Source organism: Syngnathus floridae, chromosome 2 (assembly GCF_059516105.1).
Source record: "Syngnathus floridae isolate MCC-2025c chromosome 2, RoL_Sflo_1.0, whole genome shotgun sequence".
NCBI classification, from domain to species: domain Eukaryota; kingdom Metazoa; phylum Chordata; class Actinopteri; order Syngnathiformes; family Syngnathidae; genus Syngnathus; species Syngnathus floridae.
The window spans coordinates 2,689,233-2,833,411 of NC_142414.1; the positions used below are offsets into that span (position 1 = coordinate 2,689,233).

The following is a 144,179-nucleotide window of genomic DNA, read 5'->3' on the forward strand; positions in this document are numbered from 1 at the left end:
TGTGTGTCTTTGGCATGTGGAGAAATTGACAATAAAGCTAACTTTGACTTTGACTTTGACATTGGTCCCAATTCATCCAAGCTCACCACACAACATTCATATATCATTTTCAACTCAGGTTTCCTGGTAGAACAGTCCACCAATTAAAAAAAAACTTAACTAAAACAAACAATTTGGCAAATTAATCTGAATTTTTTCTTTGTTTTTAAATTTGAAGAACTCAATCTCTCAGATTTAGCTTGCATTTAGAATTTTGTATAATCACACAACCAATCAATTATTCCTATTAAATGTAGCACTGCAAAATCTTAAATTCACAATTTAGCTTCTTCCAATTTCTGAAAGCATGTTCTGTCGTTTTTTTTTCTTCGAATTTCTCATGTGGGCTCGACACTTAACATGCACTAGTGTGGATTAGTTTCTGCTCGCAAACAGACTTCTCTCTTTTCCTCTCATTTTTTTTCTTTGTCAAATTGTTTCTGTTTTGCGGTGTAAATTGAATAGACAACAGTCTAGCAAATTTCTTTATACTAACAGTTTAGCCAATCTTCATCAATTTGGGACTTTAACTTTAACACATACGCACACAAATGCACAGCTCTCGCGTGCAGAAGGTAGGTCTCAGCAACAATGATTTGTCACAGGCTGGCCATTTCCTGTGGTCGATCATGAGCTGGTCCCTCCCATGCACACGAGGACAGCACATTCTAATATTATTTATTTATCTTCTAGAAGCAAGTCGTATTTCTTTACCACTTGATTTGCATATTTTAACTTTAGTGTAACACAAATTGATCTCTAGTCATTTGTAATTTGCCACCTTATTATTATTATTATTATTATTATTATTAAACTCCTCTTGCCCCTCGCTTGAGCCGTGGCTTGAGCTGCGGCCTTGCACTCGCTCACAGGGGCCTTATTGTGTCCTGGTCTGACAAACACTTGTGACCGCATAAGTTTTCATCTTTCTAGCTTTTGTCTCTTGAATTCGTTCTCATCTCTTTGTGAAGATTTCAACCACACTCTCGCACTTCTACCACTTCTTCCACATTTCAAATTTCCTGGTATTCCATACATATTCTTTCACTTCAGCATGTATTGCATACAATTAAGAAATCTACTTTCCATGAACTTCTCATCTCAAAGAAGAGCAGAGCAAGAGATTTACCGTTCTTATTTCCCATCTTAATTTTAGTAGTTTAAGGTTTTACTTTTTTTTTTTCAATTTTTTTTTTTCTTTGAGGATCCTCAATGCAGGTTTAAATTGACCTTTCAACAGATTACTCGCCTGTTTTATTGCCGTGGATCAACGCTAGAACTGCTTTTTAGTCAATTTATCCTACCAGTCACACACTCAATCACACAAACTCCAGCGCTTTTTTTTTCAGGCCTATCCAGGGATGGGTGTAAAACCCTCCCAAACAGCTTTGGAAAAACGGACAAAAGAAAAAAATCTACGCCCTTCTTCAATTAAGAAAAAGAAGCTCTGTTTTTCTTAGCCCGTTTCTTCCACTGGGACTTGAACCCAAGCTATTCTTTGGCTTGGAAAAACATACAAAGAAAAATCTACGCCCTTCTTTGATTAACAAAAAAGAAGCTCCGTGTTTCTTAGCACGTTCCTTCCACTGGGACTCTAACCCAAGCCAGATCCCTCAGCTCGGAAGAACAGACAAAGAAGAGTCTACGCACCTCTTCGATGAACAAAAAAGAAGCTCTGCTTTTCTTAGCCTGTTCATTCCACTGGGACTTGAACCCAAGCTGGCTCTCGTGCACTTCTACGTGTTACGCGTTTAACAACACAACACAACTTCAGGCCTTTAACTTACTTGTCCCCTGGTTCGTTGCACTGCCGGGTCCCGTCAATCCACCTCTGTCAGACGAAGGCAGACCTAAGATGCTGGCCCAGCGAAGAATTCTCTTCCCAGGACTTTCTTCTCCAGGTCCTCCTAATGGACGCTGGCTTGTCGACAATGCAGCACGTCCTCCTTCGTCAGCCAGATAGCGGGTATGAAGGATCCCGGGTTTCGGCACCAAAATGTTAGAGATTTGTTCACTCCAACTTATTTTGCAAGAACCACACGGGAGACAAGTAAGTCCTTTTGGACACCTGCAGGTGGAGAGTCCATTCGTCGCTGGGCGTACAGCGATGTTCGAATAGAGCTCTGAACTCTCCTTCCTGCAAGAGGATATTTATTAAGAGAAAACAGAGTGGGGTTATGAGTGGGCTGAATAGAAAGCCCTTGTCCTCTAGTCTAAACATCTCAGGGAATGTTTTACGATCTTGTGATAAGGAGGACAAGGTAAGGTATTTATTACCTGTTGCATTCCAACATAATCCTATGATAAAGATAACCTGGAAAACCCTAACAAGGGTCGTCGCTTTCATGAGAAATGGGAATTACAATACTTCTTCACTGAAAATCAAAGCAATTGTGTTTGTCTAATTTGTAAAGAGACGGTTGTCTTGTTTAAGGATTTCAACCTAAAGAGATACCAACAGACTAAACATGCTAACACATATGACAAGCTAACAGGGAGTGACCACACTGATAAAGTGAAGCAGCTCCAAGCTGAACTGGCGTCTCATCAGCGATTCTTCACGGGGGGCTGTGAGTCAAAAGTAAATATTACTAAAGCAAGCTACGGAGTGGCCATGTTAATACTGTTGATGTTATGAACCTGTAGACGTGACACAAACTATCACTTTCTGAAAGATATTGTCAATGACAAGAGCAAAATTTACTTGTTTTAAGTTGTAATAATAACAGACAACCTTGCATTACTTATAACTCCTGTTTAAAATGTTCATGAGGCAAAAATAATTTTAAACTCATGTAAATTCAAGATATTTCATACAGTTTGTTCAATGTTATCTGACTCTTCAGATATGAATGAATTTTTGTGTTTTTAGAGTTGTTCACATCTGCCTGAGTGGCTTTTATTTGGTTATTTTGTTAATATAATTGGGACAATGAAATTTCAGTGTGTATTTGCATGAAATTTTTGTACCGTAATTTTCGGACTATATATCGCACTGGAGTATAAGTCGCACCAGCCATCAAATGCACAATACAGTGAAAAAATACATCTATGAGTCGCACCGGAGTATAAGTCGCACTTTTGGGGCAAATTTATTTGTCAAAATCCAACACCAAGAACAGACATGAACCAGCAACAACAGGCTAAACGATACGGTATGCTAACGTGACATATACACAAACGAGGAGCTGAGAACGGGCCTTAATAACATTCAGTTATTCAAATAAGTATTACATAAATAACACGTTTATCAAACCATCTGTGTCACTCCAATTCATTAAATCCATCGATCGTCCTTTATGTAAACAATGCCGCGTATGCGCCACACATGCTGACGTCGGACTCGTAAGTTGCATTTCTAATTATTCCACAGACCCATATAACGATATATAAAGTATATTTCAAATAACTATCATATAATAACAATATTATCAAACCATCTGTGTCACTCCTAATCATTAAATCCATCGATCAAATTCCTCGTCCTTTATGTCAACAACGCCGCGTGCGCGCCGCACAGATCTAGTATACAACTATATTGTAGTGTTAAAGTACCAGGAAACACGTGGGTTTGGTAAACGGCTCTTTATTTAACAAGAGTTCAACGAGCCAACAACTACTGAACTGTAACGATAAAAACAAATACAAGTTGCTACACGAAATAAAATATATCAAATAGCTATACCATAAATACGTTTTTCAAACCTTGTGTCACTGCAAATCATTAAATCCTTCAAACGTGGGGCCCTTCGTCATCTTCGTCATCCCGTGATTGAATCCTTTGTCCTTATGTAAACAACCGCCGCGCTGCTGACGTCACTTGCAGGTCAAATGACAGTAATCCCCTGCTACATCGCGGTTCGTTTATCGCGGTTTCACTACATCACGGATTTTTGAATTTTGAAAATTTGCCAACAAATTCACATATAAGTCGATCCTGAGCATAAGTCGCCCCCCCACCCAAACTAAGAAAAGAACCGCGACTTATAGTCTGAAAATTACGGTAGTTAAAAAAATGCCAGAAAAAACATTTGCCCCCGGGCCCCTTCACTTTATCAAATCTGGCCCTTCTTGCAAAAAGTTTGGACACCCTTGGTGGCCATGCAGGCTGTCCTGAAAAGTGATCTGAATGCAGTGAAAGACGAAATTGCGACCAAGATGAGAAATGTTATGACAGATTTGAAGCAAGGTATTGACCAGAAATTTTTGACGATGTTCACAATAGAAATAGAGGAACAGAAACATAAGGTGACCTTAAGGCCTTGCTCGTGTGAGTGAAGGAAGTGGAGCAATTGAACATGATAATGGAAGAGGCCTAAACCAATCTGGTTGACAGAATGCCAGTGGATCTTCAGCAAAGTGCAGGGATGAGAATTTTCCGCGGATCCGCAGATTTCCCAGTTTTTTTCCGTCAAAAATATCATTTTTGTGAATTGTGTAAATCCATTGAGATTTTTTTTTTTTATATATATTCGCCCGCCACGTCGGCATCTTTTGGCACATCTCAAGGCAAAATTAGTTAAGCTGTGAGTACGGAAATCGGCTTGCCTCTGTAAACCGAACTCACTGGCAGTAGGGATGCGACAACACCCGCCTTATTTTCGGCAGCATTTTGGCGATACTGTCGTCACATCATTTCCACTTGTTGACTTACGCGGAGAACAAATTATTTTACACCACCATAATGTGAATTTGCAATTGGGTTTTCATCACTTGTAGACGAGTTATTTAGTTCGATAGATCAAGGGCCTACTTAGCAAAAGTTTTCGCCAGCATGGCGAAGGTTTTGGAGAAAAAAGAAGAGGATCGTGGAAGGGAAACAGACAAGTCGAATGGGATCATGAACTGCTTCAAATGGGCGTGGCTCGAGAGCAGCGTCATCGTACAACTTGGAACACAGTCCGTAACCACGTGCCTGACAAAACATATCCGTAAAGTAGATGTCCCGGAAAAGGTTTTGTGTATGCTCTGTCAAGATATGATCAGCTATGGAGGTCGCGGCGCTAGGAACGTTAAGGAGCACATCGAAACAAAAAAAATCACAAAGGTGCGTTTTTACCAGGGACATGCGGTCAGAGGAGGCAAGGGTTACCGTAATTTTCGGACTAAAAGTTGCTCCAGAATATAGGTTGCATTAGCCATAAAATGCACAATAACGTAAAAAATACATATAAAAGTTGCTCAGGAGTATAAGTCGTATTTTGGGGAGAAATTTATTCGACAAAATCTAACACCAAGAACAGACATGAATGAGCAACAACAGGCTAAACGATAGGTATGCTAACGTGACATAAAAACAAACGAAGAGCTGAGAACGGGCCTGACGTAACATTCAGAGTTATTAAAAAACTATTACATAAATAACACGTTTATAAAACCATCTGTGTCACTCCAATTCATTAAATCCATCGATCGTCCTTTGTCAACAATGGGTCTGCGCCGCTGACGGCGCTTGCACTTCAAAATATTCCACAGGCCCATATAACGATGTATAAATTAGATATCAAATAACTATTATATAAGCAACAATATTATCAAACCACCTGTGCACTCTCAATCATTAAATCCATCGATCAAATTCCTCGTCATTTGTCAACAACGCCGCGCATGCGCCCTGACGTCAGCCTCGCTGTTATTCCACAGATCTAGTATATAACGATATTGTAGCATTAACAAAGTACAAGGAAAGACATGGGTTTGGTAAACGGCTCTTTATTTAACAAAACAAACTTCCAGGCGTGTGGCGGCGTGGACTTCCAGTCACGGAGGTGGAAGAGAGATTCATAGAATAGAACCGGGCGTGCGTAAAAGCCATGACCATCCACCATCCCCGGACAGTCACCCGGCCGAGCGCCGGCCCCCGACTTCTATCCACGGAGGTGAAAGAGAGCTCCGTAGAGTAGGACCGGGCGTGCGTAAAAGCCATAATAGTTTTTCAAACCTTCTGTGTCACTCCAAATCCTTAAATCCTTCAAACTCTTCGTCCTCCATGTCACTTGGAAACAAAGCCGCTAATGATGCCGGTAGTACGTGGTGCCCTTCGTCATCTTCGTCATCCCGTGATCAATCTTTGTCCTTTTTGTAAACAACCGCCGCGCCGCGCTGCTGAGGTCACTTGAAATTCAAATTACAGTAATCCCTTGTTACATCGCGGTTCATTTATCGCGGTTTCACTTCTTTTTTTTTTTTGAAAAATTTTGAAAAAATTGTCATATAAGTCGCTCCTCATTATAAGTCGCCCCCCCACCCAAACTATCAAAAAAAACGCGACTTATAGTCCGAAAATTACAATAGTTATTTTAAAACCGAAGACGATTCGCTCAGAGGAGCCAACGTCCTGTCTAGCCTCCTCTGAGGATTGCGTAATCACACGGCTGCCTATGTTGACAGGCTATGCAGTTAGTCTGAACTACTCTCTGTCTTTATGTCGCTGTTTAAGTATTCAAACACTGTGGCTATATTTATTAATTTCCGTAGTTAAGTTGGTGTATATAATATCTTGTGTTTTTTGTCATCTGTCTGTAACATTGTGTTTCTTTAGATGAACAAAACGGCTTTGAAAAGAGATCTTACGGAGGCTACGAAAAAAGGTTCTCCAGCCTTATGGCAGGGGGTGCTAGTGATCCTGGGATGCTTCATGCGCCTACCTGTAGAATATGATCTCCAGTTCAAATTACAGTGAACAACTGAGGGGCAGTCATCCATTTGCTTTGTTTTACATTCGTTTCACCCCCCGTTTTTACATTTCGTTTTACAATGGAGGATTACATATGCGTGACTGCGTGCCAGTAACGCCGGACCTGCGGTCTACACCGGACCTACAGGAGGCTAACACCATCAGCCCCAGGAGGAGCGCTACCATCTGGCCCAGTGTGCTAGCACAACCAGCCCCTGGAAGAGAGCTAACATCAGGCTCAGTAAGCTAGTACCACCAACCCCAAGAGGACAGCCACCACCAGGCTCAGCAGACTACCATCACCAGGCTCAGGAGGATAGCCACCACTAACTAGCTCCAGTGAGTTGGCACCACCAGCCGCCCTAGGAGATCATCTGACACCGGGTTGAGTGGGATAGCATCTCCAGCCCCAGGAGGAAAGCTACCATCAGGTATAGGTTGATAGTCAGGATGGCCATGAAATTGCTCCAGAAGGACATGGAGGAGCTGAAGCTATCAATGGAAGTGATGTCTTCAACTCTTGAAACCATAATGAAGCAACAGGCCATTATTACAGAGCTGATGGGAGAGGTGAAGCAGCTCAAACAATTAAATACTGAACAAAATAAGAAAATAGTCACCCTGGAAAATAGATTAGACAACTTGGAGCAGTATTCCAGAATGAGCGATGTCATCATCACAGGTTTAAAGGTTAAACCACGAAGCTACCAGCAGGCTGTGAAAGGTCTTGCTTCAGAGGACTATCCTGAACATGAGGAGACAACCGAGGAGCAGTTAAAATCTTTCCTCCACAGCAAAGACATCGTCATTGACACTATCAATATTGAGGCATGCCACACTCTGCCAACGAGGAGTCTAGATAGCAAGATACCACCTATAATTGTCCGTTTTACAAATAGGAAAAGTAAGATAAATCTACTCAAACAAGGTAGGAAACTAAAAGGCACGAACGTATACATGAATGAACACCTCACCAAGAAAAATGGTGAAATAGCTAAAAAAGCAAGAGCTCTTAAGAAAAACGGTAAAATACAGTCCACTTGGATTGCAGGTTGTAAGGTATTCATCAAACCTGTTGGAGCAGCAGAGAGTTCTTGTGGTTTCTGCATTAGTGCCATAGAGCAACTTAAGCGGTATGAAGGAGAACAGTCACCTGTACATCATTACGTAGAACCTCAAGTTGTGATACTTTTATATCATGGAAGGTAAAAAACCTGGTGAAATTATCAACCTATCATGAACAGTACTGACAAATGCCTTTCCTTTCCAACTGGTCTGTTTAACAAACAAGCACTGATAGCTGAAAATGAAGAACTTGACTTGAAAACATTTGATTACACTGATCATAAGGGATTTGATATAGAGAACAATATTGATCCTGTGAATAACTTCTTTATCAACTACAATCAAACGAACTGTAAATACTATACTGTAGAGCAATTTAGCGAGAATGTAGCAACAAATAAGGCAATGTCAATTATACATTTTAATAGTAGGAGCTTGAAAGCAAACATCTCTAAGATCAAACAATGTTTAAAAGATATGAATAATCCGTTTACTGTTATTACAATATCTGAAACCTGGTTAAAGGAAGATCAGCCTGAAAAGATTGACATAGAGGGGTATGAGAGTTATACATTAAATAGGATGGGAAAAAGATGCGGAGGGGTTGCTCTATTCATAGACAAAAACTATAAGTGTAAGATAGTAAGAAATATGTCTCAAGCAATAGATAATCTCATGGAATGTATTACTGTTGAAATAGAAATGGAATCATCAAAAAACATTCTGGTAAGCTGTGTATACAGATGTCCAGGCTCAAGTATTGAGGCATTTAGTGAACTATTATCAAGAATGTATGAAAGAAAAATCAATACGAAAATGGTCTATGTCTGTGGTGATTATAATATAGATTTACTGAACCCACTTCAGGTGACTCCAATAACAGAATTCATTAACATGTACAGTATGAGTCTTTACCCTGCAATAACTCGTCCGACTAGAATCACATCTCACAGTGCCACTATAATTGATAATATATTTACAAATGTGATTGAAAAGAAAGTAAAAACTGGACTGATAATAAATGATTCAAGCGACCACCTGCCAGTGTTTGCGGTGATCCAGAACTGTACAAAGAAAAAAAGGATGCTATAGCTTTTAAAATGTGTAGAATGAACTCTGGTAATTCAATTAACTCATTCAAAAATGATCTTCTAAAACATGACTGGAAAAAGGTATATGTGGGTGATGTAAATGAAGCCTACAACACATTCATGACCATTATATCTGAACCTTATGATAAAAACTGTCCTCTTGTAAGGAAAGCGGTCAAACACAATTCAGTGGAAAAACCATGGCTGACAAAGGGAATCTTAAACGCCTGCAAGAAAAAAAACCTGTTATACAAAGATTTCCTAAAGAGAAGAACAAAAGAAGCTGAATTCAAATATAAGACCTATAAAAACAAATTGATCAAAATAATGACAAACAGTAAAAGGAACTACTATAGCAAGAAACTGGAGGAAAACAAGAGTAACACAATAACAACATGGAAAGTGTTAAATGAAATTATTAAAAACAGAACTGGAAAGCCAGAATATCCTTCTTACTTTGTAAACAGTAACAATATAACTATAAATTAACTTGCAATGATTGCAGAGGAGTTTAATGATTACTATGTTGGGATTGGGCCTACGTTGGCGGAAGGAGTACCAAAAAAAGGGAGTACAAGTGACCTAATTAAGGATGTACCCATAGCCAAAAGTATGGTTCTAAGGGGAACGGATGAGACGGAAATAATAGAAATTGTTAGAGGATTTAAAGGTAAAAAGTCAACTGATTGTAATGGAATAGATATGTCACTTGTTAAAAATATTATTGAAAGTGTGGTGAAACCCCTAACACATATTTGCAACCAATCCCTGACAAATGGTGTTTTTCCGAGTGAAATGAAAATAGCTAAAATTATTCCGATATATAAAGCTGGGGACAAACACATATTCTCAAATTACAAGCCAATATCTTTACTCCCACAATTCTCCAAAATACTAGAAAAAATATTTTATAAAAGGCTTGATGATTTCATCACAAAACAAAATATTCTGTGTGACCAACAGTATGGATTTCGGAAAAATAGAACCACCACAATGGCTTTGTTAGATTTCGTAGCTGAAATAACAACAGCTATTGAAAATAAACGATATGCTGTAGATGTCTTCTTGGATCTTAAGAAAGCTTTTGATACTGTAAATTATAAAATACTGTTAACAAAACTTGAGAGATATGGCATACAAGGTATGCCACTCACTTGGTTAAACAGTTATTTATCAAACAGGAATCAATATGTGCAATTAATGGACTTCAAATCAAAACTAAAGCAGGTAAAGTGTGGGGTTCCTCAGGGCTCAATATTAGGCCCCTTGTTATTTATTTTGTATGTTAATGATATGTGCAAGGTCTCCAGGTTACTCAAGGCCGTAGTTTTTGCAGATGACACAAATCTGCTCTCTAGTGGGGATGACCTGGACCAACTACTGGATACTGTGGGTATTGAAATGGAAAAATTACAGAGTTGGTTTGACACAAATAAACTTACATTGAATTTAAGTAAAACAAGGTATATTATATTTGGAAACCGTCCGACAAACACAGACAAAATTCTTACAATAAATAATATAGAAATAGAAAGAGTGAATGAAGTAAAATTTCTTGGAGTGCTAATAGATAAAAAATTAAGTTGGAAACCACATATAATGTATATCAAATCAAAGATCTCAAAATCACTGGCAGTATTGTATAAAGTAAAAGATCTTATAAACCAAACATCATTATATTCCTTGTACTGCTCCTTCATACTCCCATACATTATGTACTGCGTGGAGGTGTGGGGCAACACATACAAAACAAACACAGATCCAATCTACATTCTACAAAAAAAGCAATAAGACTTGTAAATAATGTTGATTACAAAGAACCATCTAACCCTCTTTTTGTAAAACTGAATGCACTGAAATAGAATCATCTAGTCGATTTTAAAACCATCCAACTCATGTACAAAATAAAAAATAATCAATTACCAAACAGTATCCAGAGGTTGTTTGAGTGGAGAGAAAGTACCTATTATTTAAGAGGAACACTTATGTTTAAAAGAGATTTGGTGAGAACAACTTTAAAGTTGCATTGTATAACAGCTAAAGGTGTGGAATTATGGAACACCAGCAGTGACGAACTAAAGAATTGTAGTACTTTACCTCAGTTTAAAAAAATGTATATGTAAATGTAATGCTGCTGTAACAGGCTGCCACTCAAGCGGCATATATATACAGATAAGTACATGTATGTATATATATATGTATATATATATATATATATATATATATATATATATATATATATATATACACATATATATATATATATATATATATATATATATATATATATATATACACGCATACAGTAATCCCATGTTTATCGCGGATAATTGGTTCCAAAAACCACCCGCGATAAGTGAACTCCGCGAAGTATGGTCACCCGCTCATCTGTCCATTTATTTTTTTATCTGTACATTTTTTGTGTCGATAAATGTATGTGAAACCATTTAAGTGCATATTTTATTATTAGAACATTAAACAATTGTTTCAAACATGTAAGTAATCCATTAATAGTATAGATAACATACAGAAAAATGTATATGCATATTGAAAATATAAGTATAATACGTGTGTGTGTAACATGTTAACAAGAAGTACTGGGCAGGCTAATGAGTTAGCAGAAAGATGCTAATTCGCCATCGTGCTAACACGCGAAAACGGACCTCTAAAGCAGGGGTTCCCAACCCACGGTCCGCGGACTGGTACTGGTCCGTGTGTCACTTGGTACCGGGCCGCCAAGCCGCACAGAAAAAAACAACAACATTTTTCATCGACTGTCAATTAATTCAGGTCAAGACGCTCGACCTGGTCACGTGACATGTTTCCCCAGTCGAGCCCGCAAAAATGAGCAAGAAACAAAGATGTTTGGAAAGCTTGGAAAGGGAAAAAAGCCCAATGAGGAGATGAAAGAAGAGGCTACGACTTCTAAGAAAAGGAAAGCTGCATTTGAAAGAAAATTTCTGGAGTCCTACTTAAAATATGGATTTATCGCCACAGGTGACTCTGACGCGCTAAGCCCACTCTGCATAATATGTGGCGACAGGCTAGCTAACGAGGCAATGAAGCCTTCAGAACTGCTTCGGCACATGGAGACCAAGCATCCTGCATTAAAAGACAAACCTTAACCACTTCGGGTGTCATTATCTCCGATTACGCCTCCATGGGACCGGCTCGTTTCTGAGAAACAAGCTCAGTGCTCCCACTAATTCAACGTAATGGTGAGTTTTATTTTTATGTCGTTTATACTTGTTTATATGCCAGTCCTATCATTTTTTTTCATCGTATTTATATAATTATTATAAATGTATTATTTATTTATAAAAATGTATTATTTATTTATTTCGTCTCACGGCAAAAGCCATTGCCAATCACCTGTTATCCAATTTACTCACTGCGTGCTCGTTTGATTTCTACAGATTTAGGAAAATGCTAAGACACTGAAGCAGAAATTAGACTTACACAGGTTGGTTGAGTTCAATCACAATTCTTGTTCAGAAAGCTCTGTTTTCAGAAAAGTACAATACAGCGCTGGGCCTTTCAAGAGCAGAAAGTCTCCATTCAGAAAAGGCAACATTCAAGGTTCTTTGGTCAGCTTATATTCATTTGCACATGCCAGTGTGGGCCGAGTTTGATGGGTGATGAGTCAGGGGGTGTGGCAAGTTCGCAGGAGATTCTGATTCCATGGGAGTGGTGCTGGTTATGGGCGATTCGCTGTGTGTGGGGGCTGTTGCCTTCCATCCCGTCTTTCGGCCTTGGCGATCATCTTTGGCTGAGTCCTTGGCTTGCTCCCTCTGGCACCTGCTGGTTTTTATCTCCACGTGACCTTCCTGTGAACATTCTCCTCCATTCTTGCACATACACTGTCGCACCTCATTCTTTCAATTTTGTCATTTTGTTCGAAATTGTGTGAGCTTTTGGCTGTGACATCATTAATCTATTACTGTTCCCTGACTATGCAAAGTTTGTTCTTTTGACACTCCATGTCTTAGCTTACGTCATTATATTCTCAGTTTAATCGTGCTTCCAACCGTATCTTTTCTTTGTTAGGCAAAATATTTCCCTCTGTGCAGAGCGTTCAGTCGTAATCGGAAAAGCTGGCGTCTCACATTAGGCGACATATGACGTTTAGTCAAAAAACAAGATATAATCAAGTACTGAACGGTCAAGACAACTCTGGCCGTGTCCATGATTTAGAGAAAAAACATCAGGCATGCATTACACAGTTCCTTAAGGGTCATTAAGCTATTTAGGCAATATATCAAAAGACATTTGTTATTTCAAAGTGCTCAGAAATACATATCAGATCATAAAGTTATAAAACCTTTGTCATTACCACCTATCAAAAATGTCTAGAGTATGTCTTCTTTATTGATTTGGTGTGTAGGTATAATTATAAGCTTAAAATGTTTCTTTTATTGATTTAGTCAAAGTCAAAGTCAAAGTCAGCTTTATTGTCAATTTCTCCACATGCCAAAGACACACAAAGAAACCGAAATTTCGTTCCCCCCTATCCCACGGTGACAAGACATGGCTCACAACAGACAAACAAGTAAACAAGTATAACAAAAGCGTGCTGAATAAATAATGAATAAAAAACACAACAAATAAATAAATAAATAAGAGCAGCAAAAAAAAAAAAAAAAAAAAAAAAAAAAAAGGAGCAAGTGCGCGTACAGCAGACATTCCCGAAAATAGCGCAACAGTGCCGCACGCTACACAGAAAGGGGTAGCGAGTTCAGGGCCCTAACAGCCTGGAGAAAGAAGCTGTTGGCGAGTCTGGTGGTGCGGGAGCGCAGGCTCCTGTCCCTCTTCCCAGAGGGCAGAAGGTCAAACAAAGAGTGAGCCGGGTGACTCACATCTCTGGCAATCGAGGTTGCCTTGCGGGCGAGATGGGAGGTGTAAATGTCCTTCAGGGAGGGGAGCGAAGCACCAATAATCTTACCAGCCGTATTCACTATGCGCTGCAGGGCCTTCAAGTTCTGTTCAGTGCAGTTACCACCCCAGACAGCGATGCAACTGGTGAGGACACTCTCAATAGTGCCACGGTAGAATGTAGACAGGACTGCCTGAGGAGCACATGCACGCCTGAGCTTCCGCAGGAAGTACAGGCGGCGCTGAGCTTTCTTTGCCAGTGACGAGGTGTTTGCGGACCAGGAGAGGTCCTCACTGATGTGCACCCCCAGGAACTTGGTGCAGCTCACCCTCTCCACCACAGCACCGTCGATGATCAGCGGCAGGTGTGCTGTGTGACCCTTCCGGAAGTCAACAATGATTTCCTTGGTCTTATTGACGTTCAGCAGGAGGTTGTTGTCCCTGCACCACGTGGTCAGAAGGTCAACTTCCGACCTGTACCGAGTCTCGTCGCCCTTCGTGATGAGACCCACCAGAGTCGTGTCGTCAGCAAACTTCACTATGCGGTTGTCGCTGTAGGTCGCAGTGCAGTCATGCGTCAGCAGGGTGAAGAGCAATGGACTGAGCACGCAGCCGTGGGGGGCCCCCGTGCTCAGCGTGATGCTGGCGGAGATTTTGTCGCCAACACGCACCACCTGAGGCCTCTGACAGAGGAAGTCCAGTAGCCAGTTGCAGAGGGAGGTACTGAGGCCCAGCTCGTCGAGTTTGCAGATGAGTCGCTGCGGCACAATGGTGTTGAAGGCAGAGCTGAAGTCCACAAACAGCAACCTCACATATGAGTCCTTCCTCTCCAGGTGGGTGAGGGCCGAGTGGAGGGCAGAGCAGATGGCATCCTCAGAGGACCGCTTGGCACGGTACGCAAACTGGAAAGGGTCAATGGTGGGGGGGAGAACGGACTTGATGTGCTCCATGACAAGCCGCTCAAAGCACTTCATGATGATGGGCGTCAGTGCCACGGGGCGGTAGTCATTGAAGCAGGACGGTGCAGGTTTCTTCGGCACAGGAACGATGGTGGCAGCCTTGAAACACGAGGGGACGATGGCCTGCTGCAGGGAAACGTTGAAGATGTCCTTGAAGACACCCGACAACTCCCCAGCACAGTCCTTCGACGGATTTCGAGCAAGTCACATCATCGATGCACTTCGTGATGTAAGAGGTAACAGAGTCAGTATACTCCTCTATGTCCGTCCAATCGTTGTAGGTGGCTGCCTGCTTAAACGAGTCCCAGTCAGTGGTGTCGAAGCAGTCACGAAGTGCATCGGAGGCACCCTCAGGCCACACCCGAACCCTCCTCCGAACCGGCCTGGATGCCTTTACCAATTGTCTGTATGCGGTCAAAAGCAAAACGGTGAGATGGTCAGAAAGCCCCAGACGGGGGAGGGGGGTGGCTTTGAAAGCTCCCTTTTGCGCCGACTAGACTAGGTCCAGGAAGCTGTCTCCACGTGTCGGAAAAGTAACATGCTGGTGAAGCCTCGGGAAAACAGACTTCAGGTTGGCATGATTGAAGTCTCCAGCGAAGATGGTGAAACCGTCAGGGTGCGCTGTTTGCTGTTTACTGACAGCCTGGTACAGTTCACCAAGCGCTGCGATCCTGTCGCCTTCGATGTTGGAAGGCGGGATGTATACCGCGACTCGCAGAATCGCGGTAAATTCCCTCGGCAGATAAAAAGGACGGCACTTAATGATCACAAACTCCACAAGCGGCGAGCAGTGCTTACATACCACCACAGAGTCTCGGCACCATTCTTCTCGGATGTAGACGCATATTCCACCTCCTCGCGACTTTCCCTCTCGTACAATGGCACGGTCCGCCCGATAGCACGCTAGCCGCTCCAGATGCACGGCAGAGTCCGGAATGTTGTCACTCAACGAGGTCTCGGTGAACACGAGCACACAGCCGTTCCGCACCGTCCGGTTCGTAGACCCCAGCAGGCGAACGTAATCCATTTTGTTGTCCAGCGATCAAACATTCGCCAGAAGAATGGAGGGCACCGCCGTGCGCGCTGGGTTGGCCGCCAGCCTGGCCCGGACGCCTCCGCGCTTGCTGTGATTGCTGTGGGAGCAGAGTTCGGACTTGCTTTAGAGCACTTTCATGTAGCACAAAGGTGATGCTCGCTCTCCCTGCTTGCAAGTGTAAAATGAGCAAACTGTCTGTAAAAGATAGAGTGAGAAAAAACTATCAATTTGGTGCCGTGACCCGGATCCCAACATACCTGCTGGCAGATGGAGGATGACACACTGGAAACGGTCTCTTGTGTGGTTATTGCGTAAAAGGTAGAGTGAGAAAAAAACTGTCAGCGCTGAGTCCCAAGTCAGTTTGATTATTAAGTTTGTCAGTGAGTAGCTCCAAAAGGAGTTCCAGTCGAACACGACCTACATTTTCAATGCGCACATAGATTCCTGGCAGCTAAACTGAAAGCAGATCAACCACCCTGGTCAGTTATTGTCAACTTTCAACAATATGCTCTGAAGGAGATGAAAGAGTGGAGAAAGATGGTGATGAACTGCAGAGAGAAAATTAATTTCAACCACGACTACACCACCATGAAAATGTAAGGCTTACTTGGGGATAAACAAGTGTTTAAGAAGGAGAACATCTGCTTACAAACCCCACTTCACAAGAGGAAAAATCATTGGGGAAAGGAAGTGGTCAACGACGAATGTAGCTACAAGATTGAAGATGCCCCGGTGGAAGTTGAGAATTCTTGCTTCAGTAGACTGCTGGAAGCGACCGAAAATGGAAGAGCTAGGATCCGGCTGCAAGAATTCTGACGCAAGAACACCAAATAGCAGCCTGGGAGGACTGACTCATAAGTAGCCTATGTCAAACGCACCTCTCGCATTAAGGTGCCCCCGGCTTCCCGGTAACGGGTTTGTTTTAGCCGGGTTCGGAGATTCGTCCGTAATCTAACCACCCGAGTTAAATTAACTCCACCGGAATCAATCTAATTTCTGTACGACGCCAATCCCTCTCAAGTCACCCGAAGCTCGAGCCGAGTAACTCAATTCGAGGCAAGACTTCGAAGTGACCGCATCGTATTGATGGCTCCCCGCTAGTGTTTGAAGTTCTTATTTTGTTACGGATATTTTTTAGATGTCTTTGTTAAGACCTCAGGGATTCGTTTGTATAGCGCACCCAAGCACTAGTTTTGCCGAAGTAAATGTTGATATGGGTCCGTTCCACTTGGTCGCTCATGCAGCGAGCCGACCAACTTTTTCATTCGAAAGAGAATCGAATTAATAAAAGTGTGACAATAATAGCGTTTAAGAAGAAAATTAATGCACCTTATATGGTTAATTCTAACTTCCTATACGTAGATCTAGCACTTGACCGTCGGAGTTCTTCACCCCACTTAATTGCTTTTTAAAAAAATAGCGACTTTCTTAAACCGAATAAAAATGTCGTGCTCTATTTAGATTTGCCCAATAATTAATTTGGAAGGCAATTTATATTTCTATTTTTTGATCGTGTCCCATTTAACTTTTGACGCGGCCCGACAAATTTAGGAACTGGGCCGCGCCCGACGGACAGTTGAAATACTTTTATCCTCCACCAACTTCAATGATTTATTTTAACCGTCGTCGTTATGTTATTTAGAGGAAGTAAATTCTCAACCGAATTCACTTTTAACGAAATCAACTCTTCCGTTAAATATTTACGAAAGTTATTTAATTCTCTAACTTGCTCGGAGTTACTTTTTACGCGGCCCGTCAAAAAGGGGAAGCGGGCCTGAGCCTTCGGTTGCATATTCAGTACAAATCCGCGCACAACGAAGTCAGTAATATACAAAATACATTTATTGAAGAAACATGGAATAGAATTACAAATCTCAATTACTCCAGAAACTGAACAATTTCACTCACTGATACCCGTGTTAATAAAATCATTCAATCCCAGAACAATTCGATTGCAAAACACAGTTCATAAAAAAGGGAAGAGGTAAATACCAGCTGCGTGTTATTTTTGGTGGAAGCAAAGTCGAGTGATCAATTTGATCTTGCTTCTAAAATCCAAATTAGAGAAACAGGCTGGCCACGAGGGAGCCGGCGGCCCGATGACTATTCCCCCCTCTCGCTAAAATACATAAAAACGGTCATCTTCACCTATTTCTCCTATAAAGTTGTCCAGTCCAATTTTTGGGAGTAAATCCAAGTTAATTTCAGTCCAGCGATCCTGCGTCTCACACAAAGATCTTTGGGACTTTGGAAAAAATCTTGGGCCTCTTCACGTATGAGCGCTCTTTTGGGGGAAAAAGCCCTGAAGCTGCTCCTGCAGGACCTTTTATAGACCTCTCCGTCCCCCCACTCCCCTTTCTTTTCTCCTGTACTTTCCCTATAGGGTAAGACTGCCCAGTTTTCCCACGCCTATAGAAGGGACTGGCCAGCTTTCTCACGCCTATAGAGGGAACTGGCCAGTTTTCTCACGCCTATAGAGGGAACTGGCCAGTTTTCCCACGCTTGGTTATCTGTGGCCTTCAGCAGCTGTTTCCGCCCTGACCACGCAGTACTTTCCACCAAATGCACAGCTAGTGGTAAAACCTTTCACTTCCCCTTTTCTTCTCTTCCTGTTACATGAACATAACTTTTTAAAGTTACGCTTCAATTAACTCTGAAATAAAAATCCAAACCCTTAACCTACTTCTCTAAACAATTTATGTCACGCCACTATTCTCATAGTGACGGGTCTCTTGATCGAATTGACAAATAATATTGCTTAAAGCGGTTACAGAATACATTTTTAGCCAAGCAAAGAAATCAAAAATAAAAATCACATTTGTGCTTCCATGCGTGACTCACACTCTGACACCGTGCTACTCTTTTATTTCTATTTTACCATGTTTAGCTTATTCTGGCCCCTCTTTTGGTCTCACGTTTTGGTCTGGCGCCATCTTTTGGACAAATTTGGAATTTCAGCTCTGCCAATTTATTCCTGTGAACAATCCATATTCTACCATTTGCACCATCTCTACCCCCATGTTACATGACACCTAATATGGATGTTTGGAGTCATTAAGTTGGCATAAGGGGGTTAAGAATTGCTAGTATGACTAAGGTAAGGACGGTGCTATACAATAAATATTAGTCAATAGCTCAAACTTAGTTGAGTGATCTTTAAGGTTACTGAAACGCGAAGCTTGTTAGAGCTCCTGTTTATGTGATCTGTCCTACTGGCTAGAACCTTTGATGCAATTCATCTGATACAACTACTCAAAATACACCCACAAGAAGTGAAAACAGAGTGCACAGCTCCAAAAATCAGCAGAAAGACTTACGCTAATGCTATGGATGTCTTGTAAACAAGCACTGCAGTCAAGCTACGAAGTAAGCTAATGCTAGCGCTCGCGTTAGGGATAAGCTAACAAATGCGCATTATTGTGTTCCCCAAGAATAATACAGCACCTTCGATGCAATTAATCAGATACACCTACTCAAAATACACCCACAAGAAGTGAAATAAATACAGCGCACAGCTCTAAAATCAGCAGAAAGACTTCGTTAATGCTATGAAATGAGTGCATCATAGATACGCAACAATATGAAAGTGAAAAACAGCTTATTATTTTTGTGTCATCTCAAGCTTACCACTTTACTGTGTCCGTCGTTTCCATAGGAAAACCCTGGTGAAACCTTCATGACCTGGAACGTTTGACGTGTCAACAAGGGAGGTCCACAAACTACCAGAGTAGATGGGTAAGTTCCTGAATTTGTTCCTGCAGTGTGGAAAGCCCTTATTGTGTACCACTATCTACCGCTCCGAGTGGATTCCCGCAAGCTGGCTCCCCGATTTGTTGGACCGATAATCAACCCGTCCACGGTCCGGCTCAGCCTCCCACGTGGGTCCATCCCACGTTCCACGTCTCGCGAATCAAGCCACTGCACGAGAGCTCCTTGGTTTCTGCCTCTGCTCCACCTCCTACCCGGATGTTGCAAGCAAGTGTTTTGCTCCTAAACAATTTGCCGAGTTATTTTTTCTTACACAATATCTTTAAATTGGGCACAATCCATTCTGTAATCTCTTATTTCTTTGTTGAAGACGCGTGAAAGCCACTATTCACATTAGCAAACTTTGTTGAACTATGCAAATAAACTTTTGAGTCACCTCCTTTTTTTTTTTTTAACAGCGTTGTCATTACTTTAGTCTGTCATTTTAGCAATTGTAATATTTGTGATTGATGTTGTAGTTGAATTGGTACCGTAGTCTGTGATTGCAGTGGTTGTCATAATTTTGGTTTGTTGAGCAATTAATTTTGTAACACTGCTAGTGAGTGTGTTGGCAAGCTGTGCATTACCATCAAAAGCCTGGGCTATGGCCGCCAGTTGTTCAAGGTTGGTGAGACGAAGATAGCGAGCAGCATCTCCAAAATCCTTCAGATCCAAGAAGCGAGACATCTGAGGGACATGCAAAGTGATACTTTTTAATCCAGAGTACTTAAATACAGTAGATTATTTACATTGTCATTTTTAAAAATCTGCCTTTCATCTGTGGTGAAGGGAATCAATAAATAATGGCATACACGTGAATGCTTTTTATTTTTATTGGAAAATGTTGCAAGAACTCATTGTGAAAGGAGGCTAGAATTAGGATGCTGACGTTTTCAGGCTTTGACACTGGGATTATTAAAATTTTGGGGTTAAGTGCCAGCACTGACAGCTGACCTTGCCTTCATGTTTAAAGCATTGTGTATTGGCCATGAGACCACCCGGGGAATGCAAACTAGCAACATGTAGAGCCACTCTCTTTTATTAGGCATTTTAGGACGGATCTAGTTGGGATTCTAGCGGGATGAGATGAGGAATTCCCTTGGTTGGTGTTTAAAAGTGGCCTTGGCCTTTCAGTTATGTAGGAGAATCAGGAAAAACAGAGCACTTCACTTGTAAATATTCATTTACAGGGCTGCTGAATGGCCATGTATAGCATTAAAAAACACAAAATTCTTAAAAAAGGAAAAAATAAGAATGATATTGTTTAACAATGCAGTTTCTTTGAAACATATTTGTATTACAACAGAGATGAAGAACAAACCATCACGCTGAGCACGGAGTCCCCCCAGGGCTGCGTGCTCAGTCTATTGCTCTTCACCCTGCTGACGCATGACTGCACTGCGACCTACAGCGACAACCGCATAGTGAAGTTTGCTGACGACACGACTCTGGTGGGTCTCATCACGAAGGGCGACGAGACTCGGTACAGGTCGGAAGTTGACCTTCTGACCACGTGGTGCAGGGACAACAACCTCCTGCTGAACGTCAACAAGACCAAGGAAATTGTTGTTGACTTCCGGAAGGGTCACACAAAACACCTGCCGCTGATCATCGACGGTGCTGTGGTGGAGAGGGTGAGCTGCACCAAGTTCCTGGGGGTGCACATCAGTGAGGACCTCTCCTAGTCCGCAAACACCTCGTCACTGGCAAAGAAAGCTCAGCGCCGCCTGTACTTCCTGCGGAAGCTCAGGCGTGCGTGTGCTTCTCAGGCAGTCCTGTCTACATTCTACCGTGGCACCATTGAGAGCGTCCTCACCAGTTGCATCGCTGTCTGGGGTGGTAACTGCACTGAACAGAACTTGAAGGCCCTGCAGCGCATAGTGAATACAGCTGGTAAGATTATTGGTGCTCCCTGAAGGAGATTTACACCTCCCATCTCGCCCGCAAGGCAACCTCGATTGCGAGAGATGTGAGTCACCCCGCTCACTCTTTGTTTGACCTTCTGCCCTCTGGGAAGAGGTACAGGAGCCTGCGCTCCCGCACCACCAGACTCGCCAACAGCTTCTTTCTCCAGGCTGTTAGGACCCTGAACTCGCTACCCCCTTCTGCGTAGCGTGCAGCACTGTTGCGCTATTTTCTGGAATGCCTGCTGTACGCGCACTTGCTCCTTTTTTTGCTCCTCTTACTTATTTATGTGTTGTGTTATTTATTCATTATTTATTCAGCACGCTGTTGTTATACTTGTTTACTTGTTTGTCTGTTGTGAGCCATGTCTTGTCACCGTGGGATAGGGGGGAACGAAATTCTGGTTTCTTTGTGTGTCTTTGGCATGTGGAGAAATTGACAATAAAGCTGACTTTGACTTTGACTTTGAACCTATTTTAGGCTGATAAGGAGACGCCAGTGCAGTTAGTCCCCTCAAGCCCACCCCACCTGTCGCTAAGTTTCAACATACACAACTCAAAGTGACATCTAATTAGACATTAAATGTATATCATCGGCTGGATTGCACAGTGAGGAGCAAGGACTTAATTTTTTCTTTCATAATCTGTCATAATTGCCCTTGTCACTTGAAGGCACCTGTGTCCCAAAACCTTTCACTGTAGCTACTTATTTTTGTTTTTATTTTAACACAAATCATTACCACCTGTTGTCAAGTTTATTTTTTTCGTACAACAAAATGATTGCAATTCCTATGCATCTGGCTGATTCTGTAGAACTAGTCCATACTTTCTGGAGTATTTCTAACTTGTAACATGCTGTTCAGCAAGAAAAAAAAAGGTTGATGCACCAAAACTGACTAAACGAGGAACAGTTGCGCAAATTTCACTGCAAGCCACTGCTCTTTTGTAACATTGGTCGTTACTGTGTCACAAGACAAGAAATAATACTTTTTTTTTTTTAATGGTTCATCACTACACATGCCAAAATGTAATCCCTAGACATTGCAAACGGCAGGGTGATCCTCATACGGATCTCACTCTTTCTTCTTTATGTACACATTGTATTCCAAAATAAAAAAATGTTGACAGTTTCGATGGAATTAGTATTCGTGCTGTTCTTTGTTGCCATTTCACTATCATCATTAAATTTGTACCCTGAAGCAAAGTTCCTTTCATCAACATTTGTTTTCTCTTGTATTGGTTTGTATTTTTGATTTATAACTGTCATGAATTTAATTTTACCGTATTTTTCGGAGTATAAGTCACGTTTTTTTTGCTCGTTTGGGTGGGGGGTCGACTTATACTCAGGAGCGACTTATATGTGTAACATTATTCACAAATATTTACTTGATCATTAACACATTACTTACTTACTAGTATATTTGATCACTTCACATGTTATTTTCACTTTAAACCGCATGAAGGCGCACTATGGCTGTGGAATAATTGGAGCCTCACTGACAATGAGTTCCATTCACTGACTTCCGGAGTCAGGAGATTTAATAAATTGAACTGTTATCGGCTGAAAACGGCCTTCAAAATAAAGCACCATACCTCGAATCAAAGCACGGCTGAATAACATAAATAAAATGGAGAAATCTTAACACATACTATAAATATGGTTTTAGAACAGCTTTTATTATTGTAACAATTTTAATAACAAGGTACAAGTGCACATACTGTAAATATGTTTTTAGAACTGTTTTATTATTATAATGACTTTTCTATAACAAGGTATAACACTCTTTAATGTGTTTTTAGAATGCTTATTATTAACAATTTTTTTATGAAAAGATTCAAGTGTACGCACTGCAATTGTGCGGGCACTCCCTGCTTTCTGCTGACGTGTGGGCAACATTCGTGCCATAATTCCTCAATTTTAAAGTTTTATTTTGAATTGTATTTTTTTTTTAATTTGGGGACTTCCCATGGGCTCACCACCTGTGGGAGGGGCCTAAGGATTCAGGTGCATTGTAAGCTGGGCGGCGGCCAAACGCAGGGACCTTGGCGGTCCGATCTCCGGCTGCAGAAGCTGGCTCTTGAGACATGGAATTTCACCTCTCTGCCTGGAAAGGAGCCCAACCTGGTGTGCAAGGCAGAAAAGTTCAGACTAGACATAGTCGGACTTGCCTTAACATAGAGTTTGGGTGGGTCCGGTACAAGCCCTCTCGATAGGGGCTGGACTCTCTTCCACTCTGGGGTTGCCCATTGTGAGAGGTGTTGAGCAGGTTTGTATACTTATTGCACCCCAACTGGGTGCCTGCACATTGGGGTTCACCCTGGTGAACGAGAGGGTAGCCTCCCTCAGCCTTCGGTTGGGGGGACGGGTCCTGACTGTTGTTTGTGTCTATAAACCAAACAGCAGCTCAAAGTACCCACCCTTTTTGGAGTCCTTGGAGGAAGTACTAGACAGCACTCCTTCTGGGGACATCTTTCTACTGGGTGACTTCAATGCTCACGTGGGCAATGACATTGAGACCTGGAAGGGCGTGATTGGGAGGCACGCCATCCCCCCCCCCCCCCCCCTCCGAACTGAACCCAAGCGGTGTTCTATTATTGGACTTCTGTGCTCGACACGGATCGTCAATAATGAACACCATGTTCAAACATATGGGTGCACTTGGCACCAAGACACCCTAGGCCGCTGTTCAATGATGTTTTGGACACTCGGGTGAAGAGAAGGGCGAAGTTGTCAACTGATCACCACCTGGTGTTGGGTTGGCTCCGATGGTGGGGGACGATGCCGGTCCTACCTGGCAGCTCCAAACGTACTGTGAGGGTCTGCTGGGACCATCTGGCAGAATCCCCTGTCTGGAAGAGCTTCAACTCCCACCTCTGGCAGAGCTTTTCCCACATCCCGGAGGAGGCGGGGGACATTAAGTCAGAGTGGACCATGTTCCGTGCCTCCGTTGTTGAGGCAGCTGGCCGTAAGGTGGTTGGTGCCTGTCGAGGTGGCAATCCCCGAACCCGCTGGTAGACACCGGCAGTAAGGGATGCCGTCAAGCTGAAGAAGGAGTCCTATCGGGCCGTTTTGGCCTGCGGGACTCCGGAAGCAGCCGACAGGTACCAAGCGGAACGTGGCTTCGGCGGTTGCTGAGGCAAAAACCCGGGCGTAGGAGGAGTTTGGCGAGGCCATGGAGAACGACATCCGGACGACTTTGGGGAAATTTTGGTCCACCATCCAGCGTCTCAGGAAGGAGAAGCAGTGCACCGTCAAAACTGTTTACAGTGGAGATGGCGTGCTGCTGACCTCTACTCAGTCGGTGAGGAGAAGACATCCTAAATTCCACCGACACACCTTCCATTGTGGAAGCAGGGCCTGGAGACTCTGAGGCGGACTCTCCAATCTCTGGGGTCGAAGTCAATGAGGTAGTTAAAAAACTCCTCGAAAGCAAGGCCCCAGGGGTGGATGAGATCCGCCCGGAGTTTTTAAAGGCTCTGGATGTTGTGGGGCTGTCATGGCTGACACGCTTCTACAACATTGGGTGGACATCGGGGACGGTGCCTCTGGATTGGCAGACTGGGGTGGTTGTTCCCCTCTTTAAGAAGGGGGACCGCAGGGTGTGTTCCAACTACAGGGGAATCACACTCCTCAGCCTCCCTGTTAAGGTCTATTCAGGGGTGCTGGAAAGGAGGGTCTGTCGGGAGGTCGAACGTCGGATTCAGGAGGAGCAGTGTGGCTTTCGTCCTGGCCGTGGAACAGTAGATCAGCTCTACAACCTCGGCAGGATCCTCGAGGGGGCATGGGAGTTCGCTCTTAAATTGGCAGATTACCCCAAACTTGAAATTGCAAGTCTTAACTGGACTGCAACTTACGACGAGTCCGACCTCAGCGGCGCGGCGCACACACGGCGTTGTTCACATAAAGGACGGCAAATTCGATCGATAGATTTAATGATTTGTAGTGACACAGATGGTTTGATAATATTGTTGTTTGTATAATCGTTATTCAACGTGTGACACTGATGGTTTGATAAAGGTGTTATTTATGTTATAGTTATTTGGATAACTGTTAATGTTCTCAGCTCCTTGTTTGTGTTTATGTCACGTTAGCATTCCGTATCATTTAGCTTGTTGTTGCTGGTTCATGTCTGTTCTTGGTGTTGGATTTTGTCAAATAAATTTCCCCAAAATGCGACTTATACTCCAGTGCGACTTATGTTTTTTTTCCCCTTTATTGTGCATTTTGTGGCTGATGCGACTTATACTCCGGAGCGACTTTTAGTCCAAAAAATACAGTAGTTTCATTCCAAAATAAAGTTGTGTAGGCCATTGTAATTGAATTGAATTTTGTGTTACTGTAGTTCCCTAGATGCTGTTCTTTGCTGCCACGTCACTATCATTTAATTTGGACTGAGGATAAGCAGTTCAGATAATGGATGGATGTATATATCACAATTATCACGTCTTTGCTCCTCTGTGGCGCAGATCGCCACGCGGAGTGGAACTTATCCATGCCTCCTCCTCGTAGCCTCGTGTCACATTGTTTGTTGTCATGGTGTCAGTTTGCGTCTCTGTCCCGCGTCTGCGCTCTCGCCCCTCCCCATCCATCCGTCCGTCCGTCTGTCTGTGGGTGGGTGAGTGGATAGTTAGATAAGGTAGGTAGGTAGGTAGGTAGGTAGGTAGGTAGGTAGGTAGGTAGGTAGGTAGGTAGGTAGGCAGGCACAATATCTCACAAAAGTGAGTACACCCCTCTCATTTCTGCAATGTTTTAATTATATCTTGTCATGGGACAACACTGAAGAAATGAACTTTGATTCAATGTTAAGTAGTCACTGTAGAGCTTGGATCGCAAAGTAAATTTATTGTTACTTCAAAGTCACTCAAAATGCAACAATGAATGTGTAAAATGCTGGCAACAAAAGTGAGTACACCCCAACTGAAAAGGTCAAAATTGGACCCAAATGTCAATATTTTGTGTGGTCACCATTATTTTCCAGCACCGCCGTAACGCTTTTAGGCATGGAGTTCACCAGAGCTTCACAGGTTGCCGCTGGAATCCTCTTCCACTCTTCCATGATGACATCACGGAGCTGGTGGATGTTGGAGACCTTGCGCTCCTCCACCTTCCATTTAAGGATGCCCCACAGATGTTTAGGTCTGGGAACATGCTTGGCCATCACCTTCACCCTCAGCTTCTTTAGGAAGGCAGTGGTCGTTTTGGAGGTGTGTTTGGGGTCGTTATCATGTTGGAATACTGCTCCGCGGCCCAGTTTACGGAGGGAGGGGATCATGCTCTGCTTCAGTATTCCACAGTACGGTGGGGCACTGAGTACCACGTCCGCCTCACAGTTAGGAGGGTGTGGGTTTGATTCCACCTCCAGCCCTCCCTATGTGGAGTTTCCATGTTCTCCCCGGGCCCGCGTGGGTTTTCTCCGGGCACTCCGGTTTCCTTCCACATCCCAAAAACGCTTGGTAGGCCGATTGAGCACTCCAAATTGTCCCTAGGTGTGAGTGCGAGTGCAAATGGTTGTTTGTCTCTGTGTGCCCTGCGATTGGCTGGCAACCGGTTCAGGGTGTCCCCCGCCTACTGCCCGATGACGGCTGGGATAGGCTCCAGCACACCCGCGACCCCCGTGGGGACTAAGCGGTTCAGAAAATGGATGGTTGGATGGATGTTGGCATTCATTGTTCCCTCAATGAACTGTAGCTCCCCGGTGGCAGCAGCACTCATACAGCCCCAGACCATGACACTCCCACCACCATGCTTGACTGTAGGCAAGACACACATGTCTTTGTACTCTTCACCTGGTTGCCGCCACACACGCCGGATAGCATCTGAACCAAATATGTTTATCTTGGTCTCATCAGACCACAGGACATGGTTCCAGTACCCCATATCCTTAGTCTGCTTGTCTTCAGCAAACCTTTTGCGAGCTTCCTTGCAGTGTGCGGCGTATGGTCTGAGCACTGACAGACTGACCCCGCACCCCTTCAACCTCTACAGCAATGCTGGCAGCACTCATACGCCTGTTTTCCAAAGCCAACCTCTGAATATGATGCTCAGCGCGCGCACTCAACTTCTTTGGTCGACCATGGTGAGACCTGTTTTGAATGGAACTTGTCCTCTTAAACCACTGTATGGTCTTAGCCACCGTGCTACAGCTCAGTTTCAAGGTGTTGGCAATCTTCTTATAGCCTATGCCAGGGGTCGGCAACCCGCGGCTCCAGAGCCGCATCTTTAGCACACCCCTAGCGGCTCCCTGGAGCTCTTGCGTGAAAATGGAACAAGGTGTTGTTTTTTTTGGTTTTGTTTAGTTTTTTTTAAATATGGATTTTAGATGGTAATCATGGCACAAACATTCTTATGCTCTAGAAAATGTATGTAGTTGTAAATATATAATAAATACAGAATTTCAGAATGGCGCAAAATTTCATCATAGCCTTCCCAGGCCAGCCAAGAGACGTAGTTTGTCCAGCGAGTCCTGGGTCGTCTCCGGGGTCTCTTGCCGGTGGGACATGCCCGGAACACCTTCCCGGGAAGGCATCCAGGAGCCATCCTAATGAGATGCCTGAGTCACCTCATCTGGCTCCTTTCAACGTGGAGGAGCAGCGGCTTGACTCCAAGTCCCTCACGAATGACCAACCTTCTCACCCTGTCTCTTAGGGAGAGCCTGGACACTCTGCGGAGGAAAATGATTTCGGCCAATTTTATCCGGGATCTTGTTCTTTCGGTCACGACCCATATCCCGTGACCATAGCTAGGAGTGTAGATCGACCGGTAAATAGAGAGCTCAGCTCTCTCTTTACCACAACGGGCAAGACTCAAAACAACGACGCAAATGCAAGGAAACCAGCACGACCAAGACAAGGACAGCAAACAACATGTGGAAGTGACAAAATGGAAGGCGGCGGCAGTGTTTCAATTTCTGGAGCAAGAGAGTAAGTAACCGCATCTCGAGCCGGGTTGGAGGGTGGCCACAGGGTGTGCATCTCAATAGCAGGATCTGGTAGAGCTTGTGGTGATGGAACAGGTGCGCAGCCGGAGCAGAGTTGGGGCGGGTGGTCTCAGTGCATGCACTACAAGAGGAGGCGACCGCAGAGTGTGTACCGCCTGAGAAGGGTTTGGTGGTGGCCACAGGGCATGCGTCTCTTGACCAGAGTCTCGTGGGGCTTGCATAGTTGGGGCACATTTTTAGGGCGGGTGCAGGGCTCGCACCAATGGATCAGGAACAGGGAGGTGGCTGCAGAGCATGGATTGCCGGAGCAGGGTTGGACGGCAGCACGGCTTGCATCACTGAAACAGAGTCAGATGGCGGCCACAGAGCTTGCATCGCTGGAGTAAGTTCAGAGGTTGGCTGCAAAACTTGCACCGCTGAAGCAGATTCAGATGGCAGCCACAGAGCTTGCGTTGCTGGAATAGGTTTGGAGAACTTGCACCACCAGAGCACAAAAAACAAACTCACACAAGGTAGCTTGAATGACTATTTGTTGGTATGCTCCGGGTTGAGGAAAATGTACAGACATTGCTGGTTCGCTTTCTATCTGCCCGAAGCTCACACCCACATACGGGTGAGGTCAGAGAGGCAGTACAGCCCTCACATTTATATTTGCTGAAAATGTTAGAACTCCAAAAAACAGTGTGGCTCCTATTGCCCTGTCAGCACCTCATGTGCTCCTTTGTTCGCTCCTCGCTCCTCTAGTCATTGAGGCGATGGCTTTCTGTAAACATGCAGCTCTCCACCAGCCATCTTGGCACTGAATTCCTGTTTTCTTTTTTAGCCTCCAAACGATCATTCTGTCCTCCCTCATCACCCCAAAATGTGTACTGTCTAAAGTTCAGAGTCTATGAATGCAAAATATTAGTTCATGCTTATAAACGTTTTTCTGTATGTATGTATGTAACCGGTAAAATATATGAATACATAAAACACATACACTTTAAACCAATGGGTTGATGAATACCGTAATTTCTAGACTACAAACCGCACCTGATTATAAGCCTCACCAGCAAAAATTAGGGGAAAATCTTGTTTTTTTTCATACATGAAACCGCACCGTACTAAAAGCCGCATGTGCCCGTGAATTATTTACAAAGAAAGACAGTACACAGAAAGAGTTTTCAAAGTTTTAATAACATACCTTTACTTTTCTTTCCAAATAATGCCTGTGATGTGGCAGTACCACAGCAGCAACACGGAAGTAACACAGCACTAATAGGGCTGGATAAAAAAACATGCCGGTAAAAGTCACTGTGAAGCAACAGTAGCACAGCACGAACAGGGCTGGTTACAAAAACATACCAGTAAAAGTCACTGAAAGCCGTCTTCATCTTCCTCCTGTGTACTGAAACCATTGAAGTCTTCATCCTCAGTGTCGGATTGGAATAGCGTCAGATTTACTTCGCCACACACTTTCTCAGTCTCTCTTTTGTTGTCGCTTTTATGCATTCCTTCTAGCATTTCCATGATGAGGGTCAATTTATGCTAATTTTATTCATGCACAAAGCGCTATATTGCATTAAATTAGCGAGCTACACGTATAGCTCCGGAGTAGACGTGACTGTGAAATAAAGAAACAGGTGACGCAACAAGAGGTCATCAACAATAGCCCAGTGCCCTCTAGTGACCAGAGGAAACCTCTACAGTGCATGAGCAGCTGGAGTTCCTTCGTTCAGAGCCTTTAACTTAAAAGCGGCATCATATGCATCTCAGTATCAAACATGTATGTAATATTGATGTTCCATTTACACATGAATGTATAAATGTCAGCGAAGACAAGGAGGCGGAAAGGGTTAATGGTGATACTAAGTGGTGGAAGACTGAGATCCCACATATGAGTTTGACCTCGGTCACGCTCATCCAGTTGAAGCCTAAACAAAATGCTGTTTGACGGAACACAAGTCCGAGAAAAAACATTTGCAAATGTTACGTTGATGGACAGTTGACAAGATTTGGGAGTGGGAAACAGGATGAAGCATCTCTGAGAAAATTGTTACTTCCGTGAGAACATGGTCACCTCATCTGGTTAAATCCGGTTGAGAACGGCCGAGATGCGGTTGCAGTCTATTCTGGAAGCATTTAGGTCATCTGAGGCCAATGTATGACGTCATGGAAAAAAACTGGTACGTGACCAAGCAGGCATACGTAGTACCCACGAACTGGACTAGTATAAAAGGTTCGTTCGGACAAAGAGCATCACTCTCTCTCGCCCGGTGGCCTTTCCCCGTTAGGGGTATGGCCCTGCCGCTACTGCCGTGGGTCGAGAACGTCGATTAGACAAAGATAGATTTCATTCTTTATGAAATTAGCCCTAGGTCCGTTAAAATGAATTCATACTATCTTCAAATTGGACTTAGTCAAATTTTAAGCTCAAACACAGGCTAGGAGATGCAGACCTCGGTGCAGGAGAGAGGAGCCATCATCATCTCCATTCTTTAGGCCAGCCTGTTCTTTTAAACAGAATTCGGATTTTGGAACAAGGAGAACTGATTACTGGACTTTTCCACCAAACAGCATTTTAGACCTCTAGACTCTTACCATTTTTTACTATATTTTTGAGTTTTCAATCGAGAGAACTTCGAGACTGAATAATTTTTGCTCTATTGAGAATGGTGAGTGGAAATTATTGTTAGTTGTTCGAACAATTGAAGCTTGTTATTCATTAATCATGTTAGGGCCCTGAACTCGCTACCCCCTTCTGCGTAGCGTGCGGCACTGTTGCGCTATTTTCGGGAATGTCTGCTGTACGCGCACTTGCTCCTTTTTTTTTTTCCTGCTCCTCTTATTTATTTATTTATTTATTTATTTATTGTTGTGTTATTTATTCATTATTTATTCAGCACGCTTTTGTTGTACTTGTTTACTTGTTTGTCTGTTGTGAGCCATGTCTTGTCACCGTGGGATAGGGGGGAACGAAATTTCGGTTTCTTTGTGTGTCTTTGGCATGTGGAGAAATTGACAATAAAGCTGACTTTGACTTTGACTTTAATTTCTACTTTGTAATAATTCAATTTCGATTAATGATTATTTTGATATTTTATGCTTTAAATCTCTTTTGTTTCTCTATCATAGTCATACTTTAACCTTCCTATTGTGTTAGGGTCACTACTGACCCGTTTTGAGTTTTAGCATGCATAAGAGTACTTTGCGTTGAAACTTTTTGACTTTGTCAGGGACTTCCATTCAAACAAAATATATCTATATATTTTTTAAATTAAATTTTAAAGTGCTCTGGTGAAAAAAATTACTTTTGTGGTGTTTGGATAATTTTTGACCCGGTTAAAATTTTCAATTATAAAACATTAAAAAATGCCCCCAAAAAATCATAAACACACAATAAACCAACAGCCTCTTCCTCCAACCACTTGAGCTTCATTTAGGGGCTTTTCTCTTGAACAAACAAAGGGAGACATGTCCAGGCATGTCAAGCCATTTGAGTGTAGAGGGGAGGGGGTGACTTGCAGAGTACACATCTCCAATTCACAGGATGCAACAATGAGGAGAAGATTAACTGTAAATGAAGCTTTGGATCGCATATGTGCTGCAAATGAGGGAGAGGACACACAGGATTTTAGTGATGGAGATGAGCAGGCCTCTGAGGGTGAAGATGATGTGGAGTACCAATTGGAAGAAACAGACACAACTGATCAGTCTGAAGAGGAGGTCACTGGTGCTGAAGCTGCTCCTGCTGAATCATTCCAATCCAAACGTGGCAACATACTGTTAGGTTACGGATTCTAGTTATTGATCTGACTCCAAATTGCGATCAACACTTAACACATAAATTGCTATGTCCTAATCCACACACTGGCGCACCTAACAATTTTGCGAGTTCGTTCTGTCAAAGAGAAGACCAGTAGATCAATTAGACCAAATTTACCAATTATTTATTCCTGACAAAGCGCACTAATACAGGCCTGGGTCCCGGGTCCCTCACACTAAAACTCGTGCGTTTTTGTGACCACCAAAAGACGACACATTCTTCCGTGTTGCCCAGTTTTAAAGAAACACAATATGAATATTAAAGCATGCAAAATATTGTGAGATGATTGGTCGATGGCCATCTCCTCCCCGGTCCAGGTGTCGCTGAGGTCAGACGGTTGGGTTTTCCCCTCGAAGGCCGGTCTCATAGACGTGCTGTTGTTCTCGTTCCTCACCGACCTTGAGACGGTCTCCTCCGGTACTCCCTATCCGGGCCTATTCCACAACACTTCGAAGAAAACAAGTTCATGCAGTTTGCCTGCACATTCCTCGGCCCCCACCAATCCACACGAGCACTCCAATACTAGATATTAATATGATTATAAGTTTAACACAACCTTAAAAATATGTTTGCAAACTACCAAAAGCACATTTCCCTTTAACTCAAAAAAGAGAAAATCACACCCAGTTTCACCGTTCTTTTATTTGCACACACTCCGACAACCATCCCATCTTAAAAGAACCGCCCCATCTCTTATTTACTTTGGCTTGGCGAGTGGATGTGTCGCTGCTCGTTCGTTTCGCCACGATAAGGGGTTAGCTAATTTAGCATTTGCATCTCTTGACTCCGCCGCAGTGTTGTTAGCTGGCTAACCTGCACGGCACGCATGGGCAGGACACATTTTCAGGCACTGTCAATGCTATGATTGGCTATGAAGCGTAAGTGAACCATACCATATCATTGGCTGGACACCTGTCAATCACTGATTTACACTATAAAAAGGCACAGAAAAAAATCATTGGTCCACTTAATTACATTAGATTACGTCTAACATTAGATATTAACCAATCAGTTATTTTATTTTGTGTGCAGCGAGCAGTGCGCAATTGCGATTTAACAGAGGTTTGACGCGCTTACTTGACAGGCGATACTGCTGCTGTTTCGGTCATGTGACACGCGCACAGACACGGGGCTTCGCTCTGTGAGCTCGACACATGCGCGACGCATCGGTGTTGCTGGTACCCATCACTAGTACACGCACTTGTGAGCTTTCTGACACGACTTTCGGGAATAAATGCTCGAGCGGGCGCTTCCCCATCTACTGGGGAAACATTGTCATTGCAGGAAAAATGACCAGAAAATGTTTAATACAATTTATTCAGGTTTGGCGGGCCGGATGTGGCCCGCGGGCCGTATCTTGTCCATTCTGGTTTAGCCTATTGTTGCCTGTTCATGTCTGTTCTTGGTGGTGGATTTAGTCAAATAACGTTCTCCCAAAATTCCGACTTGGTGTTTAACTGAAAACAGACAAATGCAGCTGGTATGGTTTGTTACCATGGTTTACCATCATTTTGGAGCCTGAAGACTGGTCTCAATTGTTCTTTCTTTGTGTGCATGTGTATATATTGAATGCCAGTGCTAACCCGGCACTTGGCCAAGACACAAACAACGTCAAACATAATTTTTGTTTTTGACCTAGATTTATTTTGAGACCTTTTAATCCTAAACAAGTAGCAATAAGAAGATTAAAGCTGTATGCAGTGATCATTGGGTCGTAGGGTTTTATACAACAAGGAAATTAGCAGGGGAGATGTGGAGATATTGAATTTACAAAATTATGACTCCAAAATGGCCACTTAAAAACATGATACATACTGACAACAAATTTCAAGTTGCAGGTTAGCAAGCTTATCGTAAAGAGATATATTTTCCAGGGAGCACTCAGGAGACAATTTTTAGACTTGTGAATTAAAAACAAACAAACAAAAATCCATCTTTTTTTTTGAGTCTATTAATCAATCACAACATTAATTTATATATTATGTGTGTGTGTTCTGCTGAGTAGGTAAGGGGCCAGCCTGGGGTCTTGTTTGAGCCTCTGGTCCAGTGCACGATACCTCTGAGCTGCTGATCTCTTGTGCCTGCAAACACCCATTGTGTCATTCATATAGCTGTGTGTGCATGTGCGTGCGTGCGTGCGTGCGTGCGTGCGTGCGTGCGTGTGTGTGTGCGTGACATACATGCTGAGTCGTTTCTGGGCGATGTGTATCTGAGAGGTGTGCTGGGCGCAGTAGGCTTGATACTCCTTCTCCTCCTGGTGGCTCATGTTCTGCTGGTCCTCCTGATAATGTTCTTGTATTTTCTGTAGCGCCTGTGTTGCCTGCACGCATGCACACACACACACATATAGCACACAGGTTGACATTTGACTGACTGCCAGAGAAGTTATCATGAATGTCACAGACTTCCTAATAATGTGACCCCCTCATGTCACCAAACTATAAGGTAACGAAAATAAGAAACAGCTATTATTTTGATGTGTCATAGGTTAAGATTGTTTACTTAATTCGGGCCCTTTTTTGTTATTGACGCAAAACATGCAAGTGTTCAATGTCCTTCTTTTGGAAGAGCCTGACCAAAGCCCTTTTTAAAATAACATGAACAGACAGACACACGAATGATTGAAATATTGTTTAAAAATGCTAAAGCTGAAAAGAAAAGACATTTTTGGTATTCTTTCAAATGTCAGTTACCTGTTCGTGACGTTCCTGGATAAGTCGTGCCTGTGCGACCATACGCTCCTTAAATTCTGTTAAACAATCATTGTATAAACGCTGTGCGTCATCAGCCCGCACAATTTCAATGTCACATAGTCGGGTGAGAAAGGGAGCCAGGAAGTCATTTTCCTTCTCCTGTAACCACCGCTGTTCCTCTGTTGCCACACGTTCCTAAGCGACACAGACATGCACACACATTAAAATGTAAAATGAAGAGTGGGGAGCTGCAGGCTATGAGAGGAGCTGCAGATTGCGGTTCAGGTCCCCAGTGTGTGGCCCTGGGACCCTGAACGCCGCCGAGTGCAGTTCTGTTCGCCAAGTTGCTGCCGATTGCAGTTTAGGACCCCAGTGTGTGCCGCCGATTGCGCTGTAGGTTCCCAGTGTGTGCCGCCGATTGCGGTGTAGGTTCCCAGTGTGTGCCGCCGATTGTAGTTTATGTCCCCAAGTGGCCGCCGAGCGCGGTTAGGAGTTTACCATTGCCAGTGAGGTCGCTTGGATCGGTGCGCTCCCCCCACATATATGCTATGTATATATATATATATATATATATATATATATATATACTACCGTTCAAAAGTTTGGGGTCACATTGAAATTTCCTTATTTTTGAAGGAAAAGCACTGTACTTTTCAATGAAGATAATTTTAAACTAGTCTTAACTTTAAAGAAATACACTATATACATTGCTAATGTGGTAAATGACTATTCTAGCTGCAAATGTCTGGTTTTTGGTGCAATATCTACATAGGTGTATAGAGGCCTATTTCCAGCAACTATCACTCCAGTGTTCTAATCGTACAATGTGTTTGCTCATTGGCTCAGAAGGCTAACTGATGATTAGAAAACCCTTGTGCAATCATGTTCACACATCTGAAAACAGTTTCAGATGTACAGCTTCGTTACAGAAGCTACAAAACTGACCTTCCTGTGAGCAGATTGAGTTTCTGGAGCATCACATTTGTGGGGTCAATTAAACGCTCAAAATGGCCAGAAAAAGAGAACTTTCATCTGAAACTGCACAGTCTATTCTTGTTATTAAAAATGAAGGCTATTCCATGCAAGAAATTGCTAAGAAATTGAAGATTTCCTACAACGGTGTGTACTACACCCTTCAGAGGACAGCACAAACGGGCTCTAAGCAGAGTCGAAAAAGAAGTGGGAGGCCGCGTTGCACAACTGAGCAAGAAGATAAGTACATTAGAGTCTCTAGTTTGAGAAACAGACGCCTCACAGGTCCCCAACTGGCATCTTCATTAAATAGTACCCGCAAAACACCAGTGTCAACATCTACAGTGAAGAGGTGGCTGCGGGATTCTGGGCTTCAGGGCAGAGTGGCAAAGAAAAAGCCATATCTGAGACTGGGCAACAAAAGAAAAAGATTAAGATGGGCAAAAGAACACAGACATTGGACAGAGGAAGACTGGAAAAAAGTGTTGTGGATTGATGAATCCAAGTTTGAGGTGTTTGGATCACAAAGAAGAAAGTTTGTGAGACGCAGAACAAATGAAAAGATGCTGGAAGAATGCCTGACGCCATCTGTTAAGCATGGAGGAGGTAATGTGATGGTCTGGGGTTGCTTTGGTGCTGGTAAGGTGGGACCTCCAAATTGTGCGAGAACTATTTAGAGCAGAAGCAGGCAGCTATCGGTAATGGAGTGGCCAGCGCAGTCACCAGATCTGAACCCCATTGAGCTGTTGTGGGAGCAGCTTGACTGTATGGTAAGCAAGAAGTGCCCATCCAACCAATCCAACTTGTGGGAGCTGTTTCTGGAAGCGTGGGGTGCAATTTCTCCAGATTACCTCAACAAATTAACAGCTAGAATGCCAAAGGTCTGCAATGCCGTAATTGCTGCAAATGGAGGATTCTTTGACGAAACCAAAGTTTGATGTAAAAAAAATCTTATTTCAAATACAAATCATTATTTCTAACCTTGTCAATGTCTTGACTCTATTTTCTATTCATTTCACAACGTTTGGTGGTGAACAAGTGTGACTTTTCATGGAAAACACAAAATTGTTTGGGTGACCCCAAACTTTTGAACGGTAGTATATATATATATATATATATATATATACATATATATATATATGTATATATATATATATGTATATATTTATGGTATATAAATATATATTTATGGTATATAAAAATATATATATATATATATATATATATATATATACATATATATATATAGTTATATCTAACGTACCGTAATTGCTGGACTATAAGCCGCACCGGATTATAAGCCGCACCAGCTAAAATTCAGGGATATTTCTTTTTTTTTCTTACATAAGCCGCACCGGACTATAAGCCGCACTTGCACACGAGTTTTTTACAAAGAAAGACAGTACATAGAAAGCCTTTTGAACGTTTTAATAACATACTTGAACATGTCTTTCTAAACATTGCCTGTGACGCAGCAGTAGTACCGCAGCAACGCGGAAGTGTGCACGCGAGTTATTAGCAAAGAAAGACTGGACACAAAGTTTTTTTTTTAAAGCTTTAATAACATACCTTAACATTTCTTTCCAAACACTGCCTGTGACGCGGCAGTAATACCACAGCAACACGGAATTAACACAGAAAAGTCACTGAGACGCGGCGGTAATGGCGGCGGTTACACAGCGGCAACACGGTAGCACAGCACGAACAGGGCTGGTTAAAAAAAACATACCAGTAAAAGTACAAAAAGAGCCGTCTTCATTTTCCTCCTGTGCACTGAAACCAAGTCTTCCTCCTTCGTGTCCGATTGGAATAGCGTTAGATATCCTTCGCCTCACACTTTCTCAGTCTCTCTTTCGTCGTCGGTTCTATGCATTTCTTCGAGTGTGAAGAGGTTCTGTTCATGCTAATCTTATTCATGCACGAAGCGCTACATTATATTAAACTAGCGAGCGACCCGTATAGCTTAAAAGCGGCATCATATTCATTTATTTTATCCCCCATAATGACGGTTTGTGTATAAAAGCTTGCTGTCTTTGTGTCAATGTGGGTGTGTGCGTGATGCGCGAGACGATCATTATCTCTTCTTCGTCTGTCTCACTCTTGCTTCCTGCTAGAGCGCCCCCTGGAGAGCGGAGGCCGTAAAAGTCCATAAGTACGCTCCAGAGTAGACACAAGATAATGTCATCAACATCGACTGCCTTTGGCTTAAAAGCTGCATCATATGCATTTCTTTTGTCCCCCATGATGACGGTTTGTGTATAAAGGCTTCCTTTCAGTAATGTCCGTCTTGATCGCGTGATGCGCGAAATGTAAACAAAAACTAGCACGTCTTCTTTGGCGCATTATCTCTTCTTCGCCTGTCTCGCTCTTGCTTCTTGCTAGAGCGCCTCCTGGAGGCCGGAGGCCGTAAAAATCCATAAGTACGCCGCGCCGCCGTTTAAGGTTCAAAGTAACCTTCTGAATATAATGCATTAAAAGTTCACATTCATTACAACCTGTTTTTGGTGAGCAAAATGTCAGAAGAATTGAATTTAAATGCTGATTGATTGGGTTTTAATACAATGCAGATTACTTCACTGGTTTCTTTTATATCAAACAAGTTGTTATCAAACAACTTGTTTGATTTAAAAGAAACCAGTGAAGTGATTAAAAAAAGGAAAAACAAGATGAACTTAGTACAATTACAATGCAGATTGTCCAAACAGCGCCACTGCTTTGTGTAATGTCTGAGTGATATGGCAGAGTAAGAGAAAGGGTTTAGAGCACAGGTGTCAAACTCAAGGCCCGGGGGCCAGATACGGCCCACCACATCATTCTATGTGGCCCGCGAAGACAAATTGTGCATCAAATTCGTGTGTCATTACTAGAATTGCAAATTGTCTTCACTTTTAATAATAGCTTTTTTTAAAAATATTTGACCAGTTTTTACTCGTCTGATTTGAAAACGAGTTATTTGTCAGTTTGTTTTGTAGCTTTTACTGTATATAATAGTGTTAAGAGTAAAAGTGATCAAGTCATCACAAAAATCACGAAAAAAATCTTATATAAGCCGCACCTGACTATAAGCCGCAGGGTCAAAAATTTTGGAAAAAAGTCGCGGCTTATAGTCCGGCAATTACGGTAAATTAAGTTCTACAATTTTTATTTCGATCCCTTCCCACCTCATCCAGCGGCCCTGTTTGGCTTGTGACACAACTTTGGCGTTTCTAGCTGCTTCTTCGTGTCGCCACACCTCCTCCACCACCAAGGTGCGACGCTCAGTTGTAGAGGCCTTCTGCCAGAGAGGTGTCATGGCTCCAAGGCCAAATCCTTCTCTTTCTTGGGTGCAGATGGGTGGATCTGGCCTATGTCACTGCTGTGGCAGGTGTCCACTTCCTCCCAGTTGCTTGGGCAGGAGTGGCACCTCTTAACCATGGGTCCCGGGATTCAGCTAGGGACATGTCCAGCCTAACCTTGGCGCACTTGAAGTCTTCCACCTCTTTCGCTGTATAGTCCGACACTGCTGATGCACCTTGGAAGACCAAGCCACTTCCTCACATACGTGTTCACCAGTCTTTCCAAATGATTGGCATGGCTAAGTGAAACCTCGTACATGGCCAAAGGCCACAGCAGTCTGGGTAGCAGCCCATACTGGTAACACCACAACTTCAGCTTCCCTGGCAGTGCAGTGTTGTTAATTTGCTTAAGGCCGTTAGTCAAATCCTGCTGGAGTAGCTGAAGCTGTTGCGTGTCTTTGAGCTGCGTTATAACACCGACCAAGGCTCTTGATGGGCTTCTCAAGGACTGTTGGAATTGGTTCACCTCTTAAGTGGCCTTCAATGATGGAGATGCTGCGTGATTTGCTTGGTTTGATTTCCATTTTCACCCCAATGGATGTTTTCTTGGAGTTTCTGAAGCAGTCGTCTGGTGCAAGGTTTTGTTGTTGTAATGATGGTCATGTCGTCCATGTAGGCTCAAAAACTCAATTTGTCAAGAGAGCAAGCGTCATCTTCCTGAACTCCTTCTTAACCATGAGTGATGCATTGAATATAAGAAAAAGCTGAGTTATCTAACACCGTTGATTAGGCAGATCTTTATCTGCATGCAGCCTTACCTTGATGGCTCAAGAGGCTTCTGCAGTGAAGCATTACAGTGGTCAATTTCAACAAAACGAGTCAACTTCAATGGATCAAAACCAAGTATTTTCACTTATTATTGTCTAAAACACAACCAGACCAACCACTACACCATACAGCTGCCGCAAATTGAAGGTGTTTTGCAACACTTCTCAGACATGAGACACAATAAATGTTCTCAAGCTATTCCACCACTTTGATTGATATTTATATTGAATTATATTGATATTGCTATAAAATATTTTCTTTACCCCGTGAGGTAAATAAACTAAATGAAAGCAAGTCAGTCATTAAATATGAGATTATTGGGCCTCCAATATGCCATTTGTATGTGCAGAATGCCATGCACAACACTACAACAAACCATTTCCTCTCTGAGATTGCGGGCCTTGGCAGCGCCAGTCGTGGTCCACGGTGAGAAATGAAGAAGAATGTCTGTCTCCTCCTGCTCCCGGCAGACCACAATGTCTTGCACCTGTGCACACATTAGCTACATTACTGCATATCATCACAGTGCCCAGAAACCAGGCAAAATAACCCCCCCTGAGGCAGTAAGCATCCTGTATGATATCAGAACAGTCTGACTGGATGCTATCAAATAAGACTGTATGATTCTCAAAAGGTTTATTTTGGAGGTGGAACAGAGGCATATGGGAGCTTTGAGACCCCCCAACATTGTGAAGATCATCTTTTTTTCCCCCCAAAATGATTTGTTTTAGTTTAGTTTGTATTACTTTAGTATCTTTTTTTTCTAGATCAGTCTGATGGTGCCACAGAGATCATCTTGTTTTCTATATAAAACTTCCCCATTTGCTTTCTTCAGGCAGTTGTTTTTTCCAATAAAGTGCAAAAAATCTCTTACTTCGCTGTCAGTCAACATGGAAGAAGCAATAAACATGCATTTAAAATAAATAGACAAAAGGTAATTCAACACCTCAAAACAACAACAAATAGAAACACAAACTAATTTAAAAAAAAAATAAAAACAAGGAAGAACAATCATGCCATATGAACGAAAAATGGGTACGCAAATGGTCAAAATGCAAAAAAGGTGTGTTTTCAAGAGGTCTGAAGTTCACCATTACGGCCAAAACAACACAATCTGGTTGGCTGATTGCCCAGATCTCTAATGCTGTACGAGGCTTTCTGAAACAATTCGAACTTTCACAAAGTAACATCACAAAATATCAAACGTAAAGCAATGTCACTCACAATGTCACTCACACGTATTTTCAGCAGATAAAGGACGGACACATACCACCATCAAATGAAAACCATGAAGTAGAATTAAGTGCTCTCACCTCTTTCTTAGAACTCATAATTTGGAGCGCTACGTCCTTCTCAGCTTTGACAAGGTCTGAGAGAAGGTCATACAGAGCCAGAGTGTGGAGCGGCTTCTTGGCAGGATCCACCTAGATGAACAAAAACAATGTCACTGTGCTGCACTTGTCCACTGACAAACACACAAGAAAGGGTATGCATACATGGAAGCCAGAAACCATGTCAGGCCTGAAGTCCTCAGCCTTGTGTTGATGGTCACTTGAGTCTCGCGGCTTGATGAAGGTCCTCATGCACGGGACGAAGCGGTGCTCCTCCAGATGATATTTCACCTCTATCCTCCTCTGCGAAGCCACAAACACTCGCTCGGCCACATCGTCGTTGGCATCCTTGTTTGGATTTCTGTGGAAGCGCTCCAACACTTTCTACGATCGCTCACGCACGCACGCACGCACGCACGCACGCACGCACGCACACACACACACACACACACACACACACACACACACACACACACACACGCAATCCAACAAGATTCAGTAATGAAATCGTATCAGAAATTCGGATTCTTGATGGCATTACTGCATCTGTCACACACAGAAAGCTTGTTTTGTACCAATAAATTACATACATGCAAACTTTCCCGATTTAGTCAAGAGACTCCCAATTTTCAACACTGTCTCCCACCTGCCCTCCGATCTGTCTTTTCTCGCGCTAATCTCCCGATTTTACAGTGAAGTAAGTTTACATTAAGCAGCTCGGTGACGCACTGGGTAGCACGTCCGCCTCACAGTTAGGAGGGTGCGGGTTCGATTCCACCTCCGGCCCTCCCTGTGGGGAGTTTGCATCTATGAGAATAGTGGCGTGACATAAATTGTTTGCAGAAGCACAAATGTGATTTTTACTTTTTGATTTCTTTGCTTAGCTAAAAATGTATTCTGTAACAGCGTAAGCAATATTATTAGTCAGTTCGATCAAGGGGCCCGCCACTGTGAGAATAGTGGTGTGATATAAATTGTTTGGAGAAGCACAAATGTGATTTTCATTTTTTGATTTATTTGCTTGGCTAAAAATGTATTCTGTAACCGCTTAAAGCAATATTGTTAGTCAATTCGATCAAGAGACCCGTCACTATGAGAATAGTGGCGTGACATAAATTGGTTAAAGAAATAGATCAAAGGTTTGGATTTTTATTTCTGAGTTAATTGAAGCGTAACTTTAAAATGTTATTTTCATGAAACAGGTGAAGAAACAGTGAAGAAAAGGGGAAGTGAAAGGCTTTACCAGGGGCTAGCTGTACATTGGTGGAAAGTAATGCGTGGTCAAAGCGGAAACATCTGCTGAAGGACAGCAGGTGTACGAGCGGGGGGAAATTGTCCAAACCCTATACAGCGTGGGAAAACTGACCAAATTCTATAGGGCGTGGGAAACTAGGCGGTCTTACCCTATAGAGAGGATATAGGTACCAGACAAGTCTATAAAAAGTCCTGCAGGGGCTGCTACGGGGCTTTTTACCCCAAAGAGCGCTCATACGTGAAGAAGCCCAAAGGAGTTTCAAGATTTTTTCCAGAGTCCCGGGATCTTTGTGTGAGACGCATGATCGCTGGTCTGAAATTAACTTGGATTTACTCCAAAGAATTGGACTGGACAACTTTACAAGAGAAACTAGGTGAGGGAGAACGATTTTTATGTATTTTGGCGAGAGGGGGGAATAGTCATCGGGCCGCCGGCTCCCTCGAGGCCAGCCTGTTTCTCTAATTTGGATTTTAGAAGTAAGATCGAATTGATCACTCGACTTTGCTTCCACCAAAAATAGCACGCAGCTGGTGTCTACCTTTTCCCTCTTTCATGAACTGTGTTTTGCAATCGAATTGTTCTGGGATTGAATGATTTTATTCACACGGGTATCAGTGAGTGAAATTGTTCGGTTTCTGGAGTAATTGAGATTTGTAATTCTATTTCATGTTTCTTCGATAAATGTGTTCTGTATATTATTTACTTCGTTGTGCGCTGATTTGTACTGAAGGTGCAATCGATGGTTTGGGGTTGATTTGACGATTTGATTAATGTGCGGGGGGTTATTATGGTATAACATAGGACCGTAATAAATAAAAGTAACATCAGACAATTTTAGAGAATTGAATAACTTTCGTAGTTATTTGAGACACAAGTGAATTTCAATCTATTTGAAAGTTTGCTCCGTCTGAATAAATTAACGGAAGTGTTTAAATCGGATTATTGGTTTGGTGTAGAACTGAAAGTAATTTAATTATTTGAAGGGCGAAGGCCCGTTTCCCCTTTTGACGGGCCGCGTAAAAAGTAACTCCGGACATATTAGAGAATTAAATAACTTTCGTAGATATTTAAGGGAAGAGTGAATTCGTTAGAAGTGAATTCGTTTGAAAATGTACTTCCTCTAAATAAAATAACGACGATGGTTAAAATAGATTATCAGAGTAGGTGAAGGATAAAAGTATTTCGATTGTCCGTCGGGCGCGGCCCAGTTCCTAAATTTGTCGGGCCGCGTCAAAAGTTAAACAGGACACGATCGAAAAATAGACTTGCCTTCAAAAGTAATTACGGGGCGAATCTAAATACAGTACAACATTTTTATTCGTTTTAAGAAAGGTGTTACTCTTTTTAAAGCAATCAATTGGGGTGAAGCACTCCGACAGTTAAGTGCAAAATCTACATATGAGTTAGAATTAATAATATAAAGTGCATTAATTTTCTTCTTAAATGCTATTATTGTCACACTTTTATTAATTCGATTCTCTTTCGAATAAACAAGTTGGTCGGCTCGCTGCATGAGCGACCAAGTGGAACGGACCCATAGCAACATTTACTTCGGCAAAACTAGTGCTTGGGTGCGCTATACAAACGAATCCCTGAGGTCTTAACAAAGACATCTAAAAATATCCGTAACGTAATAAGAACTTCAAACATTAGCGGGGAGCCATCAATACGATGCGGTCACTTCGAAGTCTTGCCTCGAATTGAGTTACTCGGCTCGAGCTTCGGGTGACTTGAGAGGGATTGGCGTCGTACAGAAATTAGGTTGATTCCGGTGGAGTTAATTTAACTCGGGTGGTTGGATTACGGACGAATCTAAGACAAACTCGTTACCGGGTAGCCGGGGGCACCTTATTGAAAGAGGTGCGTTTGACAGGCTAAATGCTACATTGCGCAAAATATTAACTTGAAGCATTGACATTGTTACTGCAAATTGCTGTTCATTATTCTATTCAGATCTCAGTGTTATTCAGGTCATTGGCAAATGCAGTTGTGCACTTACTACATGAAACTTACGTACACTTATTGTACTTACATCGTGATATAAAATCAATATGTGGCCCCCTGGCACTGTCGCAGGGACCTGCGCACCCGGACCGAGCCACAGAAATGAAATGCGTACGAACGGGAACGCACACATGATTGGGTGCGAGTGCATTCTCCCCCGTCCCTTCCGAGTATTTAAGTCCTGTCTGCCCCTCACTCCCCATTGGATCATTGTTGTCATCATGTCTTGATGTCTTCACGTCTGTCGTCTTCTTGTCTCACGTCCCGGTCAGTCAGTCCAGTTATTGTTTTGTTAAGTTGGGTCAGTTTGCCTTTTGAGTTTGCTCAATAAACCCTGGTCCAAGCTGCATTTGGTCGTCCTGCTCCGTCCGTTCCATGACACAACCGACTACTGGTGAGAACTCTGTCTACTCACTACTAACTCTACAAACACTACTGCATGTGCGCAAACAGTGATTGCAAACAACAAAAAGACTATGGATTACTATTTTGTGATTATGAAATATTTTGTTGTGTATGAAGTTAAATTACAGAAGATAAAACAGAATAATTTAATTTGGATTAAAAATCTGACATGATACAACCTGGCCTCTTTACTGCAGTCGCAACACCAATATCACCCTTTTCATTAATACAACAATAACAATAATAAAACAAACTCAATACATATAATAGGAAAAATAATTCAACTTTCATAAAATCCTTCATTTAATTTATTATTTTAATCTTTAACTGTCCTGGTAATGCAATTGTAATGGTAATGTTAATTTACAATGGTAATGGTTCGAGGAATGCCAGTCTGAATGGTTGGCCCCTATACATTTTCATCTAACCAAATCTGGCCCCCTTTGCAAAAAGTTTGGACACCCTTGGCTTTGATGTACAGGGAGTTCTTCAATAGGTGGTACAACACTGCCCGAACATGGTTCATGTGCTCTGCGAACATCCAGGAGAAGATCAGGATGCTGCCTAGTTACACTAAAACAGTCATCCAGCATGTCTCGGAGTACATCGTTTAACACTGCCTGGAAAACTGCGGGAGAATTGGTTGAATGGCAACACCAGGTACTCATAGAGGCCACTGGGGGTATTGAACGCTGTCTTCCACTCATCGCCCTGCCTGATGCACACAAAATGATTAGCATTCCGGATGTCCAACTTGGTTAAAATGGTGGCTCCTTGGAGACTCTTGAACGCCGACAAGAGGAAGGGCAGTGGATGTAGTCCCCCCATGACCTTGCACCCTGTTCTGGACAGCGAGTAGAGTCAAGCCTTCGGAGGGGAAGTGCCAGGCAGAAGGTCGATGGCGCAGTCGTACGATCCATGAAGGGGAAGAGAGGTGGCCTTGGCCTTATTGAATCCGCAATTAAAAACTATCCACCTGTTCTCTTGATCCACTGCCCTCAACCTTATTCAAAACATACCACCAATCAATAAGATGCCTGAAAACAAAAATAAACAATCTCTCCCTTCAATCTGCCTATGTTCCATCTTCACTAAAAACAGCCATCCTCAAACAACTTCTAAAAAAACCTACTACTCTAGATCAAGTACCACTATCCAATTACAGACCAAGTTCCAGCTGCTCGTTCATCAAAAAAATGTTGTTTCATCCCAGTTGCATTACCACCTAAAATCCAGTAGTCTCTACAATTTTTTTTTAATCCGGTTTCCACCCCTCCCACAGCACAGAAACAGCCCTAATCAGAGTGACCAACAACCTTCTTATGACCTCTACATTCTTCTGGACCTCAATGCTGCATTCGACACCATTGACCACATCCTCTTACACCGCCTCCAGCACCACACTGCCTCTCCCACACTGCCCTTCACTGGTTTCACTCCGACTTCACTGACCGGGCCGAGCATGCGGTCCTGGGGGATGCTATACCTCACCCCCACACCACCAGTGGGGTCCCCCAGGGCTTTGTGCTCGGCCCCATCCTCTTCACCTTCTACATGCTTCATGTGTCATCATGTATTGAATCAACTTCCATTGCTATGATGATGATGATGATGAAGATAGAACTTTATTCATCCCACAGCGGGGAAATTCACTTGTCACAGCAGCGCATATGAGTGCAAGAATAATACAAGTGCAAGACTAAAACAAGTGCCAGAATTACAAAAAAAAGGGTAAATAACAGACAAGGACAAACACAAGTGCTGATAGCAGAGACGAAACACATTCATTTTATCAGGTGGCATGCATGTTGTAACGTCTGACAGCAGAGGGAATGAAGGACCTGCGGAACCGTTCCTTCCTACACCGAGGGTGCAAAAGTCTGCCGCTAAAGGAGCTGCTCAGGGACCGCACAATCTCATGGAGGGGGTGAGAGGTGTTATCCATGATGGATTTAAGCTTAATCAACGTCCTCCTCTCACCCACAACCTCAATGGAGTCCAGGGGACAGCCCAGGACAGAGCTCGCTCTTCTGACCATCTTATTCAGTCTCCCCCTGTCCCGGTCAGTACTGCCCCCACCCCAGCAGACCACAGCGTAGAGGATAGCTGAGGCCACCACAGAGTCATAGAAGGTCCGGAGGAGAGCCCTGTACACACCAAAGGACCTCAGTCTCCTCAGCAGGTGGAGGCGACTCTGGCCCTTCTGGATGTGGCAGTGAGCAGTGTCGTGGGTAAAGTCTGAAGTGAACAGGGTGAAAAGGAGAGGAGAGAGCACTGTACCCTGGGGGACACCTGTGCGCACCGCGTCAGACACACAGCGATGTAACCTCACATACTGCGGCCGGTCGGTGAGGAAGTCCGTTGTCCTTGCAGCCAGGCACTGGTCCACACCCGCCTTCTCCATCTTCACCCTAAGCAGTGACGGCTGGATGGTGTTAAAAGCGCTAGAAAAATCGAAGAACATGATCCTCCCAGTGCTCCTGTAGTCCTCCAGGTGAAGCAGTGTTCTGTGCAGTAAATAAATCACTGCATCGTCCACCCCAACACCAGGCCGGTAAGCAAACTGCAGTGGGTCCAGCTGCGCTCCCACTAGTGAACGCAGGTGACCCAGGAGGATCCTCTCCATAGTCTTCATCAGGTGGGAAGTCAAGACAATAGGCCTGAAGTGGTTAGGCTCTTTGGGGCGTGGCACCTTCAGTACGGGGACCACACAGGAGGTCTTCCACAGTCCTGGGAGTCAGGCCCAGGCTCAGGTTGAACAGGTACCTGACCACACCACTCAGCTGGTCCGCACAGTCCCTGAGCAGTCTTGGCCAGATGCTGTCTGGTTCCCTGCCTTGATCTTTCTGAGGTGACTCCTCACCTGAAGATCTGTAAAGGAGAGGGGGACGTCGGAAGACCGGGGTGATGGAGTGGAGACAGAGGAGTGACCCCGGGGGGTATGAGAGGGGGTTGGTGAGCTGGCGGGGGGGTGGGGGGTGGGGGGGGGTGGGGGGTGGGGGGGGGTGGGGGGTGGGGGGGGGCTGGAGTGTCGAAGGTGGCAGAATGGGGTGCAGAGCGAGGTGAAGGGGCGGGGGGGAGGCGGAATCAAATCTGTTGAAGAACAGATTGAGTTCATCCGCCCAGTCCTTGTCCCCATCAGCTGGTTTCCAATCAGCCCCTTTACCATGGCCCGAGATGGACTGCAGACCCCTCCAGACATCCCTGGCGTTGTTAAGCCCCATCTGCTTCTCCAGCCTCCTCCCGTAGTTCTCCTTCCCCTGCCTGATCTTCAGCCGGAGGTCCTTCTGGATTCTATGCAGCTCCACCACATCCCCCGAACCAAAGGCTCTCTTCTTCCCATTAAGCGGAGCCTTTATCTCGAACGACACACAGCTGTATCTCAAGTTCAGCCCTTCCGCACCCCCTCTGACACTCTCTCCTGCTGCAATTCCTGCCTGGAGGAGATAAAGGCATGGGTGAGACAGAACTTCCTGCAGTGAATGGCTCAAAAAGAGAAGCCATTCAAATCGGTACTTCTCACCAACTCTACTCCTCACCCATTACTTTAATTTTATTCTTTGGTCACAGCCAGGGGTCGGCAACCTGCGGATCCAGAGCCGCATGCGGCTCTTTAGCCCCCCCCTAGCGGCACCCTGGAGCTTTTGCAAAAATGCGTGAAAATGGAGAAAGTTGTTGTTGGTTTTTTTAAAATATGGTTTTTAGATGTTATTCATGACACAAACATTCTTATGCTGTAAAAATGTATGTAGTTGTAAATATATCAAAATGCCGAATTTCAGAATGGCGTCAAATAGCCAAATTGCTGTGCGACACAGCACAGGCGAGTTGTTAACAAACAGGGGTGTGAGAGAGTGATGGGCCATGGATTCAAAAGTCAAACAGAGAAAGAATGCTGATGAGAACAGAGGGTTTAAGAAAGACCGGACTGAACCATTTGCTTTCATTGCCAATGCTGAAGGATTGCCTGCATGTTTGATTTCCAAATGAGAAGTTGTCATATCACAAGAAGAGCAATTTGGAGCAACATTTTCAGCTAAAGCATGCTAAATTTGCTGCCGATCACCCAGTTGGAACTGAAAGGAGAGGTGCAATTGGAGGACCTAAAAACCGGTTTCAAGAAGTGGATTGCATCTCCAAACTCTACTACTGCTGCAAGTTTTGTTGCAGCCCGGGAGATAATAAAGTTCGGAAAACCATTCGCCGATGGTGAGTACATGAAGGAGTCATTAATTAAACTACCAGAGTGCCTATTTTCGGACTTCAAAAACAAAACCGAGATCATTCAGAAAATTAAAGACATGCCTCTCGCCGCAAAAACAGTGAAGGAAAGGGTAATTAAAACGGTAAACAATATCAGCAAGGGCTATATATATATATATAGTGAAAATGTCTTTTTGGAGATCCTTCAACTTATTCCTTATCATCCGAATATATATATATAATAAAATATCAAGGGCATCAATTCAGCTCCAGTTTTCTCTTCTTCTTCTGTCGTGTGTCTTCTGACTTGCATCTCCGTTGAGGCGAGTCCAGGTCAATCAGGCCTTGTTCGCCATTCGGTGGCCGGTGTTTGGGGCAACTGCTGGATTATGTGCTCTACTGTCCGGACTGGGTCCCCACACTCGCAGGAGTTTTCTATTTTCTCAATGGCCTGTGACGAGTCGTGTGACGTGACCGATGTTGAACAGACAGCTCTGCTATGCAGTGATGCAGGTACGTGAACTTTAATGGGCCACAACAAAACACAAGACATTAATATTGTAATGGAGGTTCGGCTAAACTTGAAGTAGCAAGAGGCCTATCGTACATCAGTAGTCACGTGGTGCGTCGTTCTCTCCAGGATGCGCTGCAGGGAAAATAAATATTTAATTGTGAATGTTCATTTTGTATTTGTAGCCTCCTTAATTATTTTAATAGTTGGCATGCAAACAGCTTATGTATTGACAGTCTATGTTGCTTTTAGATTTTTGCGGCTCTAGACAGCTATGAGGTTTTTTTTATGCCAATATGGCTATTTGAACATTTTGGGTTGCCAACCCCTGGTCACAGCATTCCTCTCCCTTCCTCTGTTACCAACCTTTGTGTCGTTTGACCCCCACCTCTCTTTTGACAATCAAGCCAACCACATTTACAAAACTTCCTTTTGACACCTCCGTAACATTTCTAAACTTCGCTCTTTACTCTCTCTCCCGGCTGCAGAGAAGCTTGTCCATGCCTTTGTCTCCTTCAGGTTGGACTACCGTAATGCACCCTTCATCGGAATCCCTGGCAAGAGCATTCAAAAGCTCCAGTATGTCCAAAATAGCGCTGCCGGGGTCCTGATGAGGGTGTGGAAACACAAGCACATCATCCCCATCCTTCACACCCTCCACTGGCTCCCCGTTCACCTCGGTATAGTATACAAGATTCTCCTGCACACCCACCACTGTCTCCACGGTGATGGCCCCACTAACCTCATCACACCACACACCTCTGGCAGAACCCAGTCAGGCCAACAGCACTGTCTGCTCCCGCCCAGGACACGACTCAAGACCATGGGGGACCAGGCCTTCGAAGACGCTGCCTTCCGTCTGTGGAACGCCCTCCTAGGCCACTTAGGGCCCCACAGACGATGGAAGCTTTTAAGAAAGGTCTAAAAACCTATTTATTCCAGAAAGCATACTCTTGCTAGTTTTTAATGATATTTTATCAGTGTTATTACTTTTTTTTACTGCTTTAATTTTACCTAATTTTACCTGTCCTGTGTTCTGTAGCACTTTGATATTTGCTTTCAAAGTGCAATCTAAATAAAATCCATTATTACTATTATTGATGTATTCCGCCAACCCGTGGAGGAACGCGCCCACCAGGGTACACATCACACCGTGATGCAGTACGCTAGGACGCACTAGGTGGATGTTCAGTGGGTCGCCAGCAGCTGCTTCTCAATATGGTTTTTCCTGAGCACTCTCAGGAAGTGGAGTCACTGTTGTGCTTTCAAGACAACCACTTTGTTGACAGTGCAGTAGAGGACCTCCTCAATTCCACAGAGGAAGCAGACCCTGTAGAATATGAGGTGAACTCTCTTATCTCTGGGTTTGAAGTCACTGAGGTAAATGTGCTTTGTGGATTTGGACAAGACGTTTGACCATGTCCCTTGGGGAACTCTGATGGGTGCTTTGGGAGTACGGGGTACCGAACCCACTGATCAGAGTGGTTCAGTCCCTGTATCACGATGCCAAAGTTTGGTCCGAGTTGTCGGCAGTAAGTTGGATTCGTTTCTGTTGGGACAGAATTTCTAGGCGCAAGCCGAGGCCTTGAGGGTGTCCAGTTTGGTGACCGCAATATCGCCTCTGATGTGGTACTGTTGGCTTCTTCAAATCGTGATCTCCAGTTCTCACTGGAGCTGGGGCCAGCCGAATGTGAAGCACCTACAAATCTGAGACCATGGTCCTCAGTCGGAAAAGAGAGGGTCGAATGCCCTCCCTGGGTCGGGGATAAGAATTAGTGGAGTTCAAGCATCTTGAGGCCTTGTTCTCAAGTGAGGGTAGGATGGAGCAGGACAACGACAGCTGGATCAGTGCAGCGTCTGCTGTGATGCAGACTCTGTCCTGTCTGTCGTGGTGAAAGAGCTGAGCCGAAAGGCGAAACCCACAACTTACTGGTCGATCTATGTTCCTACCCTCACCTATGGTCATGAGCTATGGGTCATGACCGAATGAACAAGATCCTGGATTCAAGCAGCCAAAATGAGTTTCCTCTGCTGGGTGTCGGGGCTGTCCTTTATACAGGGTCCGGCAAAATGATCTGACACATTTGTAGGTTTAATAAAATGCAACTAAATTAAATGAATAAAACAGTTTTTATTTTTATTTTCAAAAAGTACATATAATGCCATTTTGTTTTGTTTTGTTTCGTTTCATTTCATTTTCATTTTGTTTTCGAATAATGTTATTTTGTTTTGTTTAAGTTGCTAACATGAATTGGACCGGCGAGCATCGCGCTTTCATTGTGGAAACGTTTATCAAGAACAAATCTATAACTGCAACACGAGTGTCCCGTTTGCGCTTCAGACTTGGTAGACATGATCCCGTACCTGCTCGAAACACGATCTAGTTATGGGTTACTAACTTCAGAGCAAGTGAATCAGCATTGAAACGAAAATCAACCGGCCGACCTCTCACCGCCAGAACTCCAGAAAACGTGGCAGCGGTAAGACCAAAATAACATTTTTCGGAAACGAAACGAAAATGAAATGAAATGAAACGAAACGAAACAAATCAAAACAAAATGGCATTATATGTACTTTTTGAAAATAAAAAAAACCTGTTTCGTTTCTTTAATTTATTTGCATTTTATTAAACCTACAAATATGTCAGATCATTTTGCCGGACCCTATAGAAGCTCTGTCCTCTGCAAAGATGTCGGAGTCGACCCTTTGCTTTTCTGTGTTGAGAGGAGCCAGAAGAAGTGGTTCAAATGTCTGATAAAGATGCCTCCTGGATGCCTCCCTGGTGAGGTGTTCCAGGCATGTCCCTTGGTGGGAGGTCCCAGGGTTGACCCAGGACACGCTGGAGAGACTTCCTCTTGTCTGGCTTGGGAATGCCTTGGGATCCTCCGGGATGAGTTGGTTGAAGTGGCTGGGGAGAGGGGAATCGGGGCTTCTTTGGAAAAGCTCCAGCCCCCACGACCTGACTAAGGATAAGCATTGGAAAATTGATGGATAAGCAAACGCACAGATGGATTGAGTGGATTGAGTGGATGGATGGATGGATGGATGGATGGATGGATGGATGGATGGATGGATGGATGGATGGATGGATGGATGGATGCCCAAATGTGCCTGAGTCCTCCATTCACCCAGTCATTAACTCTCTAACAGTTGATCGACCAGCTAACCAACTCACTCATTGACTGACAAACTGATGACGGCGGGTGCTCTAAATAGAAAAGACATGTTACTGTCTATTGTATATATTAAGTTATATTAATATTATATATAAGTGATTTACCAGCAAAGGTCGCTCTTCTGGGACTGCTTCCTTTGGCAACTGTACATTGGTATCGAAGATGACTTGTCTGTAGTAGAGGAAGTCCTCACGGCCCTCGAAGCTCTCTGTCATTTCCCCTGGTGTGTCCACACGCCGTACTAGGCCATCCACACGTGCACCACTAAATTCCATGTCATGCTCATTGCCATCTGTTTGAGCTGACGTGAATTTGTGAACTGAAAATAAAGTTAGTAATGGGTTAAAACCTTTGACAATTGAATGTATTTAAAAGAAAATGAACAAACAATTGTGGAGAAAAAAAAGAGGCAGATTGGGGAGAGCATGAAGAGACTTTTTACTTTTTTTTTTTTTTCAAATCTTTTCACACTTTTAGACTACGCTTGGGCATTGTTTAAAGAATGATTCCGTTTTGGATTCTGGGCCCTCATTGTGATTCCAGTTCCAAACGACACTTGATTCTGATTCTTAAAGTGGGCATGGTAAAAAAAAAAGTTTGCATTGTTTAAATCAGGCCCTGGGATTTATCAGGGGTCTACAAATTACAACCATGTTGTTTTTGTGTGGCCCGCAGCATCCACTGAAATGAAAACTTCACATGGTCCATGTCATTTGTCTCCATTTTTTGAGTTTTTCCTTGCCCTTTTGGGAGCTTATGATCAGGGGATGCTTTGAGAATAATTGTCAATCTTTGGCTATGTGAAGCCCTTTGAGACTGTTTGTGATTTAGGGCTATACAAATAAACTTGACTTGACTTGACTTGACTTGACTCCATTTTACAATAGTAATTATTTTTCAAGATTAATTATTTTGTTCTCAAGTTTCACTACTTTGTTTTCAAACAATAACCCATTCATCCATCCATCCATTTTCTGTACCGCTTAGTCCCCACGTCGGGCCGTGGGTGTGCTGGAGCCTATCCCAGCCGTCATCAAGCAGTAGGCGGGGGACACCCTGAACCGGTTGCCAGCCAATCGCAGGGCACACAGACACAAACAACCATTCGCACTCACACCTAGGGACAATTTGAAGGGCTCAATCGGCCTACCAAGCATGTTTTTCGGATGTGGGAGGAAACCGGAGTGCTCGGAGAAAACCCACGCGGGCCCGGGGAGAACATGCCAACTCCACACAGGGAGGGCCGGAGGTGGAATCGAACCAGCACCCTCCTAACTGTGAGGCGGATGTGCTACCCAGTTCTCTACCGCCGCCCATAACCCATTCTTCATTGATATTTTGCTTTATTACCAAACTCACCATTTTTCTCAGTAAATACATTTTTTCTCAGTAAGTTTATTTCTAAAGGTGGCATTGACATAAAATTTTCACCAAATGTCGGTAACAACTCATCCAACCCACACACACAAACCATAGATGTCCAAGAATTAAGTGTAATAATGTGAAATGGCACAGGGAAATATTACTGAACACATGACTAAAGGAAGGAACAAAAAGGCACAGAAAGCCAAGACACCAGCTGAAATCTCAAAGTAAATAGAAAGTAATCCTGCACCTTAAAAATAATGCGCAAATTACCGTATTGGCCCGAATATAAGACGGTATTTTTTGCATTTAAATAAGACTGAAAGAGTGGGGGTCATCTTACATTCGGGGTCTAGACATTATACCCATTCACAACGCTAGATGGCGCCAGATATCTTTAAAGCGAATGCTGAACTTAACTCCCTCGGCCAAAGTGAACCCCTGTCACGAAGAAGAACACTAAAAATAGCAGTAGCACGAAGAAGAAAAATAAAAAATAGCGGTAAGAAAGAAAAGAGAAGAAAATAAGAGAAGAGATAACAGAAAATGGAGAAACCTAGCGACAGTCTGGAGAAACGCGGGTTGAAGATTGATCGGCCAGGTTAACCGGCAGCTGAGAAGTTATGATGCAAACTTCAAGATGATGGTGATAAACGAGGCAGAGTCTCCAAACAATTGCAAAGCAGCTGTGAAATATGGTGTCACAGAGTGTAATGTACGGAGATGGAGAGCTCAAAAAGATCGCCTAGAAAATGGTCACAATCAGAGAAAAAATTTCTGTGGTCCTCAGATCGGCCGCTTTCAAGAGTTCGACAGGAGGATGTGCGCGTACGTGGACAGTGACACTGAGCACAGCGAGGCAGAGGATGTTTGTGAGGAGTAATGTTCTGACATGACAGATCTCAGCTGCTCTCACGTTTAAACCAGTTTGCATTATTTTATTGCAATGTTTTTCCTTATTCAGATTTGTTTCAAGACTACAATTACAGTTAGACTTCACTTTGATGGTTAATGCAGTTACTGCAATTTTGTTGTTTTATCATAGTACAAATCGGATTCGGTTGAAGTTGGGAAATTGTGTAAAATGTAAATAAAAAAAATACAATGATTTGAAAATCCTTTTCAACCTATATACTATAACTATAAAGACAACATATTTAATGCTCAAACTCATACACTTTATTTTATTTTTCAAAGAATAATTAATTTAGAATTTCATGGCTGCAACACATGCAGTAGAAATTGGGAAAGGGCATGTTTACCACTTTGTTATATCACCTTTCCTTTTAATAACACTCAATACGTTTGGAAGAGAGGAGATTACTTCTCTTAGCTTCTCATGTGGAATTCTTTCCCATTCTTGCTTGATGAACCGCTTCAGTTGTTCAACAGTCTGGGGTCTTCCCTGTCGTATTTTACGCTTCATAATGCACCACACATTTTCAATGGGAGACAGGCGTGGACTACAAGCGGGCCAGGGGAGAACCTGGACACTTTTACTTCGAAGCCACGCTGTTATAACACGTGCAGAATGTGGCTTGGCATTATCTTGCCGAAATAAGCAGCGGTGTCCATGAAAAAGACGTCGCTTGGATGGCAGCATATGTTGCTCCAAAATGTGTTTGTACTTTTCAACAGTCCGGATGGTCCGCTTCCTCTTTGGCCCGGAGGACACGACGTCCAGTGTTTCCAAAAACAATTTGAAAAGTGGACTCATCAGACCACAAAACACTTTTCCATTGTGCATCAGTCCATTTTACATAAGCTCGGGCCCAGAGAACCCGGTGGTGTTTCTGGATGTTGTTCATAAACGGCTTTTGCTTTGCATGGTAGAGTTTTAACCCGCACTTACTGACTGTATTTAGTGATTTATTTTGGTGATATCCTTTACGCACATGTTGGTTTTTAAAGCAGTGCCGTGTGAGGGATCGAAGGTCACGGTCATTCAGTCTTGGTTTCCGGCCATGGCGCTTACGTGCAGTGATTTCACCAGATTCTCTGAACCTTTTGATGATATTACTGACCGGAGATGTTGAAATCCCTAAATTCCTTGCAATTTTGCTTTGAGAAATGTTATTCTTAAACTTTCTATTCTACAACTATTTTCTCACGCAGTTGTGGACAAAGTGGTGAACCTCGCCCCATCCTTGCTTGTGAATGACTGAGCATGTTTAGGGAGGCTCCTTTTATACCCAATCATGGTACCCACCTGTTCCCAATTAGCCTGATCACATGTGGGGATCTTCCAAATAGGTGTTTGATGAGCTTTTCTCAGCTTTCTCAGTATTTTCTGCCACCTTTCCCAAATTCAACTGGACGTGCTGCAGCCATAAAATTCCAAATTAATTATTATTTGGCAAAAAATAATTAAGTTTATCAGTTTGAACATTAAATATGTTGCCTTTGTAGTGTATTCAATTGAATATGGGTTGAGAATGATTTTCGAATCGTTGTATATTGTTTTTATTTACATTTTACACAGTTTTCCAACTTCAACCGAATCCGGTTTGTAGATTGGTTTATTTACATTTCAAAAACCAGAAGCCATTCATTTACAAATGTGATTTACATATTTAAATGTTCAGATACTAAGATGTGATAGACATTTTTTACATGATTTGAATGAGGCAAAATAACATGCTTTTTCTCTCGAATATATTGTTATAATCATTTGTTTCAGATGTACTGTAATTATTTTCTGTATAAAAATTTAATTTGGTGTTCAAAAAGTCTTTTTTCAAACTTGAGTGTTGAAAAAGAGGGTGTTGTCTTATAATCAGGGTCATTTTATATTCGGGCCAATACGGTAATATCAGCTAATTCAGTCCCAACTGATGGCCTATAGAAAGGTGTCTCTCTCGTGTAACGTCAGAGCTCCAACTTGGTGTCGTGGAGCCACGCCAGCATCTCTGGTCCCAGGTCAAAGAGGCTGGCCTTCGAGGGTGGTCTATATAGGGGGCAGGTGTTGATGATGTGGTCGGCTGTCTGCTCGGGGTCTCCGCACTCATATGCCGCACTGTCCATTAGTCCCCACTGCCGCATAGACGTGTTGAAGCGCCCAACACCAGTTCTTAAGTGGTTCAGTGTGGTCCACTGCTGGCAAGGTAGTTCGTCTCCTACTATGGCGCCGTCTCCTGGTTCCCAGATATAACGGTGCATGAGGAAGGGGCCAGCTGCCTCCCACTCCTGCTTCCAAGCTACTGCCAGCCAGGCATCTCTGGAGATGTCTTCAGGGATAGAATTGAGCATCTCTTGTGCTGCCATGTTGTAGGGGTGGCGTGCCTTGAGTCTGCTTGGTGGAGCTGGAGTTGTTGTAGTGTTGTGCAGGATGTGCCAGTTGTTATTTATTGCCTTCCTGGCAAGAACGAGGGTGGCAGCCTCTCGTCGAAGGTTGGCCGGCGCTATTCCCGCGAGGACAGGCAGGAGGGACACAGGGGTGGGTTTCAGGCATCCTGTTATAGTTCGGAGGGCGTTGTTAATTGCCACATCCACCTTTTTGGCATGGGGGCTTCTGTTCCAAACCGGAGCGCAGTACTCTGCTGCAGAGAAGACCAGCGCTTGGGTTGATATCCGCAAGATCTTAGCAGAGGCTCCCCGCGTTGTTCCAGCAAGGCGGCACTGAAAGGTGTCTCTGGTATCACACAAGAAACATCTCATGATGGGTAAAAGTAAAGCTCTCTCTCAGGACCTTCGCAACCGTATTGTTGCAAACCATAATGATGGCATTTTACATAAGGACTTCTAAACTTCTGAACGTTCCAGTGAGCACTATTGGAGCCATAATCTGGAAGCAGAAATAGTATAATTTCACCATGAACCAACCACAACCAGGTGCTCCTCGCAAGATTTCTGACAGAGGAGTGTGACACTCCCTGACGAAGGAGGAAATTGCCGCCGAAACTGTCGGAAAAAGGTTTTAAGGTAAGACCTACATAATTTGTCTGAACAAAAGAAAACAAAAAGGCTATTAGTACTGGAGACATAATAAACACAATCCAACTAGTTCTTGATCCCGTTCGGCTTGTCTATTTCCCTGGCACGATCCTCATGCTGGCGAAAACTTTTGCTGAGTAGGCCCTAGATCTATCTAACTAAATAACTCGTCTACAAGTGATGAAAACCCAATCGCAAATTTACATTGTGGCGCTATAAAAAACAGTAGTTTCCTGCGTGAGTTAAGTTAACAACTGAAAATGTTGTGACGAAAGTAGCACCAAAATGCTGCCGAAAATAAGACGGATGTTGCCAGTGAGTTAGGTTTACAGAGGCAAGCCGATTTCCGTAATCACAGCTGAACTAATTTTGCCTTGAGATGTGCCAAAAGATGCCGCGAGTCGCCGAGGCTAACGTTGCCTGGCCGCTTCCATACCCCCCCCCCCCCATATATATAAAAAAAATTCTCAACGGATTTACGCGATTCACGAAAATGATACTTTCGACAGAAAAAAACACGGAAATCCGCTGATCCGCGGAAAATTCTCATCCCTGGACCACGTCGCACCCGATCTCCACTTCTCCTTAACCCAAACATCAATAAAGACTCAGTGTGTCCCATTTGGTCATCCTGCTCGCCTCTCGTGTCTCAAACACTAAAACTGTGTATGAATGCTGCTGGGGATTTAGGATACAATACTTATTGCTTATTGATTAGATGTTTTGGAAGTGATGTTGGAGCACATATGGGGTTCAGTTTTGTGCGTGGTTTGTTTGTTTCAGGGGCCCACGTGGTTGGCATGGAGGGGCCTTGAGTGGCCGATAGCACTTTACACCATTTGTCCCTCCTGTCCCCGTCATCGCCCGAGGAGAAGCCTCAGTGGGCCAGTCACGCTGGAGTATGTCCTATTGAGATTGTGGCTGACATACGTTTGTCTCTGTGTCCTTCTTTGTCTAGATCACAGGTGTCAAACTCTGGTAATTATTTTTGGCCCGCAAAGCAATACCAAATGACTATTAGAGCTGGCCTGCCAGTATGTAGCGCACACACCAATAAAACTACAAATCCCAGAATGCTCTGCTAGTGTTTTAGCGCAAACACCCTCTCCTCTGTTGACCATTGTCATTGCGACCTTATGCTAATACCGATACCGTTCTTGGATTCCCCTCGAAAAATGGCGAAAAGAAAGGCAGAAAACAGGACCTTTCTGGACAGGTGGGAAGCAGAATATGTTTACATGTGTAAAAGACAAACCTCTTTGTCTTGTATGCGGAGTCAATGTGGCTATAATGGAGTATAACATTCAACGACATTAGGAAACGAAACATCATGACAAGTACAATGACCTTGACATGACTCAAAGGCTCCAGAAAGTAGAGGTAATGAAAAGTAGCTTGGTTTCACAACAGACAATCTTCAAAAAAGCCACATCACAAACGGAAGCTGCTATAAAGGCTAGTTTTATTGTGGCGACAGAGATCGCAAAATCAGCCCGGTCCTTCAACGAGGGAGAGTTCGTAAAAAAGTGCATGATGACCTCGTGTGCCCAGAAAAAAAGCAAGGATTTTTAAATGTTAGCCTGAGCAGAAATACAGTAGCTGCTCGCACATGTGATCTTGCCACCAATCTATATGACCAGTTGACGGAAAAGGCAAAATATTTTGTTGCATTCTCCCTTGCTGTGGATGAGAGTAGAGACGCATCTGATACCGCACAGCTGTCAGTCTTCATCTGTGGAGTGGACTCAAATCTGTGTGTTACTGAGGAACTTTTGGGATTAAAATCAATGCATGGAACAACCACAGGATAGGAAATCTTTGAAGACGTTTACAAATGTGTAAATGAAATGAAGCTGCCGTTGGATAAACTCGTGAGATTAACGACAGCCAGCGATGTGCGGTCGAAAGAGTGAACTGGTGGCCAGAGTGCGGGAGATGATGCGGGAAGAGAACTGTGCAGGTGAGCTAACTGTTTACCACTGCATTATACATCAAGAATCACTGTGTGGCAAAGCCCTAAAGACGGAACATGTTATGAACACAGTAACACGAGTAGTAAATGTCATCAGAGCGAAAGGTCTCAGTCACCGCCAGTTCAAGTCATTTTTGGAGGAGTGTGGTGCAGAACACGCAGACGTGCCGTATCACACAGAGGTGAGGTGGTTAAGCCGTGGAAAAGTACTGAACAGATGTTTTGAGCTGCATGATGAAATATGTCAGTTTGTGGAAAGCAAAGGGAAAGACACAGCAGAGTTCCGGGATGAAAAGTTTCAGTGTGAGCTAGCCTTTCTGTGAGATATCACGAGCCATCTCAATGCGCTAAACCTGCAGCTTCAGGGTCGAGGGCTTATCATCACAGACATGTACACTGCAGTGAAGGCTTTCAGAACCAAACTGTGCCTGTGAAAGAATCAGATGCTGCAAGGAAACCTAGGTCATTTTCCTGCTGCCAAACCCTGAAGATGCAGATTTCTACCACCGCGTTCCCCAGTCAAGAGTTTGCTCAAAAACTCGGCATACTTGGTGATGAGTTTACCCGGCGATTTGCGACTTTGATGGCCAAAAATGTTGGTTTGAACTGCTCAGTAATTTGTTTGCAGTTGATGTGGAAAACACACCAACTCCAAATGGAGCTGATTGAACTCCAGTGTAGTGACACACTTAAGTCCAAGTATGATGCTGTGGGCGCCGCACAGTTTCCACATTTCATCCCTGACACGATGCCTCACCTCTGCACTCAAGCTGCTCAGATGCTCTCCATCTTTGGTAGCACTTATCAATGTGAGCAACTATTCTCTTCAATGAAGATGACCAAAACATCTCAGAGGAGACGTCTGACTGATGAGCAACTTTGTGCAATCCTGAGGATTTCCTCAGCTCTGAGCCTGAGCCCAGACATTGATGAACTAACATCTAAGAAGAGATGCCAGGTATCTGGCTTGGACACATCGGAGTAGATCAGTGTGTAGCAAACTGACCTATAAATAAGGTTTTCTTTATGCACTTTTTCTTGCTACTCCAAGGTATGGACTTTTGAATGTCTGCACTTTGACAGAGGAATGTTATTTGTTAATTAGTTTATTATTGTTATTTTATTTTTAAATATATTATTAGCCTTTGGGAGAATGTTACTGTTGAAGTTTCACTCAGAAGGCTGCACATGAAAAGAGAGGCACATCGTTTTTATTTAAATTTTAATTAAGAAATGGATGTTTTTTATTTGAAATTCAATTTTGCATGTGTGCAAGATGTTAGGGTTTTCCAGGTTATCTTTATCATAGGATTATGTTGGAATGTAGACTATAATGATTAACCAATCTTGTCTTGCTCTCACAACGTAGTAAAGTAAAGTGGTTGCCTCTGCTTGAGTGACCAGCTGCAGAGGAAGCAATCAAAGTTGTTCTGTTTCCCACAACATTGTAAAACACCCCCTGCTCTGATCTTACCAGAGGCCGGGGGTTCACCAAACCTGTCCACTCTCACCCCCACTCTGTTCCTCCTAATAAATATGCCCTTGCAGGAAGGAGACTTTTCAGACTTCATTCCTTGAACGAGTGAACTCTCCACCTGCAGGTGTCTAAAAAGACTTGCTTGTCTCCCGTGTGGTTCTTGCAAAATATTGTTTGAATGAGCAAATCTCTAACACAATATTTAGTTATATATTGAACAAAATTAAGCTTTTCTTGTTCCATACTCGATAAGCAAAACTAATTTGGGTCGATATGAAAAGGTTCATTATTACAGTATTTCCCAACCTTTTTTCATTCACGGCACACCTTTTCATTGGTAAAAATCTCGAGGCACACCACCACCAAAAATCTGTTAAGTGTTACACTAGCTTCTATATTAAAAGCAGTTATATTACAACGAAAGACGTAAAGTCCTATTCCTATATATGTATGAAGAGTCGAATAATTGAATAAAACTAAATACTAAATACTCTTTTAATTGTATTTCTTTTTTAAACAAAAGTGAGTTTTTAAAAAAATGTTTTAGACCAGGGTTCACCAACACGGTGACCGCGGGCACCAGGTCGCCCGCAGGACTGTTCTAAAATTAGCTCAAATAGCGGCACTGAGTGAGCTGCATCTATTTATTTTACAGTCAAACCTCGGTTTTCGAATGTCCCGGTTCTCGAACAAATCGGAATTTAAACAAAAAATTATAGATTTTTTTGCTTCGGTTGTCGAACAGAATTCGGAGGTCAAACCTCGCGAGATGAGCTGGGAGGACCCGAGAAAACCCGACCGTGCGGCCCGGATGCCGACTGACTCCGTTGTTATTGTATTTTCGTTACTTCGAGGATTGTATTAACCCCTAATCATGCCTCCAAAGAAAGCAAGTGGGAGAAGTAAAGCCATCCTAAAACACAAAGACGCTCTTAAAGCAATGCGACAGTGAGCGCCCGGTGCGCTGCGGTTGCGTGATCGGACCAAATTAAGCTCCCTGCGCACTGAGGTCCACTTAAATTTTGGAAAGTACATCAGGACTTTAACTATATTTTCTAAATTTTAGCGACGGCTCTGTCACAATAATGCGACCAGCGCGGTGCAGTTGCGCGTTCGGCGGTGCGCTGCAGTTGCGCGATCGGACAAAATTAAGCTCCCTGCGCACTTAGGTCCACTTAAATTTTGGAAAGTACATCAGGACTTTAAAGATATTTTCTAAATTTCAGCGACGGCTCTGTCACAATAATGCGACCAGCGCGGTGCAGTTGCGCGTTGGGCGACGCGCTACAGTTGCGCGTTCGGCGGTGCACTGCAGTTGCGCGATCGGACAAATGTGCGCAAATGAAAAAATGCTTAAAAAAGGCGGGGGTTTTTTTGTATTGAAACAGATTAAAACATTTTACATTATTTGTAATGGGAAATCTAGATTCCGAATTCGACCAATTCGCTTCTCGAACCGCCTTCTGGAACGGATTGTGGTCAAACACCAAGGTTTGACTGTATTTTTGCTATTCTTGTTAAAATCACACTTACATGTGAACTGGAAATGACAATAATAACCCAGTGAAAGCCAAATTGAGCAAATTGGCTATTTGAGAAGTGTGTGTCAAACTGGTTGCCCTTTGCCTTAATCAGTACCCAGGAAGTAGCGCTCGGTTTAAGAAAGGTTGGTGAACCCTGTTGTAGATGATAAATTGAAAGGAAAAGGTTGGAATAAGACTTTTGAATGCATGCTGATGTCACTATTTACTTAATCGTTTGAGGTGTCAAGGCAATTATAGTTGCCTTGATGGGGGGGATTATGAGGTATATTTTCATATACACATGTATTCAACATTGCGAATAGGTAGTTCAACTTACAACTTAAAGTTCCAGTATAATAAACTGATAGAACTATTGGCGGCTTGCAAGAAGAGAAGACAGAGTGTCATGCCCTCACCTTGTTTATGGTTGCTTGAAGGTGTTATTGGTTCCTGGCTGGAGATTAAGGTAAGCTATTGTGACCATTCGCCTTAAGGGGAACAGAGCCCACACAGGCATTTGCGAGCAGTTAATTTGGATATTCAAGCCGGACCCAAAAAAGAGAGGGTCGCGGGGCAGAAGGGAGAGACTCGAGGAAGTATGCTCGCACAGACAGAGGTGTGCGAACGCAAAGTAACGAGGAGACATCAGTATGAGCAGGAATAAAATATTTTTCTAACTAAGATGCCTGTGTCCTGAGGAGTCATTTTCCCATCACCACCCATCCAGAGACGGACCCACGCCTCTTAGAAAATACACAACAAGAATAAGAATGTGAAGGAGAAGATGACGGAGAAGGAGGAGAAGAAGTAGGATATGGAGATGGAGAGGAAGGAGGAGGAGGAGAATAATAGTGAGTGGGCGGCACTGTGGATCACTTAGCACATCCACCTTGCATTTTAGAGGTGCAGCGTTCAATTACAGCTCCTGCCTTGATCAAATAAGAAGTTATCTAAATCAATGTGTCATTAATTAATTAAAATTTCAATAATTATAGGGAAATACACATCTACATAATTATTCCTCTATTTCTTTAAAATTTTCATGGTACATGTCATGAATTTATTTTAATTGTCAAACTCTCCCATCAAGGTTTGGTGGGCATGTCCTGATTGTCCTGATTGTCTGGCCTGCTCATCAAGTCAAGGCAAATCAATTCCAGAATAATGCATTGATGCAGAATGAGACAACCATATCAGGCTATAACTGCGAATCAGTGCTTTCACCATTATCCTCACTGGAGCCCAGCAATGGCCCCACAACAGTAAGTGTTGACACGTGACACGTTGACCCAGCAGGTGGAAATCCAAAGTCGCGACCCGCACGCTAAACTTGCTTGGGCACTGTGGAGCGCTGCTTGTTCTCAACTTGAGGGCGAAGAAAGACGGTTGAAAACTACTCGGAATTCTCCGCGCACAATGCATGCATTGGCTCTCTCCGCTGCGCCTGCCGACTGAATCCCTGCACGGGACATCGGGACCTGCTGCACGACAGGCCGCTCCTCTGGCCGCACCCTGGAGTGAGCTCGCCGCGCGCGCGAGCCGGCTCGCCGCGAGCCACTCCAGGGTGCGGCCGGCCGATCCGCAGCATGGCAGCTGGGAAGCAGCACTACCAACCTTAGCCAAGCTAATTAGCAGCAAGATGCCTCCCTTCTCCAATGATGACCACTGCAAACTTTTTCAGACAATAACAGTTCTGGAAATGAAAATTCAGTGGGTCGAATTGAACTTGGAGGTAAATGGTCAATATGGAAATGAAACCACTTTACCGATGACCCAAATCATCCAGCTCAGTGGCCTAGTAGTAGAGTGTCCGCCCTGAGACTGGAAGGTTGTGGGTTCGAACCCCGGCCGGGTCATACCAAAGACTATAAAAATGGGACCCATTGCCTCCCTGCTTGGCACTCAGCGTTAAGGGTTGGAATTGGGGGGTTAGATCACCAAATGATTCCCGAGCGCGGCAGGTGCTGCTCTGATAGTGGGTGATGGAGCTGTGAATGAGATAAAACGCTTTTGCAGCAAGAAAAGCACCAAAGTTCTCTGTTTTACCAAGGACATGGTGTCTGATATCGCAGAGAAAATTCTGAGGATCACTGCTGAGCATCCGACTGTGAAATCTCGCATCATACACACAGGAGCTCTTGATGTTGTGAAGCAACAATCAGAGGTTTTGAAACAGGACTTTGTGGATCTGCTGAACAAAGTTAAAACTCTGAATCCTAAGGTATTTAACAGTGGACCTCTACCAATATTTCGACAAGGAGATGAGAGATTCAGCAGGTTGAGGATGCTCAACCGATGGCTCAAAAATGCATGTGCCGCTCAATCTGTGAATTTTATTGACAATTTCAACATTTTTTGGGAACGCATACACCTCTTTAAGGCAAATGGATTATGCCTTAACAAGTCAGGAGTACAGCTGTTGAGCTCCAACATTTTTTATTTTGTGCGTCAGACACCAGCAGACGTGCAAATCCTGCTAACGCCTGAGATAAGGACCAACCCTGAAAGATAGCAGACCCAGAAAGAGGCTACGTCATCATCCTCACCCCAACACGAGGAGTCTCCCCCAACTCCTACAACCCCTCCAAACTTCAGTTTTACGAGTGAAACTCGAGTGGGAAAGAAAGGGGGTGGAGTTGCCATACTGTTTAATGTCTCCCTCAAATGCAAAAAGATCTTACCCGTATATGGTCATTTTCATTTATTTGAATACCGTATTTGCCGGTGTACAGGTCGACTCGGTGTATAAGTCGACCCCCTAAAATTCGACGGAAATTTACGATTTTATGATATATCCTTTGTATAAGTCGAGCTCAATTGTTGCATTATACTAAACTTCAAAATTCAATATGCGAAATTTATTGACGAAATGTGTTCAAATTCCGGGAGGCCGTGCGCATGCGGCTGTTTATAAGCACCGCGGAGGAGATCGCGGCCGGCGAGCTCGCGCACGCCGCCCGGCACCAACGGGAGGCCGGAAATAGCTCCAAGCCGAGCGGATCGGCACTTTATAAGCACCGCGGAGGAGATCGCGGCGCCTCATTGGACTTCCAGCGGCCGGCGAGCTCGCGCACCCGCCCGGCACATCCGGGAGGCCGTGCGCACGAGCCAAGTGGCCGAAAATAGCCCCCGCCGAGCGGATCGGCTGTTTATAAGCACCGCGGAGGTGGTCGCGGCGCCTCATTCGACTTCCAGCGGCCGGCGAGCTCGCGCACCCACCCGGCACATCCGGGAGGCCGTGCGCACGAGCCAAGTGGCCGAAAATAGCCCCCGCCGAGCGGATCGGCTGTTTATAAGCACCGCGGAGGTGGTCGCGGCGCCTCATTCGACTTCCAGCGGCCGGCGAGCTCGCGCACCCGCCCGGCACATCCGGGAGGCCGTGCGCACGAGCCAAGTGGCCGAAAATAGCCCCCGCCGAGCGGATCGGCTGTTTATAAGCACCGCGGAGGTGGTCGCGGCGCCTCATTCGACTTCCAGCGGCCGGCGAGCTCGCGCACCCGCCCGGCACATCCGGGAGGCCGTGCGCACGAGCCAAGTGGCCGAAAATAGCCCCCGCCGAGCGGATCGGCTGTTTATAAGCACCGCGGAGGTGGTCGCGGCGCCTCATTCGACTTCCAGCGGCCGGCGAGCTCGCGCACCCGCCCGGCACATCCGGGAGGCCGTGCGCACGAGCCAAGTGGCCGAAAATAGCCCCCGCCGAGCGGATCGGCTGTTTATAAGCACCGCGGAGGTGGTCGCGGCGCCTCATTCGACTTCCAGCGGCCGGCGAGCTCGCGCACCCGCCCGGCACATCCGGGAGGCCGTGCGCACGAGCCAAGTGGCCAAAAATAGCCCCCGCCGAGCGGATCGGCTGTTTATAAGCACCGCGGAGGTGGTCGCGGCGCCTCATTCGACTTCCAGCGGGCCGCGCACTCGCGCACGCCGCCCGGTTCAAATTTTCTAAGTGCAACGCACAATGAGATGCATGAGAAACGGCCTTGGTTACCATCACATTTGAAGCGATGAATACGAAGTTAAATTTTATGACTCGGTGTATAAGTCGAGGTCGATTTTTTTCGGTCGATTTTGGATCGAAAAAGGTCGACCAATACACCGGCAAATACGGTATGTTGCTCTTCAGTTAAATTCCTCTTCCCGGGCAGTTTTCCTGAATATCTACAGGCCACCTATATTCTGTGCAAACTTTTTTGATGACTTTTCTGAACTACTGTCTATAATTTACATTGAATTTGACTGTGTTATTATTGTTGGTGATTTTAATATTCATGTGGACAATGCTCAGGACAGAAGCGCTAAAGAACTGTGTTGTGTCCTTGAAAATCATGGATTAATTCAACATGTAACAGAACCAACACATATCAAAGATTACACTTTGGATTTAATTATCTCTAAAGGTTTAAACATTTCTAAGGTTGAGGTGACTGACTTTGGTCTGTCTGACCATTCCTGTGTGTCCTTTAAAAGGTGTTGCTACCGGTGTATTCGGCCATCCGCGGACGGGGGGGGGCGGGGCGGGGCGGGGGCGGGGCAACGACATACCAGCTCTGCTGACGCCGACTCACCGAACCCCTGGGGTTCGATCGAACCCAGGTTCAGAACCACTGATTTAGATTCAGTGATGAATAACTACAGGCTCATATCATACCTACCATTCTTAAGCAAAATAATTAAAAAAGCTGTATTTAAGCAGCTGACTAATTAATTATATGTCACTAAACAACTGTTTTGCTGTCTTTCAGTCAGGTTTCTGACCATACCACAGCACTGAGACGGCTCTCGTGAAGGTCTTCAACGATATTCATTTAAACACAGACAGTAGCAAAATTTTAGTCTCGGCATTTGACACAGTTGACCACAATATATTACCAGAGTGTCTGGAAAACTGAGTGGGACTTTCTGGCATAGCACTAAAATGGTTTGAATACTACTTCAAGGACAGAGACTACTTTGTGGCTATAGGTAACTACACATCTGAACATACACAAACATAACCTGTGGGGTCCCCTAAGATTTAATCTTGGAGCCTCTACTATTTAACATTTACATGCTACCACTAGCTAATATTATGGAAGAAAACAAAATATGTTACTATAATTATGCGGATGACACACAAATTTATATCACCATATCACCAAGAGATTATAATCCCATACAAACACTGAGTAAATGCATTGAACAAATCAATGACTGGATGTGTCAGAACATTCATAAACAACGATAAAACTGAAGTTATTGTTTTTGGAGCCAAAGAGGAACGATTAAAAGTCAGCGCTCAGCTTCAATCAGTGATGTTAAAGCCCACAAATCAAGCTAGAAATCTTGGTGTAGTTATGGACTCAGACCTGGATATCAACAGTCACATCAAAACCACCCCTCCGTGAGTTGTCACCTTACCGTGGTGGAGGGGTTTGCGTGTCCCAATGATCCTAGGAGCCATATTGTCTGGGGCTTCATGCCCCTGGTAAACACCCATGGCAAAAGGGTCCGAGGTGAGGGGCCAGACAAAGCACGGCTCAAAAAGCCCCTTATGAAGAAAAACATATATGGACTAAGATTTCCCTCGCCCGGACACGGGTCACCGGGGCCTCCCTCTGGAGCCAGGCCTGGAGGTGGGGCTCAAAGGCGAGCGTCTGGTGGCCAGGCCTTCGCCCATGGGGCCTGGCCGGGCACAGCCCGAAAAGGAAACGTGGGTCCCCCTTTCCATTGGCTCACCACCTGTGGGAGGGGCCAAAGGGGTCGGGTGCATTGTGAGCTGCGCGGCGGCCAAAGGCAGGGACCTTGGCGGTCTGATCCCCGGCTGCAGAAGCTGGCTCTTGGGACATCGAATGTCACCTCTCTGGCTGGAAAGGAGCCCAAACTGGTGTGTGAGGCAGAAAAGTTCCGACTAGATATAGTCGGACTAGCCTCCACATACAGTTTGGGTTCCGGTACTAGCCCTCTTGAGAGGGGCTGGACTCTCTTTCACTCTGGAGTTGCCCACGGTGAGAGGCGTCGAGCAGGTGTGGGTATAATTGCCCCCCAGCTGGGCGCCTGCACATTAGGGTTCACCACGGTGAACGAGAGGGTAGCCTCCCTCCGCCTTCGGGTGGGGGGACGGGTCCTAACTGTTGTTTGTGTGTATGCACCAAACAGCAGCTCAGAGTACCCACCCTTCTTGGGGTCCCTGGAGGAAGTGCTGGAGAGCGCTCCTTCTGGGGACTACATTGTTCTACTGGGTGACTTCAATACTCACGTGGGCAATGACAGTGAGACCTGGAAGGGCATGATTGGGAGGAACGCCCCCCCCCCCCCCCCCCCCACCAATCTGAACCCGAGTGGTGTTCTATTATTGGACTTCTGTGCTCGACACGGATTTTCTATAATGAACACCATGTTCAAACATAAGGGTGTCCATGGGTGTACTTGGCACCAGGACACACTAGGCCGCAGTTCGATGATCGACTTTGTAGTCGTGTCATCGGATTTGCAGCCGCATGTTTTGAACACTCGGGCAAAGAAAGGGGCGGAGCTGTCAACTGATCACCACCTGGTGGTGGGTTGGCTCCGATGGTGGGGGAAGATGCTAGTCCGACCTGGCAGACCCAAACGCTCTGTGAGGGTCTGCTGGGAACGTCTGGCAGAATCCCCTGTCAGGAAGAGCTTCAACTCCCACCTCCGGCAGAGCTTTTCCCACGTCCTGGGGGAGGCGGGGGACATTGAGTCAGAGTGGACCATGTTCCGCGCCTCCATTGTTAAGGCGACCGACCGAAGCTGTGGCCGTACGGTCGCTGGTGCCTGTTGGCAATCCCCGAACCCACCCATACTTCGAAGACCTCCTAAATTCCACTTACACGCCTTCCATTGTGGAAGCAGGGCCTGGAGACTCTGAGGTGGACTCTCCAATCTCTGGGGTCGAAGTCACTGAGGTAGTTAAAAAACTCTTCGGTGGCAAGGCCCCGGAGGTGGATGGGATCTTTCCGGAGTTCTTAAAGGCTCTGGATGTTGTGGGGCTGTCATGGCTGACACGCCTCTACACATTGCGTGGACATCGGGGATAGTGCCTCTGGATTGGCAGACTGGGGTGGTGGTTCACCTCTTTAAGAAGGGGGACCGGAGGGTGTGTTCCAATTACAGGGGAATCACATTCCTCAGCCTCCCTGGTAAGATCTATTCAGGGATGCTGGAGAGGAGGGTCCGTCGGGAGGTCGAACCTCGGATTCAGAAGGAGCAGTGTGGCTTTCGTCCTGGCCGTGGAACAGTGGACCAGCTCTACACCCTCGGCAAGATCCTCGAGGGTGCATGGGAGTTCGTCCAACCAGTCCACATGTGTTTTGTGGACTTGGAGAAGGCGTTCGACCGTGTCTTTCAGGAGATTCTGTGGAGGGTGCTTCGGGAGTACGGGGAGCTGAGCCAACTGATAAGGGCGGTTCGGTCCCTTTATCACAGATGCCAGAGTTTGGTCCGCATTTCCGGCAGTAAGTCGGATTCGTTCCCAGTGAGGGTTGGACTCTGCCAAGGCTTGTCACCGATTCTGTTCATAATCTTTATGGACAGAATTTTTAGGCTGGTCACCGATTCTATTCATTATTTTTATGGACAGAATTTTTAGACGCAGCCGAGGCATTGAGGGGATCCGGTTTTGGGACCTCAGCGTCTCTGCTTTTTGCAGACGACGTGGTGCTGTTGGCTTCTTCAGGCCATGATCTCCAGGTCTCACTGGAACGGTTCGCAGCCGAGTGTGAAGCGGTCAGGATGAGGGTCAGCACCTCCAAATCCAAGTCCATGGTTCTCAGTCGGAAAAGGGTGGAATGCCCTCTCCGGATCGGTGATGAGATCCTGTCCCAAGTGGAGGAGTTCAAGTATCTTGGGGTCTTGTTCACGAGTGAGGGGAGGATGGAGCGCGAGATCGACAGGCGGATCAGTGCAGCGTCGGCAGTAATGCGGACTCTGTACCGGTCCATCGTGGTAAAGAGAGAGCTGAGCCAAAAAGCAAAGCTCTCAATTTACCGGTCAATTTACTCTCCTACCCTCACCTACGGTCATGAGCTATGGGTCGTGACCGAAAGAACGAAATCCCGGATACAAGCAGCCGAAATGAGTTTTCTCCGCAGGATGTCCGGGCTCTCCCTTAGAGACAGGGTGAGAAGCTCAGTCATCCGGGAGAGACTCGGAGTAGAGTCGCTACTCCTCCATGTTGAGAGGAGCCAGATGAGGTGGCTCGGGAATCTCATCAGGATGCCTCTTGGACGCCTCCCTGGGAAGGTGTTTTGGGCATATCCCACCGGTAGGAGACCCCGGGGACGACCCAGGACGCACTGGAGAGACTATGTCTCTCAGCTGGCCTGGGAATGCCTTAGGATCCCCCAGGATGAGCTGCATAAAGTGGCTGGGGAGAGGGAAGTCTGGGAGTCCCTCCTAAAGCTGCTGCCCCCGCAACCCGACCCCGGATAAGCGGAAGAAGATGGACGGATGGATGGACATCAAAACCATTACAATATCAGCCTACTCTCACCTGAAGGACATATCATGGATTAAAGGCCTTATGTCTTTGTTTTCGCGGACTGGCCTATATATAAATAATGTATTTAGATAAATAAATAATACATTTATAATAAATATATAAATACGATGAAATAAAATGATACGACTGGCATAAAAACAAGTATAAAAGACATAAAAATAAAACTCACCCTTACGTTGAATTAATGGGAGCACTGAGCTTGTTTCTCAGAAACGAGCAGGTCGCATCTAGGCGTAATCGGAGACAATGACACCCGAAGTGGTTAAGGTTTGTCTTTAAATGCAGGATGCTTGGTATCCATTTGCTGAAGCAGTTTTGAAGGCTTCGTTGCCTTGTTAGCTAGCCTGTCGCCACATATTATGCAGAGTGGGCTTGGCGCGTCAGAGTCACCTGTGGCGATGAATCCATATTTTAAGTACAACTCCAGAAATTTTCTTTTAAATGCAGCTTAGAAGTCGTCATCTCTTCTTCTTCCGTCTCCTCATTGGGCTTTTTCGCCTTTCCAAAGAAGCTTTCCAAACATCTGTCTTGCTCATTTTTACTTGCTTTGCGGGCTCGACTGAGGTGACATGTCACGTGACCGAGATGAGCGTCTTGACCTGTACCGACGGATGTAATTGGGAGAGAATCGCCAATTTTTTTATATTTTTCAAAATAAATTCTTACTCATTTTTGCTAGTTTTGCGGGCTCGACTGGGGAAATATGTTTTTATGTTATGTTTTTTTTCTGTGCGGCTTGGCGGCTCGGTACCAAGTGACCGGTGCCCGGTGGTTGGAGACCGCTGGTCTAGGGCAGACATGGGCAAACTATGGCCCACGGGCCACATCCAGCCCACGGGGCCGTTTAATCCGAGACGAGCGTCTTGACCTGAACCGATGGATGTAATTGGGAGAGAATCGCCAATTTTTTTATATTTTTCAAAATAAATTCTTACTCATTTTTGCTAGCTTTGCGGGCACGACTGGGGAAACATGTCACGTGACCGGGACGAGCGTCTTGACCTGAATTAATTGATCGTCGATAATTTTTTTTTTTTTTTTCCCCCTGTGCGGCTTGGCGGCTCGGTACCAAGTGACCGGTGCCCGGTGGTTGGACACCGCTGGTCTAGGGCAGACATGGGCAAACTATGGCCCACGGGCCACATCCGGCCCACGGGGCCATTTAATCCGGCCTGCCAACCCTGAAGAAATTGTATTATTAAACTTTTTTTTGGGGTCATTTTCCCTGCAATGACTGCGTTTCCCCAGTAGATGGGGAACCGCCTGCGCATTTATTACCGGAAGCCGTGTCAGAAAGCTCGGTGGATGTACTCAGTAGTACGGACACGCTGCACTCCGTGCTCTATTTTTATCAATGCCGAATTGTGGGCTGTGATGTCAGCATTGTCGTAATTCGCGCGCTGAGCTTTCAGATACAGTTTTACGCTAAAGCCACCCACAAACCTTCCCCTGGAATCCTTCCATTAAAATGAGTGGCTTAAGCAAAAGAAAGGTGGACAGTGAGTGCCGAGTGTTTAAAAAAAAGAGTGTACAATTTCGCTCGACCTATGCGATGTGACGAAGATCAACATCAACCCGTCAGATCTAGGTTAACGGACCAACACCTCGGCTCTATCCTAAGAATTGCCACAACAAATTTTATTCCAGACTATGATGCACAAGCAAACAAAGTGACACCAACAACACTGTTCTCACTGAAAATGAAAGGGAGTTTATCAAGTTTGTTGTAAAAAAAATGCATTTTGAATATATTTTGTACAAATAGCAGGGATTGAAACTAGCAACCATTCTCATTTTCAAACAATGCAGGATGATCAAGGACATTGATGCACCACCTGTTTGCGACTAATCTTAACTTTTAATGTTCTTAAGGCCGACTTTAAGGAAGTGTTTCCTGTTTCCTCACCTCTGTCACCAGGTGTTTGAGAGTTAAAGCTCTGCTCTAATTTGCAGATATCTGTCACCGTGTTGCCGTTTTGATTTCTCTATTACTTTATTTAGATGTATTCTTTCACTGACTCTTCAAGATGATGTATTTGGTCAGAATGTTTGCCGTTTGATGTGATTTCACCTCGTAAGATGAACATTTTTCTTAAATCTGACCTGCAGGTGCTGAAGTGATGGAAACTGTTATTCATAATAACAGTGTCCTATTTAATAAGAATCACTGATAGCAGTTTTTTGGTGAAATATTTTTTTAATGCTGTTCATAAATGCATTTGTTTTCAAAAAGCTTTTTTGAATATCTATGCTTTACTACCTACTAAAGACCAAGACCTTTTATGCAATGACCTTTACATGTTGTTTATATTGCTTCACACAAACACTAAATCCATCTGCCCCTGGTTTGGCCCCCCTGGTCAAAATTTAGAACCCAATTCGGCCCGCAAGTCATAAAGTTTGCCCACCCCTGGTCTAGGGCCTAAGTATATTTCTGACCTGCTAATCCCTTATGAACAATTCAGACCTCTCAGATTGTCTGGCACAGGTCTGCTCTCTGTTCTCAGAGTCAGAAGTAAACAGGGAGAAGCAGCGTTCAGCTTCTATCCTCCAAATATCTGGAACAAACTCCCATAGACATGCAGGTCTGCTGCAACTCTCTATGTTTTTAAGTCAGAGCTGAAGACTTTTCTGTTTGCTGCTGCCTATTGCTGATTTTATTTTAATTTAAACTGCACTGTAACTCTGTTCCTGTTTTATTTGGATCTTTACTGATTTTAATTTAAATAAATTGTTTTTTTAATGTTTTTTTCACTGTGCCCTGATGCTTTAAATGTTTTCTTTGAATAGCTTTGTTGCTGAAATGTGCTATACAAATAAACGTGCTTTGCCTTGCCTTACTCTGAAACACTGCATTCCCTTCTAAGTTGGTTTGAAAACAAAACAAAACAGAACCTGTGATGCTAAGGAATAAAGATACTTCTACAATTCAGCACGATGCCATCAGACACTACTACGTGTAAAATCGGATATCTATCTATAAATCATTGGAAATCTAAACATGTTCCTGTGACATTGCTAAGATCTTGTTTAGATTGTGAAAAATACTATTAGAAATATAAACATAAAAATACTGGTTAAAATAGCTTTAAGTTTACAAACAGTTCACAAACACTTCACAGCGTAAAACGTTTATGAATTTATTTAACAGAGAAGTTCATACAATTTGTCAAAAAATAACTCATTTTTTCTTTAAGAATCGTGTTTGAGAATTGTTAGGAAGCGGAATCGAATAAAATCGGAACCAAAATCGTATAAATTCAAACAATTCCCAACCGAAGGCAGCAAATACTTTAAAAACAGCAGGGGTCAAATTTGAACCCACCATACAACAGTGGGGAAAAGAGCAACCAAGGATAACACAAAAGATTCAGACTGCTAAGTAGGATGAAAACCACTCAAGAGTGCTGACAATAATGGCCACCTGATGCTCAAAACGAATCATCGGAATACTGTTCTCCACTGTTAGTTTTGTTTGCTGTCATGCCCAACTATTTGACTAGAGGGCAACTATTTAATGAAATTTAATTACCATTATTATAAAAATGCTACTGTAGTAATAATTGGGTGCCTTGCCTCTAAAATACATGAATAAACTTGTCTGTCACTGCTTGAAATCGCACAGTGGTAAAAGATCACATGATGATCGTCATGTGACATCATTGTCTGTGTGCATGTGGGTGTTTGTGCATGCGGGCGTTTGTGCCTGCGTGCATGTGAGACGTAAGAACTTACACAAAAGGTGAAAGTGTCGCCCCGGGGTGAAGCGCTCAGTGGTGATGCCTGTTAATTTATCTAACACTCGCTCCTTCAGGTGGTCGTTTCTGTCCTTGTACCAGTCCTTCACTGTCACCACCTCTGTACCTGCAACACACACACACACACACACACACACACACACACACACACACACACACACACACACACACACACACACACACACACACACACACACACACACACACACACACACACACGTGCATTAGACACAAACATGATAGCATCATCATCACATGTGCACTTTGCGTGTATGCTCACAGTCCATGTCCTTGTAGATGTTCAGTCGCGTCACTAGACCATCCATTCGCAGGTAGGGTGCAAACCTCTCCAATTCTGCTTTTTTGTAGCGAGTCAACTTCTTGCCTCCTGGCCAACGAGTCTCCAAGTCTGAACACAACACAAAATATTACAACATAATGGCACTTCACTGTGGCACGCCATGATTGACCATTATCACATGAAAATAAAAACAAAACAGGCCTGCACCCAAAAAGCAACTAACAGTATAACTTCAATGTTTTGCAGGATGACAGACTCAATTTTCCTTTAAGGTATTGGAGACGATCTTATCCAGACTTTATTTTGTACTATTTCTCAAATTTCTCCCCACATACCACTGACAGACTGTTAAATATGTCGTCTTACAAGATATTGATATAAGTAAACCATGCACTCTGTGGGACTAGAAAAACCTTAAGCAATCATTGTCGGCGTGAACAGTGGCAACATTTGTCAGTTAACTTGTCAAATCAATACGTTTTGTGTTTTATTTCCTTGTTGATATCCATGCTCGCTCATGTCAATGTGCCAAGTACTGTGCATGCGTGTAACGTGATTAAAACCTAGCAGATTTTGGACACTCTAGCTTTATTGTAGCGTTCCCTGCTTGACTTCTGAGTGAAATTGGCTGATGAACGTCGTGATGGTTAAAGTTCTTGCAAAAGAAAGCCTGTTTTTGACAACTTTGAGAAGTCAATTTCAAATGTGGCGCTCGTGCATGTGAGTGTGGAGGCGTTTCCTAAAAACAAAACGGAAGCTCGGGGAGGGGGGACCTGCGCATGCACTGTATTAAAAAATGGACGCACCGGTCCCAGTAAGCCTGACTCCCCGATTCCTTGTGATTCGGTCCCTGATGTGTCTGTCTTGTCCGACCTTTTCAGTCAGCAGTTATCCTCTTCAGAATCCTTCTATCTGCAGTCCGTCCACGCCAGCGAGAAGCCCAGTCGAGCACTCCATCCCCTGGTTTGCCATCCGGCCATCGACGCCAGACGAGCTCAGCCCCGCCCGTTCGCCGCTCCAACCCTCCACTGATCCCTTTCCCCTTCACAATAAAATCTGTGTCACGTCCGATTCGTTACAGATGTTTTTGCTATGTTTGCTTTTTTACTCTGAGAATTTAAGTAATAGTGTGACGTAGAATGACGATATTGTGGATCTATTCATTCTTCACGATACCATTATTGCCAACGCCTATAATGCAAGATGAAACCTGGCCAGTTATTTGTGCTTGGGAGAATGTTGATTTCAATTTCTTGTAAGATGGAGCTCATTTTTTGCTTTTGTTATTCATAAATTAGTCTCCCTTCTGTGTAGAAAATGTATTGGATCTGCAGAGAAAAAAATCCTTGTTTTGTAGAAAGCAATTTGATATGCTGCAAGCATTGAAAATTACCTAAAATGACCTAACATTACCTAAAATGACAAGTTATATAGCAAATTTGCATTATAATGAAGGCAGAATTGTTTTAATTATTGTTGTCAGTATATAGTTATTTCCTTTCTGTTCAGTCTTTTTGGGGTCATAATCTTATGGCCTAAGTGCTATGCTATGCTATGCTATGCTATGCTATGCTATGCTATGCTATGCTATGCTACACTATGTTACTTATCTGGCAATGTTTCCACCATACATGAAAATACCCAGGTAGATAATTCTGCCGAACTGTTTGATGCCATAAAGCAACTCTCCAACAATGTATGTGCTCTGAAACCACAAGTTGCTAATGTGAGCCATCCCAGACAGGATCGTGCTCCCCATAGTGATATTCCTAATGATAGTATTCCCAAACATAGTTAGAACCATCCAGACACTAGTGCCCACAGCAGAGGGAAATATCAATGCTCACCATGCATGGCTCCTGTCTGAGATGCCCGTTCCTATTCACCCACCTATCACCCGGCCGTGGTTCCCCTGTTGACAGCTCCTTTAAATTGCAATGCTATCATTGTCACATCATTCCTTGGCGTGCCTGATGTTGGCAGTTTATTGGTGTGATGGGTCTGCCCAGTGTTTGTTGGCCACTCGCACTGTGGCTTCAATTCAGGTTGGCTTGACTTACGTTAGAATCATGAATTCAACTACCTCAGACTTTCAAGTGGCCTGTGACACAAAACTTGGTGATTTTTATCCCATGGGCCAAGACAGTGACAATGGCTACTGCATAGTTGAACCAAATGTAGATGCAGTCACTGCCCAGATTGAATCCACTAAACAGTTAGTGCCAGATACTAATCTAGAGCAGTGGTCCCCAATCACCGGGCCGCGGACTGGTACCGGTCCGTGGGTCACTTGGCACAGGGCCGCCAAGCCGCACTGCAATTTTTGTTTGTGAATTGCTCTGCTACGCCCTTTTCGTATTGGATAAATAATTAATGGATAAATAAAGATAAATAAACGGAGGGAACATGAGCGCACAGTTGTTTGTAAAGAAAGAATAAAGATGCAGCAAATCATACTCCTGCTGTCTTGGTAATCTTTCACAAGGAAGGCACCAGAAAGATACATCCTTGAGTCCAAATTGTAATCCACCATACTACAGGCCCCTAGGACAAAGTACAACAACATTCCAGGATAACAGTAACAACTGAGATAATGCAAGATTAAATCTTAAAATGGTAAATCAAGATAACCACTATGCCACCACGTGCTGCGAAGGACTACTTCAACTTAAAGGCTTACTAAGGCAGTTTTTGACATTTGGCTGCTTGCTCAACTCCACTGTCTTTTATTTTTAATTAACCCTAACCCTAAATTTATTTTCAAAACAAAGGTTGTATACGGTATTGTCCATTTTGTAATAGTTCAACATACACTGCTCAAAAAAATTAAAGGAACACTTTAAAAACACATCAGATTTCAATGGTGAATTTTTTTGGGGGGTATATCTATAGTGATATGGACAGTTTAATGTCTCAGGAACAAAAGGATGCCACATCTTTTGATGGAAATAAAAGTTTTCAGCCTACAGAGGGCTCAGTATATACACACCCCAAAAATCAAAATGAAAAACTGATATGGCAGGCTTGTCTATTTTGCCTAAATTCAATTTCTGCAACTCAAAATTATTTTAAATATCTTGTGTGGCCCCCACGAGCTTGTCTGCATGCTTGACAGCGTCGCGGCATGCGCCTAATGAGATGACGGATGGTGTCTTGTGCGATGTCCTCCCAGATCTGTCTAAGGGCATCAGTAAGCTCCTGTAAAATCTGAGGAGCAACCTGGACCGAAACATTATGTCCCAGAGGTGTTCTATCGGGTTTAGATCAGATGATCGTGAGGGCCATTCAATTGTGTCAATTCCTTCATCCTCCAGATACTGTCTGCATACTCTTGCCACAATAGGTCGGGCATTGTTGTGGATCAGGAGGAACCCAGGACCTACTGCACCAGCGTAGGGTCTGACAATGGGTGCAAGGATTTCATCCCGATACCTAATGGCAGTCAGACTGCCGTTCTGTAGCCTGTAGAGGTCTGTTCGTCCCTCCATGGAAATGCCTCCCCAGACCATCACTGACCCACCACCGCACCTGTCATGCTGAATGATGTTGCAGGCAGCATAGCGCTCTCCTTGGCTTCTCCAGACCCTTTCACGTCTATCACAGGTGCTCAGGGTAAACCTGGTCTCATCTGTGAAAAGCACAGGGTGCCAGTGGCGGACTTGCCAATTCTGGTGTTCTATGGCAAATGCCAATCAAGCTCCTCGGTGCTGAGCAATGAGCACAGGGCACACTACAGGACGTTGTGGCCTGAGGCCACCCTCGTGAAGTCTGTTTCTGACTGTTTGGGCAGAGACATTCACAACAGTAGCCTGCTGGAGGTCATTCTGTAGGGCTCAGGCAGTGCTAAACCTGTTCCTCCTTGCACAAAGCAGCAGATATCGGTCCTGCTGATGGAATGAGGACTGTCTACGGCCCTGCCCAGCTCTCCTAGAGTAACTGCCTGTCTCCTGGAATCTCCTCCATGCTCTGGAGATTGTACTGGGAGACATATCAAATCTTCTTGCAAGCATGGATGTTCAATCCTGGAGTAGTTGGACAATCTGTGCAACTTCAGGAGGGTTAAGAAATCGCCTCATGCTCCCAGTCGTTATAATGACTCTAGCTAAAGCCAACACTTGTGGAAAAACAGTTAAAAAAGACCAAGAGGGAAGAACTTGAAATGGCCTCCACCTGCAAAACCAGTCCTGTTTTGGGGACCATCTCGTTGTTGCCCCTCTAGTGCACCTGTTGTTAATTCCATCAACACCAATGCAGCTGAAACTGATTAACAACCCCCTCAGCCACGTACCTGACCAAAACCTTATCAGAAAAATCTAATTGAATTCATGCCATACCCTGATAAAAAAACTGTTCCTTTAATTTTTTTGAGCAGTGTATTTTGCATGTCTCGAGCTTGATGTTTTCAGGTGCAGGCAGTAATAAAAAAATAGTTGTTAATACTTGTGCACCATAGCTCAAACACAAGCCATCGACTAATCGATAACAAACCGATGATCAAATTAATTAATAAAGATTTTGGTAATTGGTTAATGATCTAGAAGTCCAAATCCTCAGAATTTCAGCCTCACCACAGTAAATATTCTCAGGTTTCAAACATCTCTACCTATTCCAAAATGCTACCACTTGCCTTCTAACTGGGAGACAAATTAATAAAGTAATGAATTTGTGCATTATATTGTATTGTATTAAGGAAAAGAATGATAACTTTTTGGTCCATTTTCTGACATGTTAGGGATCAAAGCTCTCACCATATCTTAGTGTGAGCAATTTTATGCACTGTTCATTTGAAATAATGACCTGTTTTTAAATAAAGGGATGGATATAAATCTGATTGATGCATTCACAAAATAATCAACAAATTAATCTATTAATAAAAGAATAATTAATTAATATACTGTATGCAAGACATCATAGGGGATATGCACGTGATGTCACAGACCGGCTGACAGTTTGTTTGGGTGGCAAAAAGCGGCGGATGCTAATAGGGCCAAGGCTGAATTGAACTTTAGAGATACGTGTAGTGGCATTTTATCGGTGGCAGAGTTGTTACGGTGCAACTTTGACCATGGTGAAGAGTTGCTGTGCCATGGGATGTGCCTATCGCTTCCAAAAAGGCGACACCAAGAAGCTGTATCGGTTCCCTGCGGACCAGACCAGAAAGGATAGCTGGGTGGCGGCTCTTCGTCGGGCGAAACATGGCCGCAACAGCACCGAGCTTTGGAAGCCAACTATCCATTCTTACATCTGCTCAAATCACTTTGTGGGAAGTACGTAACTTTGTTTTATTGACGTCAACATTAATCTGTGAGGTATACTGGATGTAGTGCTACAAGGTACACATCCACCATCAGAGGACGCTGGCATGAGTACCTCTCATAACATTTGAAATGTACTCTTTATTTATTTTAATATATGCGATGTTTGTTTTTTACCCTGTGGGCCAAGAGCCTGTAATAAAGTTTATTATTTTTGCTCAGATATTCCCTTTTTCTTGCTGCTACTCGGCCATGACCTAAAGAATGCATAATTACACAGCTTCGTTACAGTATGTTTGTCCAATTGCTAGTTTCTAATAATTAAATTGTTCACATATCTACAATTATAATATAGTATTATCATGTTACGTACTGCTATGGCTGGCATCTTCTCCGTTTCACTCCACTGGCTGTGACTCAACGAAATGGACATAACCAGCAGTCAGGTAGCGATATCGCTTGTAGGCTCTGAGGTCTTCCTTGGTATATGGACATCTATCAAATAGTTGTAAATGTCTGGATATGTTACTGGCGGAAAAGTCGCCTTATCAGAGGACCAAACGCTTGCTGTCCCAGCTCCTGCTACGTTTGAGCTGGTGGCGTTCTTACTTGGTTTCCACAGCGGATCAACACAAATGTTAAATTTTTTAAACTTTTCAATGTATCTCTTGCAACTTTCTTGGTCCAACTGGACGAAATAATCACTCATGACACCCACCCAGGCCGCCATCCTCACAAGTCTAGTGGCAGCGGACAAGGCTTTTTGCCATCCAAACAATAATGGCTGCCCTGATCTGTGACGTCAGTGCATATCCTCTGTTACTATGCAAAAATGAAGACTATAAGTATATACAACAAGAAGTCCCAGACAAAATGGACTATCTCCAGGACCTTGCTAGGCTTCATGTACAGGAAGTGAGTCGATGATGACATGGATGAGCTTCTTGGCAAAAGAGCCAGTGAGGGATGAGTGGAGTCCGAAAATGTTTTTAAGGTGAAAGGCTGACTTGTTGGAGAATTGATAAGGGATTGGGTTGATGGGTTTAAATTCAGAATCATCCCCATGTTGCTGACTGCTGCACGAAGCACCCTTTATTGTAAATGGAGATATCTCATGTCATTGTGGTATAAAAGCTAAACACACGTCAAAATTGTCAAACAGTACAATGTGTAAGGGAGAGAGCAGTTGAATCAGACATTGGGTACCTTGTTGGGAAATGCTGATTGAAGAGACCCAGGATCTGGGCATCTCAAAGACACGGTCCTCCTCTTCTTCTTCGTCCTCCTTCAGACAAAAACGTTCACAATGTCTCTCTGACTCTCCATCTACTTCATGTTATACTAAATCTTGTCTCTGTGTTTTGTTGTTTTTGAGTGTCACATTCAGATGTCTGTCTTTGCTCACGCATGCATGATGAAGAATTGTACTTTTTTTTTTACATTTAAAGGATTTACCTTTATGTTTGCTATACAGTTGCCATTTAAGATAAATAAAAATAACCAAAGTAACAGTGTAGTGGTGTTTGCTATAATCACTTTCATTTAATGCTAAGGGCTGAGGTGTCGGTGAGGGTTTAAAGTGCGAATATGACTGCAGAGTGACTGCAGGTGGTGGGTGCTTGCAAAAGATATGTTAGTGAACACACTGCGCCTGACAGACGTAGGAGGATGTGACCGCACAACCGAAAGCAAAATCTTCACCCAGATGGCCCCACGGAGATGAGACAACTTTTTATTTAGCAATGCAGCTGGTCCTTCTCGCAAATCAGCCTCACACACAAATCAGCCATGTCTAGAACAGCCATACACTAATGAGGCACAACGTTTTACAGAATTTTCCGCACAAGGCGCTTCGGGTTGAAAGGTGCAGACTCAATTGCGAGGGCTTTTCTGTACTTAATCCACACACAAGGCACGCTGCATTATTGGCCGCTTGCATACATAACTTACTGTAAACAGAAAAAAAATGTCATGGAAGCAAGACTATGCGTTCGGTTGTATGAGTTCAGTTGTAGCTTATTCTAATATTAAACACACAGGAAAGGCTCTCCGGAAAGCTTGAATTGTGCCTCGTAAGCATGTCTCTTTGTCGATGCCAATTTAGAGAGTTTATTTATTAATGGCGGCGGAGGGACGTACAGTCCTCTGATTAGTTTACCGCCCTGATCAACGTAAAATGTAATGCCTTCTGATTAGTTCATCGGGTCCACATATTATGCCCACATATTGTGTGGTGGCAGCCACAGAACAATATATATATGTAGACACAGAACAATATATATATAGATATTGGGATTCGGTCCACACAAAAGGCGCACCTTATTAAAAGGCGCACCTCCGGTTTTTGAGAAAATTAAAGTCTTAAGTGCACCTTATGGGTCGAAAAATACGGGACTTGAATTAATGAGCATGGTTTGGAATTTAATTAGATCCAGGGCTTGATTGCCAATATAGGGGACTCTTGTGCAAGTGGAGCTTTCCCTGGTCAAAGTGGTCATAGTGCGAATGTTTACATGCGGTCATAAAATAAAAAGGTTTGTCTTTGAAAAATAAAGTAAAATGTTAAAAAAAGCCTTATTTATTTACTGAATAGAGTTTGAGAGGAACTGAGTTAATGATGGGCTATTTATTTATGAATGTAACCATATTTGAAAGCAAAATCAATCTTGTATGGGAAAAGCATTGAAAACAACAATAACCAGAGAATTGCTTGTTAACTGTCACAGACAGCTGTGAGATTACATGATATACGTGATGATGATATACGTGTTCATTTATGAGCCACACACACACACACGCATACACACACGCATGCATGCACACACACACACACACACACACACACACACAAACATACACACACACACAAACACACACACACAAACACACACACACACACACACACATACATACATACCCAAGTCATGCCCATCATTTTCATCTCTTTCCTCTTGAGGAGGTTGATGCTCAGTTGTCTTTTACTGGTGACACCAAACAAGATGGGCTCCCACAATTTGATGTCATGCAGGTCATACACCAGCTCCTGAACACACACACGCGCGCGCCCGCACAAACACACGCGCACACACACTTTTTAATGTAAATGTTAATTTGTGCTGAACTTAGTTTCACACTTGTACACTGGATAAGCCCACACCTCTGTTCAAATTAATTTTTAATGATTTTAGAATACAGTGGAAACCTCTGACTTCAACAGTCTCCAAGTTCTAACAAATCGGAGTTCGAACCAAAAATTTGAAGATTTTGAACCCCGGAAATCAAACAAAACACTGGACTCTGAACAGCCTTCCGAGCCAGGTTGAGGCTAGCCGATGGCGTCTTCCCGAGGCAATGTTCAGTTCGACTCAACAGCTTAAAGTGCTTAAAACTGACCCGAAACAAAAATACTGAAAAGGGTGATGCAACCAGATGTCATCAACAATAGCCCAGTGCCCTCTAGTGGCCGGAAGAAACTTCTACAGTGAATCCAGCACCTCTATTTTCTTCGTTAAGAGCCAAATCGACTTAACTTAAAAACGGCATCATATGCATTTCTTTTGTCCCCCATAATGAGGGGTTGTGTATAAAAACTTCCTTTCTCCATTAATGTACATCTTGATGTCGGTCTGTCTCTTGTTCATGTCAATTGTGCGCCACTATCTGCCTAGCATACTGACATGCAATCAACACACCACTCTTCTCCCCAGTGACCACGCCTGGACTGACCATAGGGAGAACCGGGAGTATTCCCGAAGCGCCGGCCTAAGTCTCTCTGTTTTTCCAAGATATTTATAGGTCTGCACTACCTCCACACAGACTCCATTCATAGTCACTGGCTCAGGACGAGGTCTGGGCCTCCTGAAATCCACCAGCATTTCCCTGGACTTGGCGGCCCTCTCTTCCACCAAAACACTCAACACGGGGTGTGCACTGATTCCACTTCTCTACACTTCCAACTACAGACCAGCCCACAACATCTTTGTGAAGTTTGCCGAATACTTGACAGTATTGGGGTTGATCTCAGGGGGAGGCGAGTCAGCCTACAGGAACGTGGTCCTGCAGCTGTCTGAGTCTGCAGTGCACTAAAACAAAAGAGATCATTCTGGACTTCGGGTGGTCCAAAACACTCCCCTCCCCCTCACCATCAATGGCGACTCAGTAGAGAGAGTTACATCCTCCACCTTCATGGGCACCACCATTTCTGCTGACCTATACTGGTCGGCCAACACCAAGGCTGTCCTCAAGAAGGTGTTTGGTTCAGTGTGTGGGTCGTATGGTGCATGTGTCCATGGTACCAGACTTTTCCAGGGTGGCCTTCAGGTCTTTGGATGTTTGATGTGTTTTTTTCAACCATTTGTACCTAACTTCAAAGACTTCAGTCTTGTATTTGCAAATTATCGTACTTCAAAGCAAGCTTAGCACACTCTCCTAGGGCAGTGGTCCAGTGGCCAATCTTTTTTTTTTTTTTTTTGCACCACGGACCGTTGGAGCAACATGAAGATAACCATTTCATTGGTGGCTCTAATGAAGTGTTTGGCCATCATGAAGCGAATGTAGACTTGGTACTGGTAGCACCGGAGTCAGTTGAATCAAATCAGACACCCACCACAACGGTGATTCATACGGTCCACAACGCTCCGTGTGGTTCAACTTCAAAATAAAAGCGCAAAATGGAGGACTATTCATGGATACCAATGCCTCGCTTATCTTATCTCATTACATTTAGGAAATTAAATGTGTTTCCACAGTCTCAATGGTAGACAGGGCACATAGCTGCCATACTCAACAGGCTCTTACGTGTATGTCATAAATATAAATTGAAGCCCCTTTCAAGCCCCTATGCCTCTTTCTGAGGTTACACCCCTTTCTTGCAGTCTCCACACAGATTTTTGGTGTGACATATTTAAGTGGTATTCAGTGGTGTATGGCTTTATGTTTGAACCCAAACTAGAAGATGTACTATTTAGGGTCTCTTTTTTCCAAGTTACAATGTCTCCATGCAGTCTCCAAGTTATGGATGGAATTGTAATTGGAGACAATATTAAGACTGTGGAAGCCAGACACTGTGACCTAGACAACTAAATTTACTGGCATACTACACCTGGAGAAAGTGCGATACTATGGTATGATCAGAGACTCTGCAATGGGGGAGGCATACTCGCCAAGTTGCCGAGGGCTCCAAGCTGCAAGGAGCGCCCAGAATAGTGGTGACATTGGCCCTTTTGTCAATGACAAAATGACTGAACTTTTAGACATGCAACATCAATTCATCGGAGAAAAAAAACAGGGCCCCTACTAGCTGTCACTGCCTAGTGCAGGGGTGGGCAAACCTTCTGACTTGTGGGCCGAATTGGGTTCTAAATTTTGACCGGGGGATCGAACCAGAAGGAGCTGGATGTAGTGTTTGTGTGAAGTAATATAAAAATTGGTCTTTAGTATGTAGTAAAGCATAGATATCCAAAAAAAGCTTTTTGAAAACAAATGCATTTTTTAATAGCATTAATAAAATATTTAATAATATCGTTTATATTGCGTCACACAAACACTACATCCATCTGCTCCTGGTTTCGCAACCCGGTCAAAATTTAGAACCCAAATCGGCCCGCAAGTCGAAAAGTTTGCCCACCCCTGGTCTAGAGTAAAATTTGTTGTGGCAATTCTTACGATAGAGCCGAGGTGCTGGTCCGTTAGCCTAGATCTGTGACGGGCTTTGTTGACTGACGTTCATGTGGCTGAACGTCTGCTCACACACATAGGTTGAGTCAAATTGTCCACTCTTTTTTAACACTCGGCACTCAGTGTCCACCTTTCTTTTGCTTGGGCCACTCATTTTAATTGAAGGATTCCAGGGGAGGGCGGCTCGGTGGGGCACTGGTTAGCACGTCCGCCTCACAGTTAGGAGAGTGCGGGTTCGATTCCACCTCCGGCCCTCCCTGTGTGGAGTGTGCATGTTCTCCCCGTGCCCGCATGAATTTCTCCGGGCACTACAGTTTCCTCCCACATCCCAGAAAACATGTACCATGTAAACATGTAGGTATGGTAGATTGAGCACTCCAAATTGCCCCGAGGTGTGACGGTGAGTGCGGATGGTTGTTTGTCTCTGTGTGCCCTGCGATTGGCTGGCAACCGATTCAGGGTGTCCCCTGCCTACTGCCCAATGACGGCTGGGATAGGCTCCAGCACACCCGTGACCCCCTTGGGGGACAAAGCGGTACAGAAAATGGATGGATAGATGGATGGATTCCAGTGGCAGGTTTGTAGGTGGCTTTGGCGTAAAACTGTATCTGAAAGCTCAGTGCGCGAATTTCGAGAATGCTGACATCACAGCCCACACATTCAGTACATCGCGGATTCACCCCCCCAAAAAAAAAAAATTTCAAACATTTAAAATAAAAATTCTAAATTGAGGAATTATGGCATGAAAATTGCCCGCACGCCAGCCGAAGGCAGGGAGTGCCCACACAATTGCAGTACGTACACTTGTACCTTGTTATAAAAAAGTTATAATCTTAAGAGTTCTAAAAACATATTTACAGTATTGTACCTTGTTATATTTTTTTAATAATAATAAAAGAGTTCTAAAAACATATTTACAGTATGTATACTTTAGCTACATCTACGTGTCACACACGCACACGCACACACACACACACACACACACACACACGCACGCACACACACGTATCATATTTATATTTATATTATTTATAATTATTTTCTGTGTCATTTATACTATTAATATAGTATTTACATATTTGAAACTATTATTTAATGTTCTAATGCTAAAATGTATATAGTTTAATATACATTTATTGATACACAAAAATGTATGTATGTTAAAAATGAGAGGTTGACACTACTTCGTGGATTTTCATCTGTTGCAGGTAGTCTTGGAACCAATTATCCGCGATAAACGAGGGTTTACTGTGTTGTTTCACTGATTCTTCATGATGACGTACGCATTTGGTCAGAATGTTTGTCGTTTGATGTGATTTCACCTGATAAAATAAACATATTTTATTAAATCTGACCTGCAGGCACTGAAGTGATGGAAACTGTTATTCATAATAACAGTGTCGTATTTAGTGAGAATCACTGATACTAGTTTTTGGATGAAATATATTTTTTAATACTGTTAATAAATGCATTTGTTTTCAAAAAGCGTTTTTTGAATATCCATGCTTTACTACCTACTAAAGGCCAAAACCTTTTATGCAATGACCTTCACATGTCGTTTATATTACTTCACTCAAACACTACAAACAGCTGCTCCTGGTTCGACCCCCCGGTCAAAATTTAGAACCCAATTCGGCCCGCAAGTCAAAATATTTGCTCACCCCCGCTTTAGGCATTCCCATGCTACCCACAAGGCAGTGAGGATCGCTCGCAGGTAGTATCACCTGTCACCGTCACTATCACCTGGTAGCAGAGAAGCTCTGAGCGGACTGTCAAAGTCAGCTGGGATAGCCTCTTGTTTAGCCATCATTGTACAGAACATGCTTGGAAGGATGAAAACAAACACATTTTATGGCTTTTGGTTGATTGTGGCACTTTTCCAGGGCTTTCCAGTAAAAAAATAATATTCAAAATGATGGATTCTTGAAAACTATTTTGGACTTTTTAACCCATTCAAAATGATTGAATTGCAGTCATAAAGGTTTTTGACACTCACAGCACAGCCGTCCTTGCAGTCCTGCATGTTGACGTAGTAGTTAAGGTTGTTCCACACACTCTCTACACCCAGAAAATGCTCATACGTGGTGCTGTAGCTTCTTCCTGTCATTGGGTCAACAAAGAAATTGTCCTCGACGCTGCGGCACCCAGCCAACACCAGGACCCAACAGTGAACCCGCAAACCCTGCAGGGGGTCATCAGGTGGCTGCAGAACCTCCTACTTGGGTCAAACATTGTTAGCACACAAGCTAAGGGACACTGAAATCTGTTTTTATTTTACCTCTTGTTGCTTGGCTTTGGCGTCTGCCTCTTCCTGTTTCTTCTTGGCCTGTTGTGTCAAGAAACGACTCTTTGGCTCACGCTGAAATCTCACAGCAGGCTCACTATCAACCGGCAAGTCAGAAGCTGCGGCCTGCACCACACCAACAAGAACTTGTATGATTATGCAAACACTGATTGGCCAACTTTCCTACCTTTTCCTGGGTGTCCAACAAAGGGCACTCTTGCAGTCTTTGGTCGACCAGACACATCTCTTTGCTAGCGTAGCCACTTACACAGTAAGCGTCATAGTTGGCACCCAGGAGCAGACTGCACAGTACGGAGGCATACTCGAAACATGTTGCTGTCTGACTTCGCAACACTGAAGTGGCAGAGAACAAGAATCTGGGCTGCACAGACACACACAATTTTACAATGAAAGGGTTCAACGTCCAGTTTTCCAGGGGAATGTTCTCAACGCGGCTACTTTTTCCTGATGAGAGGTCTTAACGCTCACACGTTTCACGATGAAAGGGGCTGAACACATATTTTCCTTGCTGAGTTTAACAATCAAACTTCCCAGTCCGAGTTCAAAATCGATACATTAAACTCACGGTGTCGTAGAGGGTCGACGCTACAATAATTAATCGGGTCATACTGTCACAAAGGCATGTGCACATTTGGCAAACATTTGTAAAATGCCAACAGGGAATTTTGAGTAAAATGTTTAGGGAGTTTAGCAAGAGATATTTAAATGTCTGTTATTTTTTGTGCATAGTTTGATAGGGCCTACCCGAGGGAAGGAGAGGTGATGACCAGGATGTAGAGATCAGAGAGAATTTTGCCTTGGTTCTTGCAGCATGAAAGTCATCAAGAGTGGGTAGGGGAAACAGTTTATCTTTTTTGGCAATCTTAACTGTCAGTTGCAGTCAGATTTGGTCTCAGCCAGAATGTGATATATGAACACAGGACTGACTCAATGACCGCTATTGGCGATGTAAAGAACCTTCTCAAAAGCTATTGCGATTGGCCACGCTTCCTCGCCAATTATAGGTCATACATCAATTGCTGGTCCTTTTTCATGATTGAGTTCATGTTAAGGCCGAGATAGACCAATCTACCGTCGGCCAAATGTGACCGATCCCTACCCCCTGTGGTGTTGGACCAACATTTGGCACATCGCAATGGACAAAACGTTTTGTCACAAATGAGGCAGGACAACCAAATGCAACACAGGCTCACACAAAGTTTAAAGAAGACGAGGAGGGCAGGACTGCCAGTAGTGTCACGACTCGTCCCCGGTTGTCCTACTATGTGTCTATGTTGTCATGGTTTCTGTCCGTGTCTCTGTGTATTCGCCCCTCCCCTCCTTTGTTTGCCCACAATCAGTGTAATCACAGTCGCCTGCCTGTCGTTACCTGTCGTGTATTTAAGTCCTGTCTACCTCTCACTCCCGTCGGATTATTCTCGTCTCTTGTCTCTTTGTCCTTTTTGTTTCTTTGTCTCTCTGTTTCAGTTAGTTTAGTCTATGTGTCTGCAAGTCATATCAGGTTGCCCGCTCCTGTTGGTTTGTTCCCGGCATCCTCCCTTCCAACTCCCTTTTCCCTCAATAAACCCTGGTCCAACCTGCATTTGGTCGCCCTGCTCCATTCCTGCACGTGACAGAACAATCAGACCACTTCGCGACCAGCGCCTGGACCAACCCTCGCCACCAGCTTCCGTAGACGTGATGCCGGACCCACGTGCGCCATCGGGATCCACCCCAGCCTCGCCGGACCCGCGGCCGTCGCCGGACCTCGTTCCAGCTGCGCCGGACTCGTGGCCGCCGTCGGACCTCGTCCCAGCGGCGCCGGACCCGTGACCGCCGTCGGACCTCGTCCCAGCGGTGCCAGACCTGTGGCCGCCGTTGGAGTGCGTCCCAGCGCCATCAGACTTGTGGCTGCCATCGGGCCCCACCCCAACGTCGCCGGACCCGCGGCGTCGCCAGACTTCTTGCCAGGAGTGCCGAACCCGCAATCATCACCCGACCCCGCTCCCACAGCTGCAACATACTCGACTCCTCCCATTGTGCGCGGCTCCGTCTTCCTGTATGCCGCCGTGTGTGCGGCTCTTACTCTTGCCACTGCACGCGGCTTGCACTTCCGAGTTTCCGCTGAACGCGGTTCTGTTCCTAAGTTTCCGCCAAGCGCGGTTCTGTTCCCGAGTTTCCGCCGAGGGCGGCTCTGTTCCCGAGTTTCCGCTGAGGGAGGCTCTGTTCCCGAGTTTCCGTCGAGCGGGGTTCTGTTCCCGAGTTTCCACCTAGCGCGGTTTTGTTTCTCCTTGTGCCGCGGCACACGCTTTATAGTCGGACGTTTTCCTATTTGTTGCTGCCAGCTGGGACTCTGCTACTCAGTTTGACTTCAAAATGTTTACAAAAGTGTTAAAAAATACGAAAAAAGCCTTTAAAAATACAATAACGTTTTTAAAAATACAATAAAGGTTCATAAAAGTCTTGTGTGGCCATTGTAACAATATATTTTCTCAACATCGTGGATTTTCACCCATTGTGGGTGGTCTTGGAACCTATTATTCACGATAAACAAAGGATCACTGTACCAAAGATAGGACTGTGATTTATACTTAACTACTTTTGGTTCAAATTAATGTTATTTCAATGGAGCAGCGTGGATTAGGTCCCCCCCAAGACCCCAGCGACACTTCAACAGTCGGGTGTAAAACACCAGTCCGACATTGCTTGAGGGCTCCCCTGACGAGCCTTTTCTCTGTTTTTGCATTATTTTTAATTTTTCCACGAACCTTTCCTGCCAACTCCTTCCATTTTGGTTTGGCAAACTGACTGCAGAGCCACCCCAGAACCGCATCCATCAAAAACGACAATCAGTGAGTGCAAATTATCCGGGTACAAATTATTGGTGCTTAAATTGGGTTACAGGCGTGACTTCGGAGGCAGCTGAAGAAGCGGAACACAGCTTCGGCAGTTGCTGAGGCGAAAACCCGGGTGAGGGGGGAGTTTGCGAGGCAATGGAGAATGACCTCCGGATGGCTTCAAGGAAATTCTGGTCCACCATCCGGCGTCTCAGGAGGGGGAACCTCCCGTCGGGAGGTCAAATCTCAGATACAGGAGGAGCAATGTGGTTTTCGCCCAGCCGTGAAACAATGGACCAGCTCTATATACCCACGGCAGGATCCTCGGGTTCGCTCAACCAGTCTGCATGTGTTTTGTGGACCTGGAGAATGCCTTCGATCGTGTGCCTCGGGGAGTTTTGTGGAAGGTGCTTCGGGAGTACGGGGTGCCGAACCATTCCGGTCCCTGTATCACCGATGCCAGAGTTTAGTCCGCATTCCCGGCCATAAGACGAATTCATTTCCTGTTGTCACCCATTCTGTTCATAACTTTTATGGACAGAATTTCTAGGCGCAGCCGAGGCGTTGAGGGTGTCCGGTTTGGTGACCTCAGCATCGCATCACTGGTTTTTGGAGACGGTGTGGTGCTGTTGGCTTCTTCAAGCCGTGATCTCTAGATCTCGCTGGAGCGGTTCACAGCCAACTTGGGCTGAAAGTCAGCACCTCCAAATCTGAGACCACGGTTCTCTATCAGAAACAAGTGGAATGCCCTCTCCGGGTCGGGGATGAGAGGCTGCCCCAAGCGGAGGCATTCAAATATGTTGGGGTCACGAGCAAGGGCAGAAATGAGCGTGAGATCGACAGGCAGATTGGTGCGGCATCTGCTGTGATGCAGACTCTGTACTGGTCCGTTGTGGTGACGATTTTTCGATTTACCGGTCGAGCTACGCTCCTACCCTCACCTATGGTCACGAGCTATGGGTCATGACCGAAAGAAAAAGATCCCAGATACAAGCGGCCGATATGAGTTTCCCCCGCTGTCCAAGATCTCCCTTAGAAGGGTGAGAAGCTCGGTCATCCATGAGGGACTCGGAGTCGAGCCACTGCTCCTCCATGTTGAGGGAAGCCAGATAAAGTGGCTCGGGCATCTCATTAGAATGCCTCCTGGACGCCTCCCCAGGGAGGTGTTCCGGGCATGTCCCACCGGCTGGAGACGCAGAGGACGACCCAGGACACCCTGGAGAGACTATGTTTCTCGGCTGGCCTGAGAACGTCTTGGGATCCCCAGGGATGAGCTGTACCAAGTGGCTGGGGAGAGGTAAGTCTGTGTTCCCCTCCTAAAGCTGCTGCCCCCTCGATGGATGGATGGATGGATGGATGGATGGATGGATGGATGGATGGATGGATGGATGGATGGATGGATGGATGGATGGATGGATGGATGGATGGATAATCCCACGTTTAAAAATGCATCTGAAAAGAAAAATGAAGTAGTATTTCAATGAAAAAAGTGTTATCTGTCCGTACGAAAATGCATAATAAAACCGAACCAAAAGCCATGGGGCAAATCTAAGGTACAGACCGTACTGTATCTATATCAGTGGTCCCCAACCTTCCGACCACATTACTGTCAGACAATATTTTCACAGACTGGTGTTTGATGACATCACAATTTTTGCGAAGAAGTGTTTGAACTACAATCCCATCTCTGCAAAACAGATCAACCACAATCCTTAACGTCATCATACTGTCTATCCAGCCAATCATATAGCAGAACAACAACAGAAGTGCATTACCACATAAACACAACCATCTCCACTCAGCCTTCAATCGTGAGTTCCATGGGGGGATAATGTATGCAAACACCACAGTATAATATAATAATAAACATGAATCCACTGTGTATTCTATGCAACTTTACTTGCAGCATCCTCATAACATCGTGCCAACAACATAACATGATTAATGTTATTACACGTCACCGAGTTGTAAAATAATGAAAGTTATTTATTCTTTCTTTTGCGGCCCGGTACCAAATGATCCATGGATCGGTACCGGTCTGCAGCCCGGGGGTTGCAGACCACTGATCTATACATTGCACGCCTAGTGCTAACCAGTGCTACACTGTGCCGCCTTCATATAAAACAATGCCTAGACTGCAGGAAAATGAATGATCTAGCTTTTTAACTTGTGTGTACTTTTTAACTTCTGCACATACAACAACAACAAACCGTGGTTTACAACAAACCTCAGGATGCTGCGCAAAGCCAAGGAGGAGGCCTACAGGAGTGGGGACCGGGACCTGTACAGGCAGACCAGGAACACACTGAACCGAGAGATCAGGAAAGCCAAGAGGTGCTATGGGGAGAGCCTGGAAAGACACCTCTCTGCCAATCCTGATCCCTCAACAGTGTGGAAAGGCCTGCAGAGTAAAACGGCCTTCAAGAAACCCCCGTCCTGTGGAGAACCCAGGCTTGCAAACCAGCTAAAGAGGTTTTACTGCAGGTTTGAACGGTCCACCCACACAACAGGACCTCCTGCATCACAATCAACATACACACCTCCCCCCACAACCCCTCTGTTCACAGCTCCATTGTCATTATCACCTACTCCAGGGGTCGGGAACCTATGGCTCGCGAGCTAGATATGGCTCTTTTGGTGACTGCGTCTGGCTCGCGAACAAATCTGACATTTGTTTACACAATTAAAGTCATAAATAATTTTGTTATATAATCAAAGTAAAAAATAGACCTACTGAAATCAAAATGTTAAATTAGCTTTCAAAATATAAAATATGATCACGTTTGCAATCCATCCCATCTGTTTTCTACTGCTGAAATCCACGGTTGCGTCATATCAGCCAATCCCAGCTGCCCTTCGGTGTACAGAAGGGTGACGCCAGGTCGGACAAAAAAAGCGCGATTCTCATTGGACAATACGGTGCCTACGGGGTCGTGAGAGTTAAAATTCTATCTGGTTTATTTAAAATTTCAGCTAGCTAGTTGGTGTGTGCCAGGCAAGTAAAAAATATGGCGAAGAGAAAAAAAGATGACGATTACCGAACATTTCAGAGTGAGTGGACCAAAGAATTTGCATTTGTGGAGAGAGGAGGCTCTGCTATGTGCCTCATATGCAATGACAAAATTGCATCCATGAAACGCTCCAATATAAAGCGTCACTTTGAGACACGACATGCTACATTTGCAACCAAATACCCAGCTGGGGACAGCAGAAAGAAAGCATGTGAAGAGCTCCAGAGGAAGGTCCAAGCTAGTCAACAGCAACTCCGTGTATGGACCAGACAAGGTGACTTTAATCCAGTTAGTTTTGCTGGCGCATTAACAATTGTGAGGAACGGAAAGCCATTCACTGATGGCGAGTATTTCAACATTTACGCTTGATGTGGCTGTCATGTCTTTCATGTATTTGTAGTCTGTGATCAGTGTTAAGTTAGAGTAGGTCACGTGACTAGAATCAGGAAGTAAGGGCATGTTTCACCACAGTGTTTAAAGAGTACGCTGCTTGTTCTATTCTCTCCTGCAGTTCGGCAAATCTATTACCTACATTTTGTGTTATACAAGGCATCGTTGATGTATCTTTAAGTTATTATGGATCGAAATAGATCTTTTGAGTTCTGAAATGATAGTTTTCTGTGATGTTAGACGATAGGATAAAAGCATGATTGAGATTTCATATCGATTTAATTCATTTGGTTTGTATGACTGATTATACAATGTGGTTTGTATTCTCCCAGTTTCACCCTTTCCCTTTTTATTAAACCTGGAGTCAACCTTCAACCTGGCCTTCAGAGTCTTGATGAGTGAAAGTGGTTGAGCTTACTGTCTTCGGATATTCAACATATCCGGAGGGCAGGATAGTCGCTAATGAACCTTTTAACAACTTCACGGATAAAGAAAAGATACTCAAATGGACAAAAGACATGCCTCTGTCAGCAAGAACCGTTCACGATCGGGCCATTATGACTGATGAGAGCCTCAACGCCTGCTCAACTTCACCACATATCAACTGGACTAAAAAGCCATCAGCAAAATGATGCAGCCCCAGAAGTCTCATTAATGGTGAGGTTTTTTTTTTTCTAGGCTTCAATATGAAAATATTATTGAAAAGAATACATAAGTACACTCAAAAAACCGTTGGTCTTAATTAAAATACATGCATTTAATTGTATTTAGCCTATTGTTTTTTTAAAATGGTATGGCTCTCACGGGAAATTATTTTTTTAAAAATAGGCATTTATGGCTCTGTCCGCCCAAAAGGTTCCCGACCCCTGACCACCTCTCTCTCTTTCAGAGCCGCGCCCACACTTCAGATACGTGAGGAGGAGGTGTGTCAGATGTTACGGAGACAAAAGGTCAGGAATGCACCAGGCCCAGACGGCGTGTCCCCCTCCTGCCTGAGTCTGAGCTGAACAACTGGCACCCACTTTTGCACGGATCTTCAACCGTTCCCTGGAGCTGTATGAGGTGCCCTTGTGCTTCAAAAGCTCCACCATCGTACCGGTGGCCAGAAAGCCCACCATCACAGGTTTGAATGATTATAGACCTGTTGCTCTGACATCTGTGGTCATGAAATCCTTTGAGAGGTTAGTAATGAACCACCTGAAGGACATCACGGGCCCCCTACTCGACCCCCTGCAGTTTGCCTACCGGGCAAATAGGTCGGTAGACGATGCGGTCAACATGGGACTGCACTACATCCTGCACCACCTAGACACCCCAGGGACGTACGCCAGGATCCTGTTTGTGGACTTCAGCTTGGCGTTCAACACCATCGCTCCTGACATCCTCCAACAGAAGCTCATCCAGCTCGCGGTGCCTGCCTCCACCTGTCAGTGGATCACCAGCTTCCTGACCAACAGGAGACAGCATGTGAGGCTGGGGACCATCACATCCGACACCCGGCCCACCAGCACTGGCGCCCCCGAGGGGTGCATCCTCTCTCCACTGCTCTTCTCTCTCTACACCAACGATTGCTCCTCAGGCAACTCTTCTGTGACAGTGGACTTCAGGAAAGACCCTTCACCACTTCCACCCCTCACTATCCTCAATAATGCTATTCCCTCCACAGACACCTTCAGGTTCCTGGGATCCACAATCTCTCGGGACCTGAAATGGACCAGCCACATAGACTCTGTCCGGAAGAAGGCCCAGCAGAGGCTGTACTTTCGGAGACAGCTCAGGAAGTTCAACCCACCACAGGAGCTGCTGAAGACCTTCTACACTGCCATCATCCAGTCCATCCTCTGCACCTCCATCACTGTCTGGTTTGGATCAGCCACCAAACAAGACAAGCACAGACTGTAACGGACAATCAGGACTGCGGAAAAGATAATCGGGACCAACCTCCCATCTATCCAGGATTTGTACCTGTCCAGGACCAGGAAACGTGCAAGTAACATCTCTACAGACCCTTCTCACCCAGGTCACAGTCTGTTCGAACTACTCCCCTCCGGACGGCGTCACAGAGCGCTGTACGTCAAAACCAGCAGACACAGACACCGCTTCTTTCCCCAGGCTGTCGCATTGATGAACTCACACCACTCATAGAGTCTCAGAGACATCACTGGGCAATAATATCCTGTTCTTGCTACTTAAACCTTGTCAGTCACCTGAATGTTGTTAGTCACTTAAATGTTGTACAGAGGCTGAGATCAACCGAAGTCAAATTCCTTGTTTGGCATGCACAAACTTGGCCAATGAAGCTGATTCTGATTGTGATTAAAGTGCAAATGTGAACATAAACAGGGGAGTCACTTTTGTTTTCTTAGCATAGAGCAATGGTAGCAGCTTTGAGAGGACCCATGATTCTCACTAGATCTTCAATAAACAATAGTGTGTTTTCCATTCAAAATGGTTTGAATTGTCATGCAATTTTAATGAAAATATACAAAATGAATATGCAACTTATCCCCGTTTCCATGTGTGATTATTTTAGACTATATGACTATATACATTTATATCGGGATGTTTTGTTCCAAGACCTGGGAAATACAATCTTTTAAATATTGTGAAATATTATAAAGATACCTTGTTCGTATAAAGTTTCCACAAAAAAATCCTGCTGTTCTTTAGCAATTCGACTATATTAGTGGAATTATTTCGTTTGATCGCTGAACCATTAATGCTAATGTGACATAGTTCTGCCCAATCAGCGCATCGTTTTTATGGCAATGACGCGGTTTCAGCGCAAACAAAGATGATGTCGCCCTCCATGACGACGTTCTTTGTTGCTTGATTCAGCTCACAATCTAGCGTGCACATTTGGAATAATGCAGCAAGAACACATTATAACTAAATTAAGGAGGGACACATCCAGGAAGATCACCAAAGTGTGGATAGCGCTGAATGGGAGAGAATGTCCTCCTGCTGACATTTATGAGTGCCAAACTTTTCTCCGCTACCATCGTTCTTGGTACAAGCTCATCACAGACCGTCAGTTGTTTTATGCAAAGCAAAGACTCCTTAAACAGAAAGATCTACCACCTTTACGTCCGCGTGGTGTGTACATTCATGAGTTGTTAATAGCTCATTCAGTACATCACTCACAAGCTCTCCAGGTGGCTCCAAGGGATTCGGAGACAGGAAGTCAGCCACAAACGAAGCACATCCATCCCAACTGAGCAGCTCGGGATGGCTTGTCATGGTGGGGCGCAGAGTAGTCGACACAAACTTCTAAAAACACACGCGCGCGCGCGCGCACACACACACACACACACACACACACACACACACACACACACACACACACACACGGAGGAATCAGACAGAGCTACAGATTTACAATCAGGATTATGGGTGGTGTCTGAGAATTGTCGCCATGGTTATTTTAGGGTTGTGGCAGGCTTGAGGCCCCAAATCCAGGACGGAAGGTGAATCAAGGGAGGAGTAGAGGGCTGACTGAATAAAATTTATATACAAAAACTATAGTTCCTAGGGTGAGATCAAAATACAAAATTGAGACAAAAAAAAATCCAAACTCAAAGTAACAAAGAAACACTGGGAAACAACACTAAACCCTACAAGAAACAACAACTGGACAAATGTATGTTATTTGGAATGCACACACAAGTAGCTAAAGAATGTGGTTGGAAGACACAAGGGGCCTACCAGGCTGAAGAGAACAGGTGGACACAATAACCCAACTACAGACCTGGAAAATAGTGATGGGCAAAATGAAGCCCTCTGAAACACTGGGATATTGCTTCAGCTAACGCAGGGGTGTCAAACTCTGGTCCGCAGTGTAATTACTATATTTAGCCCACAAAGACAAATTGTGCATCGACTTTGTGACAATACTAAAATTGCAAATTATCTTCCCTTTTGAAAAATAGAGATTTTTGTAGCAATTCTTATTACCATTCATCTTTTAGAAATTTGAACAGTTTGTACTCATGTGATTTCAAAACTAGTTAGTCATCAGTTTGTTGTGTAGCCTATACTATATATAACAGGGGTGTCAAACTTATTTTTGTTGCGGGCCACATTGTAGTTAGGTTTCCCTCGCGGGGCTATTAATGGCGTAACCTTAAGACCCAGCAATTTATTTTTGTCCTCTGTAGAAGACGTATGATTTTGGTCCGTATCTCCTACTTTTAAGTTCAAGTAATGATTGCACACTTTCTGTAAATCCTATAAAGTTCATTTCACTTCTCAAATATCACTGTTTTTCTGCTATATGATATATTTAACTGAACAACTGCTATATTTGCTGATCCGAACAACCAATGATTTAGAAAGGAAAATCATGAAAATGATCAGGGTTGCCCAAACATTTGCATACGACTGCACATGCCACAAATGTGAGTTTCGCATTTGCCATAACCGTGCCAACATCCTCTCCAAAAGACATGTTGTGAAAAATAAATAAAAGCATGTTTTGACATTTTTCTATTGTAGTAATGTTTCTTTACCCCAAAGAACTAACTATGTGGTGTAAAAAAAAAAATGAATACCGTATTTCCGGTGTATAAGCCGCACGGGTGTATAAGCCGCACCAGCTAAAATTTGGCGATATTTTAGTTTTTTTCTCACATAAGCCACACCAGACTATAAAGCGCACGTGCACACCAGTTTTTTACAAAGAAAGATAGTACACAGCAAGCCTTTTTGAAGTTTGAATAACATGCTTTAACATGACTTTCTAAACATTGCCTGTGACGCAGCAGTAGTACCGCGGGAACACGGAAGTGTGCACGTGAGTTATTAAAGAAATACTGGACACAGAAAGCTTTTTTAAAGTTTTAATAACATACCTTAACATTTCTTTCCAAACACTGCCTGTGACGCGGCAGTAATACCGCAGCAACACGGAAGTAACACAGCACTAATAGGGTTTGATTAAATAAAACATACCGGTAAAAGTCACTGAGACGCGGCGGTAACACAGCAGCAACACGATAGCACAACACTAACAGGGCTGGTTAAAGTAAAAGTAAAAAAAAAGAGCTTCATCGTCTTCATCTTCCTCCTGTGCACTGAAATCGTCGAAGTCTTCCTCCTCAATTTCCGATTGGAATAGCGTTAGATATCCTTCGCCACACACTTTCTCAGTATCTCTTTCGTCGTTGTTTTTATCCATTTCTTCTAGCATTTTCCATGATGAGGGTCTGTTCATGCTAATCTTATTCATGCACGAAGCGCTAAATTACATTAAACTAGCGAGCGACACGTATAGCTCCAGAGTAGACGGGACCACGAAATAAAGAAAAGGGTGCCGCAACACAATGTCATCAACATCGACTGCCTTTAGCTTAAAAGCGGCATCATATGCATTTCTTTTGTCCCCCATAATGACGGTTTGTGTATAAAAGCTTCCTTTCAGTAATGTCCGTCTTGATCACGTTCTGCGTGATGCGCGAAATGTTGCAAACACAAACTAGCACGTCTTCTTCGGCGCATTATCTCTTCTTCGGCTGGCCGTAAAAATCCATAACTACGCCGCGCCGCCATTTAAGCCTCAGGGTTCAAAGTAACCTTCTGAATAAAATGCATGAAAGGTTCACATTCATTGCAACTTGTTTTTGGTGAGCAAAATGTCAGAAGAATTGAATTTAAATGCTGATTGATTGGGTTTTAATACAATGCAGATGGTCCAAACAGCGCCACTGCTTTGTGTAATCTCTGAGTCACATGGCAGAGTAAGAGAAAGGGTTTCGAGCACAGGTGTCAAACTCAAGACCTGGGGGCCAGATACGGCCCGCCACATCATTCTATGTGGCCCACGAAGACAAATTGTGCATCAAATTCGTGTGTCATTACTAGACCTGCAAATTGTCTTCACTTTTAATATCTTTTTAAAAAATGTTTGACCAGTTTTTACTCGTCTGATTTGAAAACGAGTTATTTGTCAGTTTGTTTTGTAGCTTATACAGTATATAATAGTGTTAAGAGTAAAAGTGATCAAGTCATCACAAAAATCGCAAAAAAAATCTTATATAAGCCACACCTGACTATAAGCCGCAGGGTTCAAAATTTGGGAAAAAAGGTCGCGGCTTATACACCTGAAATTACGGTAATAAATTCAAAAGAGTTTTTTTCCCCTGGGTCTCAGGAGGTTATTATACTTATTATGACATCGCATACACAACAGGGTTTGTAGTTTTGTAGTTTGTGAGTAGAAACGTGAAAGCAAATAATGCGTGCCGGATTATCCCAAAAGTCACACGTTTTGCCCTATTACTTTGAGTAAAACAGAAAACAAAAAGAGTTTTATTTTTGCCTTTTCAAACCTTTACAGTAATCCCTTGTTTATCGCGGAAGATGAATTCCAGAACCACCCGCAAAAAAACAAAAATCCGCAAAGTAGAAACATTGTATTACTTAGAAATTTTAATACAGTGTATTACCCTTCCGTGAGTTGTCACCTTATCGTGGTGGAGGGCTTTGCGTGACCCAATGATCCTAGGAGCCATGTTGTCTGGGCCTTCATGCCCCTGGTAGGGTCACCCATGACAAAAGGGTCCTAGGTGAGGGGCCAGACCAAGAACGTCTCAAAAGAACCCCTTATGAAGAAAACAATATCTGGACTTTGTTTTCGCTCGCGCGGACGCGGGTCACCGGGGCCCCCCTCTGGAGCCAGGCATGGAGGTGGGGTTTGAAGGCGAGCGTCTGGTGGCCAGGCCTTTGCCCATGAGGCCCGGCCGGCCGGGCACAGCCCGAAAAGAAAACGTGGGTCCCCTTTCCCATGGGCTCACCACCTGTGGGAGGGGCCAAAGGGGTCAGGTGCATGGTGAACTGGGCGGCGGGTACCTTGGCGGTCCGATCCCCGGCTGCAGAGGCTGGCTCTTTGGACATGGAATGTCACCTCTCTGGCTGGAACGGAGCCCGAGCTGGTGTGCGAGGCAGAAAAGTTCCAACTGGACATAGTCGGACTTGCCTCCACACACAGTTTGGGTTCTGGTACAAGCCCTCACGAGAGGGGCTGGACTCTCTTCCACTCTGGAGTTGCCCACGGAGACAGGCGTCGAGCAGGTGTGAGTATACTTATTTCCCCCCTGGCTGGGCACCTTCCCATTGGGGTTCACCCCAGTGAACGCGAGGGTAGCCTCCCTCCACCTTTAGGTGGGGGGACAGGTCCTGAATGTTGTTTGTGTCTGTGCACCAAATGGCAGCTCAGAGTACCCACCCTTTTTGGAGTCCTTGGAAGAAGTGCTGGAGAGCGCTCCTTCTGGGGACTCCATCGTTCTACTGGGTGACTTCAATGGTCACGTGGGCAATAACAGTGAGACCTAGAAGGGAGTGATTAGGAGGAATGACCCCCCTGTTCTGAACCCGAGCGGTGTTCTATTATTGGACTTCTGTGCTCGATACGGATTGTCAATAATGAACACCGTGTTCAAACATAAGGGTGTCCATGTGTGAACTTGGCACCAGGACACCCTCGGCCGCAGTTCGATGATCGACTTTGTAGTCGTGTCATCGGATCTGCGGCCGCATGTTTTGGACACTCGGGTGAAGAGAGGAGCAGAGCTGTCAACTGATCACCAACTGGTGGTGAATTGGCTCCGATGGTGGGGAAGATGTCGGTCCAACCTGGCAGACCCAAACGTACAGTGAGGGTCTGCTGGGAACGACTGGCAGAATCCCCTGTCAGGAAGAGCTTCAACTCCCACCTCCGGCAGAGCTTTTCCCATGTCCCGGAGGAGGCGGAGGACATTGAGTCCGAGTGGACCATGTTCCCTGCCTCCATTGTTGAGGCAGCTGACCGGGGCTGTGGCCGTAAGGTGGTCGCTGCCTGTCGTGGAGGCAATCCCCGAACCCGCTGGTGGACACCGGCGGTAAGGGATGCCATCAAGCTGAAGGAGTCCTATTGGGCCGTTTTGGCCTGTGGGACTCTGGTGGCAGCCAACGGGTACCAGATGGCCAAGTGGAACGCAGCTTCGGCGGTTGCTGAGGCAAAAGCCAGGGCGTGGGAGGAGTTTGGCGAGGTCATGGAAAATGATAGTGGAGATGGCGTGATGCTGACCTCGACTCGGGACGTCGTGAGTCGGTGGGGAGAATACTTCGAAGACCTCCTCAATTCCACTGACACGCCTTCCCTTGTGGAAGCAGTGCCTTGAGACTCTGAGGTGGACTCTCCAATCTCTGGGGTCGAAGTCACTGAGGCAGTTAAAAAAACTCCTTGGAGGCAAGGCCCCAGGGGTGGATGAGTTTTTAAAGGTTCTGGATGTTGTGGGGCTGTCCTGGCTGACACGCCTCTACAACATTGCGTGGACATCGGGGACGGTGCCTTTGGATTGGCAGACTGGGGTGGTGGTTCCCGTCTTAAAGAAAGGGAACCGGAGGGTGTGTTCCAACTACAGAGGAATCACACTCCTCAGTAAGGTCTATTCAGGGGTGCTGGAGAGGAGGGTCCGTCAGGAGGTCGAATCTCGGATTCAGGAGGAGCAGTGTGGTTTTCGTCCTGGCCATGGAACAGTGGACCAGCTCCATACCCTCGGCAGAATTCTCTAGGGCGCATGGGAGTTCGCTCAACCAGTCCACATGTGTTTTGTGGACTTGGAGAAAGCGTTCGACCGTGTCCCTCGGGAGATTCTGTGGAGGGTGCTTCGGGAGTATGGGATGCCGAATCAACTGATAAGGGTTGTATCGTCGATGCCAGAGTTTGGTCCGCATTCCCAGCAGTAAATCGGATTCGTTCCCAGTGAGGGTTGGACTCCGCCAAGGATGCCCTTTGTTACAGATTCTGTTCATAACTTTTATGGACAGAATTTCTAGGCGCAGCCGAGGTGTTGAGGGTGTCCGGTTTGGGGACCTCGGCATTGCATCTCTGCTTTTTTGTAGACAACTCTCACTGGAGCGGTTCGCAGTCGAATGTGAAGCGGTCAGGATGAGGATCAGCACCTCCAAATCGGAGTCCATGGTCCTCAGTCGGAAAAGGGTGAAATGCCCTCTCCAGATCGGGGATGAGATCCTGCCCCAAGTGGAGGAGTTCAAGTATCTTAGGGTCTTGTTCACGAGCGAGGGCAGGATGGAGCATGAGATCGACAGGCGGATTGGTGCAGTGTCGGCTGTAATGCGGACTCTGTACCGGTCCGTCGTGGTGAAGAAAGATCTGAGCCAAAAGTCAAAGCTCTCAATTTACCGATCAATCTACGCTACTACCCTCACCTATGGTCACGAGCTATGGGTCGTGACCGAAAGAACAAGATCCTGGATACAAGCGGCCAAAATTAGTTTCCTCCGCAAGGTGTCCGGGCTCTCCCTTAGAGATAGGGTGAGAACTTTGGTCATCCGGGAGAGACTCGGAGTAGAGCCGCTGCTCCTCCACGTTGAGAGGAGCCAGATGAGGTGGCTCAGGCACCTCACCAGGATGCCTCCTGGACGCCTTCCGAGGATGTCCTGTAATAGATAGACCCTGTGGATGACCCAGGACGCGCTGGAGAGATTATGTCTCTCAACTGGCCTGGGAACGCCTTGGGATTAGATAAACTGGACGAAGTGGCTGGGGAGAGGGAAGTCTGGGAGTCCCTCTAAAGCTGCTGCCCCCGTGACCCGACCCCGGATAAGCGGAAGAAGATGGATGGATAGATGGAATACAGTGTATTAAAAATGTCAACATGTAGTGTTTCTAGTTGGCCGCTAGGGGGCATGGGTGTAATGCAAATCAATTAGAAGAGTGGTTTTCCTTGCCAAGCAATGCAAAGTGTCCATTTGTAGAAATACCACATTACGTTAACCCGGGGTACATCATGCATAGCAAAACCAAAGTGAGTCACGTTGCGTATGAATCTCCTGTTGCATTGTGGTCTAGTACACAATATTAAACCTTTTTCAAACCTCCCCAATACTTTTACCCTAAGTTAACCTTTCCCATTCCCTTAATAACCATCCCCACACTTCTGTGCATTTACAGTAAATCAAAGAACAAACGTGATAATGTCACGTGTCCCGACTCTTTCTGCACCGGTTGATGCTTCTTCCCTCAGATGCCGCCTCCTGCGGTTGAACTAAAGTCACGTCTACAGTGACGCACACTGCTCAGAGGCTCAGCGCTCATGGCCGCTGTCTCGATTCCTGGACGGTCCTCAGTGAAACACATTGCTCAGACGCACACGCTATGAGCACTCATTGTCGCTGTCCTGACTCTTTCTGCACAGTGGTGCATTTTTCCTTCATGCGTGGCTGTGTCACGTCTCTGCTCTTGCCCTGCTGGCCGGTTGACGTGCCCTCCGTGCTAGACCTCGGGGGAGCGCATCGCCCATACGGAATTGCGCATGTCAATCGGCGCTGATCGCCACCACCTGTCCCGTGTTACCCGCTGATTAGGACATTCGCTTTCCAAACAAGGCGTGCGCGCTCCCGCGGCAGGGGGAACAAAATCTCACGGGGGAACCAAATCGAGCACAACACCAGCTCTTCAGTTGCCTCGTGCACCACCTGCTCTGCTGGCCTCCCTTTTTCCCTTTTCACATTTCCTAAATAAACGGTCCGTGTTGCACATGGTTGTCCTGCCTCGTTCGTGACAGGCTGGCTGCCGCGCTTCCCGTGCTTGTCTGCAGTGACGCACATTGCACGCACACCCCGCGCTATCAGTGTGTATTTAAATACAGTTCTCCCATCACTTATAGTAAATCCGCGAAGTTGCGCATTCGCGAAAAGGGAAGCATGAAGTGGCGAGGGATCACTGTATAACAAAAAATAAATGTCACTTTATTCTTAACCTCGTAACTTTGTTTGGGGAGGGGGGAGCCTGTTCTAATTTTCTAAACTTGCTAAAAATACCCCCGAGAAGACAGAAAAAGTCGAGCTCAATAATTATTATATAAGTGATGCACCAGTTCGTATCTCGAAAAGTTCGTAAGTACATGAGTTCATAAGTAGAGGTAGCACTGTACACAGAATGAAATGATTGTGGGAAGTTACTAAATGACCATATTGCAGTTTTAGCAGTAGGTGTGTAGTGCAAATATGGAATAAGTAATACATTTAACAGAGTGAGTACAATGTTTATGAACAAGACAAGGGAAACATGACAGCTACAAACCTAACATCAATCAACAAAAAAAACAGACCATGAGATATTACCTGGACACCACATTCGTTGATGGGGCAGAGCAGCAGAGATTTGCGTTCGGGACACAAAAGGCTATACTGACGCTGGAAGTTGTCAGCAATGGCCAGCAGGCGGACTTCCTCCACGGAATTGCATCTATATGACTCAGGAAGGGGTGGACTAGACCTGTGAGACACTTGCAACTCGAATTACAGGTCACACACACAATCAAATATGTGCTGCATAAACACCATAGTCAACAAGAATGTTATTGCGTGTGTGTGTGTGTTTGTATTTGTGTGCACGCATGCGTGGCATGACAAAGATTAGAGACGGTGCCTACACAAGGGAAGGTGGTGCAATACCCCCCCCGTCAGAAGTTTGTGGAGCCCAGTTACGCCTCTCATTTTATTTCCATCCATCCATCCATCCATCCATCCATCCATCCATCCATCCATCCATCCATCCATCCATCCATCCATCCATCCATCCAATCTTTCGGAATGTTCTCCAGGTTTCTCTTTTGAAGCAGCCCATGAGAACTCAGGATAAAAAGATTTAAAACACATCTTTAATTCCTTAAAGGCATTTAATTTGTTTTAGTGTTTATCCATCCATCCATTTTCCGGGTATATGCTCTCCACGAGAGTCACGGGCGTGCTGGAGCAGCTGACTTTGGGCAGTAGGCAGGGAACACCCTGAATTGGTTGCCAACCAATCATATTGTTCAAAAGTCACCCATACAATTTAGTATTTTCCATGAAAACTAACAAGGATTTTCAAGGGTTTTCTTATCATTGTATGTGCCTTCTTATTTTTACTTTTTGTATTGTTTACTTGAATGTGTAATATGTCTCGTCACCGTGGGATAGTAGGAAACGCAATTTCGATCTCTTTGTATGTCTTGACGTGAAGAAATTGACAATAAAGCAGATTTTGACTTTGATCATCCATTAGCCTTCTAACACTATTGGCAAACACAATGGCCCATTAGAACACTGGAGGAATGGTTACTGGAAATGGGGCTTAATACACCTATATTGCATTAAAAAACAGATGTTTGCAGCTAGAATAGTCACTTGCCACATTAAAAATGTATACAAAATGTTCCTGATTGATTAATGTTAACCTGATTGAAGAAAAATGTTGATTTTATATGAAAAGTAAGGCTATTTCTAAGTGACCCCAAACTTTTAAACACGAGTATATAGACAAACAACCATTCACACTCACAGGCAATTTGGCGTGGTCAATCGGCCTATTGAATGTGATTTTGGAATGTGAGAGGAAACCCATGCAGGCACAGCTAGAACATGCAAATGCCACACAGGAAGGCCAAAGCCAGAATCGAACCCACGACCTCTGCACTGAGAGGCGGACATGCTTAACCAGTGCCCCACCGTGCCTCCCACATTTTATTTCATATAGTAAAAATGATTTATAAACTATTTTCCCTATATATTGGTCAGGCCCTGTTTTGGTTTGGGAGGTGAAAAATCTGTACCTGTACCTGACAGGACGTGAGTGGTCACTTACAGGAAATCACACACAGCCAAGACATCATCAGCTTCTCCGGCCTGCTCATCTTCATTTTCTGCTTGCTCCTCATAACTGGACTCCACCAGTGTCTCCATCACTTCAAAGTGTGTGGTTATGTCTATTGGGGCTTGACTTGTTTTCCCTTCGAGAGCGTCACCAAAATGGCCGCATTGCCCAAACTCTGTTGACGTTTATCTACATTAGCTGTCTGCCTCGTGAAGCCAAAATATTAGTTTGTAATAGTTCAGAACCTTAACCCAGTGTTTCCCAACCACTGTGCTGCGGCACGCCTTGAGAGATATTCGGCTGTGCCGTGGGAAATTGTCCAATATTAATTATGGAGCACATTGTAAATAGGATTGCCAAACCACTGGTCAGTTAGGGCAAGGCCCGGTCATCTACTTGCTAATCGCGCATGCGTGGCTAATCAGAGAATCTTGAGATTTCATGTTGTGTTGGTCGGCACATATTTAGTTTGCTGCTGTGTGCTTTTGATAACAGCGACGCTCTGACGACCGTGGTGCTTTTGCCTACTGATGGAAATCCCAGGATGTAGTTCAACCGGAGAACCTGGATTGTTCATTTTCACCAACATAAAATACACAGTCAAGTCATGACACCGTGACTGTGATCACCACTCAGCTGCCATGCCAGAATAGCAGTGTCTTTAAACGTGACTTTGTTCCTAATGTTGCAATATTTATAAAGCTACTCTAAAACAGTTAACAAAGTCAAGTTGATTATTTTGGATTTAAATCACAATCACTTTCAATAGTTTACACTGTCTAAAACCTTCTTTTGAATAAACTGTCACTTATATATATATATATATATTATATATTTATTTATGTAACATGTTCACAATGTCTCTCGTAATATATCTAATTTTAATAAACAGGACTGTCTCAGAAATTTTGAATATTGTGATAAAGTTCTTTATTTTCTGAAATGCAATTAAAAAAACAAAAATGTCGTACATTCTGGATTCATTACAACTCAACTGAGATATTGCAAACCTTTTATTATTTTAATATTGCTGATTATGGCATACAGCTTAAGAAAACTCAAATATCCTATCTCAAAATATTAGAATATCATGAAAAAGTATACTAGTAGGGTATTCAACTAATCACTTGAATCATCTAATTAACTCCTGAGCCTTGAAAAACACTCAGCTTGGTTCAGTAAACTAAATCACAAGTATGGGGAAGATTGCTGATCTGACTGCTGTCCAGAGGACCATCATTGACACACTCCATCAGGAGGGTAAGACACAAAAAGAAATTTCTCAAAGAGCAAGCTGTTCACAGAGTGCAGTTTCAAAACACATCCACAAAAAGTCTGTTGGAAGGGAGAAAATGTGGTGGGAAACGCCGCACAACCAAGAGAGATGACCGCAGCCTTAACAGCATTGTGAAGAAGAGTCGCTTCCAAAATTTGGGGGAGCTTCAAAGACAGTGGACTGAAGCTGGAGTCCAGGTATCAAAAGCCACTGTTCACAAACGTGTCCGGTAAATGGGCTACAATAGCCATATTCCCATGGTCAAGCCACTTCTGAACTCAGGACAATGGAAGAAGCGTCTGACTTGGGCTGTGGAAAAGAAGCACTGGACAGTTGCAGAGTGGTCCAAAGTCCTCTTTTCAGATGAAAGCAAGTTTTGCATTTCATTTGGAAGTCAAGGCGCCAGAGCCTGTGAAGTGTGAAGTTCCCACAGTCAGCGATGGTTTGGGGAGCCATGTCAGCTGCTGGTGTTGGTCCACTGTGTTTCATCAAGTCCAGAGTAAATGCGGTTGTGTACCACGACATTTTAGAGCACTACATGCTTCCGAAAGCTGAAAAGCTCTATGGAGATGATGAGTTCATTTTCCAGCATGATCTGGCACCTGCCCACAGTGCCAAAACCACCGGTAAATGGTGTACTGACCATGGCATTACTGTCCTCGATTGGCCTGCCAATTCCCCTGACCTCAACCCCATAGAGAATTTGTGGGGTATTGTGAAGAAGAAGCTGAAAGACACCAGACCCAACGATGCAAATGAGCTAAAGCATCCTGGGCATCCATAACACCTCAGCAATGCCACAGGCTGATTGTCTCCATGCCACGCCGCATTGATGCAGTAATCCGTGCAAAAGGATTCCCAACCAAATACTGAGTGCATTAAGGGACATTTTCAAACGTTTGATTTTGTTTTGCTGTTGTAAATACTTTTTTTTACTTGGTCTGAGGAAATATTCAAATATTTTGAGATAGGAGTTTTCTTAAGCTGTAAGCCATAATCAGCAATATTAAAATAATAAAAGGCTTGCAATATTTCAGTTGATTTGTAATGAGTCCAGAGTGTATAACATTTTTGTTTTTTTAATTGCATTTCAGAAAATAAAGAACTTTATCACAATATTCAAATTTTCTGAGACAGTCCTGTAGTCCTGGTGTAACACCTAACAGATTTTTGTTGGTGGTGTGCCTCGAGATTTTTTCCAATGAAAAGGTGTGCCGTGGATGAAAGAAGGTTGGGAAACACTGCCTGAACCCGTGCAAAATAATAAAAGAAACAATAGTGCCAGTCAAAATTGACTTTGATATTTTATCTTTATATAGATGCAGAATCTAATACTGGCTGTCATTTGACAGGATACCTCATGATATACAATATTTACACCCCAAAACTGTTCTAAAACTATTTTTTACGGTGATATAACTGGCTGTCAGAACTTTAAAACATACAAACAATTATCTATATTACGATGCAACAGTTGAAAATGTACACACACACATACATGAACTAAAACTTACCGTCGTGTCTCTTGCTTGATTTGTTTAGCTGCTTTCAATAGACCTTCCCTGTTGACATCGCGTCGCCTTGACGACCGCAGTGGGGCACTACGTGACGCAATGCTCTTCTCTTTTTTAAGCTTAATACGTCCTTGCGCTTTCCATTAGCGCCTTTCACACCACGTGCATCAAAGTGGTGTCCGTGTGAGTCCGCGTGTTCTAAGAGGTATAGCGCGCTCCGCAACTATAATTTTCCAACGCAGCCAATTGCTTGGACTGTTTCCATGCCTGACGCACCGGTGATGCACCTCAAGCGCCCACCGGCGCTTATTCACGTGCTCTGAATTAGCAAACAAACGGCACGTTTGAAAAACGCTCCAACTTTCATTTCAGTCTGAGGATGAGAACAACAGAGGGAGAGGCAAATGTCTTTGGAAAAATGAGACGAGCGTTCCTCGGTGACGCTTTATTTTTAATTGAGAAAATATAAGAATGTCCAGTCTCCAAAACAAGTATAAGAAGGTTTGGTGAAAAAGGAAAAGAATGTGCAGGCTCCTAAATAAATATACAGACTTCTGCCTGCCTGCTTGCCTGCCTGCTTGCTTGCTTGCCTGCCTGCCTGCCAGCCTGCCTGCCTGCCTGCCTGCCTGCCTGCCTGACCCCGCCCGCTCGCCTGCCTGCCGTCAGCGACAATCTCCGTGACATGTTGAATGATTTTGTATTTGTCGATCTCAAAGTCAAAGTCAAAGTCAGCTTTATTGTCAATTTCTCCACATGCCAAAGACACACAAAGAAACCGAAATTTCGTTCCCCCCTATCCCACGGTGACAAGACATGGCCCACAATAGACAATCAAGTAAACAAGTAACCAACAGCGTGCTGAATAAATAATGAATAAATAACACAAAAAATAAACAAATAAGAGGAGCAAAAAGGAGCAAGTGAGCGTAAAGCAGACATTCCAGAAAATAGCGCATCAGTGCCGCACGCTACGCAGAAGGGGGTAGCGAGTTCAGGGCCCTAACAGCCTGGAGAAAGAAGCTGTTGGCGAGTCTGGTGGTGCGGGAGCGCAGGCTCCTGTACCTCTTCCCAGAGGGCAGAAGGTCAAACAAAAAGTGAGCCGGGTGACTCACATCTCTGGCAATCGAGGTTGCCTTGCGGGCGAGATGGGAGGTGTAAATGTCCTTCAGGGAGGGGAGCGAAGCACCAATAATCTTAACAGCCATATTCACTATGCGCTGCAGGGCCTTCAAGTTCTGATCAGTGCAGTTACCACCCCAGACAGCAATGCAACTGGTGAGGACGCTCTCAATGGTGCCACGGTAGAATGTAGCCAGGACTGCCTGAGGAGCACATGCACGCCTGAGCTTCCGCAGGAAGTACAGGCGGCGCTGAGCTTTCTTTCCCAGTGATGCGGTGTTTGCGGACCAGGAGAGGTCCTCACTGATGTGCACCCCCAGGAACTTGGTGCAGCTCACCCTCTCCACCACAGCACCGTCGATGATCAGCGGCAGGTGTGTTGTGTGACCCTTCCGGAAGTCAACAACGATTCCCTTGGTCTTATTGACGTTCAGCAGGAGGTTGTTGTCCCTGCACCACGTGGTCAGAAGGTCAGTGTGCACGCGCCACCATCTGGACGACATTCTGAATTTTTACCCTGCCTGACCCTGTCTGAACATCTTACCCATGTCCAGTCTGTTCTGCACCGCCTCCAGAAGAACTCCCTCCATGTCAAGGCTGAGAAATGCAAGTTCCATGCCGGCACGGTTTCCTTCCTGGGCTACATTAGGTTGCATCAGCATGGACCCTGGCAAGCTGGCGGCCGTCACGACCTGGCCCAAGCCAGACAGCCGCAAGAAACTGCAACTTTTAGCGCAAGTTCATCCAAGACTACAGTATGGTGGCAGCCTCTCTCACCGCCCTCACCAGTGCCTCCGCTTCATTCATCTGGAACCTTGAAGGTACACTTCACCTCTGCCCCCAATCTCCAGATGCCCGACCCAGAACAACAGTTCGTGGTTGAGGTGGAGACCTCTGGCGTGGCGGTGGGGGTGGTCCTCTCTCAACGAGCAGTGAGGCACGAGAGACCCCGCCCGTGCACCTTCTTCTCGGACGGCTGTGTCTTGCTGAAAGGAACTATTAGAATTGACATTACATTGGGTTGGTGGCAATGGCTCGAGGGGACCACCACCCTGGTGTTAACTGATCATAACAACTTGGAGTATCTTTTTCTTTTGTTATCCATAAAAAAAACAATAGTGACATCCCAGATTGTATACAGCAGCAGCAATGCATAGTATGTTGAAGTGTCAGTGATCAGAATTTTGAGAGTAATTGAGAGTCTGAAAGATTATGAAGGTCTTTTTCCAGTGTTCGAATGTTCAGGTTTTGAGAGATAATTATTATTATTATTATTTTAAGAGTCTTTGTGAGTCGCGGCCTACAAGAATCCTGGGCACAAGAGAATGGGCACAGGACGGTCATCAGACCCCAACATACGATTCACTGTTAAAAATGGCTGTGAAATCTACAGTTACTTACTGTATTAAACACAGTAACCTTACTGTGTATGATTATTACAGTAGAATGCTGTAATTGTTACAGTTACACCTCGTATATATATATATATATATATATATATATATATATATATATATATATGTATGTATACATATATATATGTATACAGATACATATTAGATATAAAATATCTCATAATAAAATCAATGATTATCATATAATTATCACATAATCATTATGAGTTTTAACTCATAATGACTTACCATGGCATTTTTTTATTCCCAACATTAAGTTTTTTCCCTTTTCTTTTTCACTGGCGGACACGGGCTGACATGGGGTGACGTGATTTATCCAATGAGGATCAAGAAAGTTCAACGGTCTTGCTTCGAATGGCCAATCACGTCAAAGTAAACGGGTAAAATCGCGATCACAGCGATTGCACCTCTGGCTCCCACAACAACATTTCTTACACAAGGCTTTGTTTTGTGCTGTGTGTTTTTTGTTTTGTTTCTATGTGTTTGCGTCGTCTGTGTTCATTTGTTTCAGTTTGGCAGCGAAAACGGCTCCGAGAGAGCGCTGTTTTTCTTTAACTGACCAGATTCTCTCTTTTTTTTAAATTTACTGAAGCACTAGCAGCGACAGTACGATGGTCGTTACTGTGTCGTTATTACCGTATTTGCCGGTGTATTAGTCGACCTCTTTCGATCCAAAATCGACCGAAAAAATCGACCTCGACTTATACACAGAGTCATAAAATTTAACTTCGTATTCATCGCTTCAAATGTGATGGTAACCAAGGCCGTTTCTCATGCATCTTTTGCCCGCATACAGACAATTGGTAAAGGCATCCAGGCCGGTTCGGAGGCGGGTTCGGGTGTGGCCTGAGGGTGCCTCCGATGCACTTCGTGACTGCTTCGACACCACTGACTGGGACTTGTTTAAGCAGGCAGCCACCTACAACGATTGGACGGGCATAGAGGAGTATACTGACTCTGTTACCTCTTACATCACGAAGTGCATAGATGATGTGACTTGCTCGAAATCCGTCGTCACTCGCGCGAACTGGAAGCCGTGGCTGACGGGGGCTGTCCTCAGACTGTTGAGGGCCAGGGACAAGGCTTTCAGAGCGGGGGATGAGGCTGGCTTGAGGAGAGCGAGAGCCGACCTGTCCCGAGGCATCAAAGAAGCGAAGAAGGCGTTCTCGTGCAAGGTGTCCACCCACTTCAAGGACAGCAAGGACGCACGTAGCCTTTGGCGGGGCATTCAGACCATCACGGACTACAAGCCCGCGCCGAGGAGCTGTGAGGGCGACGTCCGTCTGCTGAACGATCTGAACCGCTTCTTTGCTCGCTTCGACGCCCAGAACAGCACTTGCCCGCTGAAGACCACCCCCCCCCCCCCCCCCCACACGAGCAGCCCCTGCGCCTCTCTGCCGACGGTGTGAGGAGGGCGCTTGCCGCTATTGACACCCGTAAGGAGGCGGGCCCTGACAACATCCCGGGTCGAGCGCCGAAGGACTGCGCTGGGGAGCTGTCGGGTGTCTTCACGGACATCTTTAACGTTTCCCTGCAGCAGGCCATCGTCCCCTCGTGTTTCAAGGCTGCCACCATCGTTCCTGTGCCGAAGAAACCTGCACCGTCCTGCTTCAATGACTACCGCCCCGTGGCACTGACGCCCATCATCATGAAGTGCTTTGAGCGGCTGGTCATGGAGCACATCAAGTCCGTTCTCCCCCCACCATTGACCCTTTCCAGTTTGCGTACCGTGCCAAGCGGTCCTCTGAGGATGTCATCTGCTCTGCCCTACACTCGGCCCTCACCCACCTGGAGAGAAAGGACTCATAGGTGAGGTTGCTGTTTGTGGACTTCAGCTCTGCCTTCAACACCATTGTGCCGCAGCGACTCATCTGCAAACTCGACGAGCTGGGCCTCAGTACCTCCCTCTGCAACTGGCTACTGGACTTCCTCTGTCAGAGGCCTCAGGTGGTGCGTGTTGGCGACAAGTTCTCCGCCAGCATCACGCTGAGCACGGGGGCCCCCCAGGGCTGCGTGCTCAGTCCATTGCTCTTCACCCTGCTGACGCATGACTGCACTGCGACCTACTGCGACAACCGCATAGTGAAGTTTGCTGACGACACGACTCTGGTGGGTCTCATCACGAAGGGCGACGAGACTCGGTACAGGTCGGAAGTTGACCTTCTGACCACGTGGTGCAGGGACAACAACCTCCTGCTGAACGTCAATAAGACCAAGGAAATCGTTGTTGACTTCCGGAAGGGTCACACAACACACCTGCCGCTGATCATCAACGGTGCTGTGGTGGAGAGGGTGAGCTGCACCAAGTTCCTGGGTATGCACATCAGTGAGGACCTCTCCTGGTCCGCAAACACCTCGTCACTGGCAAAGAAAGCTCAGCGCCGCCTGTACTTCCTGCGGAAGCTCAGACGTGCATGTACTCCTCAGGCAGTCCTGTCTACATTCTACCGTGGCACCATTGAGAGCGTCCTCACCAGTTGCATCGCTGTCTGGGGTGGTAACTGCACTGAACAGAACTTGAAGGCCCTGCAGCGCATAGTGAATACGGCTGGTAAGATTATTGGTGCTTCGCTCCCCTCCCTGAAGGACATTTACACCTCCCATCTCGCCCGCAAGGCAACCTCGATTGCCAGAGATGTGAGTCACCCGCCTCACTCTTTGTTTGACCTTCTGCCCTCTGGGAAGAGGTACAGGAGCCTGCGCTCCCGCACCACCAGACTCGCCAACAGCTTCTTTCTCCAGGCTGTTAGGGCCCTGAACTCGCTACCCCCTTCTGCGTAACGTGCGGCACTGTTGCGCTATTTTCGGGAATGTCTGCTGTACGCGCACTTGCTCCTTTTTTTTGCTCCTCTTATTTATTTATTTATTTATTTGTTGTGTTATTTATTCATTATTTATTCAGCACGCTTTTGTTATACTTGTTTACTTGTTTGTCTGTTGTGAGCCATGTCTTGTCACCGTGGGATAGGGGGGAACAAAATTTCGGTTTCTTTGTGTGTCTTTGGCATGTGGAGAAATTGACAATAAAGCTGACTTTGACTTTGACTTTGAAAATCTCATTGTGCGTGGGTATGCGTCCGTCAGGCTCATCAAACAGCGAGAAACTGAATCATTCTAAAGCGGTCGTCGCATTAACACGAATCCTCAGCAACAATTTCAAATATTCTCACCTCAATAACGGACATCGAAAGCCAGGCAGCGACGATGACTGCTAGGGGGAAGTACTGGGTATTGAGCGAATGTGCGAGTCATCACGCGTCAAGCAATGACAATAACTACCGGTACGTAAACATTCAATCGCCATGTCTAAATGAATGTCGTTGGCACCCAGAAAACTTGGCCGGACTTCCAGGGGAAGAGGCAGAATTTTCACTTGTTCTGGCCGACCGGAGGAACCAGCTGAGGCGGACACTTTACGGCGGTTGAGTCAATGGCACTTAGAAAATATTCGCCAAACTTGGCCGGACTTCCAGGGGAAGAGGCCGAATTTTCACTTGTGGTGGCCGACACGGGGAACCAGCCGAGGCGGACACTTTACGGCGGTTGAGTTGTTGGCACTTAGAAAATATTCGCCAAACTTGGCCGGACTTCCAGGGGAAGAGGCCGAATTTTCACTTGTGGGGGCCGACACGGGGAACCAGCCGAGGCGGACACTTTACGGCGGTTGAGTCGTTCGCACTTTGAAAATATTTGCCAAACTTGGCCAGACTTCCAGGGGAAGAGGCCGAATTTTCACTTGTGGTGGCCGACATGGGGAACCAGCCGAGGCGGACACTTTACGACGGTTGAGTCGTTGGCACTTAGAAAATATTCGCCAAACTTGGCCGGACTTCCAGGGGAAGAGGCCGAATTTTCACTTGTGGTGGCCTACACGGGGAACCAGCCGAGGCGGACACTTTACGGCGGTTGAGTCGTTCGCACTTTGAAAATATTTGCCAAACTTGGCCAGACTTCCAGGGGAAGAGGCCGAATTTTCACTTGTGGTGGCCGACATGGGGAACCAGCCGAGGCGGACACTTTACGGCGGTTGAGTCGTTGGCACTTAGAAATTATTCGCCAAACTTGGCCAGATTTCCAGGGGAAGAGGCCGAATTTTCACTTGTTCTGGCCGACATGGGGAACCAGCCGAGGCGGACTCTTTATGGCGCAAGAGCCGTTGGCACTTAGAAAATATTCGCCAAACGCTTTTCGGAAATAGCGACGATGAAGACGAATTTTGAACTCAATGTACCGGCAATCACTTTATAATTATAATTTGTTGTTTCTTAACTAAAAATAAACCAGTTTCTAAGAGTGTTCATTGTTGTTAGTCTCTCTCGGCGCGTAATATCACAGGGTCATGAAGTAAATAATATTTAAAATGGCGTATAGATCGCTCGCTACAAACTCACGAATTTGAACACATTTTGTCAATAAATTTAGCATATTTCTGAAGTTTAATATAATGCAACAATTGAGCTCGACTTATACAAAGGATATATCATAAAATCGTAAATTTCTGTCGAATTTTAGGGGGTCGACTTATACACCGAGTCGACTTATACACGGGCAAATACGGTATTTATTTTTCTGCTGCCCTCGGGAGAAGATTATTTTCCCGCCTGTTTTTTTTCCTCCACCTTCTGCCTCCGTGTTGGTTTTCCTCCTGGCGGCTCTACCACCAAGCACACGTCACGACGTCCAGAAACTCGGTAAGTAGGCCTACTATCACTAAAAGTAATAAAATAGAATAGTAATACACAAAAAGTAATCAGTTTGCTTCCCATCAAAATGAATTACTCATGCAAGTACTGTAATTTCACCACAGCTTCAATCCCTGCATTTGTTCGTCATTTGAGGATTCACAGAAATTTAGCTAACTTCAGATTTCCATGTGGGGTAGCAGAATGCTTTGCCACTTTTTACACACGTGGCGCCCTTCAAGTTCACATGTACCGCTCTCACAAGAGGACAGCTAAACCAGGACTTGAAAGGCAAATTGATGGAGTTGACTTGGCTTCCACTGTTGAAGGTTGTAGCTTTATGTCAGCTCGATCAACTCGTATACATTTCCAGCAAAAAAGACAACTTGTGGGGCAGGGTCAGCCTATTTCTGGGTTGAACCACACCCACTTCCGGGTTAAGCCCCATTCAGAGTATGGATGTTGATAATCTAGTTGATTGAACAGATACAGATAATGGTGTACTCACTCATCCCTAGTAGCCAACTCGTTTGTCATTGCTGCTATTTCAGCTTGCTTGCTATACATGTGTCACTTTTTGTTCATCTTTCACCAACTCAGTTACTATATCTGCTCCTTTTATCTGTTTTATGTACTGCTAGGAAGATATGTATACTCCCTGCCCTGTTTTTACAGTCATTCATCTGAAGCAGATCATTTATAAAATGGATTGCTGTGAAATATGATTTTTGTAATGTCTGACTTTAAGGAGACAATCCTGACTGCAAAAAAGTGGATGCTGTCGATCGAAGGGAGGGTCATAATCCCACCTGCTGCTCACCTGGCTGACTTCACCACTGCCTTGGCCACTCTCTTCGCCTGTTACTATGTTTTCAACCTAGAGTATCAGGTGGAAGCCTGCACAACATTGGAGTTTATTCAGAGGTATTAACTGATGAAATTATATACCTAACTTTATTCCCACTGGCATTTTCTATATCTCTCTTCTATAAGTGTTATTCAGGCAGTATTATCACCCCTTAATAATAAAATAAATGTAATGCAAGTATAAAATACTGCAATATTTTATTTATTTAATTAAAACTATTTATTTTTATTGATTCTTTTAATTAATCCCCTCGCAATCACAGTTGTGATTTGCTAATTGATTACTCGTTGACATGTACATAATGTCTCAACCTCTAACTCCTATACTCATTACATAGGTTTTTGGTCAGAACTAATCCTGACTCCACCAAGTGCAGTGCCAAGGAGCAGATGAGCTGGAAGACTTCATACATGAACCCCCATGTGATCTCCTTCATCACGGACTTCATGGAGTTCGATTGGCTAACTGACTAGGTACAGGTGAGGTTCAGATAATAACTTTTGCATTGAAATTTCAAGATGGTTTATTTAAAGAAGTCATCTCAAATAGTTATGTTAACTCATGTGGTTGGTTTTTCCCCCCATTCATTCTTAATGGCACATTCAACATTTCACATTTACGTCGTTCCAGTTTGAGTTTTTTTTTCTCCGATTTAACTTGCGACATATTCCAATCGATTTTTAACCGTCTCACGAGTAATCGTTACATCCCACTTATAACTCCAACCTTGCTAATTGCATGAGTGTTCCTGCAGCCAGTGACACACTTCCTATCAGGAACAAGTATCTTAACATGACACCGACATCACCATCATAATTCTTAATGTGTTTTAATTTTAGTTTAATTTCAGGGCTCCTGTTTTGTCCAAGCCCAAGGAAGTTTTCTCTAAAAGGTTTGGTAATGTGCTTTATGTTTCTGTTCACCAAAAAATACATAATCCTGTTAACACATTTTTTGTCTGTAGTTAATTGAAATATTTTAGAATATGGGTCATTCTATTAATGATTAATATTAAATCACTGATTCAGCATTTAAATTGTACAGTGAGAAACTTAATTTACAATGATTACCTACTGTTAATTGTACTGCATTGCCATATACAATACTGTTGTATGTATTGTATGTTACATTGTATGTTGTATGTTGTAATGACCACTTCATTTGTTTGTACTGTAAATAAACCAGTAATGTAAACGCAACTGAAATCGCAGTATTTCATTGATATTCATTCTGCAGTTAAACAACTAATACTGTAAATGCAACTGACATCACAGTATTTAACTGTTATGTAGCATACAGTTAAACTACCTAATACTTTATATACAACCAAGACCACAGTATTTAACTGTTTTTTGCTTTACAGTAAATACACCAATACTGTAAAGTACATCTACTGTAATATGTATTTACAGTAAGGTACTGGTTAATTGCTGCCAGTTAATTACTGTAAAATGTTTTTACAGTAAGTTACTGGTTAATTGCTGCCAGTTAATTACTGTAAAATATTTTTACAATACGTTACTGGTTAATTGCTGCCAGTTAATCACTGTAAAATGTTTTTACAATAAGTTGCTGGTTAATTGCTGCCAGTTAATTACTGTAAAGTTTACAGGAATTTTTTTACAGTGTTTTGTATTTTCCATGAAAACTAACATATTTGCACAAGGGTTTTCAAGGATTTTCTAATCATTTATTAGCCTTCTAACAAAATAGCAAACACATTGGACCATTACAATATTGGAGGTATGCTTGCTGACAATGGCCCTTTATGCAACTATGTAGCTATTGCATTAAAAAACAGACGTTTTCAGCTAGAATACTCATTTAAATTCAGGATTCAAGATTCAAAGCATTTATTGTCATCTGTACAAAAGGAAAGCACTTTTTCTTTGTACAATGAAATTCTTTCGCTGTCCGTTAAAGTGCCAGACACGGTAAGGAAGATTAAAAGAAGATTAAAAGAAGAAAAAAACACAAAGTACAAAAACCACAATATATACACAGTATATACAACTACTAAGGTGAGGGATGTGCAATATGGGCTAGTGCAAAAATGGCATTGTGCAACCGTTGTGAGAGTTATAGTGAATGTACTATTAAACAGGGGCGAATGCAGTGCAAAACAAGTGAGAGTTATAGTGATGTACTGTTAAACAGGGGAGAATGCAGTGCAAAACAAAGTGTAAACAATGTGCAGTATAAAGTGCAGATCAGTGACTGAGGTAGTGATCTGGTCAGCTGTTTAAGAGTCCAATGGCCGTGGGGAAGAAAGAGTTCTTGAAACGGGAGGTTTTACATCCTACACTTCTGTACTTCCGGCCTGAGGGGAGAAGAGTGAACAGGCCATGTTGAGGGTGGGTGGGGTCTTTAAGGATGGAAGCCGCTCTCCTGTGGACCCTACGGTGGTGGATACTCTCCAGAGAGGGCAGCGGAGTCCGGTTGATTTTCCCTGCCGCCCTCACCACTCTCTGCAGTCGCTTATGGTCCGGAGCAGTACAGCTGCCATACCACACGGAGATGCAGCTGGTCATTGTTAGAGATTTGCTCACTCCAACTTATTTTGCAAGAACCACACGGGAGACAAGTAAGTCCTTTTAGACACCTGCAGGTGCAGAGTCCATTCGTCGCTGTGCGTGCAGCGATGTTCGAATGGAGGTCTGAACCCTCCTTCCTGCAAGAGGATATTTATTAAGAGAAACAGAGTGGGGGGATGAGGAGGCTGAGTAGAAAGCCCTTGTCCTCTAGTCTAAACATGTCAGGGGATGTTTTACGACCTTGTGATAAGGAGGACAATGTAAGGTATTTATTACCTGTTGCATTCCAACATAATCCTATGATAAAGATAACCTGGAAAACCCTAACAGTCATGATGCTCTGGATGCAGCAACTGTAGAAGTTGCTGAGGATCTTGGGGGACATTCCAAACTTCCTCAGCCTCCTCAGGAAATACAGCCGCTGTTGAGCCTTTTTGACCAGCTGTGTGGTGTCAAGCTGTCGAATGAAAAGTGGCTGGTGAGGCCCCTTTTCTTCCTCACGTCCATTATCATCTCCTTCGTTTTGTCCGAGTTGAGGGTGAGGTTGTTTTCTTCACACCATGACACTAGGCTGTCCACCTCCCTCCTGTAGCCCGCCTCGTCTCTGCCAGTGATGCGACCAATCACTGCGGTGTCGTCTGAGAACTTCAGGAAGATGTTGTCTTTGTGGGAGGCAACGCAGTCATGGGTGAACAGGGTGGAGAGGATGGGGCTGAGCACGCATCCCTGTGGGGTACCAATGTTGGTGATGATACTGGCTGAAGTCCTGTTTCCAATCCTGACAGACTGAGGCCTGCCAGTCAGAAAATCCAGGAGCCAGTCACAGAGGTTGGGGTGAAGACCGTGTGGACAGTTTATGGATGAGTTTGTGGGGGATGACCATGTTGAAAGCAGAACTGCAGTCATCAAAGAGCATCCTTACATACGCATCCTTATTTTCAAGGTGGGAGTGACAGTAATGAAGAGCAGCAGCAATGGCGTCTTAGGTGGACCTTTTGGGCCTATAGGCATACTGCAGGGGGTCCGGGGAGTCCGGTATGCTGCTCTGGATGTGGGCCAGCAAGTTCTTTCAAAGCGCTTCATGGTGACAGGGGTGAGTGTTACTGGCCTGTAGTCATCCAGACAGGTGGGCGGGCTCTTTTTGGGGAGGGGGACGATGGTTATGGATTTGAAACAGGTGGGGACGATGCTCTGGCTGAGTGAAAGGTTGAAGATGGAGGTGAGAACATTTGCCAGCTCGTTGGCGCATGCACTGAGGGCCCGCCCAGGAATGTTGTCTGGTCCTGCTGCTTTGCGGGGGTTGATCTTCCTCAGGGTTCTGCATACCTGGCCTGATGAAACTGTTGGTGGGGGGGAGGTCTGGGGTCGGGTGGGCCGGGTGTGTGTGTGCCTCTCTGTGTTGAGGTTGGAGGTCTCAAAGCGGGTGTAGAAGTTGTTGAGGTCATCCGGTAGGCTGTGTGGCCGATGGTGCTGGTGGAGGTCCTGTAGTCTGTGATGCGCTGGAGGCCCTGCCACATCCGCCCGGGGTCAGCAGTGGAATAGAAGCCGTCCAGCTTATCTCTGTACTGCTTCTTGGCAGCTGTGATGGCCTTTCTCAGTCCGTACTTCGCAGTTTTGTACGCTGCCTCATCGCCTGATCTGAATGTGAGAGAAGGAGCACGCAACATGTGACGTACCTGGCTGTTTATCCAGGGCTTCTGGTTGGGGAACTTCCTCACCTGAAGAGTGGGCACGATGTTATCAACACATGTTAATGTACCCGGTCACGTAGTCAGAATAGTCCTGGATGCTGACTGAGGAGTCCTCCATTGTGGCAGAAGCTTTAAACACATCCCAGTCTGTTTGAGCAAAGCAGTCCTGCAGGATGCACTCAGCCTCTGGTGTTCATAGTTTGATTTGTGTGGTGGTGGAGTTTGTTTGTTTTAGTTTCTGTCGGTATGCTGGGTACAGAAACAGTGAGATGTGGTCAGATTGTCCAAAGTGGGGTCTTTGTGCTGCCCCGTATGTTACTGTACACGTGATCCAGGGTGTTCTTCTCACGGGTGGGGATGTTGATGTGCTGGTGATATTTGGGGAGTACAGTCCGTAGGTTGCACTGACTGAAGTCTCCAGCAGCGATAAAAACAGCATCAGGATGAGCAGTCTCTAGCGCGCTGATGACATCATGCAGTTTGCCAAGCGCTGCTGTGGAGTTGGCTCTCGGGGGGATGTAGACAGCGGCTAAAAACACAGCAGTGAATTCCCTCGGTAGATAATAGGGACGGCATTGCAGCATTAAAAACTCCACGTCTGATGAACAGTGTCTATAAACAGTCCATATATCTCCACACCACGAGTTGTTTACAAACACGCACACACACCCTCCTTTCATCTTGCCGGAGGCTGCAGTCCAGTCCCCTCTGTGAACGGAGTACGTCTGTAGTTGGATGGTGCACGCTGGAATTTACCACATTAACATTGTATAGAATGTATTCCTGATTAATTTATTGTTATTCTCATTGAAAAATAGCCATTCTTATCACTTATAGATATTAATACTATTGAACGGTAGTGTAAGTGAAGATAAACTATCAATTGTATGTTAGAAAAAATAGTTGTGCAGAAATGTAAGCTGCAATGTTGGTAACCACTCGACATCGACATTATGTTATTAAATGCACTAAGTTACTTCTATTGATAATTTGGTACTAATATTTTTACGTTTTACTGTTGATCAAACCTAATCTACATAGTAGGCTATAATGTTATCGATATGAAATAGCGCTCGCAGAGTTCAAGTGCATTCAAATTATCAAATTATACTCATGCACTTGGCACAAACGTGACCCTATTTATAGAATCAAATAGCAGTGTTATGTTTAAAAAAACATACCTAAAGATAAGTCAGGTAAGCTATATCAGGTCAAGTCAAGTTTTATTATATAGCACTAAATCACAAGCAAGTCTCAAAGGGCTTCAAATGTACAAAAATTGACAATTATTCTCAAAAATCCTCTGATCTAAAACTCTCAGAAGGGCAAAGAAAAACTCAACAAACCCCTACTGGGGGAAAAATGAGAAACCTTGAGAAGAGATCACAGATGGGAGGATCCCCCTTCCAAGATGACCAGGCTACAATAGATGCAGAGAGGGCACATAGAACACATAATATAAAACAATCCAAAAATCCAAAGAAAAAGTGGATGTCAAATTCAAACTGAAGAGCTGCAGGAGGTGCCCTCAATTGTCCTGGCAGTGTATTTGAGGGTGGTAATCCGCCGTAGTTCCCTCATCCTGATTGGTTCACAAGAAATCCAGACATCCGTTATCAGTTTGGGTGTCACCGAACCACCTCCCCAGCTGGGGAGGGGAGGGGGGGGGGTGAAAACACAATTTCCAGCCAAATTGACCACCACAGGTTAATTAAAGGCCATGTCATTAAAATGTGTCTTTAATCGTGTCCTAAATGTTTCTACTGAGGTAGCAGTTCTAATATCTATCGGTCGGGCATTCTAAAGCTCTGGAGCTAGAAAATGCTCTAGACCCTGCAGACTTCTTTTTGGCCATCGGAGTCATTAAAAGAGGAGCGTTTTGTGAGCGGAGGTTACGGGACGGAACGTAAGGAACAACGAGGTCGACGAGATACGAAGGCGCTAAACCATGCAGTGATGTATAGGTTAATAGAAGAACTTAGAAGTCACATCTTAAATGGACCGGGAGCCAATGTAAGTGGGCTACTATTGGGGTAATGTGATCAAATGTTCTCGTCCGTGTGAGCAGTCTCACCGCAGCATTTTGTACTAACTGTAGACCAGATATGGGCAAACTACGGCCCGCGGGCCACATCCGGCCCATGGGGCCGTTTAATCCGGCTCGCCAAACCTGAATAAATTGTATTATTAAACTTTTTTTTTTTTAGTCATTTTCCCTGCAATGACTGTTTCCCCAATAGATGGGGAAGCGCTCGCCAAACCTTAATAAATTGTATTAAACTTTTTTTTTAGTCATTTTCCCTGCAATGACTATGTTTCCCCAATAGATGGGGAAGCGCCCGCCCGCGCTTTTACACCCGGAAGCGGTGTCAGGCTCGCAGACTATATGAAGGACGGGATGGTGGCATACGATTACCCTCGAACCCTGGAGGAGGCGATGGACCTCGCAGCCCGAATTGATCGGCGGAACCGAACATGGCGACGCGAGCGTGAGCAGAGAGCGTCGCGTGAAACACGCCACCATTTCCCTTCGTCAGGGTCAGAGCCGCCGACCTCACCACCAGCTAAGCCAAAGGAGCTGGGGCAGGTCCGTTTTCCCGCGGAGGAATGCACTCGACGCCTCACGCTGGGCTTATGCTTGTATTGTGGGAAGGAGGGTCATCGAGCGATTCAATGTCCGTTAAAAGACCAAGAGCTCACGCGGCATCAGGGAATCCGCGTGGGTTAGACCAGTGCTCACTCTCCCGGAGCCAGCGCATTCAAGCGGCCGAAATGAGTTTCCTCCGCAGGATGTCCGGGCTCTCCCTTAGTGATAGGGTGAGAAGCTCGGTCATCCGGGAGAGACTCAGAGTCAAGTCGCTACTCCTCCACGTTGAGAGGAGCCAGATGAGGTGGCTCAGGCATTTCATCAGAATGCCTCCTGGACGCCTCCCTGGGGAGGTGTTCCGGGCATGTCCCACCGGTAGGAGACCCTGGGGACGACCCAGGACGCGCTGGAGAGACTATGTCTCTCAGCTGGCCTGGGAACGCCTTGGAATCCCCCGGGATGAACTGGATTAAGTGGCTGGGGAGAGGGAAGTCTGGGAGTCCCTCCTAAAGCTGCTGCCCCCGCGACCCGACCCCGGATGAGCGGAAGAAGATGGATGGATGGATGGATGGATGGATGGATGGATGGATGGATGGATGGATGGATGGATGGATGGATGGATGGATGGATGGATCATTTTTATTGAGATTAATAATTTGCGAGAAATAATTTTCGCTAAGATAAGTGCATCTTTGTATTTCAGGAGGCCGTCACGCCATGCCTGATGGAGAACCTCAAGTTTGGTTAAACGCCATTTGCACTCAAGCTTTCTACATAATTGCTTAAGCGTACGTGTTTCATCCGTGAACCACGGAGTAAGCTTTCTACAGCAAGTTTTCAGACGTAGTCGCGCTACAAAGTCGATGGCATTTAACAGTGTCGCATTGAATTCATTTGTAAGATTATTATTAGAGCCAATGTATGGCATTTAACAGTGTCGCATTAAAATAATTTGTAAGATTATCAATAGAGCCAATGTATGCGGGAAATATGGCAGTTGCCAGCGGCAGTCACTCAGAGAGCGCAGTCACAGTTATGGAGTTAATATTACGGCTACTGTAATTTTGATTGCGCTCCTGTCATTGACAGAGAGCTAAAATTTCAAATTTTATTATGTAGTGATCAGACATAACAGTAGTGTATGGCAGAACTGTTATATTTGAGGGTGCCAATCCTCAGGATAATACCAGATCTAAGGTATTCCGTTCTTATGCGTTGCTGCCTGTAAAGCTGGCGTAAAACCAAACGTCTGAAGTGCCAGAGTAAGTGGCTCTGACGGTAAATTTATGTGGGTATTGAAATCCCCCATATTTATTATATCATTTGCATTTGTCACTAGGTCAGCCACGAATTCAGAAAATTCATCCAGGAAACCAGAGTAAGTCCTGGGTGGACGGTAAATAACAGCAAGATTAAATGACGGCAAAGCTGTGGATCGGACAACGAGAACTTAGAAAGTTTTGAATACATTAAACGAACGAGGCCTAAATCTAAAATCGGAGTTGGAGATTAAGCCCCCCCCTTTTTTTATGAGGATGCCCAACATGCAAGCTCACAAAATTTGGAGGCGAGGCCTCATTAAGCGGCAGCAATTCTTCTGAATGATGTTGCAGGCAGCATAGCGCTCTCCTTGGCTTCTCCAGACCCTTTCACCTCTATCACAGGTGCTCAAGGTAAACCTGCTCTCATCTGTGAAAAGCACAGGGTGCCAGTGGCGGACTTGCCAATTCTGGTGTTCTATGGCAAATGCCAATTGAGCTCCACGGTGCTGAGCAGTGAGCACAGGGTACACTACAGGACGTCGTGCCCTGAGGCCACCCTCGTGAAGTCTGTTTCTGACTGTTTGGACAGAGACATTCACACCAGTAGCCTGTTGGAGGTCATTCTGTAGGGCTCGGGCAGTGCTCAACCTGTTCCTCCTTGCACAAAGCAGAAGATATCGGTCCTGCTGATGGGATGAGGACCGTCTACGGCCCTGTCCAGCTCTCCTAGAGTAACTGCCTGTCTCCTGGAATCTCCTCCATGCTCTGGAGCTTGTACTGGGAGACACATCAAATCTTCTTGCAACAGCACGCATGGATGTGCCATTCTGGAGGAGTTGGACAATCTGCTCAACTTCAGTAGGGTTAAGAAATCGCCTCATGCTCCCAGTCGTGATAATGACTCTAGCTACAGCCAACACTTGTGGAAAACCAGTTAAAAAAGATCAAGAGGGAGGAACTTGAAATGGCCTCCACCTGCAAAACCAGTCCTGTTTTGGGAACCATCTGTTGTTGCCCCTCTAGTGCACCTGTTGTTAATTCCATCAACACCAATGCAGCTGAAACTGATTAACAACCCCCTCAGCCGCGTACCTGACCAAAACCTTATCAGAAAAGTGTAATTGAATTCATGCCATGACCTGATCAAAAACTGTTCCATTAATTTTTTGAGGAGTGTATAAATGTTATACGTGTGTGCATGTAACATGTGTAACACAATTTAGGGAGCACGTTATCTGCGCCTCATGCCAAAAGCCATTGCCAATCACCTGTTAGCCAATTTACTCACTGCGTGCTCGTTTGATTTCTTCAGATTTAGGAAAATGCTAAGACACTGAAGCAGAAATTAGACTTACACAGGTTGGTTGAGTTCAATCACAATTCTTGTTCAAAAAGCTCTGTTTTCAGGAAAGTACAATACAGCGCTGGGCCCTTCAAGAGCGGAAAGTCTCCATTCAGAAAAGGCAACGTTCAAGGTTCTTTGGTTAGCTTATATCAGTTGCACATGCCAGTGTGGGCCGAGTTTGATGGGTGATGAGTCTTTGGGGTGGGGCAAGTTCGCCATGGGAGTGGATGCTGGTTATAGGCGATTCGGTGTGTGTGGGGGCTGTTGTCTTCCATCCCGTATTTCGGCCTTGGCGATCATCTTTGGCCGAGTCCTTGGCTGGCTCCCTCTGGCACCTGCTGGTTTTATCTCCACGTGACCTTCCTGTGAACATTCTTCTCCAATCTTGGACATAGTACACTGTCGTACCTCATTCTTTCAATTTTGTCATTTTGTACGAAATTATGTTTGCTTTTGGCTGTGACATCATTAATCTATTGCTGTTCCCTGACTATGTAAAATTTGTTCTTTTGATACTTCATGTCTTTGCTTATTCTTAGTTTAATCATGCTTCCAACCGTATCTTTTCTTTGTTAGGCAAAATATTTCCCTCTGTGCAGAGCGTTCAGTAGTAATCAAAAACTGGCGTCTAGCATTAGTCAAAACATAAGATACAATCAAGTACTGAACGGTCAAGACGACTCTGGCCGTGTCCATGATTTAGAGAAAAAACATCAGGCATGCATTACACAGTTCCTTAAGGGTCATTAAGCTATTTAGGCAATATATATTAAGTCATTTGTTATTTCAAAGTGCTCAGAAATATATATCAGATCATAAAGTTATAAAAACCTTTCTCATTACCATTTATCAAAAATGTCTAGTTATGTCTTCTTTATTGATTTGGTGTGTAGGTATAATTATAATCTTAAAGTGTTTCTTTTATTGATTTAATATGTGAATATACTTTTCTCCTTATGTACTTTATTCGATGAGGTTTGAGCATATCTGTTTTTGTAGCTAGGTAGGACCTTTTGTATTTCGACCCCATTCCTTCAGCGTGACAGCCCCCTGAAATACAAAGAAGCGCTTATCTTAGCAAAAATTAATTATTTCTCGCAAATTATTAATCTCAATAAAAATTATCCATCCATCCATTTTAGCAAAAACAAATTATTTCTCGCGAAATATTAATCTCAATAAAAACAATCCTAAATACTTATTCAATATGGTGGCAAAGCTAACACTCTGCCAGCCGACCTCCAAATCTCCTTCCACTCAGCCGACAAGTTCATGAAACTTTTCGCTCAAAAGATTCAATCCTTTAGGGATGAGATCACGGTGACCGATCCAATCACTCAGTCAAGACCGATTACGGGAGCTGACGATCATGTGATATCCCTCTCAAATTTTAAAAGCGTGTCCCTTGAAAGGTTCACAAAATTGGTTAAACTACGTGTTTACTCGACCCGCTTCCAGGCAAACTGTTAAAGAATTATTTCAGATTTCAGCACTGTCCGTCTTAAATATAATTACTCTGTCTGTCTCCTCTGGTATCGTGCCAACAGCCTTTAAAACCGTTATTATTAAACCGCTACTTAAGCGACTAAACCTCAACCCGGACTGTTTCAGCAATTATAGCCCAGTTTCAAATCTCCCTTTCATAGCAAAAATTCTTGAAAAAGTAGTAGCGCAGCAGCTTATTGATTACATGGTTGTTAATAATCAATTTGAATCTTTTCAGTCTGGTTTTAGAGCAAACCACTCACTGAGACAGCACTTGCTAAAGTGACCTATGGATTCAATCACCTCATCGGTACTATTATTACTCGATCTTAGTGCTGCCTTCAACACTGTAGATTTCAATATTTCATTAGAGAGCCTTAAAATATGCGTTGGTATTTCAGGGTCAGCACTTTGCTGGTTTAATTCCTATCTATCTGACAGGACCCACCGCGTAGTCCATGGCAACCCAACTTCTGAGCTCACTAACGTTACGTGTGGTGTCCCGTATGTCATGCGGTCATGTTTATTTTCCGGATTTCTGTCTTGTCTGTGTCGTGACTTCACTTCCTGTTTTATTTTGTCATCCCTTCCGTTTCAGTTCGTGGTTCCTTCCTCTATGTTTCTGTTGTCTTGTATTCCCTGATCCCGATTGTGTGCACCTGTGTGGTTGACACTAATTGTCAGCACCTGTGTCCCAGCCCTTTTGTGTGTATTTAGTCCATGTCTTCCCCTTGTCTTGTGCCAGTGTGTCTTGCCTCGTCCCGACCACCAGCGATTCCTTGCCGTACGACTTCCTAGAAAGATTCCTCCTTTCTGTCTCGCCACAGAGCGACGCCTTTTGTTAGTGCCTTTTTCCCCATAGCCCTTTTTGTCTCGCCCGAGTGCGACGCTTTTTGTTTGGAGTTTTGCCGAGTGTTTTTCCTTCGCAAGAGGCGCTTTGAGTTGTCTTTATGGTCATCCTTCTGTTGGAATAAATCAGTGAAAAGAAAGACTCTGCATCCGAGTCCTCCGCTTTGTTCCCTGCCTGACAGTACACACTGGCCAGATATGGACTCGGCAGAGTCGGAGGACCTATGCGCCTCAGTGCGCTCCCATGCCTCACAGCTCGCCCAGCACCAGAAGGAAGTGGGCAATTTGGGCGAGGAGGTGCGAGGGCTCGCAAGGAGCCAAGAAGACTTCAGAGGGGCGGTCGCCGCCCAGGTAGGGAAGCTGGGCCAACAAATGCAGGACGTGCTCTCGCTTTTAAACGCGGGACCAGCAGCGACCTCCAGCCCATCCGCTGCTTCTCCCGTGACTCCCCTTGCCGTAGCTCCCATGACCTGCGGTGCCAGACTGGCCCCTCCAGAACGCTACTCCGGCGAACCCGGTCTTCCGGGCCTTTATTACTGAGTGCGAGATGCATTTCGAGCGGTCCCCAGCGGATTTCCCTACCGAACGCTCCAAGGTTGCCTATATGGTATCATACCTGACGGGAAGGGCCCGTACGTGGGCCACAGCAAAATGGGCCAGGGATTCCATCTCCTGTCGCTCCCTCCCCGCTTTTGTCGGGGCTCTGCGTACGGTGTTCGACCCAATCTCCGCTGACCGAGAGAAGGCTCGGCAACTCTGTCAGATATCCCAGGGACAAGAGACTGTCGGAGATTACGCCATCCGTTTCCGCACGCTGGCCGCGGAATGCGGTTGGAATGCGATGGCGCTGTATGACATCTTCCTCCGAGGCCTTTCCGGATCCATACAGGATCAGCTAATTCCCCTGGATCTTCCCACCGATCTCGACGCCCTCATCGCGCTGGCTATCCACACCGACAACCGGCTGCAAGAGTGGAGGAAGCACCGTGGAAGCAGGAACGCCCCCGCCTTCGTGCCAGTAGCCATTCCTTCCGCCCTCGAGGCGACCCGCCCCAGGTCGGACGGGGATCGGCAGCACCAGGAGTCGGAACCGATGCAGTTGGGCAGAGCAAAGCTGACAGAGGAGGAGAAGATACGACGACGCCAGGAAGGTAGATGCTACTACTGCGGTGAGCACGGACACCTCCTCCTCTCCTGCCCGGTGAGGAGGACCCTGAAGGTAAGCGCCTTCTCTGCTGCTCTGTCCCCGAGGCGCGGTCTCCCCAAGGGCAAGGTTACACAGCTGGGAAAAAATATAGAACTTGACGTGCTAATAGACTCAGGAGCTGATGAAAGTTTGATAGACTGGGCATTTGCTCGACGATGGGGAATAAAAACTGAACTGCTAGACACTCCCGTGAACGCCAAGGCACTCAATGGACAGGCACTTTTCGATATAACACACATAACAGAACCTGTCTCGCTGTCTTTTGGGCCCCACCATGAGAAATTACGACTACATGTCGTGACCTCCCCAATGAACCCCCTCATTCTCGGGTATCTATGGCTTCAACGCCACAACCCTGCTATAGACTAGGGATCAGGGGGAAATAATGGGGTGGGGGTCCTACTGTCAAGATTCGTGTATCAAATCTACCCCGCTCTCTGTTCCTTCTGCTCCAGACTCAGAAACCCCAGACTTGACCGGGGTTTCCGCGTGTTACCACCAATGGGCCGAAATATTCAGCAAGGCCACCGCTACCTCCCTACCCCCCCACCGTCCGTATGATTGCGCCATTGAAGTCCTGCCGGGCTCAACCATACCCAAGGGGAGGCTTCATTCCCTTTCGGGCCCCGAAAAGCAGGCCCTGAACGATTATATAGACGCCTCTCTTCAAGCAGGGTTGATTCGGCCGTCATCGTCTCCTGCGGGTGCGGGTTTCTTTTTTGTGGGCAAAAAAAGACGGCACCCTACGTCCCTGTATTGACTACAGCCCCCTCAATCAGATCACAATAAAAAACCGGTATCCTCTTCCCCTGATGTCGACCGTGTTCGACCAACTACAGCAAGCCCGGGTGTTCACAAAGTTAGACCTGCGCAACGCGTACGACCTAGTGGGCATCCGTGAGGGGGACGAATGGAAGACGGGTTTTAACACACATCGAGGACACTTTGAATACTTAGTAATGCCATTTGGCCTCACCAATGCCCCTGCGGTGTTTCAGGCCATGATAAATGATGTACTGAGGGACTGTTTGGATCAATTTGTGTACATATATTTAGATGATATTCTGATTTATTCCCCGGATTTGGAGACCCATAAGTCTCACATGGAAACTGTTCTGCGACGCCTCCTTGACCACCAACTGTACGTTAAGGCTGAGAAAAGCGAATTTCACACAAACACCGTATCTTTTCTCAGTTTCATCATAGCCCCTGGCAAAGTAAAGATGGACCCGGCAAAAGTGAGCGCGGTAACTGAATGGCCTACCCCTGACTCCCGCAAAAAGGTGCAGCAATTCCTGGGCTTTGCCAATTTTTAAAGGCGGTACATCAGAGGCTTCAGTGCTACAGCGGCTCCCTTGCATGCTCTAACATCCCCTAAGGTTCCATTCTGCTGGTTGGCGGAAGCGGAGGCGGCCTTCCAGGAGCTGAAGAACCGCTTCAGCTCCGCTCCTATCCTCACGCTTCCCGACCCGTCACGACAGTTTGTGGTGGAGGTTGACATCTCCAATCAAGGGATAGGGGCCATTCTATCCCAGAGGGCCAAGAGTGACAACAAGCTCCATCCGTGCGCGTTCCTGTCCAGACGGCTGACGCCAGCCGAACAGAACTACGATGTGGGGGATCGCGAACTGTTGGCGGTAAAACTGGCTTTAGAGGAATGGAGACATTGGTTGGAGGGAGCACAGCAGCCTTTTCTGGTCTTGACAGACCATAAAAACTTACAATACATTAAGACGGCCAAGAGATTGAATTCTCGCCAAGCCCACTGGTCGCTCTTTTTCAACCGATTTAACTTTACTCTGTCTTACAGACCGGGATCCAAGAACACCAAGCCTGACACGCTCTCCCGTGTCTACAGCCCAGGTCCGGAAGTCAAGAAGCCCGAACCCATTCTGCCTCCTCGTTGCATGGTAAGAGCAGTGACCTGGCCTATCGAAGGCCTGGTGCAGCAGGCCAATGGCAACAAACCACCCCCTAGTGGATGCCCTGAAAACAGACTGTTCGTTCCCGAACAATTACGGTCCCAAGTTGTCCATTGGGCTCACACCTCCAGACTCTCCTGTCATCCGGGCATGCGCAGAACCCTGTTTGTCGTCCAGCAGCGATTCTGGTGGCCCTCCATGGGGGCAGACGTCAGGGAATACGTCTCAGCCTGTCCCGTCTGCGCCCGGAATAAGAACTCCCACGGCGCCCGTATGGGCCTGCTGCACCCCCTCCCCATTTCATCGCGTCCGTGGGCCGAGATCTCCATGGACTTCGTCACAGGGCTACCAGCTTCAAACGGGCGAACAACCATACTCACAGTTGTAGACAGATTCTCGAAGATGGCTCACTTTATCGCTCTGCCCAAGTTGCCGTCCGCTAAACGAACGGCAACAGTAATGATGGACCACATATTCAAGATTCATGGTTTCCCAAAGGACATTGTTTCAGATAGGGGTCCCCAATTCATATCCAGGTTTTGGAAAGAATTTTGCAGGCTCATAGGGGCAACCGTGAGTCTCACATCGGGCTATCATCCAGAGGCGAACGGTCAAACGGAACGCATCAACCAGCAGTTGGAGATGGGCCTCCGCTGCCTTGTTTCCCAAAACCCCTCCTCGCGGAGCAAGAACCTCACCTGGGTGGAGTATGCCCATAATTCCCTGCCCACCACGAACAGGTATGTCGCCGTTCATGTGCGTGTTTGGTTACCAGCCCCCAGTCTTCCCTGACAGTGAGCCGGAGGTGACGGTGACCTCGGCCCACGCCTTGGTGCGCCGATGTCGTCGTATCTGGTCGGCGGCGCGGGCCACGCTGGTCCGCCAGGGGGACCGTGTCAAGCGGATGGCTGACCGAAGGCGACGTCCAGCGCCCGTGTACCGGCGAGGTCAACGTGTTTGGCTGTCCGCCAAGGATCTTTCCAACTGGGGGGACTCCAGGAAGCTGGCACCTCGCTTTGTGGGTCCATTCCCCATCTCCAAGGTCGTAAACCCGGCCACGGTGCGTCTCCGCTTGCCCAGGTCCCTTGCAGTCCACCCCACCTTTCACGTCGGGAAGATCAAGCCGGCTGTGGACAGTCCGTTGGTGCCAGATCCTGCGCCGCCCCCGCGGACGGTAGGGGGTGGGACTGCCTACACGGTGAAGGAACTGTTGGACGTGCGCAGAAGGGGCCGGGGCTGGCAGTACCTTGTGGACTGGGAGGGTTATGGGCCTGAGGAGCGGCAATGGGTGCCAGCTAGTTTTATTTTGGACCCAGGGGGCTATTTGAGGACTTTTATGCAGCTCACCCTGAGGCTCCTGGGCCGTCTGGGATCCGGCCCTAGGGGGGGGGGTTATGTCATGCGGTCATGTTTATTTTCCGGATTTCTGTCTTGTCTGTGTTGTGACTTCACTTCCTGTTTTATTTTGTCATCCCTTCTGTTTCAGTTCGTGGTTCCTTCCTCTATGTTTCTGTTGTCTTGTATTTCCTGATCCCGATTGTGTGCACCTGTGTGGTTGACACTAATTGTCAGCACCTGTGTCCCAGCCCTTTTGTGTGTATTTAGTCCATGTCTTCCCCTTGTCTTGTGCCAGTGTGTGTTGCCTCGTCCCGACCACCAGCGAGTCCTTGCCGTACGACTTCCTAGTAAGATTCCTCCTTTCTGTCTCGCCACAGAGCGACGCCTATTGCTAGTGCCTTTTTCCCCATAGCCCTTTTTGTCTCGCCCGAGTGCGACGCTTTTTGTTTGGACTTTTGCCGAGTGTTTTTCCCTCGCAAGAGGCGCTTTGAGTTGTCTTTATGGTCATCCTTCTGTTGGAATAAATCCGTGAAAAGAAAGACTCTGCATCCGAGTCCTCCGCCTTGTTCCCTGCCTGACACCGTAGGTATTGGTGCTCGTACCAATACTATTTAGTAATTATATGCTTCCGCTTGGGGACATAATTTGTAAATACAACATTAGTTTTCAATGTTATCAATGCCATTATCGATGACAAATCCACCGGATTGTTGTAATCTTGAGGCGTGCCTTGCTGAGATCAAACATGGATGTCTCTCAATTTCATATGACTTAACCCAGATAAAACTGAGATGTTGATAATAATTCCTGTTTGTTATCACCACCTATTTAAGTAAACCACAGTAAATATGGATAAATGTACTCCCAGTGATACTGTGGGGCACCCAGGGGTCCCCCCCCCCCCAAAAAAAGTCAAACTTCGGTTTTCGAACGTCCCGGTTCTCGGAAAAATCGGAATTCGAACAAAAAATTCGAGATTTTTTTGCTTCAGTTGTCGGACAAAATTCGGAGGTCGAACCTCGCGAGATGAGCCGAGAAAACCTGACCGCGCGGCCCGGATGCCGACTGACTCCGTTATTGTATTTTCGTTACTTTGGGGATTGTATTAACCCCTAATCATTCCTCCAAAGAAAGCAAGTGGGAGCAGTAAAGCCATCCTAAAACACAAAGACGCTCTTAAAGCAACGCGATAGTGAGCGCCCGGCGCGCTGTGGTTGCGCGATCGGACCAAATTAAGCTACCTGCGCACTGAGGTCCACTCAATTTTTGGAAAGTACATCAGGACTTTAAGAATATTTTTCTAAATTTCAGCGACGGCTCTGTCACAATAATGCGACCAGTGCGGTGCAGTTGCGCGGTCGGCGACGTGCTACGGTTGCGCGTTCGGCGGTGCGCTGCAGTTGCGCGCTCGGACAAAAATGCGCAAATGAAAAATTGCTTAAAAAAGGCGGGTTTTTTTTGTCTTGGAACGGATTAAATTTTTTCCAGTATTTGTAATGGGAAAAATAGATTCGGAATTCGACCGATTCGCTTCTCGAACCGCCTTCTGGAACAGATTGTGGTCGAAAACCGAGGTTTGACTGTATACACATTTATCGACGATCAATTCATTCTGGTCAAGACGCTCGTACAGGTGTGCTCGATTTGGTTCCCCCGTGAGGATATTTTTCCCCTGCCGCGCGAGCGCGCACGCCTTGTTTGGAAAGCGAAAAACCGATGCCGTACGGCGTCGTACAGCGTCAGCACTGTGTTGTTTTCAATGAAAAATATGAAGGACACACGTTTGCGCCAGTCAATTTTCATTTTAGAAAGGATTTATTTCATTTTATTTCTTTAAGTTCATTCGCGTTCTGCCGTTGAAGCGAGGTTCATTCAAAGACCAATCGTACAGACGGAACACTCAGCAACGTCACCAAAAAGCAACGATATAATTACGTGAGCTCTTTGCATAAACCTCGATGCAAAGGAGCTCCACTTTTTGGGGAGCATTACATGCTACAAGGAGTATATATTACAAAGGAGACCTTATACTTAATTGTGATCATTCATCTATTTTCATTTTTCAGGTATTTTCAAAGCAACTTAATATTGCGGCATTTATTAATTTGCTTTTAAATGACAGTGCATTATAATTAAATGCAGACATTATAGCAATGTCAAACGTGTTCATTTAAGAAAAAGCCACAAACGTTTTGTGACGAAATCATTCATAACGAGAATGATTTAAGTGAATTGATTTGAATGAATGAATGAATGAATGAATGAATGAATGAATGAATGAATGAATGAATGAATGAATGAATGAGAAGATATTTCAGTTCTGAAGGCTCCTTTTGTCCCAAGCAAAGTGACAGGTAGTAGGGTTAGGATAAAAATTGTAACAGGAACTCTATAAAACTGCCAACCCGTGAGAATTTGTGCCCCCCTCCCATTTTGAGAACAGTAAGTCCTGGACTCCAACTGTTTTTTTTTGTCTTCCTCGGGGTCTGTTCAGGTAGTGTGGCAAATTTGAACAGGTTGCCTCATTTCTAACTCAAGTTACAGGGGGGGACAGATCCTCACGGCGGCCCCGTAGGTTTTACCAAACTCATATCACTCAGTTATGCAAAAACTTAATCAAACATGACTCAAAACTAAAAAAAACCACATTTATACATACAACAAAGGGCTAAAACAAATTATTGTCTGACAGCAGAATTTTTTGAATGATATATAGGCTAAAGATGGCAAACATTTAAAGCATTCTTTATGCACTGTAAATGTTAGGGTTTTCCAGGTTATCTTTATCATAGGATTATGTTGGAATGCAACAGGTAATAAATACCTTACCTTGTCCTCCTTATCACAAGGTCGTAAAACATCCCCTGAGATGTTTAGACTAGAGGACAAGGGCTTTCTATTCAGCCCACTCATACCCCCACTCTGTTTCTCTTAATAAATATCCTCTTGCAGGAAGGAGGGTTCAGACCTCCATTCGAACATCGCTGCACGCACAGCGACGAATGGACTCTCCACCTGCGGGTGTCTAAAAGGACTTACTTGTCTCCCGTGTGGTTCTTGCAAAATAAGTTGGAGTGAGCAAATCTCTAACATTTTGGTGCCGAAACCCGGGATCCCTCATACCCGCTATTTGGCTGACGAAGGAGGACGTGCTGCATTGTCGACAAGCCAGCGTCCAATTTGGAGGACCTGGAAAAGAAAGTCCTGGGAAGAGAATTCTTCGCTGGGCCAGCATCTTAGGTCTGACTTCGTCTGACAGAGGTGGATTGACGGGACCCGGCAGTGCAACGAACCAGGGGACAAGTAAGTTAAAGGCCTGAAGTTGTGTGATTGTGTTGTTGTTTGTGAAACGCGTAAAAAACCACAGGTGCACAAGAGATACGGCTTTGGTTTGTCCGAGCTATGAGATACGGCTTTGGTTTGTCCGAGCTATGAGATACGGCTTTGGTTTGTCCGAGCTATGAGATACGGCTTTGGTTTGTCCGAGCTATGAGATACGGCTTTGGTTTGTCCGAGCTATGAGGCCTAAAAAAAAAAGCGCTGGAGTGTGTGTGATTGAGTGTGTGACTGGTAGGATAAATTGACTAAAAAGCAGTTCTAGCGTTGATCCACGGCAATAAAACAGGCTAGTAATCTGTTGAAAGGTCAATTTAAACCTGCAATGAGGATCCTCAAAGAAAAAAAAATTGAAAAAAATTGTAAAACCTTAAACTACTAAAATTAAGATGGGAAATAAGAACGGTAAATCTCTTGCTCTGCTCTTCTTTGAGATGAGAAGTTCATGGCGAGTAGATTTCTTAATTATATGCAATAGATGCTGACGTGGAAGAAAATGTATGGAGTACCAGAAAATTTGAAATGTGGAAGAAATGGTAGAAGTGCTAGAGTGTGGTTGAAATCTTCAATAAGAGATGAGAACGAATTCAAGAGACAAAAGCTAGAAAGATGAAAACTGATGAGGTCATAAGTGTTTGTCAGACCAGAACACAATAAGGCCCCTGTGAGCAGGTGCAAGGCCGCAGCTCAAGCCGCGGCTCAAGCGAGAGGCAAGAGGAGTTTAATAATAATAATAATAATAATATTTTTGAGGTGGCAAATTACAAATGACTAGAGATCAAATTGTGTTACACTAAAGTTAAAATATGCAAATCAAGTGGTAAAGAAATGCAACTTGCTTCTAGAAGATAAATAAATAAAATTAGAATGTGCTGTCCTCGTGTGCATGGGAGGGACCAGCTCATGATCGACCACAGGAAATGGCCAGCCTGTGACGAATCATTGGTGCTGGGACCTACCTTCCGCACACGAGAGCTGTGCATGTGTGTGCGTATGTGTTAAAGTTAAAGTCCCAAACTGATGAAGATTGGCTAAACTTTTAGTATGAAGAAATTTGCTAGACTGTCGAATTTACACCGCAGAACAGAAACAATTTTGACAGATAAAAATGAAAGAAAAAGAGAAATCTGTTTGCGAGCAGAAACTAATCCACACTAGTGCATGTTAGTGTCAAGCCCTCATGAGAAATTCGGAGTAAACAAAACAACAGAACATGCTTTCAGGAATTGGGAGAAGCTAAATTGTGAATTTAAGATTTTGCAATGCTACATTTAATAGGAATAATTGATTGGTTGTGTTATAAGACTATACAAAATTCTAAATGCAAGCTAAATCTGAGAGATTGAGTTCTTCAAATTTAAAAACAAAGAAAAAATTCACATCAATTTGCCAGTTATTTGTTTTAGTTAAGTTTTTTTTGAATTGGTGGATGGTTCTACCAGGAAACTTGAGTTGAAAATGATATATGAATGTTGTGTGGTGAGCTTGGATGAATTGGGACCAATGTGATAGGAAGACTCCTTTTTGGAGACTGTGTGAGATGCATATGATGAGCATTGATGAATGATTGCCTGAATGAAAGGTTGAATGGTTGAAGTCGTTGGCGACTACTATGTAAAATTAGTAGAGCAACTTTGATGAGTGATTTTGAGCAGGTTGAATGTTAGAAAGAAACACGTAGTTTTTCGGAAAAAAAAAAGGAGAACCAGTAACATGTAGAAGATGTGTGAACTGAGAAATTAAGAAGCGTTTTGGAAAGAAAGTAAAATTAAATGATGATGAAATCACATGTAGTAATACAACACTACTACATATGGATTCTCTAAATCATACAATTGAGTAAAATAAAACATACATTTTGATTTGTATTCAAATTTCTAAGATTCTTGTGATAAACAATGAGAAAACGATTGAAAAGTAACTAAAGAAACTACAAGAAAGTGAAAATGTCTAATCATTTGCGAGCTGAGTCGCTCCCCATTCGGGGAGGCCATCCATTTACTTGCTAAGCTAGTTGTCAAAACAGTCCAATTGCCACGAAAAGTAGCTATATGCACGTGTGCAGTACACACACACACGAGACTGATAAGGTGTCAAGAGGTAACAAGCTTGCAGACAGATTCCACAAAGCTGCAGCGCAAAAGACACTCCAAATTTTATATACACAAGAAGCAGATTAGATCACTGAAACATTTTTAAAGATGTGCGGCGACAAAGTCCATAGAGTGAAATTCAATTATGGACGAAAAGAGGAGCAAGATTAGAGAATGGCATCTATAAATGACCTACCCTACCAAAGAACCTATGCAAATGGGCAGCAATATTGAGCCATGGTGTGCGTCACATGGCTCAAGAGGAGGGATAGTGGGGCAGGTCAGTCAGCTTTATACAACATATGGATTTGATTCATAGTCAAAGCATTTTCAAAACAAAACAAACATTTTTTTTTTTTTGTAGAGCTTGTTTCAACAAAAACAAAAACACTGAATGCCTTCAATTTAAAAGATCAATTTGACCTTTGCAGGATGATCTGCTGTGTCGGATCTGGACTGCCATGAAAGTATGATGTTTATATGTGTACTTTGTCAACAACCGCTGTATATGTTAAAGAATAGGATGAGTTGCAGGATTTACAATATAAAAACGAGACCGCTGTTATTAGAAGAATTTGAAGTTTGGTAAACAAATGTTACCAGCAAATTGATGGAAGCAGCTACATTTGGAGATAGTCTTACAAGTTTGACGTCCCAGCCTGTCATTCTCAGTGTCAGGGTCCCTGAAACCCAATCCGAGACTTCGCCTGCAGCCGTGAACAACCACAAAATGGTGCCTGGCTCTGAAGCACCTTTGACCTTTGGCGAAGGACAAGAAAAGACTGCTGTTGTGCTTGGAGGGGGACAAGTACACTCCGGAGGACAGACAACATCCTCGGGGACGAGAAAAGACAGTGAAAAGCGGAGGAACTCAAAATGATGAAAATTGACTCATTTGAACAATGGACTCATTCAAGAGTGATGGATGGGGTCGCTCTGAAGCAACAACAAAAGAACACCAACTTGAGAGGGTGAAGTGCGGCAAAAAGATATGGACTTGGAGTGTCCGACAACCAAATCGCACTCCTTGCTACGGCGTTACCAAATTTGGTGAAGCTTGGTTCAAAGTGGAAGGGAGGTTCATTGACAGAACTGAGGAGATTTGATAAATAAATAAAAGAATTTGAAAAATACGTAGGGCTACAGAGAAAAGCATTATAATCAGAGATTGAACAGATTTGGATAAAACAAATAGGCTAAAACGGTAGGAAACAAGAGCAAGATCTGATATTTTGCCTCATCAAGCTTAAGACGTAGAGGTCGAGTTATATAAATTTTAGAACAGGACATTTGGCAGTCAGGAGGAAGCTAGGTTGCTCAATGTACCTACTCAATACAATAGTAAGGTTTTTTGTACCACAGTGGAGGTTGGATGGTCAGAAAGTTAGGTACGTTCAATTTTTGACATTCACACAATCATGCATAGGAGTCACACAGCGACAGTTAACAAGTCGATGACTGCAATAGGGGCCACCTACGACTGCACCGACATGAAAAAGTAGAAGCAAGAGAGCAGAGTATGGGATTATATGCTAAAACTTCTGCTATACAGTTACCGATAGGAGATTCTATCAAAAGAAGCTACATGAGAGATGGATTAGAATCCCTTTGTCTGTGTGTTCTGTGTTTGTGCGTAATCTCTGTAAAATTGTGACAGTCTGTTGTCGTTCGTCTGAACTTTGTATGCCGTTTTGTGTATGTGTGCACACCTTGTGTGGGTGTGAGCGTGTGAGGAGAAAGAAGGCATGGACAAGATTTTTTTTTTTTTAAACCAGGAGGCAATAAATGGGAACGTCCCTGTCATAAATACTTTTTGGTTAAAGGGAATCATTAGGAGGTGTTCAAACTCTTCCCGCAAACACTCCTATTTGACAGTTAAATGGGCACGACAATTGACTACGAGAGTTGCAAACAACAGATGAAGAGCAGTCCTTGGCAGATTATATGATCAGGACGCTCAAACTGTGTCAAAAACAAATTTACTGCCGCTTGATCTTTCCTCCTCACAGGTCGACAACCCCATCAATCCAGGAGACTGGGTCTACATCGAGGTCATCAAAAGAAGGAACTGGGCCAGCCACGACGGGAGGGGTGTTGTGTGTTCGAAACTCCCCTCTTCCTCCACACTAGGTCGCTTGGAGGCCAGAGCAATGAATGTCACTGAAGCGAAACGTATGGCATCCATGGGAGGAGTTGGATATCAACGCCGAACAGTCACAATCAGTGATGCCGACCCATCCCACTCTGGACTTGCAGACGGTGCCTATGATGAACACTTCTGGGCAAATCTCAATGTGACTGTTAGAGGATGAACAATACCACAAGTGGCCTACACGGAGAGACCAGCTGGAGTGAATTACACATGTTACATCCAAGGTAGCAGGACCCACAAATGCATTAACGACGACTGCTCTCCAGGAGGAAACTGGATGGGAGCTTTGGACATCCCCGCTGTGTGCCATGATGAGAGAGCCGTTTTCAAGGTGTAAGGGCTCTACTATCAACATGGCTGCACCATCGGACGGGACCTACTTCATTCAGAAGTTCAGAGGCACTGCCTCACCTGCATCCTATGAGTGCACGTGCCTGTTCAGAACGGATCGTGGTTTTGTGGTCACAAGAGTTGTCCGATGCTGCCTGCCAACTGGACACGAGTGTGTGCGCCAGTGTGTGTGACAGACCTCACCTACAGACTAGAACATCATCAGCTGACGAAAACACGAGCACATATACAAGTTCTTAGACGTGACAGATGTGATAATGATAATGAGACGTGGATTGCGTAGATGCTGTTCTGTTGAGCATGTTTTACGGAAACTTGTTGATTTGACCATCAAATATGCTTCGCAAGTGATGGATACAATGATGTACTGTTTCTGTGTTTTTCTTTTTCTTTTTTATTTGATAGCATTCTGGTCGCCTAAGGCAGAGGGGCCGTGTAAGAATTTTCCTGCTAATAACATCTGGCCAGCAGGTTTTTCGCTTACACAATAAGTTTGATCTGGGGTATTGAGGTAATGCCTCATCTTCACTGGAAAGTGTTGCTATCATTGTTTGTTGTTTTTATTTTTACTATTCTACTTTCTTCATTATACGTATATATGTTTTTTTTCTTACTTGTCTTTGTTGTTTGGGGTGGCATAATCATATGATAAAACAGGAGGGAGATGTTAGGGTTTTTCCAGGTTATCTTTATCATAGGATTATGTTGGAATGCAACAGGTAATAAATACCTTACCTTGTCCTCCTTATCACAAGGTCGTAAAACATCCCCTGAGATGTTTAGACTAGAGGACAAGGGCTTTCTATTCAGCCCACTCATACCCCACTCTGTTTCTCTTAATAAATATCCTCTTGCAGGAAGGAGAGTTCAGACCTTCATTCGAACATCGCTGCACGCACAGCGACGAATGGACTCTCCACCTGCAGGTGTCTAAAAGGACTTACTTGTCTCCCGTGTGGTTCTTGCCAAACAAGTTGGAGTGAGCAAATCTCTAACAGTAAACATCTGACATTGTCTTTTTCAGTTTGCAGAATGAGATTGGTGCCAGTCTAGACGGCGCCAAGATGGCGCCAGCCGAGACGGCGCCATCTTGGCTGGCTGGAGAATATATAAAAATAAGAGAATGTATAAAGCTTTAATGTCTATTGTTATGCAAATGTATATGCTATGAATTTGGTAACAGTCTAGATGGCGCCAAGATGGCGCCAGCCAAGACGGCCATCTTGGCTGGCTGGAGAACGTGTAACGCTTTGATGTCTATTGTTATGCAAATGTATATGCTCATGAGTTTGGTGCCCGTCTAGACGGCGCCAACCGGCGCCATCTTGGCTGACGTCATCTTGGATGGGGCATTGTTATGCTAATGTGTATGGCGCCAGCTGAGGCGGCGCCAGATGAGGCGGCACCATCTCAGTCGGCTGGCGCCATTTTGGCCGGCCGGCACCATCT

At 44.8% G+C, this 144,179-nt stretch overlaps 2 protein-coding genes, 1 long non-coding RNA gene and 1 pseudogene across 8 annotated transcripts; 3 read left to right on the top strand and 1 right to left on the bottom strand.

Moving 5' to 3' along the window:
• The first annotated feature begins 11,345 nt into the window (after positions 1–11,345).
• Positions 11,346–22,515, top strand: LOC148401289 (uncharacterized). 4 transcript variants are annotated; one of them, XR_015855076.1, is made up of 4 exons: positions 11,346–12,089; positions 19,394–19,713; positions 20,792–20,936; positions 21,008–22,515. XR_015855076.1 is itself a non-coding variant. In XM_088365491.1 (4 exons), exons 2-4 carry the CDS (start codon positions 19,470–19,472, stop codon positions 21,168–21,170), a joined length of 555 nt encoding a protein of 184 aa, XP_088221617.1. In that variant the 5' UTR covers positions 13,505–15,130; positions 19,394–19,469; the 3' UTR covers positions 21,171–22,515. The 4 variants fall into 4 exon arrangements, 2 of the variants coding, with proteins under 2 accessions (XP_088221617.1, XP_088221625.1); XM_088365491.1 differs by lacking the exon at positions 11,346–12,089 and adding an exon at positions 13,505–15,130 and having other exon boundaries at positions 19,394–19,473; positions 19,542–19,713; positions 20,792–22,515; XM_088365499.1 differs by lacking the exon at positions 11,346–12,089 and having other exon boundaries at positions 17,398–19,473; positions 19,542–19,713; positions 20,792–22,515.
• An 11,239-nt stretch (positions 22,516–33,754) lies between these two features.
• On the bottom strand, positions 33,755–110,643 carry drc7 (dynein regulatory complex subunit 7). Of its 3 annotated transcripts, none has more exons than XM_088359792.1 (18): positions 110,495–110,643; positions 107,696–107,879; positions 106,192–106,315; positions 98,212–98,337; positions 89,017–89,211; positions 88,824–88,955; positions 88,542–88,760; positions 83,787–83,912; positions 82,076–82,154; positions 75,594–75,722; positions 75,291–75,419; positions 52,890–53,104; positions 41,397–41,615; positions 41,214–41,324; positions 40,277–40,387; positions 34,826–35,020; positions 34,313–34,452; positions 33,755–34,213 (listed from the first exon to the last, which is right to left on the bottom strand). In XM_088359792.1, the coding sequence occupies exons 2-18, from the start codon at positions 107,791–107,793 to the stop codon at positions 34,105–34,107; spliced, it is 2,457 nt and encodes an 818-aa protein (XP_088215918.1). In that variant the 5' UTR covers positions 107,794–107,879; positions 110,495–110,643; the 3' UTR covers positions 33,755–34,104. The 3 variants fall into 3 exon arrangements, with proteins under 3 accessions (XP_088215918.1, XP_088215909.1, XP_088215923.1); XM_088359783.1 differs by having other exon boundaries at positions 106,192–106,345; positions 110,495–110,642; XM_088359797.1 differs by lacking the exons at positions 98,212–98,337; positions 106,192–106,315; positions 107,696–107,879; positions 110,495–110,643 and adding exons at positions 91,598–93,118; positions 97,693–98,048.
• On the top strand, positions 48,679–50,569 carry LOC148401291 (uncharacterized; annotated as a pseudogene).
• Positions 110,644–117,544: 6,901 nt separating the features above from the next.
• LOC148401292 (uncharacterized) lies at positions 117,545–119,163 on the top strand. The gene is made up of 3 exons (XR_015857235.1): positions 117,545–117,719; positions 118,459–118,634; positions 118,916–119,163. It is a non-coding gene; the product is annotated as an uncharacterized LOC148401292 (long non-coding RNA).
• The last annotated feature ends 25,016 nt before the right edge of the window (positions 119,164–144,179 follow it).

What these genes read in the sequence shown, in the direction of transcription:
- drc7 (XM_088359783.1), bottom strand. Translation starts at nt 107,793, where the DNA reads ATGGAGACACTGGTGGAGTCCAGTTATGAGGAGCAAGCAGAAAATGAA. An exon ending in CCAAAGCCAAGCAACAAGAG is followed by an intron (nt 88,761 to 88,823) that starts GTAAAATAAAAA and finishes TGACCCAAGTAG; the next exon opens with GAGGTTCTGCAGCCACCTGA. An exon ending in TCCAGGAACGTCACGAACAG is followed by an intron (nt 34,453 to 34,825) that starts GTAACTGACATT and finishes GCATGCGTGCAG; the next exon opens with GCAACACAGGCGCTACAGAA.
- LOC148401289 (XM_088365491.1), top strand. An exon ending in CTCCTACCCGGATGTTGCAA is followed by an intron (nt 19,714 to 20,791) that starts GCAAGTGTTTTG and finishes GTATTACAACAG; the next exon opens with AGATGAAGAACAAACCATCA.